At 42.5% G+C, this 144,179-nt stretch overlaps 2 protein-coding genes across 5 annotated transcripts; both read right to left on the reverse strand.

Annotated features, from left to right (window-relative positions):
* Positions 1 to 37,173: 37,173 nt before the first annotated feature.
* On the reverse strand, positions 37,174 to 104,199 carry KIF14 (kinesin family member 14). 3 transcript variants are annotated; one of them, XM_090048894.1, is made up of 30 exons: positions 104,089 to 104,199; positions 101,209 to 102,458; positions 100,571 to 100,825; positions 99,307 to 99,394; positions 90,708 to 90,806; positions 86,960 to 87,012; positions 86,616 to 86,646; positions 85,404 to 85,511; positions 84,383 to 84,499; positions 82,222 to 82,340; positions 77,806 to 77,978; positions 76,801 to 76,948; positions 76,606 to 76,669; positions 76,163 to 76,347; positions 73,669 to 73,771; positions 73,297 to 73,457; positions 66,705 to 66,852; positions 65,253 to 65,405; positions 63,754 to 63,880; positions 62,965 to 63,058; positions 62,000 to 62,138; positions 61,008 to 61,108; positions 55,231 to 55,325; positions 54,223 to 54,447; positions 53,887 to 54,068; positions 51,229 to 51,387; positions 50,275 to 50,397; positions 46,102 to 46,176; positions 41,833 to 41,971; positions 37,174 to 40,902 (listed from the first exon to the last, which is right to left on the reverse strand). In XM_090048894.1, exons 2-30 carry the CDS (start codon positions 102,333 to 102,335, stop codon positions 40,514 to 40,516), a joined length of 4,980 nt encoding a protein of 1,659 aa, XP_089905020.1. In that variant the 5' UTR covers positions 102,336 to 102,458; positions 104,089 to 104,199; the 3' UTR covers positions 37,174 to 40,513. The 3 variants fall into 3 exon arrangements, with proteins under 3 accessions (XP_089905020.1, XP_089905021.1, XP_089905022.1); XM_090048895.1 differs by lacking the exon at positions 100,571 to 100,825; XM_090048896.1 differs by lacking the exons at positions 37,174 to 40,902; positions 41,833 to 41,971; positions 46,102 to 46,176; positions 53,887 to 54,068.
* Positions 104,200 to 116,854: 12,655 nt separating this feature from the next.
* DDX59 (DEAD-box helicase 59) lies at positions 116,855 to 133,516 on the reverse strand. Of its 2 annotated transcripts, none has more exons than XM_090048888.1 (8): positions 133,400 to 133,516; positions 127,967 to 128,805; positions 121,133 to 121,300; positions 120,284 to 120,373; positions 119,410 to 119,661; positions 118,543 to 118,695; positions 117,487 to 117,615; positions 116,855 to 117,210 (listed from the first exon to the last, which is right to left on the reverse strand). In XM_090048888.1, the coding sequence occupies exons 2-8, from the start codon at positions 128,792 to 128,794 to the stop codon at positions 116,947 to 116,949; spliced, it is 1,884 nt and encodes a 627-aa protein (XP_089905014.1). In that variant the 5' UTR covers positions 128,795 to 128,805; positions 133,400 to 133,516; the 3' UTR covers positions 116,855 to 116,946. The 2 variants fall into 2 exon arrangements, with proteins under 2 accessions (XP_089905014.1, XP_089905016.1); XM_090048890.1 differs by lacking the exon at positions 133,400 to 133,516 and adding an exon at positions 133,119 to 133,304.
* Between the last annotated feature and the right edge of the window lie 10,663 nt (positions 133,517 to 144,179).

Raw genomic sequence — 144,179 nt, forward strand, 5'->3', positions numbered from 1 at the left:
TTAAGAAAGACAAAGACACACTCAGCAAGCCCCAACTGTGCAGTTAGCTTCTGCATTTCACTGCCATTAATTTCACTGAGTTTTAGGCTGCCTATAGCATCTCAGTCCTAAGAACCTTTAGTCAAGTCAGAAAGGAAAGGAGATAAAGACAAAGTTACTAAGTATTTATTTTGAGATCTATTTCCTATTCACCCTTGTATTCCCCCTGGCTCCAGACCAGCATTCCTCAGGACACACAAATGCAAGGTGAAATGGATGATGACTGACCGGCTCAATCGCTAAGACAAAAGAACTCTGATACTGTCTACTGGATTTTGCACTGATAACTTCTGAAACTACCTTACCACCAAGACTAGGAGTAGGTATAAGCCAGGGTGGTTTTAGACATTGTGAGGCATACCTCTTTATATGGAAAGTAATTACTGGAAAATCTTCACTGACTCTGAGTCAGCACTGACCAGCACTTCAAATTGCAGAAGGAGCTTGCAGATTTTAGTGCTGTTGGGGAGGATAGGGGGGGGAGCTGTTCCTGTTTTGTTTATTTCCTGGGGAAGGGACAATAAAAAAAAAATGAAAACTGGAAACTATGACAGAAATAACATTTTTGCAAAGCACTTGAGATGAAAGAAAGGGGAAGAAATCCGTCTTCTTTAAATGGCTGTTGAGATTTCCTTCTGCAGGCTTATCTATGTGCTACTGACTAGGTCCTGCAAGCACTTTAATCTGTATCAGTAAGCAACTTGACTCACAGAAGTAGTATCATTGTGCCAGAGGCTGTGCAAATACATATACACTGATTGTGCTTTCACATAAGTCAAATGCAGGGAATTACACCTAGGCATAAGTGCAGGATTGGGATCAGGATTGTCTTACTGAGTGTGTCCAACAACACCCAGGAAGCTGACACAGAATATGAGAACCTGGCTGCTGCTTCAATATCCGTTTATAATAACTAATAAGGAAAGATCAAAGAAACTTTGAGTTACTCATTATTAATGCAAACAGTTCAGAAAGCAAAAGCCAACAGTATATGGAAGAAAAGCTTTGTCACTAAGGAATTGAGTCTGGAACCCATAAGGTAATTGATAGCACACCAAAATGATTCCCTGCCTTTCTTTTTATTCCCATTTTCTTAACATAAAAATGTCATTTAAGGCACATTTTCCAAATAATGAGTCTTCCCAATATCTTACACAGCTTTGCCAGAAAGCTAGCAGCTGCATCTGGCAAACATGCAGCATGAGAGGGGAGTGAGTACTTCTTGGATTATGCCACCGTTCAAATGCTGTGGAGTGTAACAGAAATGGAGCTCACACAAATGGGTTAAAGCACAGTACAAAGAAGGGAGGAGTTAGAAAGTACAGCCCACGTGGAATTGTGCTGTTTGACTGGACGACTAACAGAACCCCTTCTTAATTAGTCCGCATTCTTCCCGCAACTTACGTGGGATACCAGTCTTACCTAAAATGAAACCCAAGTTCAACTCTATCCCCTGAGCCATGCTTACTAGTTCAAGCTTCATCCACCTTCAAGACTTGCTTGGAGGGTTGTCTGGATGGAAGCACTCAAGCTGTTGAACAGGTTCGCCCCACAGTTAAGATATATCCTGAATGCTGACTAAAAATTTGGTTCATGTGCATCATCAGCACAGAATGTCCCCCTACTGGAGAAGGTTGTCAGTGTGACAGGCAATTTAGACCAACTAGTGTATTTAGTCCAACCAAAGTGAAGCTCAGTCCACTTCAATCCACTGTGGTACAATTCCCCTTAAGAATATGAGCAATGACATAAGTTAAAACAGAGAGCAAGGATTTCCTTAAATGAGCACTCTAGTAAATATAGTAAATAAGATGGCTTGGTGGTCCTGGCCCTTTTTGTCTATGACACATGCCATAAACCAACAATAAGTGTTGTAGGTTTGAGTTTCTTCATTTTTTGTTGTTGATATTGCTAAAAAGATGTCTTTTTTACTCTATTTGGAAATTAAGTTAGGAAGTCTGCACTGTCTGGCTAAATGACAAAATTATTATTATTTCTCTGGTGCCACAGATGTGCACATTATGTGTACATTTGAAAAATATTGAGAGATCCTTGCCCCACTGCCATGAGCAGCATATTCTGACATCTTAACAAATCTTAACATAAATACTTAAATAAGTAAATAAGACAAAGATGAAGAAGGAGACACTAGATGTGATCTGTTCCTTATTGAAGGGATCTATCTGTTCTAGGAGACAGCTTGACAAAGCAGCATCAAAAGACATGGTCACTCCCTAGGGTGGTGCTGTGAAAGATACATTGGCTTCTGAGCAATCACTGAAGGAATGACAATAGCAGCATAATATGATAGCACCCCACCCAAGCCACCAACTTACCAGGTTGCAGGTCATCAGTACAAGTCTGGAGAAGAAGAAAGGCACGTGGCCCCACTGGAGGGGATGCATGTCCACCTGTTCCAGATCAGCCTGGGCCCAGGTGGCTGGGCTGTAATCTGACCAGTTGGCACTATGGTGGCCAGAAGAGATGTGCTAATAGGTCCAGAGCCAGAGGAAGAGGGCTAAAAGACAGGCCAAAAGGAGATACTATTGCCAACCCCACTGTGTCAAAAATAAAGTGGCAAACTCTTAAAAATCACGAGATTTGGTATGTAAATTATGAGATGCTATGTTTTGGAGTGAGTGGGGTATTTGTGAAGGTGTGTGGGGGGGACTTTGGGTATGTGGGGGGGGTTGGAGCCCAGGGAGGGGCACCTCGCACACCCTGGCAGGATTGAGAGGCAGCAGTAGGGCTAGGGAGGCTTTGGCTTGGGAGTGAGGGCCAGGCGCACAGATACAGACAGCACCCAGCAGGTAAGTCTGTGTAGGGAAGGGGCATAGGGAGAGAGAAGGGGCGGCAAGGCAGCTTGAGGGTGTGGGGTAAGGGCAGGGGCTGGGATAAATGATGCCCCAGAGGTGGGGGGGAGTCATACAACAAAGCCATGGGCAGCTTCTCTGGGAGGCATGCTCCCCGGGGGAGGCATGAGGGGCATCATGTGCCCACCAGATTACTACATGGGGCAGAAGTGGGCTGCCCACTGTGGACTGAGGTTCTGTGCCCTGCTGCCTTTGCCCCAGGAGCCACGCAATAACATATGTGCTCCTGCAGCCAGGTGGACAGGGGACATGTGCGGCACAGCGCAGCCAATGTGCAGATCCCAGGGCAAAGTTGTGCGCTGGCCATGATGTGCGTCCCCTGCTTGCCCAATGGCAGGAGGCACACTGGTGTTGTGCCACACACAGCACAAAGACAGCAGGGTGAAGACAGCCCCAGCCCACAGTGGACAACCCACCTCTACCCTGGGCATGTGATGCCCCCCATGCCTCCCCTGGGGGTGTGCACAGCAGCTGGGAACCATACTCCCCCTGCACCTCTAGACAAACCACTCATAGCTCTGTCACATGATCCACCAAGTCCCAGAGCCCCATTAACCCCAACCCCTGCTCCCTCCCACCCCTACCCCTTCCCCTCCACAGGCTTACCAGCTGGGCACTCTACATGTGCCAGAAGGAAAAATCCTGAGATTTGAGGGTTATATCACAAGATCAGGAGTCAGAGTTAATTTTACTTAGAAATTGCAAGTCTCATGATTTTTTTGCAAAAGTTGGCATTACTGGGGAATGGGCAGGGCACATACTGGGATGCAAGAAGGAAGCCCCGGCACTCTCCCCACTGCTGGAGCAAAGGATTTGGCCTCCAATCCATAGACACTGACAGATCACAGCCATGTCAGGGCCCCCATGTGAAGCAATGCAAGTCAGGCAGGAGGAGGAGCTGGGTAGGGGAGCAGCTGGAGGAGCTGCACAGGGACAGCTGGCAAGTGCAGTGCAACTGGCAAGGAAAGCTGTGGTCCAGGAGTGCTCCAGGCATTGGTGAGCCAGAGCATGGGACCAACATATAGTCAGCTCAGGCCATCCTGAGCAGTGCTTCACCCTGCAAAGGACACAGAGGCAGCCTGCCAGACCCTGCAGACCAGAGGCAGCCTGCCAGCAGACACAGACAGCCCACACCAGGACTGTCAGAAGTGGTGCACCAAGGCACCCCAGGGCTAAGTGCACCACCCCAGTAGGGGGGACACAGCTAAAAACAAGGCACCAATTCCCTGCCCAACTAACTAGCCTGAGCAATTTAAGTTTAGTTACCTGTTTTGTTGCAGTCCTTTTGAAGCAGAAGCACAGGTGCTGTCCTGAACCAGTTCAATCCTCAGATAGCACCTGGAAGGAAACAAACCAAGTGGAAAGCCCACTTACCACCAATGTCCAACATCAACACCCGAGTGGAAAGTGGTGAGGTGTAGGAGAGGAGGAGCCCCACAGAAGTCCAACACAGATGTGACTGAACCCAGTCCACTGAGTGACCAGAGGTACCACCTCCCCATAATAAAATATTCACCCTACAGAAACAACGAGTTGTGGTGGGTAAAATGAGGAAGGTGTGTCACAACCAGATGAACAGGGCATGAACACCACCCATTTGCAGCTTTCTTGGGAGTGAATTTAGGACAACTAATTGTGGATTGTTCCAAGACTACTGGAATCAACGGAAGAAGTTGTCCCACTCACATCAGCAGGCTTTGTCTCAAGTCCAAAGACTCTCACTTACCAGAGAACCAGATTGACAGTCTTCCCTCACACATCAATGCAAAATTTGGTTTTACTTCAACACCTTGGTTCTCTTTCCCCAGCATTCAGATCTGAGCTCTGTTAACTATTTAAACAGGGAGCACTAATAGAGAACAACCTGCCAAATTACGCAAGACTTATTTGAATAACATCTATCCTGTCCCCGTCAGCCAACACCATCAAAGTCAGCTCATCTGTAACTAAACATCAAATTGAAGCCCGTGTTTATTTGAAGTATGAGTTACAAGATCCTGTTTGTGAAGCTACCCTTCAGTGTGCTCCTATGTACTTTCTCTTCTCTAGCCATAAGCAGCAATACTGGTGCCCAGGAAAAGAAACAAGCAATTTAGGTCTAAAAGATAGCACTGTTTAGATATTAGTGATGGAGAAACAGTGGAGGACAGTCAGACAGCTGCTTCAGAAAAGCAACAATGCTCTCAATATTTCCACATGTAACCCTAGGAAGGAAGGAAAACAAAAACAATTTTACTCAGAGGTATAGACAAAAGAGATAACCCTCCCATAGGAGCCCAGCATGATAAGTAGCCACAGTGAGAATCACTGTGATCAGTCAGAAAGGCAGGAGAGTTATTAGCTTAGCCCTGAACCTCCTACTTAATGTGGGGCCAGTGGTGATAGTTAACAGACCCTGGCTAAGGTGACAAGCTTTGGACCTGCTTGAGGAAATCCAATTGAAAAGCAGCCAAGAGGAACAACAAGCTAGAAACAGATGTTCCAGCTACCAGGATGTGCACACATTTAACCTGAATATGTAGAAAAAGTATTATTTTCCAAATATAGTGATTTCATCTCCTCCTGCAGCCCAGATATTGTCAGGTAACAATATCCACACCTAAAATGCTTCCCTTCAGATTTTGAAATATATCTTAAGCTGAGTAGGTGTCTGAGCAATAGTTACAGGATAAAATATTTAGAGTACTTGATTGATTTTCTGAATATCATTTCACTGTCCAAGCAAAATGAGGCTGAACTTCAGAGCATGGGAAAACATACAATTCCAACCCAAAGTTAAACTACTTGCTAATCTTCATTTAACATAAAAGGTAAACCGTTACATGAGGAAACCTAGTTTCTTTTAACTGTCAATTCATATTTAGCAAGTACTACAGATTACATGCATTTCTCTCAACAAATATCCAGCCCACTGCAAAAGGGGACAAAGAGTGGCTTGTCAAAAGGAACTAATTACGCTTGAAGGAGAGTTGTGCCAGATTCAACAAAAGAAATGTCAGGGAGTCCTAGATAGTCTTTTGTGCAATTCTGGGCTCTGTAATGTGCAGAGGACTGTGCACTGGTCCTATGGGATATTAATCTCTTGTACGTAAAATATACATTTTCCTTGGCTGCAATTCCATACTGTTAATTTATATTAACAAGAGTTACATATTCACCTTATGAAGAGAAAATATCTCATTGTGCTGATTTTTTAACAAATTTTCTAGTCTCAGTAGAACATGTCTAGTCCAGATTTCAAACACACACTTTTCATGGGCATACAACAGACCTATGTGGTCAAACCTAAGTATGTGTGTGATCCTACCTTTAAAAGTAGAATAAATAATATATATATAAGAAAAATTTGATACCATGATCACTGGTACTGGATCATCCTACTTGTAAATATCTGAGGAACAGATTTAAAAATAAATTAATAAATACATACATAAAAAAAACTTTCATGATTAGCAGTTATTTCCTGAGTCCTAATCCTGTGTTTAACTCAGGGAGGGGTAGATGGAAATAAAAATGTATTTCAATCTCTGAACTATTTTGTTTTTGTTGCTATTGATAAAAATAAGCTAAATTATATTACTGTAGGTTCTGTTTTACTCCTGATATTTGCAAGAGGATCATATTGGGGACACTCAAATATTTTTGAAAACCATAAAATAAAGACCCTGCACAGCTATTTTTTAATCTTTCCCAATAGATATAAAATATTTCAATATGTTACCCCCAATATTGTTTTTTTAAGTCGCATATGAAGTTTTTGGAAACCAGCAATATTTCCAGTTGCTTTTCTTCTTTGAAAATAACAGTAAAAAGACTAAATAAAGGTTAGCATTTGTAAAACCAAAACATCACTCTGAAAAGCAACCAACACATAACAATCAGGTTATCCTAGGTGCATCTGTACGTTATATTAGCACACAGCAATACACTCCAACACATATTGTGCCAGAGTGTAGTGCTCCTGGGTGCACCGTTTGAAAATACACCCAGGATCGCAGCACATTGAGACAACCTGGAGCAGCCCTAGCTAGCAGGGAGGGCCAAGAGGTCAGCCTGCTAGCTGGGTCTGCTCCAACCTACCTCAGCATGCTGCAGAGAGGCTGGCTGGGGCATAAAGGTGGTCCTGTTCAGGACTTGCCAGGAGGCACCCCCCACCACTGAAGCACCCTCAACCAGCTGGACCAGTGTTTACATATGCAGTTATATAGAGTAAAAAACAGGATAGTACCTGTATTTACAAGTACTATCCTGCTGCTGCAGAGTTATTTGGTTTCCTGCAGCCTAATAAGGCCACACGTGTATGTAGATGTGAGATGTTTACTGAGGAGCTAATTAGTCTGCTCCATCTTATGTTGATACACCTCCTCTGATGTATGCAAACTCATGAACGATGCATGCCCCCAGAGGCTTGGGGGCATGGCGACCACCTACAGGGGGTGGCAGTGGAGGCGGCGGTGGAGGCGTGGCCGTGGTGAGTGGGATCTCCCAGAGGTGGCTGCGGTGGTGTCGGGTGGGGGTGGCAAGCATTGATCGGCTGCCAGCAACCACCCGCAGGCACTGCTAGCAGCATTGGCAGTGGCCAGTGGCGATCGATGACCGCCCACGGATGCTGCCTGTGGTGCCAGCGGCAAGCAGGGGGGTGGTGAGTAGCGCCTGCCCACAGGCACTGCCAGCATCATTGGTGGCACTTCTTTCAGGGGGTGCACCACCAATCTCAGGGGGTGCACATGCACCCACATGCACCCCCTATGGGTTGCCAATGTGCAAACTCAAGAGAGGGGTTTATATTTTTTTCCCCTTCCCAACTTATTCCTGAGTTCCAACTTGTCAAAGTCTAAGGTTAATGCACCTTTATACCTATAATAACTCTAAGGCTAAGTACAGACATTCAAAAAGAACCTGGTGAAAGTGCTCTATTACATTTACTTAAAGTGCTGTAAGTTAGAGTGGGAATGAACCAAACAGACATTTGCTATTTGGGTGGGGGGGGGTGCTCAGTGCCTGCCTGCACTGGCCAAGGCCAGCAGGCAGAAAGCACCCTTGCATGCGTCCCAGAAGGCTGCCGGAGTGACCCCTCTTCCCCAGCCTCACCTGCTGCACCAGCTGGCAACTGTCAGCAGCAGATGGGAGGTAGGGAACAGAGCCTCCCCCACCATGAGGGCCCTCCCACAGCTTGCTGGCTGGGATCTCAGGGAGAGGCCAGGTCCATGCAGCAAGGGGCTCCCCCCCATACCTCCCCTCACTGCAACCAGGAGCTGCAGTGTGTGCTGCCTAGCTAGTTTTTACCACACCAGGAACTGGAGACAAAAGGAAAGGGAGCCCCCCAGCTGCTTGGACTCGATTCAGCCCCACCCCCTGGAGACCCTAGCTGACAAGCTGTGGGGGGGGACTTCATGGAAGGGGGGTTGGGGGAGAAATGGAGCCTCTCTTCTGTGTGGAGCAGCCCAGCCTCTACCAAGACCCAAGACTGCAAGTTTGGTGGAGGATCCACATGACAAAGGGGCCCCCAAGATGGCAGCAGAATGTGATTTGCAATGAAGTGTGATGGATGTGGTACAGACATTCAGAAAAGCACTCTAACCTAAAGCACTCTAATCTAATACCACATCCTTCAAGGGTTACCTTAGAACAGGATCTGCCTTTTTAAAAACATTTGAAGTGCCATGACTGACTATTCTGTTACAGCTTTAAAGCGCTTTCTTTGTACTAAACACAAGTTAACTGTAACATCTGTACCTAGTCTAACTTAATAAAAAAGCCATCCAAACATAAAGCAGTACCAAAACCAAAGTAAAATGTCTTTTGGTGGTGGAAAGAAAACCCGCAAAACTGCCTGACCTACTGAATGTGGGTGCTGCTCAACGCTAAGCATCACTTTCATTTGCATGTAATGACTTTTACATCTTTTTCAAACAATGCTGGCACAGGACATGCATCTCTTGCTAGAAAGCACTGGCTAGAAATTACTAAAATGAAATTGTCATCTCACACTGATGATGCTAGATGGTGATTTTCTTTAGGACTCTGAACCCAAAATTGATAGCAGACTTGTGTCTTCAACAAGCCCCAGATTTTAGGGATGTTCCAAGTGAGCACAACACTCCAGTCTTGTGCTATTCATTGCAGAATTAATTATGGTAACTATTAAAGATAATTGCATGAATCTTATTTTCGTTTACATTATACTTCCTGTAGCAGCTCTAAAAAAATACCAAACTAATCAACCAAAGAATTTACAAAAATGTGGTTGAGAAACAGTTAACTCAGCAAAGCTAATCTCCACCAAGAAACGTATTACAAAGTCCCATGGAAAATCTGCTGGTATAGAGTAATACACATTTGAAAACTTCTCAATGTTAAATGACATTTCCTCATAGGGAAGTAATAATCAATAACAGACACTTGTCATTTATTTAGTGCTCCTCTTCTCTAACTCTCCAAGAGCTTGACAAAGATGGGTAACTGCCATTATCCAGATCTTACTTCTAGGCAAGCTGAAGTATCAACAGATTGAAGTGATGTGCTCAGTATCACAGAACCAGTCCATACAAATGCCAGAAATAAAATGCAGTTCTCCTGACTGCAAGACTGATCCCTAACCAATTCAGTCATACTGCTTTGACTACAAAATGCAAAGTAGGCCCTTCTCACAAAGCAGAAAACTCATTGCTAAGTTCCTTAAAACTGGACTAAGTAAAAACACAGCTGACACAAGTTTCAACAATTTTATGAGATGCACAGGATGGCCAAATTGGCACAGTTGTCAAAACAGGGCAGTGCACAAAATATAAATACTCAAACAACTGTTTCTACGTGCAAAGTGGTATTTGGATTAGAAGCTCTTTGGGGCAAGAACCATCTTTTTGTTCTAATACAATGAGGTGTTGGCCAATAGCTGGGCCTTTTAGGCACTACTGTAACATCAATAAATATGGGACAATGAGCCTGCACACAATTCATATGTACAATGACTTTTTGGCTTAAGGGAGTGAGTTTTGTTTTGATTTTAACAGTGTATGGAAAGGAAGGTAGGGGCTTGGCATTTTGCAAGCCCACAGGTCCTCTCTGCCTAGCAAAATCTACTTTTTTAATTTGGCTTTCTATGCTATTGAATAAAGGCCCTCAAAAATATGTTTTTAATGCTATACTTTACTTAAATTAGATTCCACTGTTACAAAATTTTAAATAGCAAATAAATGACACATTAATTGTCAGGAGTTGAACATTTTTACATCCTAATGTATGTGTGGGCAAGGGGGAGCCACTTATACCTGCTACTGTGATGCCTCTTCCATAGTTAATGATTTGCCAGTATTTTCATCAAAGAAGTTTACTTTCAGGGCCTTAATATGTAGTCACAGCATGGTCTCCATTTAAAGGCAAAGTATGATTTTCACTAAAAATTATTTTAAATGAATTTAAAATATATGACTAAGTTCATATATGATGTGATTGCAAGCAGTTCTGCAAAAGGTACATACTGGACACATCCAGATGAGCAAGCACATGCCTGTTGTGACATCACAAAGCAGTTTCAGACATTGCAAGAAGCACGCTGGGAATAAAAAATGTTCCCTGCACTGAATATTTGCAGCGCAGACTCTAATTTTGGTATCAGGAAATCCTGGTATCAAAAAAAAAAAAAAATGCCAGAAAAAAGTGGTGCAGAGCACACTCCTGGAGCATGTATAGATATTTAGAATTCATTTTATTATGATGATAGAGGAACTGGTAAACTGCTTTAAAATTGTAAATGTATTAATAAAACATTGCCCAACTGATCTCTCTGTATATAGTGTCATTTCATTTTAATCATGGAAGAACATTGATTTGGGGTATTTTAATGAGAAAATTGGGGTTTTTTTATCAGAGAATTTGCTATTTTTAAATGGGGAACACCAGGATCTCTGTTGATGAGGCAAGTGGTGAGACCTGGGGAGAGGAGCCTGCCCAAGGCCAGCACCAGGGAGACAACCGGACAGCAGATGAGGTGGCTGACCTGGCCATTTGGGGCCAAGAAAATACGCTTTGACAGTTTTAAGTGGGCCACTGCAAGGAACACATCTTCTGGGTGACAGCTGCCCAGAAGGCAGATCAGGGGCACCAGAAGACATGACAGCAGTTCCACACAAAGGCCAACTGTGCAGACACAGCCCACTGACAGCTGGCCCAGAGGCATAGGAGGCTCTGGTACAGTGCCCATACCACATCCCAGGTGGCCGTGCAGTCCCCGTTTGGGTCTGGCAGTTACACACCCATGGAGCAGCAAGTCCAAGGGAAAGGATGCCATTGCAGGTGGCAGCAGGTCACAACCAGGCAGCACCCCTCACTGTCAGACTGCTACAGTGGGTAGAAGGTGCAGAGGCCACTGTAGGTTAGAGCTGCCTCAGCAGTCTAGCTGGCACAAGGGGATAGTTCCCCAGATACCAACTGGTCAGGCCTCAGAAGCTCCTGAGGCCAAGTAACCCTGAGCTTCTCGCCAAGGCAGCTTTTTATACTCCTGGGCCCAGCACAGTATCTAGGTCCCCCTGGCTAAAGATCTGGGAGGAGCTGGGCAGGGTCAGTTTCCCCCAAGTGGCACAATTTGCCCCACACCAAAGTGCATGTTCAGGCACAAATCTCCAGAACAAATTTGTGCTGCTATTTGAGCTGCTGCAAGCACTTCATGTGTGGACTCTTTGAGTACAGACGTATGGAAGAGCTGAGACTTTCTCATGCACTCCCATTTCAAAACCAATTTCAGATTTAACATGTCAGCATGCAGGCCCATATTAGGCATGAATGCCTTTTATGTTTATTCTAGAAGCAATAATATTCAGATCTCATCTTACCACAAGGACCGTACATCCCCAAAAGTGGTAAGGCTAGCTGTGACTTATCTCATTAAATGATTTTCATTTCTGTCTCATCTTTTCTCTCAGATATTAACTGTGATTGGGATTATGGAAAGTTAGCAAGGTTGTAGCCCCACAGGTAACTTCTACTATATAAAAATGGAGGGGGCAGGAAATCTGCAGGTTCCTTCAACTTCCTTGACAGTCTGTTGCTACAGGAAAGGAAAAACCAAGCCATTTATACCAAGATCTATGCACAGTGAAATTTTTTTTTGTGCATGTTGAAGGTTTCCAAATAAATCAGGCTCATGAGGGCTGCAAGGTCACCAAAGCCGCAATGTGATTTCTGATGAATTTTGCTCTTCTGATGTATTTACCTTGCATTACCACAACTATGATGTGAGGTACATAAGTATTATCTCATTTACAGATGAGTAAACTAGGACAAAGAATTTCTAATTATTTATATACCAGGTTTATAAAAGGGCTGGCCTTTGGTACACATGAAAACCAGGTCAACGAGTTTATACATGCATATATAAAATGGATTGTCACAAAGAAAGTCTGTCAGAGACAGAACTAAGAAACCTCCACTTGGCCAGTGCTCCTGGCTCTGCTAAGAGGAGCAGAGATTACACTGACACTTAGCAGAAAGCCCTGCTCATTAGCTAATAGTTGGTTAAAAGATTGCAATAGCCCTACTATGACATCTCCACAGCAACTTGTTGACCTTGTTTTCATGTGTCCCAAAGGCCAGCTCTGACTTCAGTTACAATACAACTAGCCATTTATTTATTGATAATCAAAAAGTCAATAGTCAATGAATAATCAATGCTCAGATGAAACTCTAGGCTCCTGATGTATAAACCTAAGTAATATTATTAGAGAAAAGCCCCGAGACAGCAATTACTTAATGGTCAAAACTGGTAATAACTATGGTAGATAAGGCATCTGCTACTAGATGCTCGTATACCTAGCAGATAAAGCCATGACATAATTTACTGATCAGGAATCAAAGTTAGAAAAATTCAAACAGGAAATAGCATTCTTTGTTTTGGTTTGGTTTGGTTTGGTTTTTTAGCAATAAGAGGGTGATTTAACCACTGGAATCCCATACCAAGTAATGTGATGGATTCTCCATTTCTCAAAGTCTTTGAATAAAGCCTGGGTGGCTTTCTAAAAGGTATGCTATACGTTAACGAGAACCAGAACTAAAGCCTGTGTTATGTAAGAAGTTAATGTAGATGACCATAACAGTTTCTTCTCACCTAAAAAAATCTACAATTCATAAATAGCTGAATTCACAGTTCTCTGATGTCTAATTGGGGTTATTGTACCACTAGCATATGTGTTAACATACATCAGTCATTATAAGACACTTCTTCTCTGTGCAGAGCCAGTGTATTCAGAGCCTATGGAAAGATTACTATACCTCTCTAAGATGATCGGATAGCTTTTATATTGGCCTTTCTTCTTTCCACAACAAGTACAAGACATTCAGCTTTTAAGGGAATTCCATGCTCCTATATAACATGGTACATTATTGCAGAGAAAGGATAGGAGCATGTTAACAGAAAAGTCTTTCTTCAGCATGATCTCCTTTCCATATGTCTCATCTTTACACAGCTCTGCTTTCAAGACACAGGCCTCGAACTCCCCTGACCAGCCTCTCTTTTCTTTCTCTGTGTATATTTTGGTTGGCTGACAGAGATACCTAGATAGCTTCTGGGCCTTCATGCTCCTTATCTTCTTGTCCCATCCCTTTATGGTGTGCAACCGATACATCCTATCACAACATTGTATACACATTAATTAGATGAGTATTTTAAGTGAAACAGTTCACATAAAAATGCAGAATAATTATTCTGTTAGAAACATACAAGTTACAGACATACCTACAGGTACTAGAAAACAACACATTAGACTAATCTACTGTATAGTAATTGCTGCATGTATGTAGATGGTGACATTTACTGAACATTAGATTAGTCTAATGCACAGTATAGTGTCTCATGTAGACGCACCTGCTGAGTAAAAGGTGTTCCACACTCAATAAGAGCCATTGTGCATATCTTTGCATTTATTGTATGTAATGAACTGGTCTGCAATCAAAATGTAGCATACAAAGAAAGATTTTTACTCAAGATTCCTCTCCTTCCATGCTTTTAACACCTTTAATGTTATTTGTTATGTAGTCATGCTAAGTCACTTTTAGCCCACTCAAACTATAGCTTCAGGGCTTGATCCTACTCACAATTAGAGTTTTTCTACTGAATTCAGCTACAACAGTGACAAAGAACATGAAGGAATATTAATTAATCAGGCATCAGTTCCTACAAATTCAGTATTTCTGGTACTGGTCATAATTCTGCTTTTCTCATGATAATCTGCCTTTGCAAAAAAATCTAGAAGATACTGAGAGTCATCTAAAAAACCCTAGGGAAAAAATGAAAAAGTCAAATTCAGCAGTCAAAGGAGAGTAGTAAATTTGATGATATGCAGCAAAATAAATACTTTGCAGTTAAAATTAAATACAAATGCTCTCTTCTCCTGAATTAAATACAAATGCTCACTTCTACTGAAGGTCTTTATTGAAACTGTTCTGCCATTGATCTAGCATTCTCTGCTCTTCAAATGTTTATTAAAATACTACCAATAAAAATAAAATACTGCAGAACAAAATATTTTATAATTTTATTTGAAATACAGATGCAAGTCTCTTGCAGATGATTGGTGTGTTTAAAGTACAAAGTTGATTGACACATGCTTTCACTTAATGATGGTAATTACAAAGAATAACAACTCCAAACCACATCTGTTCAATGTAACAATCTTGTAGTTCTATGCAGATTACATTGAGAGCTGTCAGAAATGCCAATTTTACCACAAATCATGCATAAGCACATTTGTAAGACAAGAAACAGATTAATAAGCATCAACACTTTTCTGTAAACACTTGTTGAAGAGAATAAAAGTGGTTAGCACTGAAGGAAATGATACGACAGTAGAAGCTTTCTCTATCAAGCTTGAAATAAAAAAATCACAGGAAGGACAAAAGTGCATTCTGGAGCCCTAAAGAACTTATCCCCCTACAATGGATCAAATGTAGAAAATTAAAGACCCATATTTCATGTGGATCATATTCAAACAAATTTACTCTCTCTCTCTGTCAGCTCTTAACTAAAATTCACATTTAACACATTTTTTAATACTATCTATTACACCAAAAAAAAAAAAAAGATATACTTTTGAGCTGAATTAAAAATGCATAATTAGGAAGCCCAGCAATACTTTAAAAATGTTTAATTTTTCTTGAAGTAAATAATAATGCTCATCTGTGTATGTGTGTATGTATAAAATGTGTTGACTATTTTAATATTGTATTAATGTTATGAAATATTAATTAGCTGTCAGTCTTAATGTATAAAAGAATAAAGTAACTTTGAAATAAAAACTTAAGTAAAACGAAGAAAACCGAAATAGCTAAGTCATAAATAACATGAACTTTGTTACCATATCATAATTGTAGGTGCTTTTATTCAAAAGCTGTTTAAGATTCAGGGTCATGTTTTTTATAGCAAAGGGGCATGGAATTATAGCCAGTCAGTCATATGATCTCAGACAAGTCATTAATGTAACATGACTTTGTTTGCTTTTGTATGACACAAGGCATTACAAGATATAGCTGACACACGGTATAATTGCAGAATAAATAAACAGTATGATTTTTAAAACAAAAAAGTCCTTAGATACGTTCCTTTCAGTGTATGTATTTTATTTAAAAATGCAAAAGTTAACAACATTTATTTATTTGTTTGCTAGAGAAATAGTTTTCCACTAAACATGTCTCAGTCATTTATAAACAACCAATACAAAAGTTGTCATACATTACAATATGTGTACACATGATGGAAGTTAACAAATCTTCTCTCTGAAATGAAAATATTTTCCAGAAGTTCTTTAAAAATATCCTCATGTACATGCCTTTCGTAGGCAAATGAGTTACAGATTTTGTATTAAATTGACTCAGAGTTAGGACTTTTTTATTTTGCATCATTTCCTTTCAATTGCTCTGATATGTGGAAAGTAGTCCTTTTAAAAAAAGTTTGCATTTGTTGACACACGTAAAGCTGCTAGAAAAATATAATAGAATTCTGATTCTTTGAAATAGATGCAAATGCTCATCAGTCTTTAGTATCTATTTCCCACGTAGATACAATTCTAAGATCATGCGAGTTACTCTCAAATCGTATACTTAATCAGCTGTACATTTTGTTCATACTCCCTATTTTAAGAGAATCTGTAAGAACAACAGGAAAGATGAGACCCCTCACATAAATAGTTCCACTAAAGTCGGTGAGATTACTTGTATGAACAAAGGAAAGCATCTGTGGTATATCTACAGGATGAGACCCTAACTCTGTCCGCACTCACCTAACTCTGTCTCTCTATTAAGCTGCAAGTCTCTATAGGTGTGTACATATCTGATTTATCGGTTATGCACTCTGACCTGAAAAACAATCAGCCAAACATCCTCAGCTCATACTCAAAATTGTAAAAATGTGCACATATGAAGAAGTCTATAAAATTTACTGAACATTACTTCAGGGTATGACAGCTAGCAGGATTTAATAACATTGTAGCGTTATTTCTATCAACCCATTAGCAATAAAATTAACATTCAGTGATTATTTACTGTACCTGTCAAGCAGGAACAGTAGCATTATCTAGCTGACTTGGTTGTAAACTCTGTGTGTAACAAGGTTGAAACTTCTTGACTAAAGGCACACCTGCCCCTTAGAACCATTGTTTGACCTGTTCGTCAATGTATAACATGACATGCTTTCTATTTCTATAGCAAAGTGCTCTCTAAAGTAATATTCTTTGCCACAACAAATCCGTAAGCCTGAACAAATTTTCTTAAAACCAGCTGCTTCTGTGGTATCTTGGCATCCAAAGTAAATGATTTGCAGAAATTCCACAGGGAAGGAGGTACTTTAAAGGCTGCCAGGGAGTGTGATAGGGGTAGAAGAAGAAGAAGAGTGAAGAGGCACAGCTGTGACAGCTGAAAGCAGGATAAGCTGCCACTGATCTGTTTCCATGCTTATCACAACACCCATTAATCAATTCCAATCACAGCAGGCCCACCAACTAAACCACACTCCACCTCTCAAAAACTGACTACTCAGCCTTGTAATCCTCTTGAAAAATTGTTCATCTGAGGAAATGTCAGAGGGACAGTGTGTTGTTTACTTTATTACAAATATTAAAATTATGCTTAGAATTGAAAAGAGAAGGAAAGTTCAAGCAACAGTTAAAATACCCACTGGAATTTCTTCCTGGGTGTCTTATTTTCCTTCAAATAGTTGTGTACTAAGCTGTTTTGGATCATTTTAAGTAAAGCAACTCCCTCTGCCTTCTGTTATAAGTTGTACTATAGATAATCCTTTTAGACAACCTAAATTTTCATCTGTTTACTGCTACTCAGTTGTAAGCTGTGTAACTTAAAGTATAGCCAAAGCTAAAGCTCACTGTGACAGCATCATTAACACATACACATGCACAATGGCTAGGTAAAAACATAACGCTAGCATCATTCTTAAAAATATCACAAAATGTACAGCATTATATACCAAATATTACCAACCAAATTATAGTTGTATGTGTTAGACACAAGTGAATCTTTTTTCTTCTATATGTATGTACATCCCATTAAAGTTAATTTTGCATGAGCATTAGTTATGTGCTGTACCATGGGTTTAAAGGACACTGCTGACCAATGACTACACATTTAATGTCACTACTGGAATGTAAGTACTGCTGGTTTCTTAAATGGCTGCCTACCATTTATTCAGAACCCAATTAGATAACACTTGTTTTCACTGAGTACCACTAAATCAAGCAACCCCTGTAACTCATTTGTTCGTGCACTTCCTACTGATTACAGATTTGGGTCCTACCTGTGCTGCCCTGAGTCTGCCCACACTGGCCAAATCCAGATGTGCAGATATGTGTGGTCTGTGACATAGCAAACCTCTTTGAGGTGCCACAAACCACATTCCTGACATGTTAAAATGTGCCCCGTGCTGCAAATCTGCAGTGCAGGGACAAAAAAAAAAAGCCACAAAAAAAGCATTCACGGTGAGTGTGCACTGGCAGACACAGAGGCTCCGTTCTCCAGGAAGATGCTCTGACTGCCAGCCAAAGTGTCTCCCCACCTTTAGTTCTTCCCGGGCTCCTCCAGCATGCCAAGAGCTGGAAGAAACAGGGAAAGGGTAGTTTCCCCAATGTGGGGTATTTTGTCCCACACCAAAGCACACGTGCAGGGGCATGCATGGCAGCAAAAAGTAGCCACACAAACCTGTGCAGCTACTATTTTTGCCACTGCAAGAAGACACCCCTGCATGTATTGACATGCCCACTGAGGCAGTTGCAAGACTGGGGCTTTTTTGGGGGTTCTACTTTTTTTTTAAATCAACAAGTCAAACAGAAACAGTTTTGCAAATGTTTCATTCTGTAGCCTTGAGCCCATACACTGAGGTGAGCACATGCAGATTCTACATGCAGTTCAAGGACAATACAGTAAAGACTTTATGTGCTTTAATGGGAGTCCGAGTGAGCTCAGAACTCCTACAGTGAGGAGTAGAGACATTTGGAAACAATGGGCCCCCATGGCCTCTGCTTCTGTGCTGCATGGAGAGAGACAGATTTCAGCCCTGTGTTGACAAGCTTGAAGCTTTAAAGCTTGACCAGGCATCCAAGAAAACACTTAGACAGAAGCCTAGATACTTAAAACCTCCACTTGGAGGGATTAGATGCACTTTGTGAATCTCTCTGAAAGGTCAGATTTAAAGCACAGGAGAAGATTTTCAGACTTGCCAAAGGGATTTAGAAGCATGAGTCTCATTCACATTCAATGGGACCTATGCTCCTAAATACAATTGCAGCTTTTTAAAATCTTCCTGTGTATGACAACTCTGCAATGGCCTCCTTATTTATCCAGCTGTTATTCCTTACTTCAGCGATTATATTTAATCCTTTTCTAAAGGAGAAAATATGTTTTAATGATGCAATAGGTTTACAAGTCTGGGGCTCCTGGTGTAATAGTTGTGCAGTTTTCCTGGTTTCCAGAGATCACATGCAATTTATAGGACTTCAGTTTGTGTTTTAGCTGAGAACTGCAATTATTTATACAGCGCCAATGGTCTTAATACATCAGGAAGAGTGAGGAATAGTTTATGTAACACAGCACAGGATACAGGACAGTGACTTTGGTACCATTTACCTAAGAGGAATTTCATGTAGTCCACCCTCCCTCTCACCAGTCACCAGTTTTGGCATCCTCCCCATGGAGTGGCTGCTCTCAGGGCAGACTTCCAGTATACTCCCAATATGTCTCCAGCACAGGCCTAGATACAGCCTATGCCTGTTTAGCACCTTTGCAGGCTGCTGTTTGGAAGTTCCATATTTGACTTCCCCTCCCAGCTCTGGAAAGAGGAGCAGAGGTTACATCTTCCTCTCCCCATAGTGAAGCATGCAGAAGATAGAAAGAGACCATTAGAGTGTCAGGAAGGAAAAAAGGACACCTAGGGCAACAAAAGACTGCTCCCAAATCGTACCATCTACTGGCCCAGGTAAGAAGGGCATTTTTTTAGTCTATTCAGGGCAGAGAGAGCAGTAAAAGTTGCACCACTCTGCTCAGAGCTGAAATCAAGCCAGTCCTTTAATGTATTGCCAAGCAGTCATAGGTGCACTCAGTTTGAGATGGGATTTTAAGGATTTTTAACACCAATGAGTTTGTTAAGAACTTCTTCACTGTCTTGTTTCATGCTGCCAAGTCACACCTAGCACAATCCTGTCTCACTAAATAATACTACTGAACCCAGGGTGCACTGAAGTATCTTTGGAGAGATTTTACCTAAGAAAGTGTCAGAATAAATGTGAAAAGCAATATTCCAGCCACAAAGCAAAGAAGGATTCTCACCAAAAGTACCATACATTGGAGAAACACTTTTGCTACAGAGGGTATCTGCACCTTTATGTGTTACAGCAATGCAGAGAGGAAGGTCAGTTTTGAAAATAAAGGACTGGACTAGGATCAGGAACTCCAGGTTCAACTCTAGATCTGAATTAATCTGTGCTTCTGTTACCATCATCATTGTATAGACGAATAACTCCCATGCCTTACCGCTCTCTGTCTAAACAGATAAGATCTTGGAAGCAAAGACTGTTTTTCACTATGTATTTGTAAATCACCTAGCACAATGGGGCCCTGAGCTCAGGTGAAACTCTCAAGTGCTACCAAAATACATAGAGTTAACGATATGGTGCGTGAATATTCTTTCAAATGGAAATTAGAGATTAAATGTATTACTTTAATGAGCAGGCAGGCAGGAAGCATTTCAGAAGTGTACAAGCAGTTTGGAGATTTTGTTTGCTTAACCTCCCTTCAGACTATAGAATTGTGGGATTTATCGTTCCTAAAGATGATTTTTCTAGGAATAATTTTATAGCAGAAGCAGATATGGGGAAAAAAGAGGCCAAGGAATTTTGACTCTGAGCCCTTTGCTCTAAATAGCACTTTTCCACTAGTTTCCTTTGAGCTGACTTCATCGTCCTCTGCGTTTGGAAAGTACTTACCATGTAGTGAGCACTGAAGCAGCTTAAATCATAAATGAAAATGCCCTGAGACTAAAGAAACTGTGTTAACTTGTTCAATGTCACTATACATGAACTCTTCCCTATTAAATTCAAATTTAAAAGCCAATATTGCAGTTTATATTTCAGGTAGAAAACAAAATGAAAAACTGAAAAATAGACTTATTTCCTACAGACGCAGCCTAACAAAGAACAGAGACCATATGCCTAAATATTTGTGTCATATGAAGACAGGATACATGTGCTCTGATTACTGTGATATTTGAGCATATAGAAATAATACAGAACAGATCAGATGATCCTGTGTGCACAAACAGTCAAATAAAAATGTGCCTTTTTGGCTTTATTCACAAAGAAAACAGTGTAATAGTGGATCCCCTACATAGTAGCAGTGAATTAATCTAACAGGAAACTGACAACTCAATCATAAACCACTATACCAAATGAATATGGCTTTTATTGTCCTCATTTTTAGTCATAAATAAACATCCTTAAGATCCAAAGGAGATGTATATGATTTTGATTTACTGAACACAGAAATATTCAAGCACTGAATAATCAGAAAAGTGGCTGTGATTCAACATATCGGGTACCTGCACGTATTTAGAACCCCACCTTGCATTCTAGTAACAAAGATATCGTTTAATAATACTTAATTCCTGTTATACCTACGGAGCCCACACAGCTAGGGGAAAGCAAGCTGACTCATGTGTTTGCTAAATTCCCAGTGAATATTCTTTGCAATTGACTCCTTCCCCACAAAAGCTGTAGGAAAATAAAGACATTTTGTGACAAAGGGACTTCTATTATGCAATGTTAGGGTATTATACAATGACAATTCAGGTCAATATAATAATATAAATAACTATATATAGGCATATAGTTAGCATATATAGACATTCATATTATATGTAGAAGCCCAGTATATGAAATAAGTTGTTCATCAAAAATCACATTATGACTTTATTTCCTAAGCAGCTTCCTTTGTTAGTTTATGTATGTAAAAAGCCCACCCTAAAGCTCTTTTTCTATTATTTAATGTTTGCACAATGCTTTGAATGTTTAAAATGCTGTGGGCTTCCATTTTCTCCTTGTACATTTTAGTTCTACTAACAACATAAACGGCTTAAGGGTATTTCTTTTTAAATGTTTAAAGACCAGAGGATTTGTTTTTCTCAGAAAGCTTCAGCTATCTGACTGCTGAGAATTTGGAAGACACGCGTTCTGAAGTGATCTATTTTGCATGTGTGCACATGAGCACATTTGAGAAGTTGAGTCCTGATGTCTCGACTTTTGGATGTAGGTGGCACGTGTAAGTGAGCTCCTTCAGGACATAGCATTGGTTGCTTACAGCACGTAGCACAGAACTATCTTTATTCTCTGGACATCATAACCTACGAACACAGCTTTGCCATTGCAATGTATCATAAATGTGTTTTATGTATTGTATATCTCACTGAAGTCTCATCTTTCCTGGATCATTGCTATAAGCTAATAGCATGGAATAAAGTCTAGTCTCAGACACAATGAAAAAAAGGGGCCATCAAGTAAAGCAAGTTGACAATAGCCTCTATTGGGGTCCCAGATGTTATAATACTGTCATCCTTGCTGCTATCATTAGCACTGCTGGACTACATGCTGAATTTTCAATCTATATACAGGATTTGTGGGTGCATCATCAATGTCAACTGTTCTTATTAACATTTCTACTTTACCTATACCATATAGAGACCTATACTAGAAGAACTACCGAATTTCTAGAAATAAATTATAATGATATAAGCACCTTTATAGCAATACATCTGCATCTACACTGATTCTAAACTGATATAGCTAAATCCATACCACAAAAAAACCCCATGTAGACTGTTTCTAAGAACTACAGTGTGTAAACTGGTTACAGTCGTGCTGTAGGTCCAAAAGATGTGAGCTTGAATCTCCACTCTGGATTCCTGCCAGTTGCTACACCTGTTGACCCACCTGTAAATGGCTACCAGTTCATTCAGTATAGAGTAAAAAATGGCTGGGCATAATACTAGCCACCTTAATCCCTAATATCTTTCTGCTGTGCCATGCCTTCTCTAGGGGCCATGGTCTCATCTGGATTTTTGACTACAAAAGAACCTACACCTGCAACAGGGGCAGTTCATGAGGTCATTATTAGACCTGGATTCTACTCCCAGTTCTTCCACTGATTTGCTATGTTACTTTGCACAAAGCAGTTAACCTCTCTGTGTCACAGTGTCCCTATCTAGAATATGAAGATAATGATTTTTTTTCTCCCTTTGAGGTATAAGATGAGAAATGCTACATACTTTAATCTAATTCCAGCCATAGCAACCTCCCACCCAGCTGTGGAGAAATACAAAGTCTGAGGATGACTCAAGGACACAGAAGGTTGGAGAATTCACTCTGTGGGAAAAAATGACTGCAGTATACTCCTACTCTATAAAAACTGTGGCAAACTGACTCCTTTCACAATACCCCCCTGCACTTGGCTTGCTGAAAAAATATGAAGTCAAGCCCTCAGGTACCAGATATGAGATCCATGCACAATGACTGGTCTGTTTGCAGCACATGTTGTGTTCACATACTCCAGAACGTAAGTGGCAAAAGGATCCTCTAACAAGAGAAATTCAGCAGCACTACTCACCTCTACACCTTTTCTAAGTTGTTCTTACGTGTTTTGCTAACACTTTCATCCTAGAATAGTGCTACTAAAGGCAGACAAAACAATGCTCGAACAATCTCAGACTGTCAGAATACAGTTAATAAATCAGCTTCTGAATCCATGGTCTACATTTTTGCAAGCACGGTAATTGACAGGTTGGATTGCTTCCTGCCCATTTTTATTGGAGGGGTGGGATTGTGGGTGGGATTGTGGGTAAATGCAGATTGCTCACTAAACCAGGCATCTCCCTTATTTTCTACACAGACTGTCTAGTTTATAGCCTCAATCTCCTGAAAAGCACAGCTGGGACTAGGAAAAGAAACAGACAGTTAATCTCAGTTCTTTGCCAAGCCACTGGATACAGTGTTAAATGCAACTGGCATCATAATTAAACAAATATCAGTTTATTTTTAAGTAGAGGACAAAGGAAAGGTTAGCTCTTAATTAGCTCTGAGCAATGATCTTCCTTGTGGATAGGTAGCTGTCTCCTCTCAAAACATACACCTGACATTGAAACAGAAAATAAATATAATCTTTCACAAGTCTTTATTTCACCATGCAAAACAAACTGAGGCCAAGTTCTTTATTTTTTTACAATATTTACTTATTCAAAGTTGCATAGAGAAATTTGTGACCTATGTATTATCCAGTGGGTATAACAAGAATTCCTGGGTTCCAGTCTCAGCTCTGTATCAATCCACCTGTGTGACCATAAGAAAAGCCACCTAGACCCCACTGACATACTTAAGAACATGTTTAAAAACTTTTCTGAATAAAGACGGCTTAAGCATTAACTCAAGCATATGATTAAAAGCATTGCTGAACTGGGGTCTCTATCTCTCTGTGCTACACCTTCCCCAAAGTTAAAAATGAGCTAGGAATATTTGTATACCCCACTGAACATCACAAGGAAAGCAATTAAGGTTGCCTACTTAGTAAGGCTCAATATTTTGAAATTATTGATACAAAGTGCTGTTTAGGTAAACAGTATTGTAATTATTACATATATTCAGTCAATCACATTAGATTGCAAACAAAAGTTAAAACATAGTGGGATTAGAAGTTATTTTTCCATATTGTTTTGATCTTAAAGTTTGTTAGCATTGTATATTTTTCGCCTAACTGTATTTGTGACTATGGCAGGTGTGTGCTGGGAGGCCACATACAAACTCTTACTTGAAGTCCAAGCAATTATTTGTAAAGATATATAACAAAAAGGGATGTTTTGCAGTCTTAATAGGGTAAAAGCATACTGTAGAAACTGCTTTTCATGTTTATACTACAAATCTTTTAGCTAGAATCTCTCTACAACTGTGATTAATACAGAAGCTGCCCAAAGGACTTGTAATTAGTGTATTATTGTGAAACACTTCCATCTAGTGGCTTGTGGAAGAACAACTACTTAAGTAAATCGCACAGTACAGAAACAGGTACGATTTTACACCATCGGATTATTTCACTAGTGCTTGGTATTTGAACAAGCTTTTCTACTACCTTAACTATAGCAACATTCACAACATAAACTGCCTCTGCTCCTTGTCCTTCCTCAAAAATACACCTAGGCCCTTTTTAAGGACTGACTCCTTAAAGTCCATTTGAAATTTTGCTCTTGTCAATATTATTATGAGAAAGCTGATCGGGGACTATGGTATTGAATAACAAAATGAAACCCTAGGTTTCAGATTAACAGAATAATGGAAAAAAGTATCAACAAATGATTCCTCAGTGGAAAATTTCTAATGTGCAATGGACAATAAATTATTGCACCACCTCTCCCCTCTAGAAGTGTGATAGTCTTTTATTACAGTACCAGATCGGACAGGAACCCTATATACCCTTCTGTCTCTGTCCTGAGAGCCATGTGAGGCAGCTGCTGGGAAAGTGTCAGCCAGAATTTCCACAACTACAATTGCACATAGGCTCAGCACTAGTTAAAGCTGGAGCTCACTCTTGCATTTTTCCAAAGATGGGCCAAAAACTCCATGACCCACCAGTGATCCAAACAGCTACAAGAGCGGAGAGAATGAGCCATGTGAGCTCTGAACTCCATCACAGCTGCCTTAGGAAAGCTGTTAGACAGGCCTTCAAAAATGCCTTCAGGGACAAGCATAAAAGCGCTAAGCCATCAGGAAGGAAAAGTCACTGGTTTACTCACCCTCACCCTGTGTTAGGAATCTGCATCCAAGAAACTCTGAACCCTCTCTGCAGCCAATCCAATCATGTGACATTTTGGTCTGGATTCTGCTTCCCATTAGGATATTGAATGCTGCACCAATGACAAAAAGAAACCTGAGAACCAGCTAAAATCACATCATATTGTGGAGAGCCGTGGCAGCAGAGACCACATAGTGGATCCTGTGCCACCTACTCCTCTTGATGACTGGTGTAAAAAAAGCAAGGCTGTGACTTCCATGCACATTGGTCACCCTTGACTGCTACTGGCCACCAGCATAAATTAGAGCAGTCAATGTACTGTTGCACTGCAGGTCAGAAGCAAGAAGGGCCATTTTACATGTATCCCTTTGAACATGTTTGCAGGCAACAGTTAAGCAAACAGACCTCATGTATACCATAACACACCATCATCATGAGTATAAATGCTTCTGTAGGAAACATCATTAATATGTCAGAGTTTAGAAGCACTATTTAATTACTAATTTTTATCTTTATCTAGTTAATACTAAGACTTGAGAGGTTTTTTGTAAGAGCATAATTTTGACATTTCAGGGCTGAGACAACGACAGTTTGATTTCTATGTGAAAATTAATTGGCCAGCCCTGCTTGCAAAAGTAATTTCCAGATATAGGCTATACTTTCATTGGAAGGGTGGGGAAACAAAGGCAATTTTTACATTAAACCTAGCTGCACTGACTTCACACATTTAACTGATTAACCTTAGCTTTCCTGAACGGGCCCCATGCAGACAGCCTCGAACAGACAGGCAATAGAAGTATACCACAAACCACCAAGAGTGAACTAAGGCACCTACACTTAATGATGTGGGTGCAGATTTTATTGTAAAAATGTAAACTATATTTGTCATGCACATTTATACAGACTACTCTTTCCAACACTTTCTGCTGTGTAATTACCCTTAAAGGAACAGGTAATAGCTCTTTCATTTCACATTCACCTGAAAAACCACTTTTTAAAGGAAAAGCTTCATTTTAAAGTTTTCAGTGAAGGCAATTACTCCACTTTAAAAAGCCGAGAACAGAAGCATTCCTCTTCTCTGAAAATGTAAGTGTGAAAATATTACATCAGTACATTTGTATTTCACATTAATTAGTTCCAGGATTGCGTTTTGCAGTAGTGAATTTGATTTTCAAGGAATACCTTCACTATTCACCATCTTGCCAGTTCTCTCCAACATCCCCACCACTAATAAACTTAATCTAAACACTGAAACAAAAGGGTAAAGCCTAGAAAAGCCCAGGAAAGCAGAGGTTAGCAACTTACAGCCCATGGGGCCATTGGATCTGGCTCCTAGACATAAGGCTTTGGTGGCATTCGGCATCAGGGATATTTGGGATACTGCTCATGCTCTGGTGGGGAGAAGCACCAGCTGCAGGAGCTCTCATATTGGCTCCAGGTATCTTCCCTGTGTTGCCAGCTGTGGGCAGGTCCTAGTGCCAACTTTACCATATGCCTCTGACCTGTGATGAGTCAATTCAGCCCACAATTGGAAAAGTTGCCCACTGCTGCAGTAAAGGATCAGGCTTCATTGTGCTAGGCACAGTGTAGATGGTATCCCCATCCTAGGGACTTTAATTAAGGGTGCACTAATAGGGATTTTTTTGGTTGATACCAATGGCCAGTTTTTAAGGAGCCTTTTTGGGCAATAATGATCCAATTCTGATTCCAATATGCAGCCAGGCAGCATGGAGAGCAGCATCAGGCTGGAAAGTCTGATCTGGGGGAAGGGGTATGGGGGGGCAGATCGAGGTCCCAATAGTGAGGGAGGGAGAGGGGCAGGGGCAGGCACTGCTAAGCTGGGAAGGGGAGGGGTGGGGTGCAGGACAGAGCCACAAATGGGTCATCCAGAGGACATGGCAGGGACGGCATGTGCCCCCAGATTGGGGTGGGGTGGGCTGCTGCTGAGACCTGTTCCAGACTCTTCCCAGTGGGGGGATAGCCAGGCTGCACTCCGGGTGGGCAGCAGTGGTGCTGAGAGGGGGGCTACAGGGGGAGGCTGCGCCACCCCAAAATTTGACATAGCCCCCCTCCCAGAGCTGCCGCCACCCACCCAAGCACAGCCTGGCTCAACCTCATGCTGGGAAGAGCCCAGTGCCACCCTAGCGCCAGCCCACAGTAGCAGCCCGCCCTGTCCCATGCAGATCTGGGGGCACACAGCCTCCATGCCCTCCCAGGGTGCATGCAGCAGTGGGAGCCGCCCTCCACATGAGCCACTTGCAGCTCCGTCCCACATCCTGCCCTGGCTGAGCTGCGCCCACTTTTGCCCCTGTCCCACTCCCTCTCTCACCACAGGGACCCTGATCTAGCCCCCCATGCCCGTTCCCTCCTCACACCCCTTCCCCACATCAGACTTACCAGCCCAACACTACTCTCCAAGCTACCAGGCTACACTCCTGGACCTGTGCATGCTGCAGCTATGCACGTGTGTGATGCATTTAATTGGCCACATCAGGTACAAAAAAGGCAATTTCCAACTGTCAATTTTCCCTATATCAGTGGCAATCCGATACGGGACCGATGTATCAGTGCACCTCTAACTTTAGCGTTTAGGTACACGTGGGGTGAGGAGGAACAAGTATTTAAAAATTTTATAGTGGAAAAATGAAAAAAGTGCACATCTTCAATGGAAACTTCATTCTGCAGAATGTATAAGAGACCAAGGCAAGGGAAATCGTTACTGTATTTAACAGCTCTGGCCTCCATAGTCTGAAGATACAAAAATAGCATGAATGTCAAAGATGTTTGATATTTTGTTCCAGTATCTCCTTTTGTGGAGGTCAAATGGACAATGCAGAAGCATTTCTTGAGTTTGATAACACTGCAGGAAATTCTACTCATCCTAGCCCTGCATGAGTTTTGCTCATCTCAACTTAGGTCTGGTCTACCATAGACTTTATATCAGTATAACTGTCAGTTAAGGAGATAATTTTCTTTGTATTCATACAATTTTACCAGTATACAACTGAGACTGCATATAGTTATGCCAGTCCATATATCTCCATACTGATATGATTTACAGTATAAGGCATCTCTATAACAGTAGAACAATATCAACAGTAGGATGGTTTTATCAACTTACAGTAACTGCCATAACAGCTAAAGCAGCGCTATTTTCTAGCAGAGGCAAGACCTAACTAAATAATGGACCTTCCTCACAATACAACATAACCTTGTATTAAACACCTTGATCTCAGTACACAATATCCATATTCTGAGGACGCTAGGGTGCTCTATTACCTTCACAGTACTGAAACAGATAAATCTGTACAATTGTCTACATGGACCAGGGTTAAGTTAATAATGCCTCTTTACACCAATATAATATATTGGTATAAAAGTGCTCGATTCTAACAACATCCCCAATATAGGACAGAAAGGAAGGTACTGTATTATTTTAAATATACATATACCAAATATATTTAGTTGAACAATGTTCCACTGTAGACAAGGTTGTAATTAAATCAGTTCAAATATCGTGTGTGAACAAGACTTTGAACACCAAAGTCACTTTTGAAAATGTTTTTTATGAGCGTAAGTCACTTAAGGCATGTGTATGGAAGTGGCTATGTGGAATGTACATCTAATGTATAGTGTAGGATATTTTCAGAAGCCTCTATCTACTTCACAGAGATTGGGGTTTAATTAGATTTATTCTAATCAATATGTAAATTGAACAATTTTCCAGGGCATAGAGGCATGGTGGTTGGGGGAGAGTGGGTCTGGAGTGATAACTGGTAACATCTACAAGGCATGTGTATGGCTGTAGGGGTGGAGGAGACCACAAATAAGCTAAGAGGGCCTACTTGGTGGTTGAGGAGCTGGACTGGATCCAGTGGGGTCCAGGAGGGATCTGCTGGCTGGAGGATGAATAAGGGCTCACTCTGCGACCCAAGGGCCTCCCACTTACAGATTAACTAAGTACATCAACGTGTGGCAGGCAAGATCAGAGGGAGGGTATCCAGGGAGCTTGAGTCAGGCAGGAGCCACGTAGCCAGCAGGGGTGTCACAGCTGCTCCTGGGGGACTTGAACCTGCTACAGGCACAAACAACTTATTGTGTAAAAGAACCCTCCACAACTAACTCCTCCTGGTGACAATATCTGAGAGATCCTACCATGCTAAGCTCTTCAGAGAATGAAATGCTGATTTCTACGTATAAAAAAGTAGAAAAAACTTTAAAAGTAATAAAAATGGTTTATTCCTAGTACATTAGGAAAAGCAAAGTAGGAATATTCCAATCCAAAAGGTTGGTTTTGTATGCAATGAGTGAAGTACCTGTAGTTTCCTCTATTGCCTGTAGGTGCCATTACGGAACCAAGTGAGAGTGTAAATCACTTCATGCTCAATATTCTGATGAGTTAGCGAGCACTAACGGTTTGCTCATCTCCAATTAAAAATCTTGACTGCTCCTTCTGTGAAGAAAGGCATGATTTTAAATTGTCCTTTCCTATGTCTATTTACATGTCTTATTTATTTTAAAAACAATGTAAGTTGTGTGACAAAGTTTAAACTAATTAGGTGAAAACATTTTAAAGATCTTCTTTCAGTCAAGACTGTCCTTTATCTAAGAGATCGTGACATTCTAAATCTCAGAAATTCACTCCAACTGCCAAAAACTTCTAATTTTTTAATTTTTTAAGGCATAAGTCAAAATCCTGAAGGATTTTAATTTTCCTGACATCACTGTAGTTATACCAGAAATGAATTTGCTCTTTTTTCTTTTTACTGTAGCTCAGCTTATGTCATATTATTGACAGCTAATATATCAGGATCTGTAATATTAATATGGTACCCATGTAATTAAGGGAGAGAAATGGAACTATTGACTGAATGATGAAGGAAGCAGTAAAATAGAAGACTGATATTCTTAGCTGATAGAAATCCTCATCTAGCCCATCCTGCACTAGTAATATTCTACGCTTTTTTTTTTTGCATAAACTAATGACCAATAGCTTTGTTTCACATTAGTAATTCCAAGTAACAAGATCAGCAGTCCTTTCAACAACAGTGGAGTGCAGACCAAGACTTAGCAAAGCACATGTAGGAAATATTTGGAGTACACAAGCAGTGTTTATTTGTTTGGAATTACAGAAGCAGGGAAGAATTACAGAGCTGTGAGTTGGAAGAAAATCTTCATTAAAACCAAATCCTCTCCCTTTTCCAATGTGAGGGCCACTGATATAAACAAGGCTATTATATAAAGTTCTGATGATCTTTATATAAACTACAACTTGTTCAAATAATGTCTTTATTGGGGGGATAAGGGAAAGAACTGCTTTGCCTAGACAACTTCAATACATCAAGAATTCTTAAGTCAGCTCACGGAGGCAGTTAGTTCAAAAGATGTGGTCATCATGGGCAACCTAAACTTTCCAGACATCTGCTGGGAGAAGCAGTCAGCCAGGTCTGACCACTCATGTAGGTTCCTAGCTGAGATATAGGACCTCCATCTAACCCAGGAGGTGCACAGCCCCACCAGGGGAGATGCCTTGTTGGATCTGGTCCTGGCCATGGGCGATGACCTGGTGAGGGGACTGTGGGTGCTCAATCACCTGGGCGACAGTGATCATCGCCTGCTGGAATTCACCATGCAGCACAAGCTGGAGAAGGGCTGCAGCAAGGCAGCAGCCCTGGACTTCAGGAGGGCAGATTTCAATGAGGTAAGGAGATTAGTTGAGGGAGACACTGAGGTCCCAGGGGGTGGGGCAGGTCTCCAAGAAGAGTGGTCATTCCTTAAGGAGATGATCCTCCAAGCCCAAAGGGAGGTAATCCCTACACAGATCAAAGGGGGCAACAGGGCGCAAAGGCCCCCATGGCTCACCAAAAGCATCCGGAAACGTCTCCAAGCTAAAAAGGAGGAGTACACCCATTGGTAGGGAGGGGCCATCACCAGGGATGACTATACCTCGGTTGGTCGGGGCTGTAGAGGTGTGATCAGGAAGGCCTAGGCAGAGATGGAACTGGGACTAGCTACCTGAATCAAGGACAAGTCCTTTTTTTAAATACATAGGGGGTAAAAAGAAGGTACTGGGTAACGTGGGGCCTCTGCAAAACACACTAGGAAATCTGGTCATCGCACCAGACAGCAAAGCTAACCTATTTAACAATGTCTTTGCATCCATTTTTCTGAGTAGGGACCTGGTCATCCCCCACACTGGGACCCCTGTAGGCCCCGTGGGAGGTGCACCCAGGCCTAGGGTCAGCGATGACCTAGTCAGGGAACTTCTGGAGGGAATGGACATATTTAAATCAGCAGGTCCTGACAATCTCCACCCCAGAGTGCTGAGGGAATTGGCATAGGTAATTGAAGGACCCCTGGCACAGCTTTATGAGCACTCATGGTTGTCTGGCAAGGTGCCAGAAGACTGGAAAAGGGCCAATGTGGTCCCCATTTTCAAAAGAAGGTAGGAAGGAGGACCCAGGAAACTACAAGCCCTTTAGTCTTACCTCAGCCCTAGGGAAGGCTTTTTGAGAAAATTATCCTGGCGCATGTCCATGAGGGGCCAGCAGGGGAGACTATGCTTAGGGGCAACCAACATGGGTTCATTAGAGGTAGGTCCTATCATACCAACCTTGTGGCCTTCTATGACCAGGTCATCAAATCCCTGGATGCAGGTGTCACGGTGGATATAGTCTTTCGGGACTTTAGGAAGGCCTTCAACATGGTCTCTCACCCCATTCTCATTAAAAAACAAAGAGACTGTTGTGTCAATGCCTATACAGTCAGATGGGTCACTAACTAACTGGAGGGCCGCACCCAGAGAGTGGTGGTGGATGGGTCTTATTCGACCTGGAGGGATGTGGACAGTGGGGTTCCGCAGGGCACAGTCCTCAGGCCCGCACTGTTCAACATCTTCATCAGCGACTTGGACAATGGGGTAAAATGCACCGTGTTCAAATTTGCGGATGACACTAAGATGTGGGGAGAAGTGGGCGTGCTAGAAAGGGAGGAATAGGCTGCAATTGGACCTAGACAGGTTACAGGGGTGGGCAGATGAGATAAGGATGGGTTTCAACACTGACAAGTGCAGGGTACTGCACCTGGGGAAGAAGAACCAGCAGCAGACCTACACACTGGGGAACTCCCTTCTCATCAGTGCAGAGGCAGAGAAGGATCTTGGAGTCATTATTGAGGCAAAATATGAACATGGGCCAACAGTGTGGGGATGCAGTCAGGAAGGCCAACCATACCTTGTCATGCATCCACAGATGCATCTCAAGCAGGTCCAAGGAGGTGATCCTCCCCCTCTATGTGACATTGGTTTGGCCACAGTTGGAGTACTGAGTCCAGTTCTGGGCACTGCTCTTCAGGAGGGATGTGGACAGCATGGAGGGCCACCCACATGATCAGGGGTCAGCCTCTCCTCGTAGGGCCTGCCCTGCTAAGGGACTTGAACCTGTTCAGCCTCCACAAGAGAAGGCTGAGGGGGGATTTGTGGCCTGTTACAAACTAATCAGGGGGGACCAGCAGGCATTGGGGGAGTCCCTGTTCCATCAGTACCATTATTTCCCAATATTTCACCTCCATCCATATGCCTCTGCTCTTTCGCATCTTGGACTGTAAGTGTTTTGGGGAACAGACCATTTTTTTGTTCTGTGCTTGTATATCATCTCTCAGGCTGGCAATTAGGTACAACAGCAATACATATAATAAAGAGGAGATGAGCAAATTATTTAGTTCAAAATTTTATATATCACAGATCATTACACTTCAGCCAGTTTCCCCTGTATACAGCCCAGTAATCTGTGTTTAGCTAAAACTTCCAGGAAATCAACCAGTGGTGATAAGAAGACATCAAGGAGATTTAAAACAAACAAAAAGAAAATTGGTAAGTCTATCATCCTCACATCTGAAAAAATGTGAGCCGTATGTCCAATTTGAATTTGTCCGATTTTGACATACAACCAGATTAAAGAGCCCTATATTGGTCAGCATTTTATGTTCATGAAAGTGCTTTTGCACTGGAAACCACTCACTTCCCAATTTTGCTGATAAGCAAACAGTACTTTAATTTTTTTTCCTTGGCAAGTATTTTTTCTCCTCTTGAATAGCTTCTGCTATTATTTTCTGCAGCCTCTCCAGTTTTTTGGAAGCCTTTAAAAATGTTGATACCAGAACCGTATGCAGTATTCTAGCTATTGGTCTTACCAGTGATGCATACATATGTACTGTAATGTCTCTGCTCCTGCTCACTATTACCATGTTCACATGTCAAAAGTTCATATTTTACCACAGCAATGCACTTCTGTTCAGCAACTTGTCTATTGTGAATGTTAAACTTCTTTCAGAATTACTACTTTCCAGTATACAATCCCACTTTATGCAGGCATGGCCTCAGTTCCTTCTTTGCAGATACATTTTTGCATCTGGCTGTATTGAAATGCATTCTGCTTGAATGGATTCAGCCTACCATGCAATTGAGAGTATTCCGTATGATTGCTACTTGGCACCAGGCCTCCTTGCACTAGAAGCGTTACGGCCTAAAGAGCACGACGTGATAAGCAGCAGCTGTTAACATGGAATTCCAGCTGTAGGTCTACTCTCATTTTCCCCTTGCCATGTTTCTTTGGGCTTTCTTCTCCTTTTCCATGTTAGTTTCCACCTTAGGACTGTATTTGGTAAGGTAGCATTCTTCATTCTACATATATGACACAGCCATCTCCAGCTGTATGCTTATAGTACTTCAGATGCAAGTCATGCATAAGCATTCTTCCATAGCTTTCACTTTGTAACTATTTTCGGACAAAAATATTCTTATGATTCTCCTGGAAGCACTTGTTCTGAAGTACAATATCTTAGACATCATCTTCCAATGCTCAACCCCAAAGGGTAACGAAAAATTCACAATATGATCATATATGTTTTTTCTTCCAGAAACTTAAGGAAAATGTGAACAGGTGAACAGCTTTGCCAATTCCAATGTCCATATCTTTCTCACTGTCTACATTTGCTGTTATTGTATTGTTATACCCAAGTACATAAATATGTCAACATCCTTGATATTGTCATTGTTGACAGTGCTTGAATGTCTTCTTTCAATGTTCAAATGCATTGCACATATCATAGTTTTTGTTAGCACGTATGTTTTCTTATGTGCAGCTTCCTTGCTCCTGGATAGCAGGCAAATATTACCAGCATAATCCTAGTCTTCTAACTATTCATTATGTTTCAGTGGGAATACCTCTTTGCTTACTTCATAACCAGGGATCCTAGTTTTCCTGGATAAAAAAATTGCAGATTCTCTGATAAACCCCCCCAAATCCATGATTAAAATAAAAAGGCCACCCTACAGTCCCCCAGGCCCTGCTGGTGCCCCTCATTCCTTCCCCACAGCCCCCTGGCTATGCTGTTGCCCCTCACTCCCTTCCCACAGCTCCCTGGCCCTATTGGTACTCCTCACTCCCCCCAACAACTCCCCAACCCTGCTTCTGCCCCTGCCCCTCACTCCCCCCCCCACACACACACACATACCCACCCCAGCTGGTGCCCCTTGCCCCTCACCCACAGCTCCTACTCCCCCAGCCCTGCTGAAGGGGACTCCCAGCTGCCAGGACTATGGGGCCAGGGACCCGGGTCTGCAGCCCCCTGCTCCTGGCAGGAGGAAGCAGAAGCTGCTGCAGCGAAGCAGAGCCTGGCTCCCCCACTGTACCCCATGCCTGACTGCCCCCCCTTCCTGTTCCGTCCCAGCCCCCTGCCAGCTGGAACTCTTTCAACCTGCAAAGGGGTCTTCACAAAACTGCAAAATCCACAGGTTTCTCTGGTAAAATGAGAAATCTGTGTTTGTCTCTGGTAAAAGGTAAAATCCAGAAAATGCAGATCCCTGTTCATAACTTCTTAACTGACTGCCAAAATGGATAGCAGGATGAGAGAATGTGTCCATATTTTATTCCAGTATTCTCTGTGAAATGGTCAATATGTTGGTTGTCAGACTTGTATTCAAAATTCTCATACTGCATTTTAACAACTTTTGTGATTTTCTTGTGGAATGCTACAATAATGCAAGAACTTCTATAATAATGTTACTGAATGCCTTCACAAAGCCCACAAAAATGGCAAAGACTGATGTTTACATTCAGCCCTTTGATCTAATTCTTTTGCAAAAATCCTCCCTGCTCTTGTCTTAAAATATTTTTTAAAATTTGTTCTTATTCTGCTTAAATGATGCAACTGAATGTTGTCTGCGATTAGCAGCAAGTTTATTCCTTCACATTTTTTGCAGTTGCCTAAATCAGCTTTTCTTGGTAGTTTAACTAGCTCTAGACTTCTGGTAGGTCTTCCTCATTGTAAATCTTTAAGATCTTCCTCATTCTAAATCTTTCTAGTAGTTACGGTCCATTTATTCTGCCTTTAACATATTTGAGCAAATACTATCCTCCTCACATTCATTTCCATTGTATAGAGGTTCAACAGCTTTCTGCACTAGCACTTCTGTAATTTTAGATAGAGAAACATTCAGATCTTGGTAAGTATCTACTGTTTCTAATGAATCTGGTCTATATAAGATGTTCTGAAGTGTTCTCACTTTTCTTATCCTTCCATTTTATATCAATTTACTGGAAACTACAAGTTACAGGTTTCAGTAGAGTGCTTGGTTTCACTAAAGTCTTTGCAACTACTATGTCTTTTCCATTCACTGTTCTGCCAATCTCTGCATCATCTTAAAATGGTATAAGTTGTTATTTTATATTTGCACCCAGATCATTGTTGGGAACTTTCATTACTGTTAGGGTTAGTAACAACCCCTGCAGAATCCCATTAGAAACACATCCGTTTCCCACTGATGAATAAAAAATGTCAGCAGGCCACTTCTTAATCTATATGCTTTGTCTTTATCTTTAACCTTCCCACCCCACTAGCTTGTTGCAGAGCTGACTGGGAAAGAAAAGATGGGTATAGGATTACCTATGCAAATTCAAGGTGCATCCCAGCCAGAGGTCTCATAGGACATACCATTATTGAATAGCTATGCCCGTTTTGCTTTATGCGCAGAACTTAAGGAGACCTAGTTCACTGTGCTATGTTCTAATGTGCATCACAGAAACAAGGACAGTAGCACTCTCTGCTTCATACCTGCAACAGTCTGGCCAGCCTACACACATATCCATCTCTTTCTCAACATTGACCTATCCCCAGTTCCAACAATTCTGTAGAATACCTAAACTAACTAAAGATACCATTCACAGCCACATTATTCCATCCCAAAAATCTGCCTGCCATGATGCAAACTTTTTGACATCCAGAATTAATAGATTGACCAGTATGTACTTATAAATATACCTAACCCTGATGGTATATTACACCAATATATTACTGGAGTCACAGCTAGCTTGTTGATGTATTAATGCAATATGTTAGGAGAGCACTAGCTCACTCCTATGATGTATAGTCACAATATATATCGTAAGAGTGAAGTACTTCAGTGATGTATAATGTAACAAGGGAAGCAACCTGAAGTAAATGAGATCCGAAGCAGATTTAGTTAAGATAATCAGTTAAGGTTAAAAACAGCAATTATAAAAGGGTGCCTAGAAGAGGGAGGGTGGAGTGCATTGGCCAAAATTCCATTTCCCTCACCACAGCAAAGCTTGCTGTGGATCAGTAGTCTATGGAGCAGCTGCCACCTTTAGTGATGCTACATGTGCAGAACCATTTTCCTCAAAAGAAACAGTTAAAACACTGGGCCTGAAATTCAGAGAAGCTGAGCAACAGTAGACTCTAAAACACTTCAATCTGGCCTCTTCCTGCTTGGTACTTGTTAATCATCAGACCTAGAGTTCTGATTTTAAAAAAAATGAGAGATAAAAACAAAAATTATCTTGATAATGGCATATGACAACTATAACATTTTAAATATAAGATTTTTTCTCTTTTCAGAGGGAGACTTTTAATTATCAAGTTGCTAAACAATAAAAGGATTTAATTGACGCTCATCCAGAAATATCTACCACATTAGATGCACCTTTTTGAAGAACACTTGAGACTAGAACAAGGCCATAATCTTCATTGCAGAGATTTTAAAATCTTATGTATTGTTACATTACTGCAATGACATCAGAGTACTTATTGCAGTAGCTCATAGTACTATAAAACTAGTTTCCCCAGCCTGGTTGTGTGTGACAATGCTTAGCATCTTAAACAGGGATAAAACCAAAAGCAGCTCATTTCAATGTGAAAGTTCATGCCAAGAGGAAAAGAAATCCAAAACTCTCCAAAAATGTATTTGTTTAGTTTTATGATAAAATAATTCTGATTTTTATAAACACACTAATACTTTCAGCAGGTATATCATGCATAAGTTTCAGAACAATCATAAAAAGAAAACTAATAAGAGATATGTTTTCTTAAAATTATGACAAATTTGATGTCAACTACATAATTTGAATCTACTTTTCACAACATTTTACATGTATAATACATGATTCTGAACAGCAAGTTACATTTTTCAGAATTCAGGCAAATACAAAATAGCACATTTTAAACAGTATAAATAAATATGTAATACTTGGCTTTACTTTTCAAAGTGTTTAAAGTCTGCCCAAAAGTTCTTAACAACCAAGATTATTTTGTCAACCTATGAATAAACTTCCAAATACCTTTATAATGAAGTCAGGAGTGATAAACTGAGGCAACATCATATTTTGTGTGATAGAGTAACATTGTTAGTTGCAGTATTTTTTCAACATTTCTGACAAACATACACTTTGACAAAACATAATTGCACTGAAAAACATTTCTGGAAAATAAAATGAAGCTATATTACTTAATAAAAGTACTAAGTATGGATAACTACTGAAAGAAAGCTTCCCCCAATAGCAAAAGGCACAGAAATATGGTTTACACAGTGCTTACCAAAACCACTGAATTAGATGTCTCTAAATTAAGATATACAGTATTTAAAGAAGAAAAACAAAATTTCCAGCTGATAAGGCAGGTGAGTGATTTTTCTATTCACTATAGTTTATAACCAATTCTATGAGTCATGAAGTGTTCTACTTGCTGCAGATCTTTTATTGAATGAAAGATGACTTTCAGGATTGGCTGCAAATGTATTTTTTCCCCTCTTACTGGGGGGTGGGAAAAAAAGCCTGGCTGATCTTGTGTATTCCCTTGCTTACTTAACAGTATAGGTGCCCCAAAACATAAATCTCTCAACTGAAATGACCCTTAACATCCACTTACCCAATTCAAAGGGAAGAATGTTTTACCTTCTATTAATGCCTCCCTGTGTTCAGCCCAGGTCACTTTGAGTAAGACCATCCTGACTTGTTGTACAAATTACCTCAGTGAGGCCAGAGTTTCATCCACTGTTTTTGAAGTTGTATGGTATTGTTTGTGGTCTATTGCACTTTAACAAAATAAAACTTTCATTAATAAAATCAAATGAAAGGCTGAGAAAAGAAGAAAGAATAGCAATTAAAGTGAACTGGCGACTGCTTTTAAATCAAAAGTGATAATATATTGCAAATGAATTTTTGTATTTCAAAGAATAAGTAGTACCAGGAAAGGATGATGCTAGTTTTGATTCTAGACTCAAAATGTCCCTCTTTTACATATGGTAATACATCACTGAGCAGATGAGGAGCTCAGATAAAAATTTGTTGTAATATAATCTCTTGGTGCCCAATGTTCAAAACCAAACGTTTCTACCATGCATTATTCTTCTCTATTTTCACGACAGTTTTTAATAACTGTATGAAAAAGTACTATAGCTTCTTAACTACGTCCAGCTCAAAAAGTGGGGCAGGAGAGAGAGACGGCAGCTTCTTTGCAATCTAATACTTTTGGCCTAAATTGAATGTTGTTTTACATCTAGTAGTGCAGCTATTTTGAAAGTAACAAATAAAATATGTAATAGCCTGTAAAAAAAAAGTGGCAGAAGATGAAATCTCTGCATTTTATCTTAGCAAAAGATCACAGCCAAGTTAAATTTGCAAAGGAATATAGAAATAAACACTACAGTAAACATGTTATTAAGTCAGCCACCATGACATTCCTGTAAATACTTGAATATTAGCACAACTGCTCCCAGAATGTGGTTCACCAAAACTTCTAAAGCTGAACCCACAGCAGATCCAGCACCACTTGTGTGGCAGACTAGTCTAGTGGTTGGTATAGAGAGAGAAGAGAACCCTCTTTAAATCCAGAACAAGTGTTAGACAGAGGGCAGCATTTATTCAGTGGGAATCTTGCTGTTAACCAGTAGTCAAGGATTTTATTCAGGGCCCTTACATTCCCTGAGTACAAGAGCTGAGATTCTGCCCTGCAGCAGCATGAAGATTTAGACACAGTGCCTTTTAACCTCTCCTCTGATCAATGTGACTGCAAAGTGTTCAGTTCTACCTAGCACAAAGTCTTCAGTCTGAACATATAAACTTTTAACTACAGAGACTTTATAGTTGTGCAAATCTCTAAGACTACAACATGTGGGCTTATTTCTATATTTAAGAGTTTTGCTTCTAAGCCACCATGTGGCTTAACCCATCAAGAAAAGTGTGGGATGTTCTCCCTATAAGCCAACTGAACGGTTATAATTGAGCTGCATTCGAGTTACCTCGTATCACCGCTTTCCTAACCCAAATTCCTTAGGAGTTTATAAACTTCTAAAAACAATCCCCCTAAATGTATATAGCCAATATTTTTATAGTCTTTCAGAACTTTTTCCCTGAGAATATAAATATAAAAACCTCTTTAAAAATATTAAGGTTGACAAAAATAATGATGCCAGGAAAACCTTCACAGGTCACCATGACTTAAGGGAGAGAGAGAAAAAAAAGAGTGAAAAGAAAAAGTGAAAAGTGTGTCATTTCTTAATACTAAATCTGCTGGCTTCATTAAGCAGTTTTTGAACTTAGTTGTATACCTTCCTCAGACTAAGATTTAATCCACTGCCCATACTACTTTTGATATGTTATCCTATAATTTTACTACAGGTTTTAGGTAGGTTTAATCAAAAGACATACAAACTTTAGTAGGTTTCTTTATGACAAGTCTAAATGTCTTCTGGGGTTATATTTGCTCTTCTGGAATTCAGGGTACCATGTCAACTATGTTGTCAACTTTCAGAACCCTGAACAATCGCAAGATAAAATTTGCAAGACATTTAACCTTGCTATGACACATAATTTCCCCCTTTTCAAAAGACCCGTATGCTCTCCTTGTATCTCTTCATGAAAGAAGGAAAGAAATATTTACTTATAACAACACTTAGGAATCCAATATATTTCATGCCTTAAGGCAACGGTTTATACCCATTGTATCCCACTGAGCGAGAGCTCCGCTGAACTGGTAGATGACAGTTGAAGTTTATATTCAGGCTTTGGAACTGCTTTCTGTTTTGAAGTATGTTCAGTTTCACCTCTGTTGGGCTGCTTTTCTTGAGACTCAGTCATTTGCATACAAGCAGTCTGAGGTTTCACCGAATTTTGTCCTTTTCCAAGTTCAAAACTGATAATGAGTGATTTAGCTAGAGAGTCCAATTCATTAGCAAACATAAAAGACCTTGGTATTTCATGGATAGGATTGTTTGTAGAAGAAGATAATGTAAACAAATTACAGTAATTATTAAAATACCCAGCTAAGGTGCAAATTTTTTCTGTATAGCTTCTGAGCTGGTCTGTATTCCTATATGATCCTGTGGAAATTAAAAACAAAAAGAATCAATTATGATATTTAGCTATACTGTATGTGCATACCCATCTACCCTTCTTTAATTCTAATTAGGGCATCTCTACATGTGGCAAACAATTAAGAGGTGAAGGCAATGAATGTAAACGTATGTTAAAACCCTTGCAGGCGCCTACTAAATACTAAAAGGAACTGTAGTTAGCTGTAGCTGAAACCTCCAGCCATTTTAATTACACGTGAAAATATCCCCAAAGGGATCTAAATATTGTCAACTAACTGTACATTATTACTTGATAATCCTTAACTGTCCCCATGTCGATATGATGCATCAGGACAGCATCTTATAAAATGAGTTCTTGCTCACAAAAGCTTATGCATCTCTAATTCAGTTAGTCTTTAAGGTGCATCTCTATCCTGCCTTCTGTATCCTTTAAAACATGTTAATAAATTGACTGTATAATAAACTTTAACATCAGGAATCAACTGAGGAGGCTAAAAGTATATGGGACTCAGACCCCAGGCAAAGGCTCCCAGTAACTGAAACTAGTACATTGATGACATTCCAGATATGTATAAAGGAAATGAAATCTTGGTTATCTATAGGCAAAAATATTTATGACAATTCTGACTTTAACTTAATCGTTCCTCTGTTAGGTGTTCAAGGCTCAAAACACTTTGCTTCTCTATGTAAGGTTTGAAAAAGGGCTCTAGGTATCCTTCAAAAGAGACTTCCAGCAATATACCAAGAAAAAAGGAAAAATAAATTTGGATAACCAATATGCAAAAACCAAGCAAACAAGCCAGCAAGCAGTTTAAAATAAGCCCTCACTATCTGGCATCCTATACATACCATAAAGAAACTACCCTCCCTCACTCTGTGAGGATCTTCTTTAGTATAAGGTTTTCCAGTAAGATACATAGTTATGCAACTAAATACCTTGTAATGAAGAAACAACAACTTGACAGACTTTATCCATGCACTGCTCCAATTCCAAATATTTCACAGCAAGATTAGTTGCTTTTATTATTTCCTGGAAGGCAGACTCTTCTTCTTTTAATCGAAATCCCATTATTTTCTGTATTAAACAGCAATGAATTTACATATCAGTAAATTCAATATGCATGCAATGTATACTGCAATATACATATCTCAGTAACGCCTAATGGTTAGAATTGTTGAAAATGTATTAAAAACAGTTTTGGCAGAAATGGCAATTTTAGCATTCTTACAATGAATATCAGCTGGAGCTGTAAGAACACGATTTTTTTTTACATCTGACTGGTATACAGCTCTGGTATCTTGGTCAATAACTCCTTTTGTGATTCAACATCAAACCAAATGCTAAAAAGTAAGGTTTAACCAACTGCAGCCATAGTCTTGAAGTGACTGCACTAACATGCCTGTACACTAATGCTAGGAGCCTGGGCAACAAGCAGGAGGAGCTCAACCTCCTGCTCAGTGCAAAGAATTATGACGTCATTGGGATAATGGAGACCTGGTGGGACTCCACCCATGACTGGACCACGGGTGTAGAGGGCTATACCCTGTACAGGAGGGATCGTGTTGACAAAAGGGGCGGGGGTGTAGCTCTCTATGTGAAGGAAAGCTACATGTCCCTGCAAGCTGATGTTGGCGACCAGCATGGACAGCTAGAGACCCTCTGGGTAAAAATTCGTGGGGAATACGGCACAGGGGACACAACAGTGGGAGTCTACTACAGACCTCCCATTCAAAGTCCTGAGCTTGACCAGGAGTTCGCCCGGGAACTGACTGAGGCCGCTTGCTCCAGGACCTTGGTTGTCATGGGTGACTTCAATTACCCGGACATCTCCTGGGAAGATCACTCAGCAAAATCCAAGCGGTTGCAAAGCTTTCTCTCATGCATGGATGACCTCTACCTGACTCAAGTCGTCTATGGGCCAACGAGAGGCAAAGCGCTGCTCGACCTGGTACTGGCTACGGGGGACGACCTAATCGGCGACCTAGTGATCGATGGGAAGCTGGGGGACAGCAACCACGAGCTGATCACCTTCACCATTCGCCGTAAAGCTGGCAAGTCAGTCAGCAACACAGAAGTCCTTGACTTCAGGAAAGCCGACTTTGACAAGCTCAAGAGGCTTGTCGGTCAGGTCCTCAGGGACCATGACCCCAGGGAGATGGGAGTTCAAGAAGAGTGGTTGCTTCTCAAGGAAGCGATCCTCAATGCACAAGCTAAATCTATTCCAACACGGAGGAAAGGCAGCAAGGCGGCACAGCAGCCCCCCTGGCTCTCCAGGGACCTAGCAGACCTCCTACGGCTAAAAAGGAAAGCCTACAAAGGATGGAAGACGGGATTCACCTCCAAGGAGGATTATTCTGCACTGGTCCGGTCCTGCAGGGAGCAAACCAGGAAAGCCAAGGCTGCAACCGAACTCCAACTAGCTTCAAGCATCAAGGACAACCAAAAGTCCTTTTTCAGATATGTGGGGAGCCGGAGGAAAAGCAAGGGCAATGTTGGACCCCTGCTAAACCAGATGGGGCAACTGACAACTGATGCCCAGGAAAAAGCCAACCTATTAAATAGGTACTTTGCGTCAGTCTTTCATCAGTCCCATGGGACGCCCATGCCTGCTATGGGACAGGGAGATCTGGGTGATGGGGATCCCCTACCCTCCATAAATGCTAACCTCGTGAAGGAACATCTTGAGAAGCTGAATACCTTCAAGTCAGCCGGCCCTGACAATCTGCACCCCAGGGTACTCAAGGAGCTGGCGAGCGTCATAGCCCAGCCCCTGGCACAGATCTTTGAAAACTCCCGGTGCTCTGGTGTAGTGCCCAAAGACTGGAAGAAGGCCAATGTGGTGCCGATCTTCAAGAAAGGGAGGAAAGTGGATCCGGCTAACTACAGGCCCATTAACCTGACTTCTATCCTGGGGAAGATCTTAGAAAAGTTTATTAAGGAGGCCATCCTTGATGGACTGGCCCAGGCTAACATCCTAAGGGATAGCCAGCACGGGTTTGTTGCGGGTAGGTCTTGTTTGACAAATCTCATTTCGTTCTACTACCAGGTGACCTATCACCTGGACGAGGGAGAAGAGATTGATGTCATGTATCTTGACTTCAAAAAAGCTTTTGATCTGGTATCCCATGATCACCTCTTGGCCAAACTGCCCAGTTGTGGCCTTGGCTCCACCACGATCCGCTGGCTGGGAAACTGGCTCCGTGGTCGGACCCAGAGGGTTGTAATTGATGGCAGTCACTCATTGTGGTGCCCTGTGACCAGTGGGGTCCCTCAAGGCTCTGTCCTTGGACCCATACTGTTCAACATCTTCATTAATGATGTGGACATTGGAGTCAGGAGTGGACTGGCCAAGTTTGCCAATGACACCAAACTTTGGGGCAAAGCATCCACGCCAGAAGATAGGCGGGTGATCCAGGCTGACCTGGACAAGCTCAGCAAATGGGCAGATGAGAACCTGATGGTGTTTAACACCGAAAAATGCAAGGTTCTCCACCTTGGGAGGAAAAACCTGCAGCATCCTTATAGGCTCGGCAGTGCTACATTGGATAGCACCACAGAAGAAAGAGACTTGGGGGTCATCATTGACCACAAGATGAGCATGAGCCTGCAATGCGATGCTGCAGCTAGTAAAGCGACCAAAACGCTGGCTTGCATCCATAGATGCTTCTTGAGCAAATCCTGGGACGTCATTCTCCCCTTGTACTCGGCCTTGGTGAGGCCGCAGCTGGAGTACTGCATCCAGTTTTGGGCTCCACAATTCAAAAAGGATGTGGAGAAGCTTGAGAGAGTCCAGAGGAGAGCCACGCGCATGATCAGAGGTCAGGAAAACAGATCTTACGATGATAGGCTGAGAGACATGGGACTCTTTAGCCTGGAAAAGCGTAGGCTCAGGGGTGATCTGATGGCTGCCTATAAGTTTATCAGAGGTGACCACCAGGATCTGGGGGAACATTTGCTCACCAGAGCGCCCCAAGGGATGACTAGGTTGAACGGTCATAAACTCCTGCAAGACCGTTTCAGGCTGGACATGAGGAAGAATTTCTTTACTGTCCGAGCCCCCAAGGTCTGGAAGTCTGCCAGCGGAGGTGGTTCAAGCACCTACGCTGAACACCTTCAAGAGTAAATTGGATGCTTATCTTGCTGGGATCCTATGACCCCAGCTGACTTCCTGCCCTTTGGGCGGGGGCTGGACTCAATGATCTCCCGAGGTCCCTTCCAGCCCTGATGTCTATGAAATCTGTGAAACATTATTTCATACATGGCTTCAAAAAGACCTATTTAATATGAGATAAGTTCATAGACATTTTAGGGTTCACATGTCCCTTAAGTTTATCATATATTATGTACTCTACAGTTCTGCATTACAATTTTTTTTAAGTATTCTTTATCACTACAGCTGCAATGCAACCTCTCCAATGTAAGAGATACTGCAGAGTTATTCAAAGTGACACCACATATATAGGTCTCTACAAAAAACATCAGAGCCTTCCCACGTCTCCTCCTCAAGTTAATTGAGAAACCTACATCATGTGCATGCAAGTCAAATGGTTCCTTCCAACCAGTGATATCATGTATTGTTTAAAGATAAATTTCACCCTGCATCATGTTATACAATTGCCTAAACCTTAAATCCCTCTGGGAGTTATCCCATCTCTAGTCTGGATTAGATTGTAATTTTCCATCAGCAAATTCTGCCATCTTGTCATTTACCATTTTTCTAGGCTATTAACAGGCCACCGCAGAACCCTGGTTCCCTTGTTTAAACTTTCTCTCCATTTTGAAGACTGACTTTTCCCCCGCCTACTTCTGTACTAGTATCTAAATCACAACAACTGTTTACTTCTTGTTCTATACATCCCTAGTTTTCTTGCTAGTATCAGGATTTTTAAAAGTCTAAATAAATTTTATTTCCCAGGTCCCCACTATTTTGTCAACTACTATCAAATAACTCATATAGACTGGAGGGTTATTTTGCAAACTGTAACTGATCAGAGTTAATCATTTTTTGTTCAAACAAATGGAGAAGTTATATTTATGCAACCATAAAAGAAATAAAAGATCAGGAATAAAAAAGAAAAAAAAGTTACAGAAAAGTTAACTTTGCCACAAAACACACACAAATGTTACTCCCCTTTCAAGCTAAACATTTAATTAAAGCTGAACTTTAATTTCTGCAATATAATTTTGTGAAAGGCATTCCTTACCTTTCTGCAGTCTGGCAGGGTATTTTCAATGGATGTAGCCAAAGCAAGAGCATTATTCTTTACTTGATTTTGAATCTACAGAAAGATTTTTAGTTGTTATATTTGTATACATTATTTAACTCCACAATATAAATATAAGTTTCCATTCTAGGAGCAGCATATGCACAATTAACAAAAAAACTGCTTAGAAAGAACAATAAACGCAGAATGAAGTTTCTATAATGCTTTGACCTTCTTAAAAAAAAAAATAACCATCTACAGATTTCATTAACTGCGTATGAATCATACAATCATAGAAAATTAAGGTTGCAATGGACCTCAGGAAATCATCTAGTCCAGGGGTGGGCAAAATGCAGCCTGGGGGCTGGACGTGGCCTGCCAGGCCATTCTATCAGACAACGGGGCCCCTAAAAATTTAGAAAATTAATATTTATCTGCCCTGGGCTGTCTGTCATGTGGCCCTCGATGGCTTGCCAAAACTCAGTAAGCTGCCCTCTGCCCAAAATAACTGCCCACCCCTGATCTAGTCCAACCCCCTGCTCGAAGCAGGACTATCCCCAACTGTATCGTTCTAGCCAGGGCCTTAAAAACCTCCAGAATAGAGCAGAATAATCACTTCCCTTGATCTGCTGGCAGTGCTCCTATTAATGCAGCCCAGCATGCCATTAGCCTTCTTCACAACAAACACTTTTGGCTCATATCCACCTTATTGTCCACTGTAACCCCCAGGTCCTTTTCTGCAAAGCTGCTGCTCAGCCAGTCAGTCCCCAGGCCATAGCAGTGCATGGGATTATTCCATCCTAAGTGTAGGACTGTGTTCCTGTCCTTATTGAACTTCATGAGATTTCTTTTGAGGATCCATATGCAATAGATTAAACAAGCCATATAACCAGTTTTAAAAATTTTAGATTTTGCTGTACGAGTAACCACACACAGGTTCTTAAACGGTATAGACTGATGTAACAATTATATCACTACCAAAGTGATACAAACTGTTACATACCAGCATCTTCATGGTTTTGTAGAGAACATGTGTAATTCCAACTTCAGCCCTGCTTCATTTGGGATCAAAGTTCAGATGATTCATTAAAGTTAGGATGACAATATACCTGTGATGGTCCAAGAAAAGTTTGAGGCAAAGATTTTTGTGGATAATATCTTTTATGGACCAGCTGTATAATTAGAAAATACAGTAAAAGCTGTGTTCACGACATTCTACTATCTAGAATACCCTATTAACAGGAATTTCTGGCCAGCTGGCTGTATGCGGGGAAAGGAGGGAAGCTTGCATGCAGCGATGGCAACCGCCACCCACCACCCTGTGCTGCCACTGCTCCACGTGCAGCCATTGCTGCCACCCCCCCACCTCACCCCCAGTTCCGTGTGCAGCCACCACTGCCACGCGCCTACCCCCAGGGGTTTTCAAGAAGGTTGAAAATTTCTGCCTTAGATATCCGGAGTTTTTAGATGTCCGGCACCCCATTTACCCCACTCATGACAGTTAACACAGCTTTTACTGTATATAGACAAGGTTTTGAGTACATAGTTACAGGAAAGAGAGACCTGAGGAAGCTGAAAGCTTGTCTATCATCCTCCCAACTATACAGTTGATCCAGTAAAAGATATCACCTACAAAATTCCTTGTTCCTGGATGACTTAGCAAAGTTTCATTGCTACTGGCTTTGTTAGCCTTCTACAGTCCACTGTGACCATGCCAATCACGAGGGACCTACCGAATTTATGATTGCACAATTTAAGCAGAAACTGCAAATTTGGGTGGGCTCCATGGGAAAAAAAAATGCTTACCAGGAAGCAGAAGCCCTGCACTCTTGGACCACATGTGGGGAGGGAGGGAGGGCGGGGCAGGGGACAGGGAGGAGGCTGAGGCAGGGCTACTTACAGAAGGAAGCATGGAGGATGAAGGCAGTAGCTACCTGTAGTCTGTGTGTCTTTCACTGCGAGCAGCACCTACCCCCTCCTCCACCGCCTCTGCCCTGTGCTCCAAGAATGAAGGGCTTCACACCCTTTTCTCTCCTCAGCGGTAAGTTTTTTTTATTTGTTTTTGCAGTGAGGCCACCAAGATTGCAGAGCCTGCCACTTGAGGATGGTCCAAAACTGCAGCTTAATTACCTCAATTAAGCCCAGGGAGGTCATTAATCCATGCTTAACAACATGTATATTAATGGCTTCTCCAGGCTTAATCAGTATAATTAAGCTGCAGTTTCTAGCCATGTATCTGCGGAGAAGAGCAGGACTGCTGGGACCCCTCGGTCAGAGGTGTGGGGGTGGCCCTGCTACACTCCGCCCATGAAAATGGCAGCTAGCCCCGGAATTTGCCCACAGAAATCAGCCAGCCGCCTCCTTGAGTTCAGCAGACTCAATCACCAATCACCCATGAATCTGTAAGTATTGTCAGTTAATGCCAACATTTCTTCAGAAAAAAGAGTAGCATAAAGAGAATCTCTTTTTGAGAGTGAAGTTACCCATGAGGAGATAAGGGTTATAGATAGGCACCATGAACAACTGTGCCAAATAGAAGGTATTTGGGAAATGCGTATGATCCACTATAACTGTTTTGTGTGGCAAGTCTATTTTATAATAAGTGGAAGATATGTTGGGGCAGTTCAGCCCTGAATGCTTAGTGTAGGATAAATACATCATGAAAACAGCGTAACTGATAAGCTTGATGTATGATAAGCCCCCTCCGCCTTTTTAAATCTGTAAAATTGTTCTGCCTGCCCATAACGGTACACTCATGGACTGCAAGATGAACAAAAAACGGCCTGGATCATCAGGCTCAAAGAGAAGAAATTAATGGCCTAATACCAGCTGCCAACTAGATATCAAGGGGGGTGCCCCCCAGGGATCAGTTGTGAGGCTGGTCTGGTTCCATATCTTCATCTATGACCTGGAAGATGAGATGGAGTGCACCCTCAGCAAGTTTGCAGAAGACACTATGCTAGAAAGACTAGTAGATACACTGGAGGGGAGAGGTAGGATTGAGAGAGATATTGACAAATTGGAGGACTGGACCAAAGAAAATTTCCTGAAGTTCAATAAGGACAAATTCAAGGTCCTTCATTTAGGACGGAACAATCCCATCCACCCCTGCCAACCCACCACCCAACCGCAGCCGACAATAAAACGGGTAAAGGCTAAAAGTGCTTGCTGGCTAAAAAAAAGGCTAAAAAAAAAGGCTAAAAGTGCTTATTGAAGGTTAACAGCATACTGGACTGCATTAGTAGGAGGGTTCCCAGCAGATCGATGGAAGTGATTATTCCCCTCCATTTCACACTGGTGAGGCCACATCTGGAGTATTGTGTCCAATTTTGGGCACCACACTACAGAAAGAATGTGGACAAATTAGAGAAAGTGCAGTGGTGGCAACAAAAATAGTTAGGGGGCTGGAATAATGAGAGGGTGAGAAAACTGGCCTTATTTAGTCTGGAGAAGAGAAGACTGAGAGGGGATTTAGTAGCAGCCTTCAGCTATTTGAAAGGTGGTTCCAAAGAGGTAAGAGCTACACTGTTCTCAATGGACACCTGCAGAAGTTAAAAAAAAAAAAAAAAAAAACCCACAAAAAAACCAACAAACCAAACAAACCTGGAGCTTTACTTTAAACTTAGCACATTTCTGCATCAAGCCCTGCACGTGCCCAGAAAGGCAGTACTTTAGTTGGACCCTGCTCATATAGATCAGGTGCTTTAGTGGGGCTTTTTTGGCACTTTTATCTAATAGCTGATTGAATCTGTTTTAGATAAAAGCACCCAAAAGCCCCACTGAAGCACCCAATCTATACAGATGCTACAGAGCTGGGTCAAAGTAATGCACTGCTGCTTCCAGTAAAGCACATTTGTTTGGTTCTTTTTTCCACCTCTGCAAACAACCCTCAGGACTTCTCTTCTCTGGACTAAAGGCCCATTCCCTCAGCCTCTCATCATAAATCATGCGGCAGCCCCCTATTTCTGTTGCCCCCTCTGGACTCTCTCCAATTTGTCCACATCTTTTCATAAAATAACCCCGAAAATTTCACAAGCCATAGTGTAAATTTCTAGCCTAGAACAGGTTAACAGTATGTTGGCCTGTGGATGTCACTAACCTCTGTCCCTCAAGCCACACACTACTTAAAAAAAAAAAAAAAAAATCTCAAAACTCTTTGCTTTCATTACTCACCTCATTTTTTGGATACTGCTTCAAAAGTTCTTTCTGCATTTCCCTCGTTTTGTTCTGTACAGAAGCCAAAACAAACTCCAGTCCTGAGACTACACCACCATAAATGGCAAGTATAAAATCTCTCTTTAGAAAAAGAGTTCAAAACATTAATGCTCATGTAATAGACAAAATATTCAAATTGTTACAGTAAATATATCAATGACAGACAAACTGAAAGAAAATGACTTCGCTCTAATGTTCTTCATTCTTAAAAATACACAAAATGCCACACGCTTAGCTCTACTGATACGATTTTCTTCTCTTAATAAAACAATTTCTAGTATCTGGCAATTAGTATGAACACAAAACAACTGTATTACAGCTGTCAATGCACTGTGACCTGGACTACAGCAATTATGTATGGACAACTATGTTGGTTAGAGGCATGCTTTTTGGTTTTACTGTTATGACCCTAGTATGGATACAGTTTACATAAGCACAGAACAGAAGGTGTTTATACTGGCATAGCTTATGGAAATGAGTTATACTGATGTATGGGTTTCTTTTTAGCAGTGCAGCTGCATCCACCATTCCATTCACTTTTACCATAAGGGTATAATTAAAACATTGTAACTTTTGTATGTATAATTAAAACAAGCACTTAGGCTTATAAACAACATTTAAGTTGAAAAAAAAAAAGTTCCATTGAATTACCAAGATGAGATGCAAGACCAAATTCTGTGTTATAGATGCATACCATATTGTGGGGACAGAGATTAAATCCAATACAATAACTCTGAATAACTATACAAATGTGAATATTAGGACATTAATATTTGAAAATCTTAACACAAACAATTAATATAAAAGTATATTCTTTATTTTGGCATTATCCTATGAAGTAGTCATCACGTAAAAACATTTCTCCAGTACTCATCTTAGAAGTTACTGTTTCCAACAACCTGCTGTTTTTACCTGTATGCTGGTTGTGTCATCTTTGTTCTCTTCAGAAAAGTATAGATCAGATCCTGTGAGTGCTACCAAGTATCCCACATGTTTTGCTGCTTGTTTCACTGTTTGTATTATTTTGTTCTGCGCTTCGCTTACCATTGAAGGTATATCTGAACAACAACCCTGAGCAATGAAAACACATTAATCATTTAGATAGGAAAATTCTGTGGTGAAAGTGCAAATATTTTCAACTTCATACATACAACAGGTCTTGAAACTATACTGAAATGGTTATCAACATTATCTCTCTGTTACCAATCAATGGAACAAAAATATTTAGAACTAGAGAGAAAAACTGTTACTAGTGCACTACAGAATTATGCATCTACACGTGCATATTAATGCAGAGCAATAAACCCCAGTACTTAGTGCACCAGAATTTATTGGTCCTGGGCACTGCATATACATGTGCACCTGGCACCAAAGCCCATTAAGCCAGGTTGGAGCAGCACCGGCTGGCAGGGGATCCAGGGGGCTAAGGGGGCAGGTCTGCCAGGTCGGTGCTGCTCTGACCTGGTTCAATGTGTTGCAGAGGGAATAGCTGGGGCACAAGGGTGCTTCAGTGCAGGGCTAGCCAGCAGGCAGATGCAGTTAGGGATCTTCTGGAAGGGCTAGACATTTTTAAATCTGCAGGTCCAGATGTCCTCCACCCAAGGGTGTTGAGGGAGCTGGCAGGGGTCATCGTGGAGCCCTTGGTCCAACTATATGAGCATTTGTGGTCATCTGGCCAGGTGCCGGGGGATTGGAAACTGGCTAATGTGGTCCCAATTTTCAAGAAAGGAAGGAAAGAGGACCCAAGTAACTATAGGCCTGTAAGCCTCACCTCGGTGGTCGGGAAGATCTTGGAGAGAATCATCAAGGAGCACATCTGTGGGGGGCCAGCAGGGGAGATCATGCTCAGGGGCAATCAGCATGGGTTCATCAAAGGCAGGTCCTGCCTGACCAACCTAATTGCCTTTTATGACCAAGTAACTAAATCCTTGGATGATGGTATCGCCGTGGATGTAGTCTTTCTAGACTTTAAGAAGGCCTTTGACACTGTCTCTCACCCCATCCTCATTAATAAATTAAGCAACTGTGGCACTAATGCCTACACAGTTGGATGGGTAAAAAATTGGCTGATGGGGCGCACCCAGAGAGTAGTGGTGGACGGGTTGTACTCAACCTGGTGAGATGTGAGCAGTGGGGTACCCCAGGGCTCAGTCCTCAGGCCCGCACTGTTTAACATCTTCATCAGCGACTTGGACGAGGGGGTGGGAAGCACGCTGTCCAAGTTCACTGATGACACTAACATGTGGGGCGAGGTGGACACACTTGAAGGGAGAGAGAGGCTGCAAACCGATTTAGACAGACTACAAAAGTGGGCAGATGAGAATAGGATGGGCTTCAACGTAGACAAATGCAGGGTGCTGCACCTTGGGAGAAGGAATCCACAGCATATATACAGGCTGGGGAGTTCCCCTCTTGAAAGCACAGAGGTGGAATGGGATCTTGGAGTCATTATTGACTCCAAGATGAACATGAGCTGCCAATGCCAGACCGCAGCCAGCAAGGCCAGCCATACCTTGTCATGAATCCAAAGATGCATCTCAAGCTGGTCCAGAAAGGTGATACTTTCCCTCTATGTGACTTTGGTCAGGCCACAATTGGAGTACTGAGTCCAGTACTGGGTGCCACACTTTAAAAAGGATGTGGCCAGCCTGGAGAGGGTTCAGAGGAGGGCCACCCGCTTGGTGAGTGGGCAGCAGGACAGGCCCTATGAGGAGAGACTGAGGGACCTGATCTGTTCAGCCTCAGCAAGACGAGGCTGAGGGGGAACCTGGTGGCTGCCTACAAATTCATCAGGGGAGATCAACAGCAAATAGGTAGGGCCCTTTTCTCCCCAGCACCACCTGGGGTGACCAGGAACAATGGTAATAAGCTGATGGAGAATAGGTTTAGGTTAGAGATCAGAAAGCAATATTTTAGAGTTAGGGTGGCCAAAATCTGGAACCAATTTCCCAGGGAAGTGGTCCCTGCCCCTTCCTTAGGCAAATTCAAGAGGAGGTTCGATGATCACCTGTCTGGGGTCTTGTGAACCCAGCATTCATTCCTGCCTGTGGCAGGGGGTCAGGCTAGATGATCTGTTCAGGTTCCTCCAGACCCTAGCTACTATGAAACTATGAAACCTTCATGCCCCAACTAGTTGTGTATCAGCATCTACATGTGCACTGCTGCAGAGTAAAAAATGCTCAGCTATTAGTGTACTCCAACCTAATAGTTCTGTATGTGTAGACACAAGATATTTACTGCAGAGTTAGTCAACTCCACAGTAAATGTCTAGAGTAGATGCACCCCTATTGGAGGAAACAGAACCAATAGGTATAAAATACAGTTGCCAGAAAGTTTACATAGGATGGCACTAAACAGACAGTGATAAAGGGCAAGTTATAAAATATTACACATTCAAGTTTATTCACTTGTAAGTTGAGCATGACTCGAGAAGGTGTTTAGATGTATAGATAGATGTGCATCAGGTAGGCACCAGACTGCTATTGAAAAGCCTATGGTTAACACTATAACAGTGTGCACACATTTCTAAAATGTATTTTCTTCTCTCTCTTCATAGAAAATATAGTTTACCTGCAGTAGTAATTGTAAATAACCTCCCAAGTTTTTTATTTCCTGTCTCAATTCTTCAATTTTTACTGAATCGGTGCACTTTTGGAAGTTATTAAGCCAATGCTTTGTTAGAACAACAAGCTGTTCAAAAGCAGAGGTAATTCTGATGCTGGAGGTCTGAGTACCATGATCAAGAGAAAACACTATAAAAGAAATAGCATATTAATGAGAAGGAAAATCAAGAACCATTTATAATTACTACTACTAATAATAATGTAAAGTAGACACAAAGCAATAAAATGCATCACAAAATAAATGGTATGGAAGATCTTGTTTGTTAAGACATAGTAAGCTTACAATTCTCTTGACTTTCTTCATCTTGCTGTTCATAGGCTTTTGAAATTAAAGTTACTTCAGTATGAATTGTAAACAAATTAGTTAGGAGACTATCTGCTATACTCCTTTCTTCTTCTTGTTTTTGTCTTAGTATATCCAAAGCCGAGCCAATTAATTCTTTGCAAATTCCAGGTAGAAATAATTCAGAAGGATTTGAACACATACTTCTGCTTTTATTCAATGAACCTGTATTAAAAAAGAAAATGAATCAGAAATTCCTTGCATATAGCATTGGGTCTGACAGACGATCCCTTGTCATAACAATTTTATGTTATTCCCTTTTGTTGCTAACTAAGCTACTGAAGTATAAAAATGGTTAGTAAAAATAAAATACATGCATTTTTCAATTGATAAAAATATTTATATAGAAAAACATATTTTTTTAATTCAGCTAAGATAATGAAAATAAAAAGCAAACAGCTTTATAACAAAACTTTCCTTTCCACTTGCAATTAAGTAGTCACAACAAAATAATAAAATAACTGACCTTAAATGACCATGTGAAGAAAAATGAAAAATTATTTAGGAGGTTCAAATAGTTTTATTTTTAAGAAAAAACATTTTCACACATTTTAAAATGTTTCCAAATTTTCATCATTTAACTGAAACAGCAAAAACAATTCCAGATCAGATTAGTAATGCCTCAAATGATATAAATCAAAAGTAACTAGCAGATGGAGCTATATATTAGCATCGTCCAAGTTAACCTGCACTGTTAAAAAGGATTATATTATATAGACATAGGACAGATTTAGGTAGAAAATCCCATTAACACCTACCAACAAGCAGCCTAACACCCATTATAAAAGATACAAAATCTTTTTTGTAAAGCATCATGGTTTCCATTTTCTTTTCAATCAGGCAAATTATCAAATTATTAAACTGCTTGTTTTTTCATTAATAAACAATGAGGTCCCATCTTTTCAGTATTAAATAAGGTAATCTGCTGTATACATTTAAAAAAAATACCTGATAACTGTGAAATTTGTAGGTTCTGGATTGGATGCATTTTTATGCTAGACAGACAATCAGAAATTCTTCGATTCTTCATGAAACTTCTGCTCCTAGAAAAAAAAAAAAAAGAATGGTGGTAGAGAAAACACATGATGGACAAGTCTTTAAATTCATCACTTTACATTTGCTTATAAGGGCAGTAAAAGTCGCCTCACTTTCCTTTTAGTAGTTGGAGTAATATAGAGCAGGCTCCTTATGTACCAATAACTACTGAATGTAGTGAATATTGCCCTCTAACATGCAATTTGAGCCAAGAAATAATGATCAGGGCAGACTGTCAGTTGGGTAAATTATCATACTTCCATTTGAGTCAGAGCTACATCTTACAAAACCTGAAGACATGTACCACTAACTAGTAACTAAAATACATTCTATATATTCCCTTGAATTTGTCATGAAGAGCTTGATGGACAATCAAAATAAGCAAAATTCTGGCTCCCACAAAAGACTCCTTCATCCAAGTCCAATTCCTAATAATCCAAATGGACGTGTTAGCATATTAACTTCCTACATACAAATCCCATCAACTTCAATCCCAGAATTCTTAGGATACGATGCAACTGTCCTAACCCCGTCACCAAATACGAAGTCAAATTAATATGCACATCATCCTCTTTCTGTAACTGCTAAGTACAAATCTTTGTTCATAATCCAAAGGAAACTGCACTAAACATTGATGTCTTGGGTTGTTTTTTTTATGAAAACCTTTGTTTTTTGTTTTCAATATATGTGTGTGTATGTGTGTGTGCAAAACACACACACACATACACACACACACACACACCCCCCCAATGTTGCACGTGGCAATGCAATTGTAATTTTTGCACAGATTGGTGGAAAGTAAACTTTAGATTCCCTCTTAGCACAGATAGGGACAGAAATAAACAATATTGGATTCTTCTATTCTTCGTTCTGCCATCAGGTGGATTGGAAACTTCTAAGCACCAGACTGATCTGGCCACAGTCCATGCAGACTAGGCAAAACAGACTCTTTCACCTATAAGATGTTCTTCTTAGCAATTTAGGTAGCTTGAAATGTGTAATGAATTTTATGAATACCAGGTTTTCTTCCAGTCATTTAAACAGAATAATGCCCTCCATTAGCAATATGAAGATTGTGGTACTACTCAGGTAGATCAAATATGCTACTGCTGTAACAATGCAGAGTGTAAAAGGACCTGCCTTTACCTTGAAGACTGACCTTAAATTGAGGCAAGCTCAAAGAATTAAACTTAGAGATGCAGATAGAACTTTTATTTTTCCTCAAAACAGGGAAATTCAATTCTATCTGTTTTTCCAATGAAGAACTGAGTCAGAGGATATGGACAAATATAACTTTTAACCTGTTTTAAAAGGGAGAGGAAGCTGCCACTCTGGAGCATGCATCAGTTTTTACATGTAACATGGGCATGCCCCTGTTCCTGTAGCAATACAGGTTAGGTAACTTGCTGTAACTTAAATTGTGAATGAAACAAAGTTAAACAGGAGAAAGCACCCAAAACAGTTCCCAAAATTGTACTAATGGATATGAAAAAAAAAAGGGAATGGAAAAATGTTCCCCACACCGCAACTCTAAATCTGATACCTGGAAATCCAGGTATCAAAGCCCCTCAAAAAAACCACAAAAAAAACTGTGGAAAAAAAGCAGTGTGGGGGTGCAGTTCAGGAACATGCCCTGAGACAAACAAATGCTTTGACATCTGGCCAGAGCATCTCCATGGTGCTCCTGCTGCCTCAGCATGCTTCGGCAAATAGGAGCAGGGCAAGGCTGCAGCATGACCCAGACCCAGGCGTTGTACCTGGCAAATATGTACATGGGGTTGTGGGGGGGGTTGTATGGGGAGCTGCCACATGCCTACCCCCCACCCCCCCCCACAGTGCACAACCCCTGGTGCTGGCAGCAGCAGCCAGCCACTTGGCACAGCACAGCAGCCAGCCGCTCTGCACAACACTGCATAACCCAGGGTCTCTACATGACGAATGGACCTGACCCAACCTGCCCCACTAGCATACAGATTTGGACAGGACCAGGACCAGGACAGGTAGGCTCCTGCCACCAGCCGCGGTTCCTGTCCAAAGCCATACAGTACTGGAGCAAGCCAGGCCGGGTTGGGTCCATTCAGCACATGGAGACCTTGGGTGAGGCAGCGCTACACTCCACAGGTTTGTGCCTGCAGCCACACCATGGCCCCAGTGGCCCCACTGGCTACTGCTGCCAACGCCACAGGGGGCAAGTGGCAGGTATGTGGCAGTCCCTCCCAATGCCACACCCACAAACCCACCCATCCCTCACAACCAAACACAAACCCCAAATCCCCCTATACCCACACCCTGTACACCCCCCCACAACCCCCCCACAGACTCACAACCCCCCACCACTCCCCACTCCTCTGCAAACTCTCCACCCCACCCCCCCAATCTCACACCCTGTGTGCCCAGCTGCCAGAAAGGATGGAACTTGCTGGCAAGAGCTGTGGCTACAGGGGCAGCTGTCCCTACTTCCTGGTTAGCAAAGGGGTCAGGAGAGCTCTGATTTTTGACCTTGAGAAACAGAGGATTGCTTCCTTCCTCAGAGCTCCTTACAGAAAAAAGCTGACCTTTCTGGACCCTGTCTGGCTAACCTACTGGAAAGACGAAAATAAATTTCATACTGTCATCCAACCAGCTTCATTTTTAAAAGGCCAAAAAAAACAGAGGAACTGCTCATTTTAAAATATATTGATGTGGCTTGTTAGCATTCTCCTTTTATTTGCTATCCATTCTATGAGATTCAAAATTCTCTTCCCTCCGCACGCTGTGGTCATTAACATCGTGAACTGCTAAATCAGGATTTGTAATACACTACAATTTTCTCCATCATCTGACATTTTGCAATGTTTGCAATGTCAATCAATTATTAGAGGTAACCCCAGTTTCAGATATTTAAAGTGAAGCAGTCTTTTCTTTCAGCTCATTTTTAAAGAGCATAATGTTTAAACAAACAGAACAAAAACAAATAACTCATGGATCTCATAGTACAGAAAAATATCATTTCATTATTGTTCAGAACTTAGCTTTGGAGCACAAAACCTATTACTGTTCCAACACCATTCTATTGTTAAAACAATATTTAGACTAAAAATAAAGAAATGCCCGTCAGATTCCTTTCAAACAATTTTTATTTAACCCTGGAGTAGAATTTACTTTGAACTGTCAGCAGCACATATCAAAAATTTACAATCAACTGAATCAAACTGCTTTACTGCAGAATAACAGTACCATATTGGTGCCCAGTAGCAAAGCTATAATTAAGGATCTGTCAGCATTTCCATTATAAATACTATTTGCAGGAGGTTTGCAATTCAGTCGTAAACACTGTTACAAGGCTAGAACTTCACATACAAGGTCTCATCTCAGCTGCAATTTACTCTTTAAAATGACGCTTTTAAATTACAGAAGTGTACAAAAAAGCCTTCAAAACCAGACGCCTTACTCTGTAATGCTACCACCTAGAAACATGATTTGAGGGGAAAAATTGAATCTATTTAGTCCTAATGTACTTTTGGTATTTTTGATTTTCTATATATACACATGGTAACTATTCTAGTATTAGATTTAATATTCACTTGACAGTAAAATACTAATCACTACACCCATTGAAAAAGCTATTAAGATGCACGCACGCATGCACATACACATTATACACTGATCCTGCAATTACAGGCAATCTGTAAAGAAGAAAAAACATGCCCTTTCTTAGTTTTTCTTTATGTATGAATGTGGCCTGAAATTTTCTGGGGGACCATTTAAAAAAAAAATCTATGCATTTATGCCATTAAAAATTTGGTCTGGTAGACATCATGGAATCCATTATATGGAATCTCCTTCACTGGAAGTTTTCAAGAATAGTCTGAACAGAAATCTGTTTAGGATGTTTTTAGAAATATTAGATCCTACATCTGAGGAATAGATTGGATGAAATAACTCTTGAGATTCCTTACAATCTTATGACTGGGTGGATACCTAGAAAATTTGGGACACTGCAGATGCATAAAAAAAGTTACATTGATAATACAGGCAGTTTCTATTCAGACTTCTTTTTTCTATTTGAGTTAAACAGCTGTTAAAAAGAATACTTCTGTCAAAGCTGGAAGTAGAGTTTGGGAGGCTTTTACGATTAAAAGGTTCATCCTTGTCTTCACTATCTTAGTTCACCTGTCTGGAGCCTCTAAAGGCTTGTCTAAAATGGTGCTTACCTTGAGAGTTACATGACTGGTAGTTCAGTAAGATTCACTTAGATACTCTTCAAACAATTTCTTAGCTTCCTTTACCTAGTCAACAGTCAATTTTGTAAGAACTCAACTTCAGACAAGCGTTAAGCCTGAAACTAACATCTAATCTACACTACAATATTTTACCAGTACTGAATGAACGTACATACAAAGCTCATCTGTAGTCGTAAACAGTGTTTAAGACTGAATTGCAGCAGTCCCCCACCAGCAGTTACACCACCTCTTCCAAGTGACAAGTTTCTGTCTATCTGGAAGATGGCATATTGACACTTCCCAAGGTTCACTTCACACTCTGCCAGCACAGTAGCCACAGGGGAATTGCAGAGAGCCTCCACAGTGCATGGATGTCATGTATACATGTTCCAGTGGCTCAGTGGCAGCAGCCTTTGCATTCCACCAGAACTTCTGCCAGCAGAACCAGCCAAGGGCAGAGAAGGCCCAAGAGTGCTTTTACCAGTATAGAAAAGCCAACCGAGCACATCTAGATGCTTTGAAGGGAAAGAAACATCTAGCTACAAAGCTTCACTTTACACCTAGGTAGAGGAAAACTAGGCTCCATGAGTGGAACAAGCAATCTGAACAAGTAAAAGTCACTCTTTTACCACTGTATCTACCTGCACAGTAGTGGCTATGGCAGGCACAGCTGTGTGTGTCAGAGATGAAACTACTTCACACCTCTGACTCTGCTACACTAGCACAATAATCGACATAGCTCTAAAAAGACCAAGAGCAAGGGACAAGTTGTGTATGCAAGTCTTGATGTTGATATTTCTAAGGTCTTGCCCACACTACAAAGTTTTGCTATACTGGCAAACCCTTCAAGCAAATTCAGCTTATATCATTAAAAGCGTTTCCCTGGCAGCATATAGTTATACCAGTTTCCTGAATGCAGTAAGTTACACTGACAAAAGGTTTTGAACTGTTCAAGCTGCAGCTCCACCAGGACTTTTGCCAGCATATCCATGTCAATAGGGATGAGATTCCACACATGACATACAAGACAACTAAGCTAGGAAAAAGCTTCTCTCTCCTTCCTGTTTAAAAACTCCACAGCTTTCAAGCCTCCTTTATATCTCATTTAAAAAAAAAATAGAGAGCAATTTCATTTTTTAAAGGAAAGATATAAAATCCACCATATTCATAATAGCAAAATGATTAATTTAAGCCAATATCAACCTGTGGCTATTCTACCATACATAAAATTCCACTTGTCGATATTGGCAAAATGAGTGCAAAGGATCCTCCCCACCTCGCTGAGGTAGAGCAATGAGATTCTACCCCTCCTCTGAGTAAAATTATATTATTTAAGTTAGCTTTGCGATAAACCAAACAAAAAAGCAATACTTGTAAGTCATAGATCACAACCAGACATTTAATTTATTCAGACATTTAATTAGACAAGGAAACAGTTTTTTTTAAACACAATATTAAAAAATAATAGGACTTCAATAAATTACTTACCTTCTTCTAGAAAAGGAGGAAACTGATGTAGCTGTGAGGTCTGGTTCCCATTCATCAGCAGGATCATAAAATACATCATCAGCCTTGCTACTACCATTACTCTAGGAGTGGGGGAGAAAAAAAACTCTTACTCATGTTATAAGGAAGAATTGAGTATTAATGAAATGTGTAAGTTATTAGTAAGGATTCTATTTTTAAAATACTCCAAAACTCAGTTCATGTCCTTTTCAAATTCCAAGTTGACTACTGAGTTAACTGAGGATACTTGGTTTTGAAACAAAAAGCTTCTCAATTTTTTGTCCAATTCTTAACACTTTCTTTTTACCCATTTTTGCTAAGCTTTATGCAATGTTGAAGAAATGGGTAAGAAAAAAGCTAAGCTTTATGCAATACAGATATTGGAGAGGGAAGATGCATATACATACATCTGGAGCATTTCTCACTGAAAAACAGCATAAACCATTTACTTTAGGGTTTTTTGTGACCCATTTGACAGCTGTCCACAGTGCTGAATGGTTCAAAATTCACTTTCACCTCGGAGTATATACTAATAAATGTGATAAGTAATAATCCTATAACTTCAATTCAAATTTTCTATGTACCAAAGAAATCTCATAAAATTAGCACTGGAAAGCTGAAAAAGAGAAGAACTGTTGAGCCTTTTTTACAAATAGTTTTCTTGAGAAAAGATGGCATGTGTCTGAGAACACAAATATGCAGTTACATGTCTAAGAGCTGAGAAGTTATTACTCAACTTCTGCTCACTAAACAAGTGCATTGCCCAAGGAAGAATTGAGTAAAAACTAGATACAGGCTTCAGGATTTTCTACACTCTACATAAAAATCACTTATACAACATTTTCTTGCTTAAAATTTGACAACTTATAGATGCTTCTCCTGTTTCCTAGTACAGGAATCAATAAACAATTTTATTTCAAGATAGGAAGCTAAATTTTTATGATTAATGAAGATTTTCTTCAAGTGTTACAAACCTCATAGAGTTCTTTCATTGCTGCTAGTTTATACTCAAACTTCTCCAAGCTCCAGAAAGTTGCAATTCCCAGCTTGAGATTACGAACCTGCACTTGAACAGAAGGCCCAGTGGCACTTTCTTTGTCTGTTCCATCATGTCTAAAATTAAAATGAAATCTTGAACCATAATGACCAGATTAAAAGATTTTTAAAGGATCATTCTTAAGGAAACGGTTTGCCCTACTGTAATAGAAACAGTATTTTTGAAAGAATTGATCTTATTAAACAATACCTCATGCCAAGGAGTCAATAAAAATAATGTTGGTTCTGGTTTCGTAAAGAAAAAAAAAAGCCTAAAAGGGAAAATATCTTTGTAATATAGTCAGCACCAAGGGGAAAATTCTAAGATGACAAGTACAATCCTGGCTCTTGATAAACCATAGCAGAAATCTGTAATGTTGACTTCTCTGATTGATGTAGATGTGAAGAGGGTAACATAGCTGTGCCAGCATAACTTCTAGTGTAGATGTAGTTATACTAGCAAAACTGTACTTTACTGATTATGATTAGTTTCATTCCAGTGGAAATAGTGGTACTATTGCTAGACTGGTACAAAGGCTACTTCACCTAGTCGTATTTATACAAAGATAATTTTGCCAATTTGGTGTACCAGAATAGGTCTGCTGACTCCTAGATAGATCTTGTTTTAGATGTAAAATTATCTTTTTACATTTGTATTTGATAATAAAATCAGTTTACTCACAATAGATTACAAGTTTAAAAAGGATAAAATCAGTTATAATTTTAGTTCAAGATGGGAAACTAATTTAGGGGAAAAGTTTGGGTTAACAGCATTAAGCAATTCCCCACCCCACCTCCTCCACCCCACAAAAGATCAACTTACTATAGCCAAAGTTATGTGGTTTAGTTTTTTTAAAATGCCCTACATTAAACTACATATTAATTGGATAACTTGAATACTCACCTGCAAAAAACTGTGTGCGCTCCTAATTTGCTACCAATTGTATTAGCCTCCTTGATCATCACAGACAGTTTCAAGGAATTCCAGTCTGGCTGAACTAAATACAAAATACATCATTCACATAATCAAAGATAGCAAAGCAAAATTTAAAAAAGCCACTAAAAAAAGGAGACCTCTAAAATAATTTAGTAGAAAACATACCCTGGATTTACGATATACTGATAAAATGAAAAGGCAGTTAACACTTTCACAGGATGTTTCAAAACTGAGACACCAGTTAAAAGCATGTCAAATATTTATACTGGACTGATTAGATACTAATACATTTTAATCTCCTCTATTGGTCTTCAGTCTCCCAAGTGCTACTTTCTGTTATTTCTAGTAAAGTTTATCCTGTGAGATAATGGAAAAATCTCTGATGAAGAGCAGTAAGTACATAAACTTAGTGGTTCACTGAGCCATACCAAATGTGATCATAATAGTACTCATAGCCCTGCCTCAGGCACAAGTCTCAATCACATCCCAGCTAATAAAGATCCTGCAATTTCAGTACTAATGGGACTAATGTTCAGTACTAAATGTTGGAAAACAATAATCTACTAGGATCCAAAATCACCAAAAATGTAGCAACCAAGGAGAGGTACTACACTGGTCTCACAACAATATGTAAATAATTCTTTCTGCCAGGAGGTATGTCATCTTTATCTGGTTGCTGGAAGACAAGACATACATTCATATGCCCCACAACAGGATTGGATGATGAGGTGAAAGTACATTACTCCTCAAACATACTTGTTTTACTTTTATCCCCATTTCCACGATTATGCTGGAGAGTTTGTATTTCTTTAGAAAGTTTCTGCTTTTCAGCCTCCAAAGCTTCAAGAATCTTAGCATGGTGAATAGTATGATCTTCTAGAGCCTGAAAAAGGAGCAGATCCATCCATTTTAACTTATTTTTAAAATAAGCAGAGGATTAAATTCCCCTCCCCATTTTGGTTTGTTTGGTTGACTGGTGTTTAGGTGTTCTGTAATCAATTTCATTCTGGTCTGATCCTTCCGCTGCATACAGTAATGAAACCTTTCCTGTATAAGTTCTAACAATTTTTTACTGCATACACTGAAATATCTGCTATTGAAACTGGTGACACAGACACCACTTGAAAAGCAGAGAAGGAGCAACTGTTTGGGAGCCTGCATATCAGCTGTTACAATCTAACTGTTGCCTACCTGATCCTGTAGCAATATAAATTGACTAAATTGTCCTAACTTTGACCCCAGATAAAACAGGGTAAAAGTTGCAGTGGTTCTGCTATATTTTTTCATTACAGAATCATGCAGACATAACAGGTAGACTGTAACAGGTGATGTTAGTATTCTTTGAAAAGTCTATAATTGTTGACTCTGTTCACAGCACAAGACAGCTGAAATGAAGAAAACATTCCCTCTTTCAATTAAGATGTTTAAATGGCTGTTTTTCATTGTACACATTTAAAAATTAAAAACTTGCACTGCCTTCCTGGAAAATAATGAAGGTGTGACAAATACGAAAATTTAACTCAGAACACGATGCAAAGGTGTTACATTCTAATAATTCTATTTAGTCAGAATTCTTCACTTAGTCTCCTTTCATGTTCAACTTGTGAAACAATTCTGAAAGTAACCTTGCTCACTGACATCTTTTTCTAAGCATGTAACATAAAAAAGTGCACCTGTTCTTGCACTACCACTTGTGGGGAGTTCAACATTTCCCAAATTTAGGACATTAACAAAGTGGTCGTCATTACATAGAAAAGTGATTCTCCACCTCAAGTGCTGCAGCAGATGGGGTGCCCCAAGTTCTTTTTAAGGGTGTTGCAGGATGCCATGCAGTGTTTGTGCTGTTAGGTGTGCAAATGTGATTCACAAAATAAACCCAGATTTCAAACAAGAATTCATAGTGTTAAAAACATTCTGACTTGCTGTGGTCTGAGTTCTTTACAAAAGAAAAATTGTTCTATTATTTTTCTATAATCAAACAATAAATGAAAACTAAGAGCTGGCATTGTCCCAGGGGTGCCTTAAGTCTAAAAAGCTTGATAACCACTGACATAGACTACAGATGACTTCATTACTGCTCATCTCCTAAATAGCAGTTGATTTAATCAGAGAACAGTTCCAGAGACTAAACAGGATCTCAGTCTTCATAAGATCATTTGAAAAAAACTGTTTTTAAAAGAATCAACAAAGTTATACAATTATTTAATGGCTTATTTAAACCTGATTGATTGGACAAAGCACATTTTAAAAATGACCTGTTTGGTGGCTAGTGTTTCCATTTCCAGGCGCTTCTTGTTGAAACACACTTCTAACTCAAGATGATGTTTTGCTTTTTCCAGCTCTTGTATTTTGCTTGCAGCCTTCTGGTTATTCATTTCTTGCATTTGTTTCCTATGAGATTCATCTCTCTAGAAAAAACAAAAAGACAGAAGGAAGGGTTCCTGGTAAACCATAAATTCCAACCTACCTAATCTATTTGCAAAAGATACTTTTTAGCAGCTATTTCTTTTTCAATAGGTGGAGAAATAAGGCCACTAAAGATCATTCACAGTAATCCAATCCTAACAACAGAAGGAGAAAAGGGGTGGCTACAGCCCATTCAAAAGCCTTGTATGCTATAGAATTGTTAGCATGGTGATATAGCTGTGATGGTCCAAAATTGTGAGAGAGGCAGTATCTTTTATTGGACTAACTGTATAGTCAGGATAGTTAGACAAGCTTTCAGACTTTGTTTTCAAAAGTTTGTCTAACTTAATCCCAACAATGCAGTTTGTCCAGTAAATATATATCACCCAAAAATCCTTGCCATCTATCCTATAATACATGCCTGTTATGTTTATTACTTTGCCAGCGTGCATTATCTATTGAAGCCAGAGTGTACAATGCTGTATAATACAGGGGTTATTGACTGCCAATCCTTGGGCTAGATGCAGCCTGCAGAGCCATGCCATACAGCCTGTAGGAGTCCCCACAGATCTGAACATTTAGTGGTAGGAGAGCAATAGCAACAACTGTTGCTCCACTGCTGCCAGACTTCTAAACCTGTGGGTAGCCCTGCTAGATCAATGTGCAGAAGTGGTCTAGGGCCTGATCCATGCACATGGGGACCAGCTGGAGACAGCCTGGGGCTATAGGAGGTAGCACAGGCCCCCATCTTATGAGGGGTCAAGTAGAAGTGGCACAGGACCCAATCCCATTACACACTGTCCAATTCAGCCTGTGGAGGGGTCCTGTACTACTCATCCAGCCTACTGCACCAAAAGGAAGTATCACTAATCTAACAGGATACAATAGATTCTTGCCTCAAGAAGCATGCAAATTAGCAATCCAGTAAGAACGATACAAAAAAAATTGAACGTGAGTGCACTATAGATTAAATGCATTACGAAATGGAGATGAGTTTTTCTAAATGTTTTACCTACTCATACAACATTTGAAATAAAGAAAAATGCAAATAAAATGGTTTAATTATTTCTGATTCAGCCCTATGCAAATGGAAGTATATTAAGCTAATTTGGAAGAAATAACTCTTATTCTAGAGTAATATTGTCCACACACATAGCATAGCAAGAATCTTATTTTACAATTACTCCTTTTGTACATAAGGGACAGAGCCTGGTATTCATGAAGTGAGAGGCTACTCACACAGGACACCATAGAAAATGACATGCTATATCTTTTCATTTGATTATGCAATAGCAGCTTACCAGTTCTGCTTCCAGTGATTTTATCTTGCTTTCATAAACTTTTTTTTGAGATAGGAGTTCTTGCTGAGCCATTTCTTTTGCAATTTGGATACCCTGAATCATTTCTTCCTTAGCTTTCAGTCGTGCCTCCTCAATTTCTGATTCAAGCCTAGAAGGATGAAGGAATTTCAAATTTAAATATTAGCTTTTAACCTGTCTTTTACAGCTCTCTCAGAGAGATTATATTATTCCTTCTGTTAAGAATATACTGCATATCCAAAACCCTTTGATCTTAATAGTGGTGAATTTTCTGTTTGTTTTAAAAGTACTGGTGTTCTGCAGAGATTCAGTTTCTTAAGGCAAAACATACATGTGATGAAAAATAGGGTAATCATATCATATTTTAGTCTCAACTGCTACATTTTAATCACATTTTACTCCAAGATTTGTTTTATTAAGAATCTTTCACAATTAATATCCACATGAGACCCACAAATAAACACTAGAATGGAAGAACTCAACATTCAGTCAAGGAAGACTGCAGAAATCAAGCATGTAGTCAAGGAAGGGATATTGCACCTTCTGTGGGCCAGTAAAATACCTTATCTCCAGGGATCCAGGTTTTCTGTTTGCCATGCAAAAACATGGATCTTCTCCTTTAAACACAAGGGACAGAGTTCCAGCATGCTTGGGGCTGAGGTCAGGAGGAAGGAAGGGGAGGGGAAGTAGGATACAGGGGCACACATGCACACATGCAGATGGCAGCCAGGCAGGGTATTGGAGAACAGCTCCCAAAGCTCCCTCCAGGTAAAACTATGGTGGTGGATGGCAGAAGGGGGCACAGGCGACAAAACAGAGGGAGATGTGCCCCTGTGCAGGGCTGCAGCCTACTCAGACTAAGCTCCAGGCAACTGGTCTCTGCAGCCCAGCAGGTGGGACCGCTACACTGCCATGGCTGCCAAGGTGAGGTGCCCCCTGCCCACCTGGCAGCAGTGGGGGCACAACTCCATGCCATTGTGCCTCACCTTGGAGACCATGCCCCCCTTCCCTACACACCCACCCACCCCATGCCCTACAGACTCACCCCCTTCCTCACACACTGGGAGGCTGAGGCCTGGGGCAGCAGGTCAAGAGTAAGGAGCACCAGCAGGGCCAGTGGGCTCTGGGTCAGGAGTAAGGGGCAACAGCATGGGGCAGGGCACCAGCATATCAGGACTGCTCAGTACCACAAAGCAGCAGGGAGGACAAGTTCAGCTGGACTCACATCCTGGTGAGTAAAAGGGGCAGGGGAGCTCTCATTTTCCATGATAAAAAACAAAAACAAATGTCAAAACGTATAGGTATTTAGAATTTATTTTATTATAATGATTGAAGTACTGGTAGGCTTCTAAATTGCTTAAAAATTGTAAATATATCAACAAAACATTGTATGCAACCAATACAGATAGATAGATCCATAGAGCGATACATAACCACACTAATCATATGCAACAAGTTGCACTGATCTATCCTTGTGGTAGAGTCCCATCAGCATCTTGGCCTTTTTGGCTAAGATCAAACATAGCATTTTTGGCACCAAGGACAGGGTGTCAAGATTGGCTCTGGCCACCATGGTGCTGGCCTAGTATTATAGTACCTCTTGACCCAGTGCCAGTTTGGAGGCAGCTGAATGGATGGGGCTCCTCTATAACAGCATCAGATGCGCCTCCCTGCACATCAACTGCAGGAAGAACTCTGTCCTGGATTCCAGCCTCAACATCCAGGGCAAGCAGGTAAGGTGCCTAAGGGACGGCAAGAGCTACATCTACCTGGGAACACCCACCAAACACTGGGCAAAGCAGACACCAGAAGAGACCACCCGTGGGATCGTGCAGGACGTGCACAAGCTGAACTTGTCCCTACTGGCCCCCTGACAGAAGACAGATGCAGTGAACACTTTCTTCATCCCCCACATCATGTTCATCCTGAGGAAACTGGTGGTCCCTAAGACCCCCCTCAACAAGGTGGATGCCGAGATCTGACAGCTGCTCAAGAAGTGGCTGCACTTCTCACTGTGGGCCAGCAACAAAATCCCGCATGTCCTGTTGGTAGGGAGGCACCAATGTGCCACATGGGAGACCTCTGCGATACCACAATGGTCACCCACACCTTCCGCCTCCTGACCTGCCGGCCCTGAAGAAGAAACCCCCAAGAAGACTGCAAGGCAGTCCACCAGACATGACCTAGCCACCTTCCCGAGTGGTTTGCTGGAGGGTGAGTTCAGTGGAAACAGCAAGGTCTTTACTTTACCTTGCTGTGAAGCCAAGCCCACAATGCCTTGTGCAACCTTGGGAAGCACATTGACTAAGCCTAGACCTGGAACAAGGAATGCCAGAAGCTGGGAGTACTGCTGTTCCTGACCTCCAACACCAACTGCGTCGTGACCCCACTACATGAGGACCTTCCTGGAACATTCTTGAAGGTCACCATCCGAGCCAGGTATGCCAGCAACCTAAGGGCAAAGCCTAGCCAAAGCAAGGTCTTTGAACTCACCTCGAAGTGGGATGTCAGCAACCATTTCATGCCTTCCTGACTGCATCCCCTCACTGCTGGCCCATGTTCATCTTGGCATCAATAATGACTCCAAGATACTTTTCTGCCTCTACACTGATGAGAGGAGAGTTCCCCAGCCTGTACATAATGTTGCTGGTTCTTCCTCCCCAAGTGCATCACCTTGCACTTATCAATGTTGAAATCCATCCTGTTCTCATCCGCCCACCCCTGTAACCTGTCTAGGTCCAATTGCAGCCTATTCCTCCCATCTAGCGTGCCCACATCCCCCCATATCTTGGTGTCGTCAGCAAATTTGAACAGGGTGCTTTTTACCCCCTCGTCCAAGTCACTGATGAAGATGTTGAATGGTGCGGGCCTGAGGACTGAGCCCTGTGGAACCCCACTGCCCACATCCCTCCAGGTCAAAAATGACCCATCCACCACCACTCTCTGGGCGCAGGCCCTCCAGCCAGTTAGCAACCCATTTGACTGTGTAGGTGTTGACACCACAGTCCCCCAGTTTTTTAATGAGAATGGCGTGAGAGACAGTGTCGAAGGCCTTCCTAAAGTCCAAAGACCACGTCCACTGCTACCCCTGTATCTAAGGATTTTGTGACCTGGTCATAGAAGGCCACCAGGTTGGCCTGACAGGACCTGCCTCTAATGAGCCCGTGTTGGTTGCCTCTAAGCATAAGCTCTCCCACTGGCCCCTTGTGGACATGTGCCAGGATAATTCTCTCAAAAAGCTTATCCAGGATTGAGGTAAAACTAACTGGCCTATAGTTTCCTGGGTCCTCCTTCCTCCCTTTTTTGAAAATCGGAACCACGTTGGTCCTCTTCCAGTCCTCTGGCACCATACCAGAGCACCACAACTGCTTGTAAAGCCATGCCAGGGGTCTCGCAGTGACCTCAGCTAATTTCCTCAGCACTCTGGAGTGGAGATCGTCTGGACCAGCTGACTTACATACATCCAGTCCCTCCAGAAGTTCCCCAACTAGATCCTCACTGACCCTTGGCCTAGGTGTGCCTCCCCTGAGGCCTCAGGGGGTCCCGGAGTGGGGGCTGATCCGGTCTCTGCTCAGGAACACAGAGGCAAAGAAGTTGTTAAATAGGTTAGCTTTGTCGTCTGGTGTGATGACCAGATTTCCTAGCGTGTCTTGCAGGGGTCCCACGTTACCCAGTACCGTCTTTTTGCCCACTATGCATTTAAAAAAGGACTTCTTGTTGTCCTTGATCTGGGTAGCTAGTCCCAGTTCCATCTCCGTCTTGGCCTTCCTGACCGCCCCCCAGCAGCCACGAGAAAGCTCAGTGTAGTCCTCCCTGGTGATGACCCCTCCCTTCCATTGGGTGTATGTCTCTCTTTTAGCTAGGAAGATTGTTTTGGAAATGTTTCAGAAAATTTCAGCATTTTGGAGCCGGGCTTGCAGGGAAACAGCTGCATGCTGCTGCTCTGCCGTGCGACTGGGCTCCAGAGGGAGCAGAGATCCATGCCAGGGGTCTCCTCACAGCCACTGCCCCAGCAATGCGGGGCTGCACAGGATAGGCAGCAGCATCAAGGAGACCCCAGCATGGTTCTCTGCGGAGCCAAGTCACATGGCAGGGCAGTGCTAGTCCCTGCAACATGACCTGGCTCTGCAAGGAGCAGAGATCTGGGGCTGCACAGGGCAGGCAGAGGCAGTGAGGAGACCCCAGCGCAGTTCTCTGCTCCCCGCAGAGCCGAGTTGCACAGCAAAGACCAGCAGGTTTGCTCATCGCTCTGCACTGCTTACCTGCCCCGCGACCCAGCGTGACAGGGATCAGAGATCCATGCGGGGGTCTCCTTGCCTGCACAGAGGGCAGCAGCCCTCCCCTTCTCCTGAATGAGCCACCCACAGCCCCATCCTACTCTCTGCTGGGGTCCTGCAGCCCCCGGCCCCAAGCCCCACCTGCCTGGGTAGGGCAGTGTGACAGTTGCAGCCTGTTCGAAACAAACTCAGAAGATTCGGCCAAAACAAAACAAGACAGTGATCCGAAACACCAAAATGAACCACAGTCCTCTGAAATGGCCAAATTCAAAACCGAATCAAAACACAGATGTTTTGCACAGCCCTAGTTTCCTTGTATGCAATTATAAGATAAGGGGCTTTTTTATGCTGATTGGAGAAAAAATAATCTTATTTTATATTCAAGTAAATACAGTATTAAAAATAAATCTTCATTCAGCTTTATCCATGTTTTTGATGCATTTTTTTGGAAGGGGAAAGCATTACATCTATGAAAGGTACTGGATACCACAGTCTACATTCCACAATGCCACCCTACAAAACACAGTATGCAGAAAGGCCACAGATCACCACACAAGTCCACAAAACCAGCAACAACCCTAGACACACCAAGAAAGCAAAGTCTTGCGCTCAGGAAGGAACAATTCCATGGACAAATACAGGCTGGGGACTGACTGGCTAAGCAGCAGCTCTGAAGAAAAGGACCTAGGAGTTACAGTAGACTATAAGATGAATATGAGCCAATAGCATGCCCTTGTTGTGAAGAAGGACTCCAATCTCTTCTAGAAAGATCTGCTTTGCCACTAACCTGCTGTACCTGCTTATACCTCTTCATTACCAGTTCAGAGCTTTCCTCCATCCCTCCAAGCAGACTGTTTGTATCTGCATAGAGTCCTTTTATTTATTTTAAATTTAGCTTAGCCTGTGTCTGCTTCTCCTTCACTGTCCAGATTCGGATTCGGCCAAATCAGGAAGATTCGATGCCGATTCAGAGTCAGCAATTCAGACATAGACACAGCTTTAAGAGTTTTTTCTACGTACCTTGAGGTAGCAGGTGTGGCTTGTGAATGCTGCAATGTTGGGGTTCATGGAGCATCCCACAGGAGTGCAGGGGGGCCCTCCACATGCTCAGCGGTGAACCCGCAGTGGTTCAGAAGCACTTCCAGTCCACTTCTGGGGCTGCCAGGGAGCATGCTGGGTGGCCCCCCCATGCCTGCCTGGCTTGGTGATCGACCGCAGGGGACCCCAGGTGCTACCCCCCCCGTAAGTACCAGTCACCAAGCCGAGGGAGTGTGAGGGGCCCCCTAGCGCACTCCCTGGCAGACCTGGAAGTGGACTGGAAGTGCTTCTGCTCCACTTCTGGGTCTGCTGCTGAGTGCACTGGGGAGCCCCCCACTCGTCTGTAGGACACTCTATGTGCCCCAGCACCACAGCATTCATGAGCCCCCGCTACCTAAAGGTATGTAGAAAAAAAACATTAAAGTTGTCTCTATGTTCGAATCGATTCAGAGAGACTAAAGGGTCCTCTGATTTGATTCAGATTCAGAGGTTCAGCCACTGAATCGGGCTGAATCAAATCAGGGACTGAAGCTTCACACAGGCCTAATACTTACTTCTCCTAAAAATGGAGTATATGTCTTTTACATATTGGATGTTTATATCCTTACATTTCATATTTCACAAAAAAACAGCATGCTGCCATAGCAGAAATAATCACAAAAAAGGCTGAAAGGGTCTCCTAGAGGTCTGCTAGTTCAGCTCAAGGCAGAATCATCCCCATCTCAACCACCAACATAAATATTTATCTAACCTGCACTTAAAAACTTCCAATGACAACCTGCCTAGATGATCTGTTCCAGGACTTCATTACCTGGCACAGATAGAAAGTTCTTCTCATTACTCAGTCTAAATCTCCCTGGATGCAATTTAAGCCCATTACTTCTTTTCCTGTTCTCTGTAATGCTCAGAAGACAATTGATCACTATCCTCTTTATAAGAACACTTTTTTGTATTTGAAGGCTGGATTGAACCACCCTTCCATATTAACAAAAAAAAAAAAAAAAAAGAATATATGTCATGTTTTCTAGATATCTAATTACTTTTGCTGCTTTCTTCTTCTTTCCCATTTTTCCACCTCCTGGGTATGATATAAAGTTTAATACTCACACTTGGACACAATGCTCCAGGTAAGGCCTTATTTGCACCAAATAATATGAAGAAGAATCACTTCCTGCTACTGGCATACAACACTCCTATTAATATAGACTAGGATGCTCTTTTGTGCACCTTATTTTCAGATTGGGAGAACCAATACTTACTGTGACCTTTGTGCAACCAGAAGTTCATTTTTTGCAAATTCAAAATCTTTTGGACCATCACTTGAAAGGGTCATTCCACAAGATAGCCTTTTTACTTTCTGAACTTCAACAGGATGATTAAACCTAAAATAATGGTCTCCACCAAGGATCACCCGATCACCCTGAAAAAATAAAAAAAATCTGTAGTTTTCAAATTTTACAATAAACATACAGTACAAGAAACTTGGGAAACTTTAAGAGATCTAATATTCTTGTCAAATTTAACCATTTCAGAGTGTTCTCAAAATCTACAGTCAAAGCTTTTTAACCACTGCTGGATGTTTATTAATATGCAATATGTAAACAGAGTTAATCTTTTGACGACAAACTTACATGATGCAGAATTGTTCGGTCCAAAATTTGTTTCCCATTAACATATGTCTTTGCTTCTCCCAGGGGGGTAATACTCACGTTACTGTGAACATTTTTGATAATGCTGAAAACAAGAAACATTTGTGACATCAACAAGCATTGTGAATTTAAAATAAAGTCTATAGACTAGAGCACATTATAGACAGACAGACAACTTATGGCACTCTCTCTACCCTCAGTCATTAATTTCTCTGCCACACACTCAGTGCAACATCTAACTGGCAGCTGCCACAGCCCTTCTGGCTCTGTGACAAGGGCAGATCTTTCACTACTGGATCCTGCACTTACCCTCCCCCCACAAAATTCAAGCTAGCCATTACCAATAGCAACAAAAATCAGAAATAACTGGCAGCAATATTAAGTGGAGACTGTATTGGGAGGGATGTTTGAGAGCAGCCCTTCGCACAGAACAGGAGGGCTGGGGTGTTATAGATGGCAACCTTTTAAAAATGGCGATGCTGATCCCAACTCCTAAATTATTAGGGGTGGCAAACTTGTGGCATGACTGCCACAAGTGGTCTGGGGCACCATACAACAGATCAGCAAGGGAGTAGAGAACACAGTGGCAGATAGGGAAGGGAGCAGAAAGCAAAGTAGTAGATCAGGCAGAGGAGAGGAAGCATAAAGCAGAGCAGCAGGCCAGGCAGGGAGCAGAGAACTGAGAGCAGAAGGCAGGAGAAGCAGATCAGGCAGAGGAAGAGGATTGGAAAGGCGCTCGGGGAAGCTGCAGGGTTAATTTGTGGCATGCTTGCCAAAAAGTTGGTCTCACTGTTTTAGACTGCTTTTTCCCCCCAGAAAAAATGATAGTCTTCACACTAATCATTCATTGCACCATATTCCTCAAGTATATTGCTTTATGACTGACAGCTTTCATTTCAAATCAGAAGTAACTTTAAGTATGAAGAGATCTGCTACTAAAAAAAAAATCAGAGCAATTTCCTGCCATCTGAACTGATTAATCAAATTACCTTTTATATATTATTTTTCACTAGTACATTATTTAGATTTTCTTGTTATATAACTGGTTCTAGACAGATATTCACATGGTAAAACAGTTCTACAACCTGGCCAACTCACAGAGAAAAGTTATTTAATTCAGAAATTTTAGCTATGATGAATAATACAGCAAGGAAAATATTGAAACATGGTGAAAAGAAAACTACAGCGGCATCTCAATTTTAGAAGACTACATTTTCTATTCACATTTTAGAAAGTTTATATATACGCTTTTCCTAAATCAAAACTGAAACTTTAAAGATGAAAGCTCCTGCTACCTGGTATAGTTGTCTCCTTGGTCAAAAGCCTCTACCAAGTGGCAAGGGCAGAGGGGAGCAGATGGAGGTGAAAGTGGGCATTAGGTTTCTATTTATGGATAATTAACATGCATGTTCACCAAAACATTTTCCACAAAAATCCTTAGTGAGGGCTAGCACTGTATTTCTCAACTTACAGATTCCTCTATGTATATAAAATACCACAAAACATTTAGTAACCTGCATATCTTCTGCACATTTAATTGTATTTTATTGTTTCTCAACAGGAATGAATCCATTAAAATGTTTTTGGTTTGGTATGGAGCAGTGACCCATAAACAAAATACTATTCTTCTGTCAGCTAGAATCAGCATTGTGCTTCAAATAAGAAGTGGACAATGACCAATTAAATACGATAGAACATGAAGACTTAACACTCATCGCCTCTTCTATATCTTTCACTATTTAGATCATCTAATCCTGACATCATAATTAATATTTTTTGCTTATTTTTAAAGTGTTACATTTCATTCCTGTATAGAACTGATAATAAAAAAAAAATCATTTGATATATTCATGTATTTATATTTTGCATTTCCTATTTTATGTTATGAAACAGCTCTCTGTAATATTAGTCATTCAAAAACATTAATCACCTCACACAAAGGAAATTGACTTCCTTTTTAGCTAAGATTGAGAACAGCAACATAATCCAGATGACTGGGACACTGAAAAATTCTGTGATCATTCCAAAAAAATGCAGGGAGTATTTTAATATTTTATAAAACTAAACGAAGTACTGATCAACAACCCTAATAAGTTCCTCACTTTAAGCACGTGGATAATCTTTAACTCAATGCAACTATATACAAGATTGAAGGTACATATTTAAAAAAACAGAGTATTTAAATGACTTTGCTCAATCCCTTGATTGAAGTCAAGTTGCATCAGAATTGTGTGACCTTTCCATTTAAAGTGAGAAGTTACAATACATAGCACCATACAAAAACATTTCTTTCAAAACTTTGTTCCCTAAACAGACAGTTTAGCTAGGCTAATTCTAAAGACAAACAAGATTACTATCCTGACAAAGATCAGATATACTTGAAGTAATTAACCGTTTTTTGGGGGGGGGGAGGGGGGGGAAGAAGGGGGGAAGGGAGGGAAGGAAGAGCAAGAGAGAAAAAGACAGTATCACATACCAGTGATCATCAGCAATCAGAACTCCAGAGAGCTGAATATCATGAGCTGAATTTGGTTTGTACTTTCCAACTGTAGTTTCTCCTTCTTTTATCATGTACAAGAGCAACTCAGAGAGCTGGGGATCCTCATTGAGATTGACAAGGTTTGGTAAACGATTGTCCATCTTGAATGTAATTCCTGCTTTCTATGCAATCAATTCAGAAAAAAAAAATTTGAGATTTGTTTATGTGTAATGATACGTATTTAAGAAATAAAGTGTGCATGCCCTACACATATAATTTTAAAGCACTAACCTGAAGAGAATAACTAATATTGACCACTCCCTGCAAGAGCTATGTAGAAGAGGGAAATTGATTCTTGGGAGAAACCTGATTCTTCACACTAAGGTGTTTGTTAGTATAAAACTTGTCCTATATAACCATAATTTGTATAAAACAGGTACCTGTAATTCTTTTGTTTCTTCAAATTTTCTTTTTTCTGCTTGTTCAAGTTTTTCTTTCCAGTCCCTTAGCATATCACAAACACATACAAACACAAAAAAGTTAGTTTAGAAAAATTAAAGTTACGTTCTAATAGAGTAGGAGAACTACTTTGCTATTTTTGCTACTTGACATTTCAAAGACATTCACGACCTCACCTTTGCATCTCTGCCATATCCTTGTCTTGCTGGTGTAGTTTTCCCCTTAAAGATGTTATTTCCTGCAGATAACGTCTGTATTTTTCAGGGTCAGTCTTCTGAGCATTTTTCTGAGCTGCTCTCAGTTTTTCAATTTCTGCTTTCAGTTCTAATTAAGAGACAGAGCAAAATTCATCCATTACACAAAATACTGGATGCTAAATTAACCAATGTTTAATTAAAAACAACACTGTATCCCATTTTATCAGAGTTCTAAGGATTTTATCCTAACATCTAGTGTTCCTTGGGATTTTGTCAATAGAAAACATCCCATTCACTCCTTGATTTGGGGAAGATTGGGAGTGTGGGTGGGAAGGGAGAAGAGAGAGCAAGAACACAGTTTTGAAGTTTATTTATTAATTTATTTTTTAAGAGAAATACATTAGTGTTTTATTACTCTGTACACCTGAAATTCAAGGCACCAAAACAGTTTGCAACTGGTTAGTCTGAAACACTTTAGAGTTAAAAAGTGTCTTTTATATATAGTTAATTTCTTGTTGGTAGTTAAAGTCTAGTATTCACTTGTCTATCATGCATTTCTCCAAAACAGGTGATAACACTGGCAACAGCAGCTGAAAGGAGCTGCTGCCACCAGAACCTCCAAGAAGCAGAGTCTGGGTGCTGTGCCACTCCAACCCCACTACATGCCAGGAGAGTGGTGGGACTGGCTGCACATGCCACGGCCCGGATTGCCCCCCAAGCCTGGGCCAAGGGACCTACCACAGACCGGATAAAAATCCTTGGCAGGCTGAATCCGGCCCACAAGCCATATTTTGCCCACCCCGGCTTAGGCATTAGTAGGTCTGAATTTCTTAATGCTAATTATTCAGAAAAAAAATTAGAAACAATATTAAAATGAATCTCTCTCAAATATGCAGTTGTTACAAGAAGGCACTGATTGGATATATTATAGACAGATTAAAAATGCATGCAAATAAAAAATAATCGCACTGATATCAGCCTTACCTCGGATTAATTTAGCATTCATGTCTTCGTTTACTTTGGCAATGTTGATTATCAAACAGGCTTGCTTAGCGTATCGAAGAGTGCTAAGCGTTTCCTCTACATAACTGGCAGCTGGGCTTATTGTAGCAATCATAGTAGTTTTTGAATTTCCACCTAAACTTTCCTTTAACAACCTTCATTAAGAAAAAAAATGAAATGGCATTTACTCCCAGTGCTGAAACCAAAATTTACCCCTACAGTTCATAATGGATTACATACTATATACATACAAATAAAAACAAACAAAGAAACCCTTGCGTTTACTATTTGGTTCAAGATGGTTTTCAAATCAACTAGAAGCCATAAGAAGAAGCAGGAAAAGACTCGAGATACATGGCCCATGTCTCAAGATATCTTAATTCCCTCAAAGTTAAGATAAACTCAACTACTTTTTTCTGTAATAAATGTGATATATTGTTTCATTCTTTATGACTCATAAGATTCTTACTGTCACACACATGTCTACAGCACCTCCACTGCCACCACTCATCCCATCACCAGAGGTGGGTCTAGATCTGGCCCACAAGGAGCCCAGCAGTTCAAATCAGGTTTCAAATGATTTTGACACTCTTGTTTTAAGAGTTACATAAATAAATCTCAGGTCAATTTTGAGCCAAGTACCATGTCAACTATTTTGTTTATACGTTTCTTACTGACAATACCAATTTAATACATGGAGGGGACTATCACCTGGATTAAAGATTTTTTATTAGTTGTATTAGATTTTAAAAATTTGTTCTTCTATTGAAATCTCATGCCAAACTACACTATCCCTGTGTCACGGAGTGGGTGCAGGGGCGGCCGTGATCCCACTAGCGCCCCCTTCCGTGTCCAATTAGGTGATTCAGCACCCTCAACTCGCCTGCCACGTCTTTGATTTTCTAAGTTCAGTAAGGGAGGCTGCCTTGTCTCACCTTGGACACTACTCCGCTCTATGCCCCGTTCCGATTGGGGTGCCCCAGTGCACCCCTGCCTTATGGGCGGTGCGTGCCTCCAAACCCCCCCTTTAGCATGCCCCAAGCCTCGCAGCTGTACTGGACGTTCTCCTGTCATATATTCGCCCCTCCTGGGCTTCTATTCCCCTCTCGCCCTCTCCCAGGCCTACTCGCCCCACCTAGGCTTCTGTACAGCTCTGTCGAGCTCTGTTCTGCTCAGCCCTCACTGGAGCCTGTGTTGCATTGCTCGCGCTTCCCTGCCCTCTCTAGGGGCTCCCGCCCCCTCTGGGGCCTGTGCCGCACTGCTCGCGCTTCCCTCATCCTCTCTGGGGCCTATGCCGCACTGCTCGCACTACCCTTGCCCTCTCTGGGGCCTGTGCCGCGCTTCCCATGGTCGGGGCTCAGGTGGCCGTAGCCGTGCCTGGCACCCTGACCCTCCCTTGGGGTCTCACACCCTACTCAGGCTTTACTCCCAATACTGCCCTGCTGGGCTGGGGTCGGGATCCCCCACTAGCTCCGGGGCTCTTTGCTGCCCCCTTTTTTGCTCCGGGGCTGGGCCAACGCGCCCCCAAACAAAGCTGAGCCTTCACCCTCACCCTCTGGGGCCTGTGCCGCGCCTCTTGTGCTTGTTGCCCCCCTCTGGGGCCTATACCGCACCTCTCGCGCTCATTGCCCCCCGTGGGGTCTCGCTCGCGCATTTCCCATGCTTGGGGCCAGGGGGCTGCAGCCGTGTCTGGCCCCTTGACCCTTTCCTGGGTCACTTGCCCCACTGGGCCAAATACCGCCCTCACGGGCTGGGGTCCGAAACCCCGCACACCGCGCCTCTCCGGCGCAAACAGCTGTGCCCCACTGGCACCACTCGCAGTGCCACTACTGGGCACCCGGGACCCCCAGATTATTGGGGAGCTCCCATGAGGCCTCCTCACACCCCTACAGCCTCACCCGGTCCTCCGGTATTAAACAGTAACCAAACCCAAAGCCAAACGGCTGTAACATAAACACAATAAGCCTCCAGGCTTGTAACTCCACTCAACAAACTATATGCCAGCCAGCTATAACCGATCATAAGCCCCCGAGCTTATAATACCAACTCCACTCTATGCTGGCTCTCTCTCCTACTTCCATCAGGGTTCTCTTTACCCCTGCATCATTGCAGCCGGTCAGAGTGGTCAGACTGCAACCATCGACCCGAGCTGCTCAGCTCTCCCGCAAAGCTCCCCTCCAGACAGCCGCAGGAGCAGAAATGCTAGCTAGGCTCCAGCTTGGGCTGTTTATAATGTTGGTCAGCTGCCCTCTTCTAGCCAGCTGACCAACATTAGTTGCCCTGGCAACCCTCACCGGTGCTGCCCTATTAATTGGCAGCTGTCCTTATTACTGTTGCTAGTAGCAAGTACCCTAGTGCTCTGCTACACCCTGTTATCTCCTCATCTAAACAATTTCCAGGTTTTTGAGTGCTGTGCAAAACAATACATCTTGCCAAAATGGATATTGGAAGCATACTGGGAAGGATAAAAAGCTTGCCTATAAAGTTATTTGCTTTGCTCCCTTCAGCACAAGGGGCATCTATCCCTCTATGTTTAAGTATTATCTCCCTCCAGGTTTATTGTTTGACTATTGTTAAAACTGCCAGCAATGGAATAATTCCATTATCAAAAGTTCTACTCTATCTTTAAAAAAAATCCTATTAGGGTACTGCCTGCCTGTACCAGCTAATTTAAAAATGACACAGATTATCCTGTTATCCAAGATGAAAAAGCAACAGCAGAAATACTACTTGGATGAGACTATAAGGACTGCTCAGTTGGACAGCAATTCATGTTTTTAAGGTTTTGCCTTAATCTTAGGGAAACCAGCTGATTCCCAGGTGATCCTAGAGAACTAACAGATGGGAAATGAATGAGTATTGCATCATTAGAAGAGGAAACCTGGGAATCAGGGTTGGCTAATGAGAATCGATTCCCACCCATGCCTTCACCCAAAGACTGTATTCTTGCCTCCTACCTTCCTCTGCCACTGAGACAATCTGGCTATCAACTTGCTATAAAACACTACAATGGGAGGAGAAAGAACCACCATGGAGTTAAAATGATCCGTGCAAAAAACAGAAAGGCAGCAAGGAAAACATAGACATGGAATAGAAGGTTGCTTGGTTTTCATGGGGAATAGTTACCATGCTCAAGAACCATGACAGGTTGTTCCTTCCAGACAAAAGACATATAACAAAGGGCAGAGACAGAGGTAACATTTGAAGCACTTCAGCTGTAGACAAATATATGGCCCTCTGCCACACTTCTAAGCTAGAGCACTTCAATGTCAACTCAGTTGCATACAGCAATATGTTCTCCAGCCAGGAAGCATGACACAGGCCTGCTTTGTCCCCCAAAATGTGCCCTGCCCATCCCTGCTGTCTCTTCCGGTTCCAGTGCAAAGGACACTCTGAGAGAGTGAAAGCAGAGAGTGTCTGCAGACAGTAGAGTGCTCATGGGGACACAACTTCACTCACCAGAATGCTCTGCCCCCCATGGTCTTACAGAGTAGAGCAGCAGGCTGCGGCAGACCCTATCTCATCCCCTCCCACCTACCAAAGCATCCAATGAAGAGCTGACTACCAGCGTCCACTCCACCTCCAGAGTGCCCCTCAAACACAAGTGGGAGAAGCGTGGAGCATCCGTTCTCCTGGTTCCAGTGGAAAGACACTCCAGGATAGCAGAGGTAGAAGACACAGGAGAACGCTTGTTGACAGTCTACCCCACTGAGTGGCAAGGGAAGGCAGGAAAGGAGGCTGGAGGATTAAGCCCTCCCTTCTCATACCCATACAGCATGCACATGTAACCAAAAACACTTCTAAAGAGTAGGGGGGGGTTCCTACAAGGTTGTTTTCGGAGCACTTTGCCATTTTTGAAGTCTGTCCAGTCAGCCTTTGAGGTTCTTCAAATGTTACATCTATCCATTCCGAGAAAAATTAGGGCACTGTCAAAAGGAAAAGTACTAGAAAACTGATTTCCTTATCTATAGAGCAGAAAACTAAGGTTCCATGCATTAGCCTTCAGGGTGCCCAGGATGTTTAAGAAATACATAAATAAACCATTCATGATTATATCAATTTTGCAAATGGTAAGAAAAGCCTATTGGACAGAGTGAGGCATTACAATGCCACTTTAGATGTTGAATCCACAGTCCAAGATACATGGTTTCCATTTAATATCTGGTTACCATACTGTGTAGTACAGGGCAGGCAGTTATTTCAGACAGAGGGCCGTTTACTGTGTTTTGGCAAGCCATTGAGGGTCACATGACAGGCAGCTGGGAGCACATAAATATTAATTTTCTAAATCTTTTAGGGGCCCCGTGGGCCAAATAAAATGGCCTGGCAGGCCGCATCCAGCCCGCAGGCCGCATTTTGCCCACCCCCGGTGTAGTGCCACTCAATATATATACATACCATGTAAGGACAGATTCCCGGTAAGGAACAAAAATTCTCTTTCCATTTTGAGTCTGCTCAGAGAGTGCAGAAATGACCTTCCCAAGAGTTAACAGTGACTTATTAATACTCACACCCTCCTATATAAAAACACAAAATAAAAATAAATTCACAGTATAATTCTGAAAATGAAACGCTTCAATTTATATTTTTACAGTCCAATTACTAAGACTAGAATGTACTAGACTGGCAGCATTATCTGATAAAGTAGCTTGGATCTAGTTGACTATATGACACAAGTACAGTCCCTGACAATACTACCTTATGGCAGATTTAATTAATTTACGTTGTCCTAATACTGGTGTGCATGTAGACTGAGACACTTTACTGTGTAGCTAATTAGTCAACCCCACTTTTACTTAAATGATATATTTTTTAATTTAAATTGTATTTTTTGTTAAGATGCTTTTAAAAAAATAAATCTATGTAGTTTTAATTTAAGATGTTAAAGCTGAAAGATATCATCATGGAATAGGGATTATAACTTCTAATTATATACTATTTAAGACAATATATTTATGTAATCTTTTTAGAAAAGTTTTATGAATAGGTCACAACAGGCCATAGACTATATCAGGAGCCCAATCTTACAGGGTTCCCAGAGGCTCCTGTATAGATTAGTAAAGTTTAAGGAAAACCACGGTACCCAATGGGACTCAGTGCTCAGTCTAGAAGAACCCATTAAGCACTTCTGCTTAGTTTCAGTTCTCAAACTGTGGATTTGTGTGTCTAGAGATAACATCCTTGTTAACAGCAGTATAGGGAGATAAGAGATAACAGACCTGATTACCTATCCATCAGCCCTATGGTCTCTCTGCACATTTGTGTACACAGAGTCAAGCCCTTACCTCTCTCTAAAAGTGAAAAGTTTCAAGAAGTTAAATGAATACAGGATTGTTGAGGGTGGAGTAGATCTGGGCAGAGAGGAGGAGTCTGAAGATAAATGCAAGGATTGAGGGACAGTAGAAATAAATGAGAAACATTTTGAGCAGAATATTCCAGAAGTCTTGAGGGATAAGTTTCTGAATATAGCCTCACCATTAATTTGAGATCAGGTGAGGAAACAGTAGGGTAGAAAGGAAAACCTATCATAGCAGTAGACTTGCCAGGCCATAAAAGAGAGAAGAAATCAAAGATAAGAAGAAATCTAAAAGAAAGTGAAGAAAGCCCTAAACTAATAACATATGGCTGCAGCACTCATTTGATGTCCTCCTAATATGGTGTGACAAAAATATCACCCAAATATCCATGATTAATCTAGTGAATTGAAGATAGTTCACCACCAAGTGACTTTCACAAGTATTTTTTTCAATAAGCTTTGGTAAATAAAATAACCAAATCATAGTTCAGTTTTCTGATGTAGCTGCAAAATTAATCTGAAAAAATATAAAATAAGTCACTGTTTTAAAATGTATAGTGTGTACCTACTGAAAATGAAACCTACATCTATCTCTGAGTTGTGAATATATGTATTAAAGTTACATCAAACAAGCATGCACTTTTTGTAAAAAACAATTATTAAATCAAGGCATCCTAACCAGTTATTTAAATCATGATTTCAAGTTGATTTAAATCAAATCCACCCTGCTGTAAATTACTTCATTAAGCCTGGTTCCAGATAGGGATAAGGCACTTAATTGTACATTGTGGGGGGTAGTGGTTTAAGAGTAGGTTGGGAAGAACACCTTCTCAAACAGATTTTTTTTCTTTTTTTGCTTCTTTCCATTTCCAAGAAATTAGATTGTTCAATAAATGCTCTCTCCTTTGCTCAGGAGAAGTGAATATTATAAGTTAATTACAGGAAATTTTCATCATAAGAGAAAACCTTAAACAAGCATCTAATAATTAAGCAGTTTTAGACCAGAACTAGGATGTCAATCAGATATCAACCCCCCCCCACACACACACACACACACGTAACAGACTTGCAGAGAACTGGTTGTTTCTGTCTATTAAAAACAATAATAAAAAAGTGATCATCATCGTAAAAAGAAAAACACCCACTATGGCAAGATTTACTGATTTACTTGACAGAGAAACAAATTATTTTCATTTCATAGCCTCGTAAGACTACATTCTTTAAGATAGCCCATTTTTTTACAAGATGGTAAATGCAATTTACCTTCAGCCTCTCCCCATCGCTCTGAGTTGCTGAGCAGCGTTCACTACCAGCTAGATCTATTAGATTTATGCGACTAGTAATCCTATGATCATGTTGCTCCTCTTCCACAAATTCTGTCTGGAGCAAAGAGATTACTGTTTTTAGTCTGGAAAAAATTTAATGTTCTCTATGACTGATCACCAAAACAAAAAAAATCTATGAGGAGGCAAAGTTCTACTGCACTATTCACCCTTAACAATAAACTAGACATCTATCCCTTTTACTCTTTTGGTGGGACAGCATCAGGTTAAAAAAAAGAAAAGGCCAACCTGTTAACTATGACATCAAGAGAGAACAAACCTTGGAGAGTTTACAATACCAAAACATTGCATAGTAGTACTTACTTATGCATTTATGGGTTATTTGGGTGTAGGAGGGGTTAAATATTTTGCTACCTCAGCTTAAATACTGCTAACTGTGTCTCAACTCCCTTTGTGGGAGGATAAAACTGATGGCTTATAGATGTGAAGCACTGTGCCTACTTGGTCTCCTTTGCTACTCTCATGCTCGTCTTCCATACATAGACAGATCACATAGTTAAAGGAGGATGCTCAAAGCCCAGGAAATACTGTACCCCTTAATGTCTCAGCAGCTCCTTCTTCACAGTCTCCAGATGCCCTTGAATTATCCAGTGTCTAACCCAAGACATGAAATAATAGAACCTCACTGGGATGTAACTATACAGAACTGTGTATTATAGTGTTTTCTTCTTTAGCTAATTTATATATTTCTGTAAATATGTAAAGCTTTGCGACACAGAAAGAGTTGCTGACCTGAAAAGTTTACAAGGACTCAGGTATTTTTAAAACATACATTTTAAAAACACTAATTAACACACCAAGACTACCAAATAAACCATATGTAGCTGCTTGGCAAGCAATACTTGCCTCTCCCAACACATTCTTTTCTAATCATACAAACTGAATTTTCCACCAGTAGATTACAAACATTGACTGGAAACAATCATCCAGCCAAGTAATACCTTAGTTTGTGTCATCACAAGGGTGAACACAGAGTGAGATCTAGAGCTCTTGTCATTCATCCCAGTGGCAGCTGTTGCTCTCTGTTTATTTCCTAGCTCGAGCCAACTCTGATGGAGAGAAGAGGTAGGATATAAAATAAAAGGATGCTGAGAGCAGCTATCTGAAGTTAAAAAAGAAATCTACAAGTCTATGACAAAAGTATATTGTCTAGAATCCTGTGAACTACCAAAAGGAAAAGTTAAGCACCCACAAAATGCTTTGGGTATGTAAATTAAGTATGATGACAAAAAGAGTCATCAACATTTTGGGCATTTTTATGCCTTTTTTTTTAAATGCGCTCTCACATATGAAAATTAGACTTGAGTAAACTTTTTGAGACAGTACGATATCTCAGAGAAAAATGGATGCACCAGTACTTCTACCTAACATTTAAAGAGAAATTAAAACTAGAAGTTTAAGTCTCCATACTATAATAGTCTGCTGGCACATGCCAAGTTGTACAGTCATGGTGCGTCCAGATGAGTGCAGTGTGTGGCACTGTAAACTTGCTTGCAGCGTCACATACCACATAGTCCGGTGTTCTCCGCGCTGCAAAGGGGTGCTGCCCAAGCATGCACTACGCTGGGTTTTTTTTTTTACCCTGAGATATCCAGGCGTTAAAAAAAATAAGTCACAGGAAAAAAGATGGCACAACATATGCATGGGCAGCGCACACTCCTGAAAAGCGGAGCCAGGCAGCTCAGGGCTGCACTCCACCGGCAGCCAGGCTTTGCACAGCAGAATCGCCATGGCTGCAGCCCTGGGAGGCTCCCAGGAGCCCAGATAAGGCTGTTGAGGGCAGCACAGTGCTGGCCCCAGTCACCTCTACCCCACCAGGGGCAACTTGCCACTCGCCAAAGCATGTGTGGTACAGGTGTTCCCCAGGAACAAGTAGCTGCAGCACAAGGTGCATCACTGCTAGTTGTCCACGGGGAACCAAACGTCCACACCCATCCGTACACACACTCAGGGTCAAAAGCATGTTTTACTTTTACCGAATCAGATAAAATATAGTTTTATGGACTCGACTTCAGAAATTCCTCTTCTACAAATGGACAGAAGTACAATAAAAAAAAAGGAAAAAGAAATCATGGGAAGAAAAAAAAATAAGAGAGAATTTTAATAACAATTACTAACCAACTGATTTTTTAAAGTTACTAAAGAAGTCTTACCTGGATATCAGAATAAGAACTGACAACATTCCTATAAAATAAAATAAGGAAAGTGCACATCAAATTAATTTAATTCTACACAATTCATTAGTTGTTTGGTTGTGAAATATTTTACTGGACTATAAATGTACATATTAAATGCTCAGTCCTGCCAAAGCTTGTGTTCTTGTCATCACTTAGCAGACAAGCATCTCTGCATACCTTTCTAGAAGGTTTCCATGGGCTAAGATCCTGACCAATCATACTAGGGTGCACAAATATGTCTGCCTGGAGTCTCACAATAAGAAGCACCAGATTCCAGGCTGATACACTTACTAAAGTTATAATAGCTAAGAAAGACTTACGCTGTCAAATCTTCCACATATGGTCCGAACACTGGATGTTCTCGCACACGAAGCTGTTGAGATTAATTGTTAAAAAAAAAAAAAAAAAAAGATCAGTTAACATATATGAATTGGTCATAAAACTTTTGTAAGACTCCCTTAAAATATGAATTAAAAAGTAAATGTGTGCCATAGTACAAGTTTTAGTCATTCCAAAAATAGTCCTCTAGAGTAACAAATTACAAAAATGATAAAGCTTCAGTGTTGCAGGGGACATAACAGAAAATGAGTTTCCTATAACAAGATGGACCATGCCAAAGTCAGACATAAACTGGGCAACAGATTGTTGCTTAAAGGACAGAACAAAATATACAAGAAGAGTTGCACAAAATAATACAGAAGTCCATTATTAATTTATCATAAAGACTCTAGACACAGCTGTGACTGAAGTTTTCAAAACTACTGCGCATTTAGTGTTAAGCAGAAATTTAGCCCAAGTCCATATATGAATTCTGCCAATAACTACAGCCTACCTTGCCTTTTTGAGTTTAACAGAGCTAGAAGGTATTGAGAAAAAACAGAATGAAATACTACTACAGTAACATATGCTATGTATTCCATTTCCAGCCACATAAGTGTTACCATTTCTTGGCTTTGGCCACATACAGACATTACATTTCTACCAGGAGAATTATTGCTCTCCCAGTTAAAATTACCAGCGTACAAACATTCGTTAAATTTCTTGCAGAGGAAATGTGCACCATCTACAATAAAGATCTTTCACCTGGATGCCTGGAAAAATCTCCCCTATAAGAGTTTCTTTTGCTAGAATGAGATAAAGAAGAGAAGGGACAGTAGCTTCCTGTGTGCCTTCCCCAGACAGAGCATATTCCCTGGAGGCTAGAAAACCTGTACAGTTCCTCTCAGAAAGATTTCTGCCACTGAAAAATTTCCCAGACATTTTCAGCAGTAGAAATGAGTACTTGTCCTTTGTCTATGTCCTTTGTCCACTCTTTCTCCCATTAAAACATTTTCCCACCCCTTCAGTTTTATTTATTCACTGTCTACCTTGTATCTCTATTTGTGGTATTAAAATCTCTGCTTCTGCAGGCAACAAGATTTCTATATTGCATTCCTTCTCTTTCAAGTTTGTTTTGCTTTTCTTTCTCAATTTGCCCAATGTTCCACTGCTGTCCTCTCTCCCTAGATCCATGGCAAAAAGTGGTCCAGTTTTATATTTATCTTGATGTAAATTACAAGCAAAAAGAGGCACTGTAATTTTTATCTCTGTGTAACTAATCAAGACAAATACTAGGTCAGTACTACGCAACTGCTGTCTACTAGGGACAAAATGAAAGTGACATGTAGGTTGCCTCCAGTAAGATTTTACACTGAAATATCTATCTTGAGTTGTCCATATCAGTTCAGACAAAGTCTATATGGTTTTTGCTTTCTCTGAAAAGACAGAAAAAGAGTAAATTAAACAGCTGGATCTTCATCTGATTAACTGTCATATCCCCAATTATTTCAACAGAGCTATGATAATTTACACAAGATGAGGTAGCAATTGTGCAGTTCAAAATTGCAGCATCTCACAAACAGAAAAGTTGAGCCCTGCAACACAAACGTTGCATTAAGTTGTTATGGAAATTTCTTAAATGCCATGATTAACACATTCATTGTGCCGTAAATCTAACATGCAGAGGGTCTCCTGGAGACCCACCAGATTAAAAGTCAAAATGAGGTTGCCTCCCTTTTAATTCTAAGCTTTCGGCCAAATTTCAATTGGACAATACAAATGCACACAATGCCCCAGCCAGCCAAGGAAAGGCCCGCCCCCGTCTCCACACATTGCAGACCAACCCCCCAGCTGAGGCACCGTGAATCCCAGCCATCCACTCCCCAGCTGGCTGGGGCACAATATGCCTTGAGACAGGGGAGCAGGTAAACCTGGGCTGGCTGTTCCCCTGTCTCTGCATGCCTCTGCATGGGGACTCTGCTGCAGGGAGTGGCTGGCTGGGGAGTAGGGTACCTCAGTGCTGGGGGCTCCAAAGCACAGAGACAGGGGAGCAGGTGACCTGGGCTTCCTGCTCCCCTGTTTTTGTTTATCCTGGCACATGCCACTTCGGCATGTTTTCTGCCGCATTTTTTTTCCAGGGTTTTTTTTTTTATTTTTGTTTTTTTTGCAATCAGGAAATTCCAGTAGCACATTTTGACCCAGCAAAATTAGCATCATACACATGGTTCAATGTGCAACACATGCAGTTTTTGGTACCTCAAAAAGATTTGGAGCATTACAAACTGCATGTGCCTGCATGTCTGGATCTGGCCCTATGAATTATAGTAAAAACCAAGTTTGGGAGACTGTAACTTGAGTCAGTTCTCACCCCCACATCTGGGCTTAACCTTGACTAGCTACAGTGAGATGAAAGTTGCCTGTGCCTTGTCTTCAAGATGCCGCTTGATCAAACAAACACCTTCCTTCAGTGAAAGCAAGTCTTAGCTTGTCTATGCTAGAATTTTAAGGTGTGGAGTTAAATCATGTTACCTGACCCAGTCAAAGACCACCTTGAATTCTAAGACAAGTTGTCCCTTAGCACAACTTAGCTTGTGTTGTTAAGGGTATGGTTTTAGTAGGTGTTAGCCAGATTTAACATCACACCCTTGAACAAGGCAGCAGCCTGACTTAAGTCTCTGCTCCTCCCCAGTAAAGGTAAAGGTTTTCCTGCAAAACCCCACAACATAAAAGTGGCAAAGGACATTAAAAAAAAAGAGAGAGAAATAGGAACCCCAAAATTCATAGAATGAGAGATGAGAATATATTACAAAGAAAACCATTAAAATTACACTGTTGTGGGGAAGTATTTATTTCAGCTATGAACCTAGTTATCATCTTCAAGCAGTTTGAGTCCAAGAGATATCCAAAGAGATCAGCCCTTTAAGGCAAAGCTATCCAACTCCTGTGAGGCCACAGTCATACCCTATATGGACTCCTGGGCTGCACACCAGGTGGGCTTCCCTCAACAGCCCCACAAGCTGTATGATCATCTGTCCTTCACCCTCATATCCCCCACAGGTTACAGACTCTCTGGGCCCAGGAAGAGGGAGGCAGTGGGGACAGGAAGCTGAAGCTGGGAAAAGGAGCCCAGAAACCGTCTGCAACAATACCAGGAGCAATAGGCGGCAATGGCCAAGCACGAATTAGACAATTCTGCTTTAAGGAGAATTGCTGGGTAAAGGAGTAAAAAAAATTGAGATCAGAGTCCTTGGTACCGATCCCATCCATTTCTGTCTGTCTGCCTGTCATTAAAAATCAACCTTGGTTCTATTTTTGTCTTCTTTCTATGCAATGGCACGAATAGCAGTAGCTTTGAAGTAAACAGATTAGTAATAGCACATAAGTGCACAGACCCCCAAAACCAGTGCCTATCTGTTCATTTTGTTATTTTTAGCCATGCCATAGCAGAGGAAAAAAAATATATAGCTTAGTACTTCCATCTAGACACCGAGTCTAGACACTACACACAAAACTAAGAGATTCTTCACAGCAGGATCTATCATCTTTACTTGCAACTAATTTTGTAGGAACTTTGATAAAAAGGTAAAATACTAACAAACAAGAAACCCATGAGCCTACCTCATAGCGTAGATGCATTTACATTTGCTTAAGAGAAAGTTTACTATGTTCTTATATTTAGAACATGAGTTCAACCGTAGACTAAATATTAACAGATATAATCATTATGTATATTATTGAGAAGTAACTTACCGGTTGTTTTTTCTGTCCATTTTCAGCTTTAAAGACAAGCAAGTCATGAATTTTCTCATTATAGACCTCAAAATAACTCATTTCAACATGGTATGAAATCTAAATAGAAAAACAAATAAGTTATCCAAATAATCTACCACCATTTTTATTTGTTATCTTCAGTTCATAAACTGAATAGGAGTAGTTACTACTATGCACCACTGTTACAAGCTTTTCTGCTGAAGTGATCTTCCAGCAGGAATAAGATACTATCTAATCCAAGGATTTGTGATTGCTGAAGTATAAGTGTATAAACTTACTAGAATTCTACCCACACCACAGCTTCTCTTGGCTGTGAAATGTCATGCTTTGAAAAAAACATTAGGTCTCAGAGAAGTTAACATTGTGCTTTTATTACATAAAACTATGTGCTCTTAAATCCTGAAGGAATCTCTCATTCCATTATGAACTAAGTGTTCACAGCATGGTACATATAATACATGAAAAGAAAGGTTTTCACTTGGTGGTGCCAACACACTAAGGTGATTTTTTTTTACCTTCCCTCAGAAAAGGGATGTGTAATTTTATAGCTGATACCCACATAGATCTTAATCTACTGAATAATGATGTTCTGTGGAGACACAAAAACATTTCCTTTAACTCCTACAGTTGTTTCTGGTTTATTTATAAAGTGAATTGTGTTTCTTAAAGAGCAAAGACCACTGAAGTGAAAAAAACAGGGGGAAGGATCAAATGACTTCTCATAAGAGAATAAACAAACAAAAATAAGCATATGCAAAGAATTAGCTCTTGATATCAACTTTTTATTTATTAAAAACAACACTGATGCTCTTTACAAAGAAATACAATGGTATCCTCCTTGGATCCTTCAGTGTGTAACAGAGAATTGTAAACTGATGAATATACTTTGTAACTATGAATACAGATACATTTGTGTTTAAAAGACAATAACTAAACACATTCTAAAGAGTTTAGATGAAAAATATATATAGGTGTCAAATTTACTGAAAATTCATTACCATTTTATAGCCCGTTAAAAAAATTCTATTTAATATTTAGTCACTAAAGACATGTTCGCATCCTTTCTGACATTTGAGAGAGGCATTTTAAGTGCTAGTATCAAAAAAGAAATAAAGATAACCTTCAGCTATCTGTTTTACGTCTAATATCTTCTTCACTGCAACAAAATCAGATTTCAAAAAATCCTAAGGATCATTTATGCCATTTACAAAGGACTGTAACTTGTCTTTCTAACCACGGGAGCATTAGTTATCTTGACTGTCTCTCAAGCTCTTTGATGTAAATTAAAAGAGGTCCAGTTCCAAAAAAATACCACTCCCTACAAAACTAAAAGGCATTCAACTGTAGGATAGCTTTGATCATGGTAACACAAAAACAAGAAAAAAAATCACTCAAAAGTTTCTATAACAATAAGTGCATGGTCAATAAAACTAATCAAATCCACTTCTCTAGACAGAGTACATGCACAAAGTATACATACACTGAGCTACCTTCTCCACATACTTAACACATAATTCATCTTAGGAGGCTGAGTAGCTCTGGTGACCCTGACACTAGACATCCTTACAAAGTTTCTCCAGGAAAACTTCTGAAGGACATAAGCCTTCTTTCCAATTAACTGCAGTTTTAATTTAATTGATCATTTCTCACTGGCTGAATTTCAATCTGAAGATTCGATGCTGATTCAGAGAATCAGCGATTCGACCACAGAGACAGCTTTAAATGTTTTTTCTACATACCTCGAGTTACCAGGCGCAGCTCATGTTTCCTGTGATGCTGGGATGGATGGAGCATCCCACAGGAGCATGGGGGTCCCACCCCCATGTGCTCAGCATCAAACCCAGAAGTGAACTGGAAGTACTTGCGGGGTCTGCTCCCTACTGGGGTCTCTGGCGCACCAGCTGGAGGAGCTCCAGGCCACAGTCCAGAGACTGCGTGCCATCAGGGACTGCGAGCAGGAGATGGGCCTGGCAGTAGGAGTCTTTCTCCCCCGGGAGCCGCAGGATAGAGCACCGTCTCCCTCCACGACTAAGGAGGACTCTGGGACCTCCCGCTCTGCCCAGTCAGGGGCATGGACCAAGGTGGTCAAGGGCCCCAAGGCCCGCCGCACCAAGGCCCCTCCCTCGCCGGAGCTTAGCAACAGGTTCGCACCTCTTGCGGCCCCAGCAGAGCCTGCTCAGTTGCCGGCTCCCGCAGGCAACCCAGGCTCAACCATAGTTATTGCCCCCGCTCTCCCCAAGTCAAAGCAAAAGGTGTTTGTTGTGGGAGACTCCATCCTGCGGGGCACTGAGGGGGCAATCTGCCGCTCCGACCCCTTAGCCCAGGAAGTCTGCTGCTTCCGGGGGGCCCGCATCCGAGACATTGCAGAGAGGATTCCGCAGCTCCTCCGGCCCCCAGACCACTACCCCATGCTCCTTATTCATGTGGGCACCAATGACACGGCTCAGAGCACCCCCAGCCAGGTCATGAGGCGCTACAGGGAGTTGGGAGCGGGACTAGGGGTCTGGGAGCTCAGGTGGTGTTTTCGTCCATCCTCCCAGTCTCGGGCTATGGGCTGAGGAGGGAGAGGAGGATCCACGCAGCGAACCAAAAGACTGAGGAGCTGGTGTCATCAGGAAGGCTTTGGCTTCCATGACCACAGCCCGCTCTTTGGCGAGAGAGGCAGTGAGCTGCTGGGAAGAGATGGCCTCCAACTCTCTCCCCTGGGGAGGAGACTCTTCTCAGCCAGGCTGGCTGACCTGCTCCACCAGGCTTTAAACTAAGCCTGCTGGGGGATGGGGAGACTACTGCCACTACTGGCCCGCTGAGCAACCCTCGCAAAGCCAGCAGACCAAGGCACTTAAGGGAGCCCACCCTGCCCCAGCCCTGGCACAATCTGTGGGCAAGGCAAGAGCCCCTAAGGGCACACTTGCCTGCCTGTACATTAATACCAGGAACCTGGGTAACAAGCGGAAGGAGCTTGTCCTCCTGCTCAGTGCAAAGAATTATGACGTCATTGGGATAACAGAGACCTGGTGGGACTCCACCCATGACTGGACCACGGGTATAGAGGGCTATACCCTGTACAGGAGGGATCATGTAAACAAAAGGGGCGGGGGTGCAGCTCTCTATGTGAAGGAAAGCTACATGTCCCTGCAAGCTGATGCTGGCGACCAGCATGGACAGTTAGAGACCCTCTGGGTAAAAATTCGTGGGAAAAACGGCACAGGGGACACAACGGTGGGAGTCTACTACAGACCTCCCATTCAAAGTCCTGAGCTTGACCAGGAGTTCGCCCGGAAACTGACTGAGGCCACTTGCTCCAGGACCTTGGTTGTCATGGGTGACTTCAATTACCCGGACATCTCGTGGGAAGATCACTCAGCAAAATCCGAGCGGTCGCAAAGCTTCCTCTCGTGCGTGGATGATCTCTACCTGACTCAAGAAGTCTATGGGCCAACGAGAGGCAAAGCGCTGCTCGATCTGGTACTGGCTACGGGGGACGACCTAATCGGCGACCTAATGATTGATGGGAAGCTGGGGGACAGCGACCACGAGCTGATCACCTTCACCATCCGCCGTAAAGCTAGCAAGTCAGTCAGCAACACAGAAGTCCTTGACTTCAGAAAAGCCGACTTTGACAAGCTCAAGAGGCTTGTCTATCAGGCCCTCAGGGACCATGACCCCAGGGAGACGGGAGTTCGAGAAGAGTGGTTGCTTCTCAAGGAAGCGATCCTCAATGCACAAGCTAAATCTATTCCAACACGGAGGAAAGGCAGCAAGAAGGCACAGCAGCCCCCCTGGCTCTCTAGGGACCTAGCGGACCTCCTGCGGCTAAAAAGGAAAGCCTACAAAGGATGGAGGACGGGATTCACCTCCAAGGAGAATTATTCTGCACTGGTCCGGTCCTGCAGGGAGCAAATCAGGAAAGCCAAGGCTGCAACTGAACTCCAACTAGCTTCAAGCATCAAGGACAACCAAAAGTCCTTTTTCAGATATGTGGGGAGCCGGAGGAAAAGCAAGGGCAATGTTGGACCCCTGCTAAACCAGATGGGGCAACTGACCATGGACGACCAGGAAAAAGCCAACCTATTAAATAGGTACTTTGCGTCAGTCTTTCATCAGTCCCACGGGACACCCATGCCTGCTATGGGACAGGGAGATCCGGGTGTTGGGGATCCCCTACCCTCCATAAATGCTGACCTCGTGATGGAACATCTTGAGAAGCTGGACACCTTCAAGTCAGCCGGCCCTGACAATCTGCACCCCAGGGTACTCAAGAAGCTGGCGAGCGTCATAGCCCAGCCCCTGGCATGGATCTTTGAAAACTCCTGGCGCCCTGGTGTAGTGCCTGAAGACTGGAAGAAGGCCAATGTGGTGCCGATCTTCAAGAAAGGGAGGAGAGTGGATCCGGCTAACTACAGGCCCATTAACCTGACTTCTATCCTGGGGAAGATCTTAGAAAAGTTTATTAAGGAGGCCATCCTTGATGGACTGGCCCAGGCTAACATCCTAAGGGATAGCCAGCACGGGTTTGTTGTGGGTAGGTCTTGTTTGACAAATCTCATTTCCTTCTACGACCAGGTGACCTATCACCTGGACAAGGGAGAAGAGATTGATGTCATATATCTTGACTTCAAAAAAGCCTTTGATCTGGTATCCCATGATCACCTCTTGGCCAAACTGCCCAGTTGTGGCCTTGGCTCCACCACAATCCGCTGGCTGGGAAACTGGCTCCGTGGTCGGACCCAGAGGGTTGTAATTGATGGCAGTCACTCATCGTGGTGCCCTGTGACCAGTGGGGTCCCTCAAGGCTCTGTCCTTGGACCCATACTGTTCAACATCTTCATTAATGATGTGGACATTGGAGTCAGGAGTGGACTGGCCAAGTTTGCCAATGACACCAAACTTTGGGGCAAAGCATCCACGCCAGAAGATAGGCGGGTGATCCAGGCTGACCTGGACAAGCTCAGCAAATGGGCAGACGAGAACCTGATGGTGTTTAACACCGAAAAATGCAAGGTTCTCCGCCGTGGGAGGAAAAACCTGCAGCATCCTTATAGGCTCAGCAGTGCTACGTTGGATAGCACCACAGAAGAAAGACTTGGGGGTCATCATTGACCACAAGATGAGCATGAGCCTGCAATGCGATGCTGCGGCTAGTAAAGCGACCAAAATGCTGGCTTGCATCCATAGATGCTTCTCGAGCAAATCCCGGGACGTCATTCTCCCCTTGTACTCGGCCTTGGTGAGGCCGCAGCTGGAGTATTGCGTCCAGTTTTGGGCTCCACAATTCAAAAAGGATGTGGAGAAGCTTGAGAGAGTCCAGAGGAGAGCCACGTGCATGATCAGAGGTCAGGAAAACAGATCTTACGATGACAGGCTGAGAGCCATGGGACTCTTTAGCCTGGAAAAGCACAGGCTCAGGGGTGATCTGATGGCCACCTATAAGTTTATCAGTGGTGACCACCAGGATCTGGGGCAACGTTTGTTCACCAGAGCGCCCCAAGGGATGACGAGGTCAAACGGTCACGAACTCCTGCAAGACCGTTTCAGGCTGGACATAAGGAAGAATTTCTTTACTGTCCGAGCCCCCAAGGTCTGGAACAGTCTGCCAGCGGAGGTGGTTCAAGCACCTACATTGAACACCTTCAAGAGTAAATTGGATGCTTATCTTGCTGGGATCCTATGACCCTAGCTGACTTTGGGCAGGGGGCTGGACTCAATGATCTCCCGAGGTCCCTTCCAGCCCTAATGTCTATGAAATCTATGAAATCTAATTCCAGTCCACTTCTGGGTCTGCTGCCAAGAGCGCAAGGGCCTCCCCCACGCCCACCCCAGTTCAGCGACTGGCCGCGGGGGGTGGCCCCCAGACCCAGCCGAACCAGGGAGTTGCACTGGGCCACCCCATGCACTCCCCGGAGGACCCAGAAGTGGACCAGAAGTGCTTCTGGTCCACTTCCGGGTCTAGCAGCCCCCCGCACTTCTCTGTGGGACTCTCCATCCGCCCCACCATCATAGCTTTCACAAGCTGCCTGGTACCTTGAGGTATGTAGAAAAAACATTTAAAGCTGCGCCTATATCCGAATCGCCAAATCTTTCTAAATTTCTCCGAACTGATTCGGAGGGTTCTGATTCGATTCAGAGAGATTAAGGGGTCTCCCAATTCAATTCAGAGATTCGGCTACCAAATCAGGCCAAATCTGCACTGGATTGAATCAGGGACTGAAGCTTCGCACAGCCCTAATAGACAGATAGATAGGTAGAGGAATAGAGACTAGCCAACTGCCTGTAAAAAAGGATGGGGGGCGCGCAGCCAGGGACAGTGACCTGCATCTGGCCCCATTCCCCAACCCCACCTTCAGGGCTGGGCCCACTCCCCTTCTACCCCCTGCCACTTCTGATCCAGGGCCGGGGCCAGACTGCCCCCCACTCCATCTACTGGTCCCACACTCCCACTCTGTCACCGCCACCTGCAGCACTGAGAAGGGCATGGCCACCGTTGGCCTTGCCCCCCCATCCTCTCTGTTGTGGCAGCCTGCAGGGAGCAGGGGAGAAGGGATCAGCACTGCTGGCCTGCCAGGGGATGGATAGGGAGAGAGTCCCAGGGCCAGGCTAGCTCCCCCCACCCTCGCCCTTGCGACTTTGGGGCTGAGGCCACTTCCCCACCCCCACCTGGGGAGGCCAGTGGGGACAGAGCCCCATGTCCAGCCCTGTGCCTCCACTCCACTCAGCCAGCCCCAGCCCCCCATTCAGGCCTGACCCTGTTCCCCCACCCCACCACCATCACTTTGAACCCGACCCCATTCTCCCCCAGCCATTCAGATTTGTACCCTGTCCTCGTTGCAGTGGCCCCAACCCCATTCCCCCACCTCATGCAGGTAAGGGGTGCTCTCCTTTTCCTCCACTCCACTACAGGGCCGGGCCTGGCCTTTCCACCCTCCCTGCCACCATTGTTGGGCCAGGGCCAGCGGCAGGGCCGCCCCCCCCACCCTCTCTGCTGCCATTGCAGAGCCCTGTGCACCCCCCCATACCCTCCGTTTTGGGGTGGGGCCAGGCCGGGCCCCTGTCCTTCCCACTGCCACTGCCACCTCCAAGGAGCATGGGGAGCACGACTGCTACACTGACCATGCCCCCCAGTTCTGTCTGCTCCGTTGTTGTCTCCTCCAGGGAACAGGGCAGGGGGGGCAAGGCCAGCTGTGCTGGCTTCTCCTCCCCCCGGCTCTATCCCTTGTGTCCCCACCATCATGGCGGCACTCAGCTATGCCATCACCGCCTAGCCAAATGCTGTATTCACACTGTGATTGGTTGTTGCCATCAGCCAATCAGAGTAAGAATAAAGTGTTATGCACAGAGAGACAGACAGACAGACAGACTACAGGTTTTATAATATTAGGTAGATTTAGCATTGTAGAGAAAGAGAGATAACACACAGCAGATCATGTGCACTGATGTTGCCTCATAAAAAGTCTAGAACACAGTCTCCAATCACGAAGGTTGACCTAAAGGATGAAGTGTTTTATTGTTAAGAAGAACAATGGATCAGCCATATAAACCAATGATATGCAGAGAATTCACTGATGTTCAAACCACTGCAAGTCTGTTTCCATTTGACCCACTTGGTTACCAAATCAAAATATATGTATTACATACATGAGTATTCTAAGAAACAGTGGGACAAAGCCTGCATATTTCTCTTTGTACTTTCTAGGACTTTTTCCCTATTTTCCTTTAGGTCATGAGTCTAGCTTTGAGACCCTTGTAATTTAAAGAATGCTCTTTCAACTATGGTTTCATTGGATCAATGAAATGTAAGTGCATGATAACTATTTTGGTTAAAAGAAAAAACAGAAGAAAAGAAAAAAGAAAAACACTCAATTATATTTGTAGAACAGGCTTGAAAGATTGTTCTTAAATAATCCCAGAATTTTATAAGAACAAAAAAAAATAAGATAATTTCACAATATTTATAAATTGTTGATTATAATTAATAGTTATTACAATTTATAGTTGTTCTAGCTTTGATTCTATGTCTTGATTCCCTGTTTCCTATTATGTTAATGTATTTAACCCAAAACGCTGTAATGGTCATATGTACAGCAAAAATACTATGCACATATTTCATTTTATGTTATTCCCACTTTGGGATCATAGGATAGTATACGTTTGCTTGTCTACAACTGTGGGGCCAATCTTTTCAAAAGGTGTGCCACTAATTGGTCCCGGACTCTTACCGACTGTCATTCTGATCCCTTTCCCCTATCTAATCTGCTGCTCTGACTTCCTCTTCCTGCCTTAACTGCTTCTGTACTGCCCCCCAGATCCGCCACAGGCCACACACAGAGGCTGCCCATACTGCTTGTAGCATGTGTGTCACAAGCTGGCCATCCCTGGTCTAGACAACATGCTTGTTAGTTCTATGAGCAAAAATAAGATTTAAGATGCAGCATACTGAAAACAAGAAGTAAGCCAGGAGTGATGTATAAAATAAAGAAAAAAGAGAAACACCCCCCCCATAAAACAACAAATCCTTGATATCAATATACTAGCTACTTTTTAATTCAATACACACACAAAAGAAATAATTCTGAAGAAATACCTTTTCTGTATCTGTTTGTCCAATTTGAAGGAAAAGATCTTCACAAAATCTTGGAATGATTCCTGGTTCTTCACCAAATCCCATCATCCTATAATTAGGAAAGTATATATTTTCATATTTTTAACTCTTTAAAAGAAGTTATTTGTATTTGTCTTCCCACTGTAAATATTAACCATGCTGCAGTTAAAAGACCATTACAGATCCCAGTTCTCTTTCTTAAGTATTTAGTTACAGAAACAAATTAGAGGACCATTTAGGATACAGATGGATAAAAAAATATTGCTTTACAATTGTGACTTTACAATGCTAATACAAACAGATCAGTTTATCCCTCTGCTTCCAAAGTGAAGTGTTTGGGCTTCCTTTGAAAGTCTGCCTATAAAACCCATCTTCTTGAAAATATTCATATAAAGTTTATTTTTAATTACATTAAGATATTCACACTAAAGATATTTAAAATATTTTTTTTTAAATCAACGTCTTATTTATAAAAATAAATAGAGGCCAGCTTGTTGAACTTTTAAAAAAAGTCACCATTTTATTCTAAAAGAATTCAACACACTTCACTTTAAAGCAATTTAGTTTCCACTTCACTTAAATTTCAGTTCCACTAAAGATACCGAGGAATGGTAGACAACAAAATTGCCTAAATAAAAACTAACAAAAATACTACAAACAAGATAACAATTTTGTCTGCTCAGGTCAAATAGTAAATACTTAAAGTAAAACCAGTTTTGCACAATAATGATGCCATTGACTTGTCAACAAAAGTGGATTTAGACAGAACTGATTTTTTCTTTTAAAGTTTTGCAAATAATATTTAAGATAAGTATAACTGAAAAAGAGTAGCTAAAAATATTCTTTTTTCAGCTTATTTTGTGCATTGACAGAATTTTGTATGTCAATTGCAAAGACTGCAATAAACCCATAGTAGTTGTATATTTATTTCTGTTTTTAACACACTATATTTTCCAGCATAATTTTTTCACTTATACCTGGCCAAACCACAATTTCTTTGCCAAAACCAACTGCTCAAACCTGAATTATGTTTTCATTGTCTAGTCAACTAAGCCTTCACCATAATGCAGTAACTTTTCTATTAATATCTGTCTAGCTCTAAGCATCTTAATTTCTAGTCAAACGTTACATTTAAAGCAGATATTCAAAACCTGAATAAATAAATACATTTCAGTCTAGTTTCTTCTAGCAATTGGAGGCGACTTATTAAACCAGCTCCTGAAATAATATTTCCTCTGAAACTTACGTATATGATTTTCCAGAACCAGTCTGTCCATAGGCAAAAAGACAAGTGTTATATCCTTCAAAGGCTCTTTCTAGCAAGGGTACTGCCAAAGTCTTGTATATTATCTCCTGACTTGCAAAATGTGGATGACACTTGTCAAAGGACCAGAATGAAAAGTCATAAATAAAGCTGTAGGTTTGTTTGGTGTCTGGATGCTGCACAGCTGTCTCTGGGCCATTCATAGAAACCACTTGGAATGATATTTCATTTTTTTCTCTGAATAAAAAAAGACCAAACAAACCAACATTAGAAACTAAGGTGGTCACCTCAGTCTTATCTCTTTAAGAACTGAGGTGTTCTATAAGCAACATATTGTCTGATAAAGAACTGATTCATTCAGGAAGGAAGAAAGAAGAAAGTTTCACCTAAACAATATTCAAAGGTCACTGCTCTACCAGTAGTTCCCTGTCCCCAGCCCTTGACTACATTTTTTTAAAGCATACTTTAAAAAAAATTCAGATCACATTATGTACTAGCTTATTAAAAACATACAGACTATTGGTTATTACTTTGAAAAAAGCAGTCCATTGAGCATATACTAGAACAAAAGTATGCATTTATAGTACCCAAAGAACACCCAAAAATAGTTGGCTCCACACCTGTTACTGAAGGGTCGTACTCGCACAGCTACCGTCACTTTGCTGTTTTCTACTTTGAAAGCATCATCCTTAGTGCAAGGGATCTGAGTTGGGGTTTCTTCTTTAAGTGCAACAGCTGGCACATGTGTGTTATTCACTTCAGCTCCTCCACTTCTACTTACAGAAAGAGAATTAGAAGCCCTCATTTGCTTTTTCTCTATAACTTGATGGCAAGGTGTCCTGTTCGTCAAAGTAGATATGGCTGGACTTTTGGCATTCTGAGATATCCCACACTTGGATATTACATTAATTCCTTCTGTGGTGCCTTTCCAAGGAATTCTTTGTCTTCCTAAATAGCCATGTTTTGCAAGTGAATTTTGTACCTTTTCCTTCCCAGATAGTTTATTAAAATCTTTTTCATTCAGCTTTATACCTGGTGTCCTGTTAATGGGCTTTGTTGCTATTAACTGTGCTGATTTAGGGACTTCATATTGAATCTGAGCATCAGCAATATGGGTCTTATGTTTCAAATATGTACAATTACTGTTTCCACTTGAACCATTAACATTAGCAAGGACATCTTTATTTTTCAGATCCGTGTGTATCTTTACATTTGACTGACCTTCAACTAACCAAAGTCCTGGTTTAATGTGGTGGGAGTCATCGGTACAAATGCTTAAGGGAAACACATTTCGGCTATTTGCAACTTTAGAATCAGAAGTTTCTATCCTGGGTATACTTTCTTTATTGATTTTACATTTCTCTGTTGATCCAGTCCTCAAACGTCGCTGCAGTGTGAGTCTTCTGTCCACCTGTGAGACACCAGAGTCCTGCATTGCATTCTCATTGAAGTCATCATCAGTAGAAATGGTTTCTTTGCTTGCCCCAGTTCGTCTCTGGAGTGTGAACCTACCTTCAGGTTTAGGTGCAACTGTGGTAACATTTGCTTTTTTACAGGCAGAAATCACATAGGTCCTATTTATTTCTTTGGTCTTATTCAGAGACAGTGAGAATGTGTTATCTTTTTCATTTTCTGACACATGTCCAAACCTGTTGCTTCTAGAGAAAGTACTTTGTGGAGCATTCTTTTGTAAAGCAGTACAAAATGCATCAGTACGACTTCTCGTAGGGAGTGTATAAATGGACATTTTTGCTTCACGCAAGTTTTAAGATTAGGATCTAAAATATACAGCCCAAACTTTGCCTGCAAGATTAAATTAATTTTTAAGTTTCTCTTCTCTCTGCAGCAGTGAACTTTGTTCCTATGGAATCTGTAATAGCAAAGCATCAAATTCTGTTATATTGTACAACGTTAGCTATTTTAACTAAATCATGTACAAACCCGCCTGCTACATGCTCGCCTGTTTAAAAATAAAGCAAAAATGAAGGAAAATGTTGTTTGATTTTTCTCTCAACTAATTAAAACAACGTAACTAAGTAAAAGCTCAGTGGCCAGGAGATTGTACTTTACCTTACTGAATGCGTTTCAGGCCACCACTGGAAAGTGCACTATCATGATCAAATTTGATTTTTTTTTTTTTTTAAACAATATCTTTCTGAGAATTAGACCCAACACCGTGAAAAAGTTCCAGCTGGTACAAAAAACACAGCATCTAACTCTAGTAACATACAGAAGCTTATCACCCAGTGATACATATAATGCAATTCAAATTTGCTTGGTTTTCATAGCCCTCGATAAAATTAACACTACAGCCACCAGAGAAATTGCTGCTCTCCGGACCATGTTGATCAACAACCGTATCCCACTGGAAAAATACAACAGAGCACCAAGACAAGGAATATTTTGCCTACTGCACCTTCCAGAGGGCCGGGACCTGAACTCTGAAAGACATTTATAAGACTATCTCAGCACCAAGTACAGATGAGATAAGAAGTAAGATGCAGAAGAGAATTCTCTCTCACCACGAGGGTAGTAAAACACAGGAACATGTTACCCCAGAGAGGTGGTGGAAGCTCCATCCGTGGATGTTCTCAAGACCCGGCTAGACAAAGCCTTGGCTGGGATGATCTAGTTGGGGGTGATCCTGCTTTGGGCAGGGCGTTGGACTAGATGACCTCCTGAAGTCCCATCCAGCCCTAATTTTCCATGATTCTATGATTTCATAGTTTGTAGGGTCGGAAGGGACCAGAGCAGATCAAGTCCAATCCCCTACCGTGGCAAGAAAAAGTACTGGGGTCAAATGACCCCAGCAAGGTGTTTGTCTAGTCTCCTCTTAAAGACCCCCAGGGTAGGAGCCAGCACCACTTTGCTTGGAAGTTGGTTCCAGATCCTAGCCACCCTGACCATGAAGTAGCGCCTCCTGACGTCTAGTCTGAATCTACCCTCTGCCAACTTGTGACCGTTATTTCTAGTCACTCCTGGTAGTGCTGGGGGAACAGGGACTCTTTATCATTAAAAATGTTATTGTTTTAATAGGTGTGGCATTCTCTCTTGTCTATGTCCATACTTGGTGCCGAAGGAGCCTTCTCCCTTCTGATGATGCCTGTCAGAGTTTGGGTCCAAAGGCCTCCTTCTCGTACGCTTCTAGGATATGCTTAACAGCAAAAGGGTCGGCTATTCCCGCTGTGTCTCCTACAGCCTAGGGCAGGAAGGCAGCCTAAGGGAGAGCAGGGGGGGCTGTTTCCCAGCGCCCTGGGCGGCGCTCAAACCCCTTTGCCGCCGTGTACATTGTACAGCTGTTAAACAGACCCGCCGCACGCAGGCGCCGCAGGGAGTCAGCCCTGGGGGCCCCTCTGAAAGCACCTGGCACCACGAGCCCGAGCTGCAGACGCCTTGAAAGCGAGACGGCAGCAGGACTGAAGCACCTTGCAAGGAGCTGGGGGGCCGGCACCGCTCCCTCACCGCTCCTACCCCCTCCCCTACGCTCCGCGCCCGCTTACCTCTGCTCCGCTGCAACCGGCCGCCGAGTTCCAGCGCCTGGTTCGAATGCGCCGCGCCGCCCGCGATTGGCTGCAACCGACGGTGACGTCACGCGCCGCGTGGGGAGGTGGAGGAGCAGGGAAGGGAGGCGCCATGCGCCGGCGGGGGGGCCCAGGCTCAGAGGACAGCGGGTGGCGAGGACGAGGGCAAGGTGGGCGGTGGGCCGCAGCTCCGCATTGCCGGCCACGCTGTGCTCGGGGGTGTTGATCCTCAAGGCAAATGGATGGTGCGCCGGTAACACGCTCCCCTCCCCACGGCTTCCCGTGCGGCCCTCGGCTCCTTTCGCCGCTCCCACCTCTGCCGCCTCCCTAGCTCTATGCCCTCTTCATCCAGGCTGCGTTGGGCATTTGGGATGCCTCCAGGCACTGATTCCCGAGGCCAGGCTCCTCTGTCCACCCGTTCTCCCAAGCCCCTTGAGAGCAGTTTAAGATTAAAACAAGGTCAACGCTATTTAAACTGAAAAGCATACTCCTTCCTGCATTGGTGATGTGTAGGGTGTGCAAGTGCACCCCCTGAACACGGCAGTGCACCCCGTGTGAAAAGGTGCCACTGACACTGTGGGCAGTCTCTGCTTGCCACTAACACCACTGGCAGTGTCTATGAGTGATCTGTGATTGCCGGTGGCATCTGCAGGTGTTTGCTGACCACTGGACAGTGCTCGCCACCCCCACTCCCATCACCAACAGCTGTGGGAGCTCTCCGCTTGCTGCCACCACACTCCTGCCACCGTCAGCCTCACCACTGCCTGCAGGAGCTCCTGTGCCTTCCCCCCCACCCCAGCTCTGGAGGCACACAGCGTTCATACTGAAAAGCATACTCCTTCGGGAATAGCTTCAGTGCTAGCTGCATATTTTTCTGCCTTCCTCCCTCCCCAAGCCTTAAGAACAGTGATCTCAGCAGCTATTTGACACTTGGCTCCCATTTCCCAATGGTCTTGTATTGCACCCATCAGGATGGACCGTCTGTCCTGCCTCTGACTAATGCTGCAAGCTCATATCATACTAACAACTGCAGAGCTGTGACCAAGTTATGGCACTACGCGCACTCCGGCAAGGGCACATGGAGCCTGTGCCCCCAAATCAGTGAGGGTGAGCTGCTGCTGTGGGCTGGGGCCAGAGCAGCAGTGAGCTCTTCTTGGCAGGGGGCTAGGCTGGGCTGCAGTCGGGGCTGGTGGCAGCAGTGCTGGGAGCAGGGCTATGGGGGAGATGGCTGCAGCCACCCCAAAGTTCACAGTAGCCCCCAGCACAGCCAGGCCCAACCCCCTGCTGGGAAGAGCCTGGCACCACCCCAGCCCCAGTCGAGAGGCAGTCTGCCCTTATCCTGCGCACAGGTCCAGGCACACACCACCCATATGCTCCCAGGGTGCGTGCAGCAGCAGGAGCCACCACCCCCTTCCCACACCCCCTGGATGAGCTGCTCACAGCTCCGTCCCACGCTCCACCCTGGCTGTGCAGTGCCTGCCCCTGCCCCAACCCCAGCCCTACTCCCTCCCTCACTGCTGGGGCCTCGATCTGCACCCCCCTCCACTCCCCTTCCCTCAAACAAACTTACAAGCTGGACCCAACTGCTCTCCACGCTGTCAGTCTGTGCTCCTAGATTTCATTTCATAGACATTTAGGCTGGAAGGGACCCTGGAGGATCATCAAGTCCATTACCCTGCCCCAGGGTCAGGAAGTCAGCAGGGATCATAGGATCCCAGCAACATAAGCATCCAAATGTGTCTTGAAGGTATTTAAAGTGGGTACTTGAACCGCCTACGGCAGCAGCCTATTCCAAACCTTGGGGTCTCAGACAGTGAAAAAGTTCTTTCTTATGTCCAGCCTGAATCGGTCACAGTGGAGTTTGTGACCGTTTGATCTTGTCATCCCTTGGGGCGCTCTGGTGAACAGACGTTCCCCCAGATCCTGATGAGCACCCCTGATAAATTTATAGGTGGCCACCAGATCACCCCTGAGCCTACACTTTTCCAGACTAAAGAGCCCCATTGCTCTCAGCCTGTTGTCATAAGGTCAGTTTTCCTGACCTCTGATCATGCGCATGGCTCTCCTGTGCACCCTCTCAAGCTTCTCCACATCCTTTTTGAATCATGGAGCCCAAAACTGGCCATAGTACTCCAGCTGCGGCCTCACCAAGGCTGAGTACAGCGGGAAAATAACATCCCGAGATCTGCTTGAGAACATCCCAAGGTCTGCTTGAGATCTCCTGGCCTCCTGCATGTTATGCTGCGGCTGGGTGCACACACAGGGCATTTATCAGTAACGTTGTTGGACATGCCAGCCAGAAGAAGCCAATTGCTGATGCTGTTAATTTTCCTTTCTATCAGTGCCAATCCAATATGGGACCAATGTATTGGTTCACCTCTAGTCATCAATTGCACTGTTCAACCTGTTCATAGTATCAATCTCCCAGATTGCTTTCAATAGTCACCGGGAGATTGATGCCAATTGCAGTAGGCTCCCAGCCAATCCAGGAGGGTTGGCAGCTTCCAGCCCCTAAGATCTATGAATCTATGACACTTGGCACCCTACTAACCCCTTGCTTTACTCTGAAACTATGTTATGGTCGTGGAGTCATGTTTTTGTGAAAGTTGTGCTATTAGGGAGTCTTAAGGAATTGGACAGAAAGTATTAAAAACAGTAACTGGGTGAAAAACTGGTATTAGTTTTTTGTAGCAAAATTAGTAAAAACCATGTGCTTTTCAGTCAGAAAATTTGAATGTTCTTTCAGCAAGCTATTGCAGCACCAAAAAAGCAAAACATAATGTGCATCTGTAATAGCTTTTTTCCAGATATGAGTCTAGATTTTATGCAGAATATTTTTTCTTCAATTAGAATGATACGTAAGAGAGCTTTCCTGCAAATATTATCAATGCTGGTCTGAAAATCAGCCATTAACTGACATTTTGAGCCAGCTACTATACCCTATTCTTCTCGAAAAGTAAGCCCACAATCTTTTTTTATATGCTTGAGTTTTACAGTCCAAAAAGTAAGACCCTGAGTAATATTCCTGAACCTGAGTTTTTAAAAAAACATCATGCTGCCAGCCCAGTATTTTGTCTGTCAGAAGATTTCAGTCTGTTTTAAAGACTAGCACTTTTTTTTTTTTTTTTTGGGGGGGGGGAGATTTTTATGACTTACAATGAATTACAATTCTTATTATTACTTGGTACTTGGCAAAGGACTAGCTAGAAACAGGTGTGGCCAACTATAAATCAAAATTGTAAAATAATTTAAGCCATTTAATATCAGTTTCTATGGGCACATCTACACAAGATGTTTACTGCAGAGATAACTATCTCTGCAGTGAAGTCTCAGCATCTACACATGCAGCCCTATTAGGCCGCAGTAAATTAATAAATGCCGCCATAGCATAGAACTTGTAAACACAGGTACTATTCTACGGTAACTTTGCTAGTGTGCTGCAATACACATGTACACCCTGACAGGGGAGGCTGGGGCACAAAGGTGCTTCAGTGCAAGGGCTGCCTGCCAGCTAGCCCTGCACTGGAGCACCCTTAGGCCCTAGCCAGCCCCTCCACAACATGCTGATCTGGTTCAGAGAAGACCCAAGCTGGCAGGCTGGCCCCCTGGGCTCTGCCAGCCAGGGCTGCTCTGAGCCAGCTCAATGTGTTGTGGTCCCAGACACATGTGTAAACGCAACACCCAGGAGTATTGGGCTAATATCATGTGTAGACATGCCCTATATCAAGTTTTATCCTAGGGAAATGGCCAGGAGACAAATAGCAAACCTGCAAAATGAAGATACAGTATTAAAAATAGCTGAAACTATAGCAGGGCTGTTCTGATTTAAATAGAGGGTCCCATCTTAAAATCAGCTCCTGGTAGGTCAGTGGTTCTCTTTAGGAGAACTTTTTAGGATCAAAGCATCATTCATTAGACGCAAGACACCCTTTAGAAAATGCCAACTCTTAGCTTTTACTCAGTTATTGACTACAGAAAAATAACAAAGCAATTCTTCTGTTGCAAAGAACTCAGAAAGACCATGTCCTGGGAAAGGACATACAAGTAGTGATAAACACTCACCCTTAGCAGGAGACACAGCCCAGCAGGGGCAGAGGGAAGAGCCCATGCAGCTTATTAGCCGCTTATTTATTCACTTAAGACCGGCTGGTGACGTAAGCCATGAACGCCAGCCAGTGATCATAAAAATGGCAGCCAACGCCACGGAGCAGGAGGGAAGTGGAGAGAAAGGACCCCAGCCAGCCCGGAGGAGACCCCTACCTTGGGTCTTGTAGGACCTGGCAAGCCAGGAGCGAACAGAAGCAGTGGGGAGCAGGGCAGCCTGCCGAGAGTCAAGAGCAGGAGACTGTCAGGCAGCAGGAGCTCCAGACCTGAACCAGGACCTAGGGAAGGACTGAAGACTCTGCAGGATCCCAGGTGGGAGTGTTGGACTGGCCGGGATGAGAGCAGCACCGCCAGAGGGAAGGACCATGAGGGAAGCTCCAGAGTGGTCACAATCGGGGGAGATATCGCCACCAGTGTCAGCTGAGTTGACAGCAGGGTGGGAGGAAACCCCAGGGACAGCTGATGCCCGGGAAAACATCCCCGAGCTGAAGTAGGGGTGATCGAAGTTACGAAGCAGGGTGTGGGCACGCGAAGGAGCGACCCTGTTTTTTAGTTACCGCTAAAGAGTCGACTTTATGTTTCCCCGTGTATGAAGGGGTTGAGAAGAGGGTCTTTTTCATTTCCCCAGGTAGGGGGACCAAGGGTAGTGCCTCGGAGGATTTTCTTTATGTTTCCCTGGGAGAAGGGGTTGGCAGGAAGGAGGAAGGCGGAGTAGGGTCAGAGCCAAGAAACCAAGCCCCGTGTTGGCTAGGAGGCAAAGTAGGTGGCCGGTAGAAGAAAGGGACTCTACGAGAGGGGCCAAGGCCAACGGGGAGACAGTGTGCACTAGGTGGAGTGAGGCCAGGGTGTAGGGGTAGCAGAGCCCCGTGAATGACTGTCGGGTGAACCACACGCCAACAAGTGAACCAGGCGACCGACCCTGTCCGCTGAGAAACCAACAAGTCATGGCAGGCAAGAGCGGGGTCAGCAAGTCATGGGGAAGACACCTGCTCGGCCAAAGACGCCAGCCCAGAGAATGCCCAACGTGCACCATCCGGGCAAAGGCCACTAGAGGCCCGATGGTCACAGACCACAACAGGTCAGAATGTTGTTGACAGTATAGATTCCTATTTGAAATCTCTGGGTTTATCTTTTGAGTCATGTACAAGTGTTTACATATTTAAGGGTGGTAATATTGTGTGGCACACTGCAGTACCCCTGAAAGGATCTTGTGAGACCTTGGTTGAGAAACAATGTGCTAGGTACTGTGAATATTGTAACAGTACTAGAGGATGATTGTTCTACTGTTTTCCTATGTACAAAATGCTGCACTAAGTATAGTGCAGTAAAAATAGGAAACCTGCATTGAAAGCATATACAAAAGTGTTACTCTACCTTTTAATCTATCCTCCTTAGGAATAACAATCCTTCTCCCATTATTCTTCTCTTTTACCACATCCTTATAATCCAGTTTTGCTTTAAAGATGTTTTACCGTTGCTTCAAAGTGAGCAAAATTACCAAATATTCTTCCATGAAATTTTCACAAGAAATAATCCTAAATTGTTCTCTTATACCTGCTGAAAAATATATAAGATTGATCAAAACATAAAAATCATCAAAACATTCAGCTCTCTTTAATAGGGCAGGTAAAACAGCTGGTACTCACAAATACTGGTATTCAAACAAGTGAAACTAATACGAGCAAAGGAAAAAAAAATCCAGCAGAGGGAGACAAAAGGAAAGATAAAGTATAAAAGAAAACAAGAAATGACTGTGTCCCTCCAATCGATAAAAAAATCTTTAATGGCAGCAGCGTCTGAAAGACAGCACAAATCTGAAGGAATACAGAACTTTAATGTAAATATTAGCTCTAGTCAAATGGAAAATAGCATTCAAATAAAAGAGTTCAAGAAGGTGCCCAAAGTGCTGTAGTCACCTTTAAATGGACACCTTCATATTTACATACATGACAAATACTCACTAATGGGAATTAACTAGTTATTTAACTAGTTAAGAAGTTAAAGAAATGGCTAACTTTTAACTTTAACTAGTTAAAAAGGTTAACTTTAACTTTTTAAGTTAAAAGTTAAAAAAAATTGAAATCCAGCTTCCCCGGAGTTTTTCCTGACACAGCCACTCTCTAGGACTTACATGGAACAATATTTCTTTATTGAAACTCTAGGACTTCTTATTTGAGAGAGAGAGAGAGAGAGAGAGAGAGAGAGAGAGAGAGTAGTGCACCGTCCTATGAGATATGGTCTCTTAAGAAGTACAAGTCCCAGAGTTCCTTAATTCATGCTGACATTTTCTGTGCATTTGCAGAAATCAACAGGGTAGCCAGTTGGCTGCAGGAGAGGGAACAAGCACAAACAAGCAGAGACATTTATCTCAGTAGGAGTGGGAGCAAGTAGTGAGGGTGAAGCAGATGATGACTTAATAAATTTTAATGACATTCAGAACCAGCAGCCCAGGGTCCAAGAAGTTGAGAATTACTTCTCATCCATGAGAAACTTATCTGAGATGTCACCTACTATGAAAAAACTATTCGTCCGTTAGAATGCAAGCATCCCCTCAACTTTAAAGCAAGGGTTTTTGTTAACTAGACAAGGACAGCAGGCCATACTGGGCTTAATAAGCAGCTTGCCCGCACGTTAGCTAAAAGAACACATGACCAGAAGCGGGGAGGGTTCTGGACATATAAACCAGAGCCAGAACCAGACTAGGGAGTCAGGCCCTGGAGGTTGCAGAGGAAAGCCTGACAAACTGCTGGGCTTCCTTGGGGTTACCAGTGAGACTGGGAGCTTACGGGGATATAACCCAGAACTGGGGTTTACAGAATGAGTGCTGCCATGAGTGTTTGCCTGGCCTGAGGTATGCGGAAAGGGTTCCCCTCTTGAAGGGGCAGTGTCCTGTTTTCCCTTTCTTTCATGTGGAAGGGTCCAAAAGGGAGAGTTTCTGTTAAAGCCAGGGGGCTTACCTTTCAGTTCAGACCAGTGGTTTGGGTCAGGACTGTCGGGGGTAGTTTTTAGGAGACCCCATTAGTGTATTAGGGGCACATGTTCGTCTCAAGTCTGGCTGGAGGCAGACTCAAGGCAGAATGAACAAGCAAAGCCCAGAGCAGGGCAGAGTTTGGAGCCAGGGGGCTCAGTGCCCAAAGTAGGATGGAGCCTCGGGCCAGGGGTACAGCACCTGACAGGGCAAGATGGAAGCTGGTGCTTAGAAGCCAGACCCAAGACAATGAGCCTGGGCTAGAAGGCCCATCTAGAGCAAAGGGGCAGAGGCTGAGAAAGTTGAAGCTCCAACAGAAGAGTGATGATAGGGTGACACCACGAGGCTTGAAGCATGGTGTAAGGAAGGACTGGAGCCACAGTTTGCTCTTAAGGCTACAGGTGACCTGCAGTCGTGTTGGTGGCTGCAACGATGTCAGCAGCAGGGTGGGTGCAACTGCCTGCAGATGCTGCCGGCAGTGTCAACTGCGAGGGGGTGCCAGCCAATCTCGGGGTGTACGTGCACTCACATGCACCCCCTACACATCGCCAATGCCTCAAGGAATCCATTTCTAAGCACTTGGAGAAGGTTGTGATTAGGAAGAGTCAGCATGGATTCAGCAGGGGCAAGTCATGCCTGGCCAACTTGATTGCTTTCTATGATGAGATGATTGGCTCTGTGGATGTGGGGAAATCAGTGGATGTGTTATACCTTGACTTTAGCAAGGCTTTTGATATGGTCTCCTACAACATTCTTGCACACAAGCTAAGGAAGTATAGGTTGGAAGAATGGACTGTAAGGTAAATAGAAAACCAGCTGGATCATTGGGCTCAAAGGGTATTAATCAATGGCTCAATATCTAGTGCTCCAGGGTATCAAGTGGAGTGCCCCAGGGATTAGTCCTGGGGCTGGTTTTGTTCAGTATCTTCATCAGTGACCTGAAAGATGGGATGGAGTGCACCCTCAGCAAGTTTGCAGATGGCACCAAGCTGGGGTGAGTAATGGATATGCTGGAGGGTAGAGCTAGGATTGAGAGAGACTTTGACAAATTGGAGGGCTGGACCTAAAGAAATCTCATGAGGTTCAAAACAGACAAATGCAAAGTCCTGCATTTAGGACAGAGCAAGCCCATGAACCAGTACAGGCTGGGTACTGACTAACTAAGCAGCAACGCTGCAGGAAAGGACCTGGCAGTTACAGTGGACAATAAGCTGAATATGAGTCAACAGTGTGCCCTTGTTGCAAAGAAGATTGATAGCATACTGGGCTGCATTAGTAGGAGCATTACCAGAAAATCAAGGGGAATGATTCTTCCCCTCTCTTTGGCATGGGTGAGGCCACATGTGGAGTACTGTGTTCAGTTTTGGGCCCCACACTACAGAAAGGATGTAGACACATTGGAGAGAGTCCAGCAGAGGGCAACAAAAATGGTGAGGGGGATGGGGCACATGACTTCTGAGGAGAGGCTGAAGGAACTGGTCTTATTTAGTCTGGAGAAGAAAAGACTAAGCAGGGATTAAATAGAAGTCTTCAGCTACCTGAAGGGTGGTTCCAAAGAGGATGGAGCAAGACTGTTTTCATTGGTGGCAGAACCAGGAACAATGGTCTCAAGTTGCAGCAAAGGAAGTTTAGGTTAGAGATTATCCCTCTCTTTCAATAGGAGGGGGTATTAAAGCAGTGTGGAACAGGTTACCCAAAGAGGTTGTGGAATCTCCATCCCTGGAGGTTTTTAAGACCTGGATAGACAAAACCTTGGCTGGGATAATATGGTTAGGCATGGTCCTGCTTGGAGCAAGGGTTGGACTAGATCATTTCTCAACCTGTGGGTCGCAAGAATATATGAAAGGGTCGCAAACAAACTTAAAACATGGATCAGTAAACTTTAAAAATGGACTCTCCTTTAAAGGAGAAAAACATGGGAAACTGACTGTTTTCCTGCAGGCTGCCAGGGCTCTAGCCTGCAAATGGCTGCTTGGGGTCCTCTGCCCCACATTCCCCCACCCCCTCCCCTACACACTGGCAGGCTGGGGCCTGGGGGCAGCAGTTCGGAAGTGAGGGGAACCGAACCGGGATTGGCCAGTATTTACAAATGGGTCCTGGTACAAAAAAGATTGAGAGCCACTAGATGACCTCCTGAGATCCCTTTCAATCCTAATTTTTTACAATTCTATGATTCACTTTTGTTAATGTTAGTTTCAAATGTGTTACCTAAGTCCAGACTTTATAAACTTAAAAGATATATATGTATATAAGTTGTATAAACTAAAAAGCTATGCAAGTTATTTTGCTGTGTTTCATAAGTCACTTTTATCACTGTGTGGCTTTAGTAGGAATGCAGCTATCATCTGTCCACTCAGTAAACAACCACCATGTGATTAGTCTTTCCAGATGAAAGAGGGATATTTCCTCAAACCCCCATTTTCATGTATCATTCCAAACCCATCCACATACCTACACAAGTTTACATAATTCACAATTCCATCTGCATTCTGACTCACTCTGAAAAAATGTCTACTACCAGAATATGGTAAGAATAATGTTTTCTGTATTAAATGAGACTTGAGTTACACCAACGTTCCATTCTATATATTAGGATGGGCACATGCTATTTTTTCCATGATAAGCTTGTATTTTAAAGAATGTGCCTGGCCTTAAAGAATATTCATAACAAATGTTTGCAGACTTGGTGAAAATATTTGCCATGCTTCATTTTAAGCACATATAATCCTTCTGAAGTCTATGTGCTAGATCAGGAGTAGGCAAAATACAGCCCATGAGCTAGATCCAGCCCGGCAGGCCATTCTATCCGGGCCCCTCAAAATGTAAAAAATTTATATTGATCTGCCCCAGGCTCCTGTCAAAGATGACAGGATTAAGGGCAGTAGGACCCAGGGGAAGCCATGGCAGGCTCCTGTAACAGCAGCGCCCGCCCAGCCCTGCCCCCCAGCCAGAAGCCCCTACCTAGCAGAGGCTTCTGACCTGGGACCACTCCTGCCTCCCTGCAGTGGAGCAGGAAATTCAGGTAAGAACGTGGGTGGCGAGGCAGGGGAGGAATATGGGGATCACCCCAGTCCTCAGGGGTAGGCCGGCTTCTGCTGAGCCCCACGGTCCAGCCATGCAGCCAGGAGCCACATGGTGCCAAAGTGGGTGGTGGGCGGGCAGGAAAGTGGGAAAAGCTACAGCAGGGGTGGGAGGGAGTAGAGCTAAGTGGGTATGGCTTGCATGGTGTCCTGGGGCCAGCACCAGTGGGGCCCAGAGCAGGGTGGCAGGAGTGCCAGGCGCAGGCTGGCAGGGATCTGTGGAGACGGGCTGGGCTGTGCCAGCAGGGAGAAGGGGGATCCAGCCCAGCTCCATACGGCCTCTGCCAGCTGGGACCCCATGGTCCTGCTGTCCTGCTCTGGGCCCTGCTGGCGCTGGCCCTGTGACACCAGCATGGGTCCCGCGCTCCTGCCCGGCTGTTGCTGGCTTCCATGTGCCCATTTGCTCCAGTCCCCCAGCCCTGCAGTACAGGCAGGGTGAGCACACACAACCCCAACCCCATGCTCACTCGCCTGGACTAAACAGCAGGAGCGGGGAACAAACTAGTGCTCAGTGTGGGAGAAAAGCAGCCCCTCCCACTCCCTGTGGCCAGTGCTTCCTGGTGCAGCCACCCAGGGCTGTCGTGTGCCTCCGGCATGTCACCGCTGCCAGTGGACAGCGGGCACAGGCAGCCCCACATGGACTGCAAGGGGCTGTGCCATGGAGCACTGGCGGCCGGAGGGGGAGGCACCGCAATTGTCCAGCGCTGAGCACCAGTTTGTCCCACGCTGCAGCTGCTCAGCCTGGGCCCTGCACCGACTCTGGGCTCACAACAGCAGCAGCTGCACACAAGCTGCTGCTTGCGGCAGAAGAAAGTAGCCCCCCCTCACTGCCAGCAGGCAGTGTTTGGTGCGGCTGCTGGGAGTGTTTGGCTGCAATGCAAATCCTTCGCTGCCACTTGTGAGCTCCCCAGCACGGCTGTTGCACACAGCCACTGCTGCTGCGCTGGGCTGCTCACAAGCGGCAGTGAAAGATCCACATCGCAGCCAAACACTCCTCGAGGTGGCGCAGGGCCCAGGGCAGTGAGCGAGCACACACAGCACAGTAACAGCCAGGCAGGAGTGCAGGGCCAGGCTGCCAGGGCTCTGTGGAGCTGGGCTGCACTGCACCAGGAGGGAGGTGAGGGAGACAGGCTTGGGTGGAGGCAGAGGTTTGCCCACAGCTTGCCCGCCCCCACACCAGCTGCTCCTGCTGTCCCCAGCACTGAAGCTGGGATGGCCAGTCAGCAGGCAGGGGAGGAGTGGGTAAATGGCTGCAGTGGGCGGGGGAGAAGGGGCAGCGAGTGGGGTGCCCAGAGCGCAATAACAGCTGGGTGGGAGCACAGGCCCACGCCAGCAGGATCCAAAGCGGGCTGGCAGGAGTGCAGAGCTGGGGCTACCTGGGACTTTATGGAGCTGCGCTGGCTCCCCCGGCAGCCATTTCCCTGTTCTCCCCCCACCCACCAACCAACCAGTCTGCTTCAGCCCTGGAGATGGCAGGAGCAGCTGAGGCATGGTGCTGGAGCAGTGAGTGTGGGGGGCAGGGAAGTGGCAGAAGGGCAACAGTGGCAGATAGGGGGAAGTGGCGGCCAGTAGGAGCATGGGGCTGTGCTGGTGACCCAGTGCCTGGGGCCAGGAGTGACAGGGGCACAGTGCCTGGGTAGCTGTGCCTGCTGCAGGGGGGGCTGTCAGCAAACCTTCCCCCTCTACCCAAGCCACAACCCTCCCCAGCCACCCTCCCCCCACAAAACCCACAATATACAAGAGTAGGACTTGATTTTAAGCTATGATACTATCACCTCCATGTACACCACACATACACACACACACACACACACACACACACACATACAGGTAAATCAAGACAAAAATATTTTTTGAAATGAAATTAATGAATGTTGTAATACACGTTTGATTTTCACAATATAATTTGGTATTTTTCTAGTTGCAAGATGGCAAGCCCCCCTGCTGAAAGGAGTACTTCCAGGGGGCAAGGGGAGGGACTTCCGGTGGCAAAGTTCACAGCTTAGGGGGTGGAACTGCCAGTCCCAAGATGGTGACCAGGGGGTGGGGTACCTATCTAGGGGTGGGGATACCCATGCAGCCTTCAATGGCTTGCCAAAACTCTGTGAGTGGCCCTCCGCCCAAAATAACTGCCCACCCCTGCGCTACATTCTTAGTTACATGAACAGTCATTGTTCACCATCTCAAACTGAGTGGTGATGATTTACACAAGGTAGGATCTGGCCAGGTAAGCTTATGCTTAAAATTAGGCATTTATATAAATGTATAAAAGCTCAGAATCTAGATCACCAGCTTAAATCCAGCTGAGATCAAGTGTTATATATGCAGAAGTGGATAAATTACAGAAACTGGTAGCCCCCCAAGGAAATAAATACAAATGTTATTTTTTTCAATAATCTTAATCAATTATAATAATTTTACTAGTAACACCAGGCACTAAGGGAAGTTCAGCCATTAATGTGATTTTTAATTTAGGCTGTCATTTTAAAGCAGACACTACTTTAATTCTAAACCAACCAATGTATTTTGGAGGTATAAATAAGAAACAGATATTTTTCCACATTAAAAAAAATGTAAAAATATGTACCAACCATCATGTAAATAAACATTTAATTTTTTACTGAAATACAGAACTTTAATTATAATTACAAAAAATTAAATTTTAGTAATAAATAGTCACATTAATTACTTCTGAGGATTACTTTTGTCATGTTTCCTAATAATGTCCATAAGATTATCACCTGTTACAACACTGTTCTGTAACTGTTTAATTCTCTGTTGTTCTCTTCTCTTTTGGTCATGAAGATAAGGGGAATTTAGCAACTGTGGAGGAAGAATGGTGCCAGTTGGTTTTACTCTCTTCACAACATCCCAGAAAAGCTTCTTGCTGTTGTTATTTATAAAAGTAATTGCTGTTCCATTGTGACCCAATCTCCCTGCTCTTCCAACCTGAAAATGAAAAGTAACATTTAATGTAAATTAGCAATATTAATGTCTCCCTCTAAATGGGAGAAATTTGCCTTACTTATAGCGTTGGTCAGACAATTGCATCAGCTCCATAAATGGCTAAGCCAAAACTCAATATATGTAGAGCTAGCATACCAACAATGTAAGAATCCACTGGGATGCATTAATAAGACCGAAACCTGGTTAAACCAAGTACTCATGGTTGTACTGTTCTTTAACAAGCGACTTGCACAATACTTAAGACAGAGACATATTTACCTGATGCACATATTCATCCATACTCGAGGGCATATCAAAATTTACTACCAGTTTGACATTGACAAGATCAAGCCCTCTTCCAAGGACTCCAGTGCTTACTACAACTTCATACTTCGCTTGAAATAATCCCTGATAAACAAAAGACCAGAATTACATTTATCCTCTGGAGGTACAGGATGCAGCATTATAACTTGCCCAACAAGATTATTCAATTGCTGAAGAAAAATAATGCCCTACTAGGGTTTGGCAGCCCATAGCCTGGGGAATTTCAGCAGTCAGCAGGCTTTGACATGAGGGATTTTCATAGACATTAGGGCTGGAAGAGACCTCACAAGATCATCGGGTCCAGCCCCCTGCCCAAGGAGCAAGAAGTCTGCTGGGGTCAAATGATCCCAGCAAAATAAGCCTGCATGGCAACAAAGATAAATGACTGGTGGCAGTGGCAGCACTAAAGGGAGGAACACTGACTGGCTGCAACAGTGCTGGCCAGATTGGAAATGGCCCATACTTGAAGCTAAGCTCCAATAAAACACATCCCCTCCCAAAAATAAACCACTGTCTGCCCCTGCCCTTCTGTGTGCTGTATTTCATAAGGGTCTACAGAACTACAATTTGGAAATTCACTGAAAACTGCTTGAAAAGATGTTAAGAGCAAAGAATAACGACAGTCAAAATGAAGATAACATTTAAATTCTCATTTCAAACCAAGCAATAAATATTCAAGAGTATATTAATAAACAAATCAATTTTACTGCCACTGCAATCTGTGCTTTTGTTTCAGTTCTCCAAACACTCTACCAGTCACTGTGAAAACACAGCAGTAAAAGGCAGAATTAGATCCTGTTTCTTCTCCCTAATAAACAGCATTCTGAAGAAAAAAAAATGTCTGTAGTTTAAAACAATTCCAAACTCCAAATTTTGTGTACTAGTCTGAAGCTTTACTACAAGATAGTAGATCATGTTAAGGTGGCTACTTTACTAACTCAAATTGATCATCTTTTTTAAATAAAGCAGAATATTTTATAGTTACACAAAGCTTTCTGACTTGGTTCAAACCTGCAGTATAGTAGTTCTTTCGGTTTGGGACTTATCCGAATGTATGGATATGGACTGCAACCCTGTGATTTTATGAACAGCATCACTCAGCAGATCTGCTCCTAACTTGCAGTCTACAAATACCAACACTGGAGGCTTGAAGAGTTTCTGATCCTGTAAAATTAGAATACATTTAATAAAACTTCTTTAATTACAATTTGTTACTGGTCAACAGCAACTATTAATTTCTAGTTATTCATTCACTCTAATATTTGATACATTATATTGCAAGAAGCACACTTACATAAAGCAGCATATTTACATAAAAAAGGATTTCTAAATTCCAAGTAAGAAAGAACAAGACTTATGCCATAATCCTGTGGACGTGTATGCGTCAAGATACACACAGGAACAACTGTTTGTAAATCAATAGGCAATATTTTCATAAATAAATTGCATTTTAAATATAAAAGTATTTGTGACATTAAAAAAAAAACAAAAAACGGTTCTACAGTTCAAGGGAAAAGCTGGAAAAGCCTGAAATAGTGAAAGGATTAAGGTCCACAAGGATTTTTCTTGGATTTTTTGGAAAAGTTTCATTAGATTGTGGCCAAAAAAAGTAAGTTAAGGCTCCTCTACAATCTTTCAAATGGCATTTAAAATGACAAAGTACTCCTGCCTTTTTGTTTTAATAGGCACCATATTAGAAACATTTCTACACTCAGTGGGACTGATACCTGCTGTATGTCACCCCCCTCCTCTCTCATTCACAAACATCCACTTGAATTAAATAGGCAAGACTTAAAACCATCTAAATTGTTATACACAACAAGAACAATAATAATAATTTACAAAGTAATATTTACAAAATCCAAATTCTATACTTACATTTAATATTTCAAATAGTTTTTTCTTCTTAGATGGTTCTTCTACCCACAAGATAATCTGACGAACATTGGCACATGGCAGGTTCTTTTCTCCAATAGTTATTCTCACAGGATGCTGAAGAAGCTGATTTGCCAACTGCTCAATACCTACTGGAATTGTGGCTGAAACCAGTATGGTCTGACGATCAGTGGAGGTGTTTTCCAAAATATCCAGCACCTGTTGCTGGAAACCCATCTTTAACATGGTATCAGCCTAAATAAAGATATTAATTTATGACAGCGTGATTGTTCCTAAAAATCTTTAAGTAAACAAAGAGCACCCTTAACTGCCAGAAAACAATTAGTGTGCTGACCCTGTCATCTCACTAATATGAGCTCTCTTTCTGGGGAGTCAGAAGACAACCAAGAACAGACACAGACAATCACTGGACCTGTTCATGCTGATGTGGCACCATGGCAGAGCCTTTGCTCCAGCAATCAGTAATGGACACTAACTACAGCCTTCGGTGTGTGTCAATCAGGTATCTCTTACATAATACATTTACTTTTTAATACTGGAAATAAATACTTTGCATATTTAATGGAGTTAATCAAGCACCCCCACTTAAACTACTTATAAAGATATTATGTCCATGATCCAGAAAATCACTAAACTACATGCTAAACATCAAGCACATGGCACAGTCATATGAAGTCACTGGATCTACACATATTTGAGTTAAGCACTTGCTTAAGTGTTTTACTGCATCAGGGCCTGTATTTTTAAGTGCTACTATATAACTGTACTACTAAGAGTGCTTTAATAATTGCCACTTCTCATGAGATTTTGATAACATTTGCTTCCAATTTCAGTATTTAAATGCATCTAAACTTACTTCATCCACAACTACGATTTTTATATCATGGAGCTGAACACAGCTTTGTTTTAAAATATCTAAGATTCTTCCAGGTGTTGCTATTATAACCTGAAAGAAGAAAGCAACATAACATTAGAAAAATTAAGTTAACATCAGTTAAAAATTGTGTGCAATTTATATGTCATCTTTGAAAATATACTACTATATTTTACATTAACATACACAAGCATTTGAGGATACAAATTCAAGATGTAAACCATTATTATCATGGACAAATGACTATTATGGGCAAGTTAGTGAAGGATAGCACATTAATATAATCATAAACATTTTTTTAATTCAAGTGTCAAGGCAAAAAAGAACTGAAACTCCAGAGTTTCAAGTACATGATTCTCCAAAATTGTGTATATCTGAAAGTCAATTAAATCTTTAGTCCTCTAACAGAATTTATGAATGCCTGTGTACTGTGCCAGAAAAAGAACATATCCTTCAGTCAAGTAACTAATATGCTTTCTACTGTAAATTATATTTTTTCATTTAAGAAAACAGAAAATGTTACTCTTTGAAAGCTGCAAAATACATAAATATATTTCTAGATTTCAAAAGCTTGTTTCCCTGATTTAAAAAAACGTGTTTCCCCAATGTGTAACACTCAAAACAGGTACATAAAATTATTTTCATTTATACAGTATTGAATATTCTATAAATAAGCAAGAACTAATCTTTACTTGTAAGAGATTAGATTCACTGTGTAAAATATGCACTTCTTATTTAAGTCAAAGATTGAGTCTTCAGATAGTTTTCACATTCTGTGCACAACTTAAAAAGAGCATTCTTCACAAGACTCCTTCATATAACAGTTCTTACCTTAACACTTTGTTTAAGGCGATGAAGCTGGGGCGGTAATGGTAAACCTCCAACCAAGAGAACTGTCCTCATGTTTGGCAGACCTGTCATCAGCTCCTTGGTTTGTTTCTCTATCTGAATTGCTAGCTCTCTTGTAGGTGTCAGAATAAGTGCAGATGGTGTTTTAATCTAGAAGACAAAGAATGCTTCTGTCCAAGATAGAATTATTTCTTTCTTAGGCAAAAACCTCTCAACCCAAATCTCCTTATAGTGAATACAGTTATATAGCTAGTGACAACATCCTTTCACAGAACAAAGTCAGGGGTTGCAGCTGTAATTCTACCTAGTGAAGAAATCTATCCCCAAAACATTCAGCCTCTACAAACAAAACTAAATGTAACTGTGCTTGCACTGTCACAGTGTTGTTTTAATTTATCGAGTTATAGAATATGTGGAACAGCTTATACCAGTGGACAGCAATTGATAATGGGTCTTAAAACGTGGACATTTTCAGCTGTGGGCAACTATCGCTGAGTATTTAGTAATGCACTGAATTATGTACTGCAAAAGCAAAAAAAGGGTTCATGCCTCTGGCTTAAAAATGTAAAACAGAAAAAAAGAAGAGAAGTATTATCTAAGCACGTGACTTGAATTTTCTCTCATCCCTAAAACCTACATCCCTCTGTGCCTCTGGGCAAATTATTTAACCTTTCACCTCACTTTCCTCTTTGCTTAAAATAAAAATAATCAAACATATCTCCCTTCCTGACATAAGCGTTATTTTGTAAGGTGTTTTGAAACTGAAAATTCTACAACAGTATCAGTAATGTCTGTGGAGGAAAGTGGACACCCGAGGCCCCAATTAGAAGAACATTAATTACTTTAAGGCATGTGAACAGTCTTTTTCGGTACCTATCCACGTGCCCAGCACGTTGGAGCAGACTCAGTTAAACACTCCAGCAGCCTCGGCGTCACATATATTCAGTACCCCCATGCTTCAAAATGGTGGTGGGGTCACTTTAACTACAGGTTGTCAAATGAGCTTTAATTAAAGCACCTCTGCCACAATTTTGAAGCATGGGACACTGACTATACAAGACGCTGCAGGTTCTTTTATTAGAGCAGCTCCCAAGAGCCACTCTAATTAAAGTGCCCCACCACCACCCCAAGGCCTTTGTAAAGAGGCCCATTGACTTCAGTGGTACAGCTCAGATGCTTAGTATGCATGTGCTTCAGTACGTCGCTGAATACAGCCTAAACCAAACTAGTTAAAAGAAAATAAAACAACCCCAATATTAATCTAAAAGAGATATAATTCTCATTCACTAAGTCCAATTTAACCAGCTCTGACCATCAGTATAAAGCAGGGGCGGGCAGTTATTTTGGTCGGAGGGCCACTTACTGAGTTTTGACAAGCCATTGAGGGCCACATGACAGGCAACCCAAGGCAGATTAATATTAATTTTCTAATTTTTTTAGGGTCCCCGCAGGCCGGATAGAATGGCTTGGTGGGCCGCATCCAGCCCTGGGCTGGCATTTTGCCCACCCCTGCTATAGAGCAATTTTTGCTCAGTTCAGAACTACTTTACACTGCCCAATGGTATAGCAAGCCCTTAATGTCAGTGAAAATAAGTCCCAGAATTTACATTTTCATAAAACATCAAAACAGATTGTGTCACTTACGTGGTTTAACTTTATTTTTATTTTTACCATTTAAAGCTTTCACTTTCACATGCTTCAGATCTTCCTTTAATTGCTTTCCTTAATTTTGAAGAATATACCAAAGAAAGACAGCAGCCCAGGAATTAACACTAGAAAACAACACTCTTAGATGTATCATTATTTTTCTCCAACACTAGCAGATAACAGAACCAGGAATTAACTAAGCAGAATTATCTTGATTACTATTTGCACAAGTATGACAACATGCTGAACTGTAATTTCATTTATTTTACAGTATAAATAATACAGCTAAAATAAGAATGTCTACAATTGTCTAATTCTAAAAATAGTATTTATCTAGCTTGTCTTCCCCAATATTAGCAGGAGCAGACTATTTACAAAAAGAAAAATCTATTTTACTTGGTAGACTATCGTGTTTATTCAAAATACTGCTTACCATTAAAAAAAAAAACAGGGGGCTTTATTAATCCATGTAAACCTATACTGTCATCACCCTTTTGCTTTATCCTCAAGAGGCCCAGGACAAAACAATAGCCATTCCATGACTACTCCTAAAGCTTCACGGCTACAATAGCCATAGAGTGTGTTGCAATATGCCTATAAAAGGTTGCGCTTCATCTGATACCTCACCTTTGACCTTACCACCATGAGTGACCCTGCTAGGAGTACAAAACTCCTGACAGTGTTGCTCTTAGGGTCATCAATGCATGCAAGCCTCTCCACCCTGTCAAGGTGGCAGTCCATGGGGCGGGAAGAGCAGTCCAAAAACAAATACCTCAGCAGTAGAGCAGGTGGATGAAAAGGGCATGCTTCTCAATGGCTATGAGGTAGATGAAAGCTGCAGTGGAAAAGTAACCCCAGTCTTGGATCTCCTTGCCACTAGACACAAGTTTCTCCACCATCAAGATCCGTGTGGTTGCCAAAGCGCAGTAAGCAAATCACATGCAGGCTTCTCCCACTGGATCCATCATCTACCACAATAACCAATTACTAATACCCATAACCTCTACAAAGTCCTGCAGTGATGGATGAGTGGCGACAGGGACAGATGAAAGGATTGCTGGGTGTTCCTAGTTATAGATCCACATACACACAGCAGTCGCACATTGGTTGATTCACCCTTGGAATGGGACAGGAGGGTGACTTCGCAGCTGTGATCATGACTCAGCAATCCTTTTTAGGATCCCCTCTGCTCACCCCACATGGGGAGGGAGCTAAAAAAATGTGCCCCAAACATAGGTGGTCCCACTTTATCTTACCCACCTGGATAGCCGCTTCCAGGGGAATCACTCAAACTGAAGTAAAAATACGAAAATGTCCTTTGCATCCTGGAACGTATGAACTCTGCTAGACAACCCAAGCAGTGACAGACCTGGACACAGAACAGTTGCTGTCGCCCAACAACTCTCACAATACAGCATCAATATCATTGCTCTCAGCAAAACCAAACGTGCAGATGAAGGCCATCTGAGGGAGGATGGGGTGCCTATATGTTCTTCTGCAAAGGGAAACCTGCAAACAACAGGTGAATACACAACACTGGTTTCACCATTAAGAACCAGATTGTTAGCTGAATGACCAAATTCCCTGATGGTATTAACAGGGAATTTGGCTTATGATTCTCCACCTTCAACTGACCAACAATTCATTTGTTATTATCATCCTTGCATGTGCCACAATGCTGAGGAAGAACAGAAAGAACAGTTTTACACTAACCTTGATGAAATCCCGACTATCATCCCAAAAGAGAATAAGATCCTCCTCCTTGGAGATTTCAGTATGAGAATTGGCCAAGACTTTAACATATGGAAGAGAACCATTGAGAAGGAAGAAGTGGGCAAGGCTAATTCCAATGGCATCCTCTTAGTCAGTAAATGTGCAGAGCATGACCCTTGTCACTACTAACACTATCTTCAGACAACGTGACAGGTACAAAACAACACGGCAACACCCCAGGTCGAAAATATGGCATCTCCTCAACTAAGTCATCAAAAGAGCATGCGATATAAAAAACATTCATATCACATGTTATGAGGAGAGACAATGACTGCTAGACCGATCTTTGCTTAGTGAGATGAATCATGTCCACTAGAGTTGCACTGAAACATCAAAAGCAACCCAAATCAGTCCAAAGAGAGTACAACATCAAATGCCTTCAGATACATAGACACCAAACAAATCTTAGAAAGAAACTCACCAATCTTAGGACTGAAAATGATTACACTTGTGTTAAGGAAGACTGGCAAGTTCTAAAAGAGACCATGCATGAGGTTTACACGGAATCATTTGGCTTTATCATCCAATTCCGTCAGGACTAGTTTGATGAAAACAATGCTGAGTTCAAAGACCTTCTCAACCTGAAGAGAAAGCTTTCTGTGACAGGCAAAATCATCCTACACCCAGTCAGAAGCAGGGAATTTTTTGACAGCTTAAAGCTGAAGCCCTGAGGATGATTCAAGAAATAAAATTAAAAAATGATGGGAAGAAAAGGTGAAAGAAACCCTACATGTATTGACAATCATTGCAGAGCTTAATAAAGGCAATCAAAGCTGTGTACAGACCAAGCTCTAGCAGATTCACCTCACTTAAAACTGAAGAAAGCAGTACACTCCTCAAAGACAATGAGTCCATAAAAAACTGCTGAAAGGAGCACTACCAAAAGCTCCCAAATTGAAAACACATCTATCCCATAGCATCTAATAAGGGAAGCACTTGCCAGTCCACCAACCTCTGAAGAATTCACAAGGTGCTAAAACAGATGACGAAAAACAAAAGATCTTCAGAGTTGGTGGGGAAACTATGACCACACATGATCTGGAACACTAAGGAAACTCCTGCTGACCTAAGGAATGCCAATGTAATTATTTTTAAAAAGGGAGATAAGACTGCCTGTGAAAACTATCAAAGTATTGCCCTCCTCTCCATCCCTGGGAAGAGCCTCACTCAAATTCTGCTTAACCAACTGCTCCCTCTTGCTGCAGAAATCCTTCCTGCATCTCTCTGCAGCTTCAGACCACCAAGAGGCACCATGGACATGATTTTTGCAGCCCAGCAGATCCAGGAAAAATGACAAGAACAACACCAGGAACTGTATATGTCCTTTACTGATTTGACCAAAGCCTTTGATTCTGTTAACCATGAGGCTCTATGGACGATCTAATCAAAGCTTGGCTGCCCAGGGAAAATTATCACCATCTTAATACTCCTTCATGACTACATGACTGTCTCCACCTTATACAGCTGCTCCACTACGGAACCCTTTGCAATTGGAACTTGCGTCAAGCAGGGCTGTATGATTGCCCACTTTTGTTTTCGAACTTTCTTGCAGTCCAAGATGCTCATCCATGACCATCTTCCATATGGCATGGAGTACAGGATGGATGGGAACCTTTTCAATCTCCCACCTCCATGCCAAAACCAAAGTTACTTCAGCTTCAATTGTGGAGCTTCAGTATGCCAATGACTGCACTGTTGGTGCACACACAGAAGACTGTCGCACAAATGCCAGTGTCTCACCGATACTACCATTAGTATGGAAACACTGATTATTCAACATCAGCTGCAGTGGACAAGGCACTGCATGAACATGCTTGATGCATAGTTACCAAAAAAAATGCTATACTCCCCATTCAGCCAAGGACAAAGGACATGCAGAGGCCAGAGAAAAAACTTCAAGGACACCATCAAGGCAAACATTAAGAAGTGTGACATTGATACCACAACTTGGGAAAAAAGTAGCCTGGGACAGGGCTACGTGGCGATGCCTTGTGAGAGAGGGTACATCTTACTTTGAGGAAAACCAGCTCTCTCTCCCTGGAGGGCAAAGAAATAACAGAAACAGAAGAAAAGGAAACAAGACTGAGAAATCCATGGTCCGACCCTCCCTTTAACCACCACCTGTGGCATTTGCCAGAGAGTCTGTGGCTCTAAACATCAGCCTTTTTAGCCATCAATGGACTCATTTACAACCCTTTACTTGACCCATGAGTGATAATCCTCAATCATGAGGGATCACCGCTGATGACAGTAAAAGGTAGCTGAGAGAGAATACATTGCACTGGCATAGTCAGTGACTTAACCAGGCTTAATTCTTCCCCTTTACAGCCCCCAAAATAATTTCTAGATTTGTGCAAACATATGGTTAAGACACTCAGTATCTTCTCCCATTTGAAGGAAAATTCTAGTAAGATTCTGGTGCATTAGGAACTGTCCAACCCAGAACTGCCAGCACTACTTGAAAAACTATTCTGCTTCCATTCCACTCTCACCCATAATAGCCTATAGTTACTATCCTAATAGCACAGTGACAAGTAAACTAAAGTTTCTCAGACGGCATAAGCAAAGTCATTGGGCTATATGTACGTCATAGTATGTTAAAAACAAAAAATCTGGTTATAGACAGGTGAATTTAAACCTATAAAAATATTAGTGTTCAAAGAATGATCTACATTGAAAATTTATCATCTGGCACCTTGGAACTGAGGCATATAATTGTATGAAAGATCACCCAGCACTTCAAGATCTGCAATATGAAACATTATTCAGTTATGAAACATTGAACAGTCGGTTAGTCTATTTTAACTTAACTTGTATGTTAATCCCCAAGATTAATACTCAAGCAAAAACTACTGAAATGCATACTGAGCTACACATACTGGCCACCTCCCACTAGTGAGGGTGTAGGAAGCAATAAGCACAGAAATGTGTTTCAAATGTTTAAAAATATCTTATTCCCTGAAGTCATCTAGCTGCTTAATGACTGTCTTAAGATATCCCAGGAAGATTAATCTGTGAAGCTGAATGAATGCCAGAAACCTCTTTACCACCCCCACATATCTGATGGCACTGAACAATGAATGATGGGATATCAGCTGCAATTGCAAAGTACCCAGAAAGTTGAAAAAACAGTTAGGAAAAATATCATAAATGTACTTTGAGAAAGTTACTTCTAAGAACAAAAGAAAACAATGTATCTGCTAATGCCAGTGAACAAATTATATTTCCTGTCCACTAAACTAGAAAATGTTAATTAGAAATATAAAGACCCTTTAAAATGCAAAATAAACCAATGAGCTTCACTAGAGATTGCTGCAGTTTGTAAATTACATTGAGGGCTCTGGAGTCATTATACTTGGCCAATTTGTTCTGAAAATATACCTAAACTTTCATTACCTCTTCCAAAGCTTTAATAATAACTGGAAGCAGGAAGGCCGCTGTTTTTCCTGATCCTGTGTCTGCACTGGCCACAATATCCCTTCCCGATAGTCCAACAGGAATCATCTGCATCTGGATAGGGGTTGGAACTTCATAGCCTGATTTCTTTAAATTATAGTTTAAAATTTCGGGAAAACCACAGTGTTCAAACTCTATAATAGGTCTTGGAACACCTTGACCCAGAACAGCAATACCTAACTGCAGTTTAACGTTCTCAATTTGGTCCTCCTGTAGACTTAAAATAAAGGGATGTTCTTTATAGACATAAGGGATGTCAAGCAAAGTTTCTTTTTGAGATTCAGGTTTCATAACCCCATCAGATTTTAACCATTCTTCTTTTTCCTTAACATGCAAAAGGTGTTTGGCTTTGCATTCCAAGCTACAAACATCTTCATCTGTTTTATCACAGATATATTCCCCATACCGACCACAAACGATACATATAGGTTCTCCAGGTTCTGCCCAACGCTGAGATTTGCTAAAAGATTTTATGGGTTCTTCCACATTAGAGCCGTCTCCATCAGCATTTTGGTTGCCTCCTCCCAAAGATGTATCAGTAAGGTGAAAGTCTGAACATGGAGAAGTATGTGGCTTTGCGCATTCTTCTACTGTTTTACATAAATGATGTCCAGAAGCAGAAGTTTCTTTAATAGCTGACTTAACATCATTAAAGTCTGTAACCTCCTCTAAGTAGGGTTCTCCAGACAAGGACTTATTTTTCTTAGCAGTGCAGCTTTTGTCATCGTCAGCATTCCTCTTGACTTTGAGAGACCTTGGCACAAACATTGTTCTATAGTCTGTGAAGAAAAAAACTGTAATTATTAAAAGTGCATTGTCTTAGCGGTAATAGCTTAACCAAGAAAAATAACTAAATGGCAAGACACTGACTCATCATATCCCATGTACCCAAGAGTTAGTTAAGAGTTGCTTTAACTCAGAGTGCAGTACTAAAAGCCTTAGGAGCCAATACACTTGATGGTTCTTTGCCTTTCTATAACACCAGAATTGAAAATATTTATGTCCAATAACCTTGTGATGTCATCCGGATACACAGTACTAAACTTTCCACCTTGAACATGAAATTGATTCTTATTTCAAACAGCATGACACCCTATTATCTGCATTCCCATTACCTAATCACATTCAGACCAAATTGCCTACTAGGAATCTGACACTTCGCACCTCATTTGGCACCTTCATCCTAATTACCATCCTTCTATCCCTATGGGTATGCTTAAACTGTAATCCAAGACTTCTGCAGTAGCCTAAACTTCAGGTGCTGAATATTTACTAAAGGTGCACCAATATATTGGTCCATATCATATCAGCACTAATAAAAGAAAAAAAGACATTATTGGCAATTGGTTTTTGGAGGACCTGGCTCACAGTGTCATGGATAAATGCAACATGCATGTGTATAGCCAGTAATGCAGCCTGGCAGCTTGGAGAGCAACCTCCTGCTGATAAGTCTGTGGAGGGAAGGGGCATGGCAAGGTATAAATCGAGGCCCTCATGATGAGGGAGCGAGGCTGGGGCTGGGTAAGGCAACACCCAGCCGGGCCGGGGGGCAGGGTGCAGGTGGCTTGTCCAGGTACACAGAGGTGGGCAGCTCCCACCGCTGAGCGCACCCCCGGGGGAGGAATGGGGGCACATGCCCCCCATATTTGTGCACAGAGCAAGGGCAGGCTGCCTGCTGCAAGCTTGGGGGCTGCACCAGCCTCTTCCTGGAGTGGGGGTTGGGCCGAGGCTGCACTCAAGGCAGCTGGGGGCAGGGTGGCAAGCGGTGGTGGGGTAAAGCAGGCAACCTGCCCCCACCACACCCCATTCCTCCTTACAGAGTTACCAGCCAGATGCTGGTCTCCAAGCTGCCAGGATGCATATTGGCAATCGGATCAGTATCAGCCAATATGGCTGGTTAATAATCAGCCATCAGTATTGGACAAAAAAATCCTTATTGGTGCACCCCTAGTATTTAGGCTCATCCCATCCCCCTCCCCTGTAAGCATCTCATGCAAGGGCTCCCCCTGTTCCAGCCGCTCTTTGCCCTCGCCTGCAGGGAGCAGGGGAGGAGGGCGGGCAAGGCCTTGCCCCCCAATCCCATGTCCCTGTCATCATGGCAGCGCTCCACCGCCACCAGCTCCTGTTCGAACATTTGTTCACATTCTGATCAGAGCATGAATAAAGCACGACAGACAGACAGACAGACAGACTTAGACTTTTATAATATTAGAATGTATAACTGAAAATAATTTATGTGAAAAAATTTTGCCTAGATTTTATTCACCCTATTGGGCTAGTTGAATACAAAAATACATATGAACTTACAGGTTTTAAAAACACTATTAACATGCAAAACTATTTTTAAAAATAAGGACCATGTTATAAAATAATTATAGCCAATATATGATTTTACCTAATGTGTAACATTATCTAACATTTCCATTAGTAGACGCTGTTTCAATTGGTTATTACTTTGCCAAAGTTTTAACAAATGCAATGAAATTTTGCATTCTGATTGTGTGCCTCAAGTTGACTTTTTTGGAAAGTTTAGTTGCTTCCAAGACTGGGGTTACAGAAACATGATTTGTTTTCCTTATAATCTGCTTAAAAATCAATATAATTTCTTAAGAAGCTGAAACATCACTAAGGTCTAGAGCAAAGACTTTAAATTTGTATAAAATCAGTTATAGACAGTCTTGTATTACCTATCCACAAGGAACAAAACCGAATGAGTTACCTTATTTCTGGCATTCCAAACTTTTTTGATCACGCACCCCACCAGTAAAAATTTTTGAGCACGCACCCCAAATATATGTATATTTATATTCACACACCGCTATCAGTAAAAAATTTTTAAGCACGCACCCCCAATATATGTATATTTATATAAATAGAAATAGAAATAGAATTTCTAATATTTTCTTCCCACACCCCAATGGATCGTCTTGTGCACCCCACTTTGGAGACCACTGATCCAGTGCTTGCACAAGACTTAAGTTTGCATGCACTATCTAAAATTCTGGTACTCTGAACTTTCTAGTTATCTAGTGCTTGACTTCACTCCATGATCTCTTAAAATTTCTGCTTTGGCATTTTGTTTCAAAAGTCAGACAGTCTGTATGCCTATATGCAAAGCAAACAGATATGTTTTCAAAATTAATATTTTGTATGCCGACCTACATTTTATTTACAAAATATTATTCTCTTACTGTAAAAAAAAAAAAATCCAGTGCATATGCAGAACCTTATGCTTACACACCTCAAAGCAGTTTAAGTAAATCTTACAATACAGACATCAGATAAAGGACTCTTTGCCCTAATTCTATACAACCGGAAAAATGTCTGCACAAATAGTTTAAATGAAGTTGTGAAGGTCAACCACACAGTGAATCATTAACAGAAATGGAAACAAAACCTCTGAATATTAATTCTTTAGTGGCATTTAAACCAATTCCTCCTCTATAAAATCCCTTTAAAGCATATTAATTATTAAGGAAACCTATACAACAGATGTGTGCTGTCAGCGGTAAGTAATGCTATACAGCATAATGACATGGATAGAATACTCTGTCCTTTAGCTTGAAAATCTTTTCAAGTCAGCCACTTTTTTCATAAACAGCGTCTGTGTTTTGACAAAAGCATGATGTTTTCTTCCAAAAGACCTAAAATTACATGCAAACCCCAAGGTATTTCAGATGAAAACCAAGTGATTTCAGCTAGGATATCTTGGGCCTCATGGACACTGCATTTCAGTACCTGTGTTGCCAGGTGTATGATAATTATTGTATTTGTACAATAATTTCAACCATTCTACAACGTACAATCAATAATGGTAAAAGTATTCAAAATGAACAATAATTCTGAGGCAGTTAATTGATACAGCATTTGTAAAACCCAAGTCACTCTCAGGGGTTCTTAAACAACTTTTGGGTTATGTTTTTTTTTTATTAATATATTTCATGTTCTAGGTCAAATCAGTTCCAAATCCTATCAATTAAGCAGGCAGAATTCAATCATTCCAAACACCATGTACAACCTACAACCAGCCAGCATCTTCCATCCCAGGCTCTCACCCCGGAACTTCAGATACTCCCAAATCCATTGGCAGGCATCCTACATGCAGACCCAAGCCCTGGAGGTCTTGGGATTCAGTTGCCCCCACACTTAATCTTAGCCCACACAAGGCCGAGAAGCCAATCTGGTCTACACTTGATCTGAGCCAAAAGGCCAGACTTTATTATTATTATTATTATTATTATGGAAAATGTTTCATGTTCCAAGCCAAATCAATTCCAAATCCATGAGTCATTCAAGAACCCTATATGGCCATACTACCGGCAAAATTCCATCCCCCCATTCCCACCCGGGGCTTCAGATGTTTCCAAAGCATTTGGCGGGGTTCCTACAAGCAGGCCCAAGCCCAGTAGTTTTGGGATTCAGATGCCCCCACTTGATCTTAGCCCACAAAAGGCCAAGACACTCAATCTGAGCCAACTTTTTTTTTCTAAGAAATTTTTCATGTTCCAAGTCAAATCAAGTCCAAATCCATGAGTCAGTCCAGAACCATAAATGGCCCTACCACTGAAAAACATCCTCTACTCCCACCAGGGGTTCCAGATGTTACCAACATCTTTTGGCGGGCATCCTACGTGCATGCCCAAGCCCAGAGGCTTGGGGTTCGGATGCCCTCAAGTTTCACTTGCCCTCAGCCATAGGGCCACAGAAGCAAGCTAGGGAGGCGCTTCCCATTTCCATAAAGCGAGCTTTAAGCCCCAACACCTCGGCGGGTACTAAACCACACCAGCAGAGTTATCCCCAGGAATGCTTAAAGAAATCTGCCTTCGTGAACCCAGATACATGCCGTTGCCCCTGCCAGGTAAGTATTTTGCCGTCAGCAATTTCTTGTGAGTGCTTGCCTCAAAATAAATGCTTCAACTTGGATGACCCGGTTCTCACTCACTGACCCTTAGTGTGCAATAGAAACTAAATAAAAAGACTAATTTGCATTCTTATTTGCATATTGGTCTACATAATTTCTAGTGTATGATAGTTTTTTTTCAACAAATAAGAGGATTTCGAGGTTCGAATGCAATCGTTTCACATTTAAGACCTGGCAATGTTGCTCAGTTCCCTCCCAGCCCTGTGATCCTCTACGGCTGGGGAGGGAGGCTGCATCTTTCAGCATAAGCAGCCCACGCCGGCCCAGCCGCGCTTCGGCCTCCGCGGCCCGTGGCTGCCCCCCAGGTCCTTTCCTGCCCCAACCCGGGCGCCGGCCTGGACTACCAGGCCGGCCCGCGGCCACGCACCCACACCGCAGAGGCAGCAGGGTGCCCCGGAGGCGCTCCACACGCAGGGAGCGGTTGCTGGGGAACGCAACGTCACGTAACGTACCGGGAGCGTCCCGCCGCCCCGCACTCGGCTGAGAAAATGGCGGCGCCGCCGCAGGGTTGAGTTGCCAAAGGCGGCGCGGGCGGCGATAGAAACCAAAGTGTGCTGGCAGGCTGGGAACGTGACGGGAAGGGACGCGGAGAATAAGGAGCAGGAAAGTGGCGCGGGCGGGCCGGCGCAGAAGGGGAAGGGGGGCGTTTCTAGAGATCCGTCCGGCTGCAGCTTCCCATTTTGTTTTGAAGCCTTCTGTGTCATCGGTTTTTTAAAAGAAGAAAGGCTGGGCCTTGAACCGCCGGCGGATAAGGTGGCCTGGTAACAGCGGTTCCCAGGGCTACATTTAGTAGGCTGTTGGGATCTCTGCTTGGAGGACGCGCTGCCCTGCAAATTGCCCTGAGCTGGCAGCAGGTCGCTGCCCCAGGCACGGCCGGCTCCAGAGACACCGGCTTTACAGGACTCCCTGTTTTACTCTTCTCAAGTTTTTCAGTGGGCTGGTGCTGACTTTACAATTGCTGCTACAATCTCTGTAACCAGCGGGCAATCCCTCTAAAGCCTTTCCCTGCAGTACCCCAGCTCAGCAAGCTGTCGCTCGCCCATATTTAATGTATTAATTTCTACGGCGTGTAAATCTCCCCATGGCAGATGAGGTTCTTAGGGTAAATCCCATATCTTTTATTAGACCAAGTCAAATAGTTGAAAATTTTTTCTTAGCAAGCTTTTGGGCACAAACACCCTTCGTCATTATCAGGCTGAGGAAGTAAGGGTGTTTGCACCCAAAAGCTTGCTAAGAAGAATTTTTCCAAGTATTTGAGTTTGGGTTAATTCGATATCTTTTATTAGACCAACTCAAATAGTTGGAAAAATTCTTCTTCTTAAACTTTCGGTCACAAACACCCTTTTCATCCCACTTCCTCAGTCTGGCAAAGGATGTTTGTGCCTGAAAGCTTGCTAAAGAATTTTTCCAACTATTTGAGTTGGTCTAATAAAAGATATTGGATTTACCCAAAGAACCTTATCTGCCTATGTCCTTAGACCAACACAGCTACAACCTACACTCCTGAATCCCCCCCATGGAGAGCTTGCCTCTCTCTTGCTGATTGAACCAGCAAGGAGAGCCAACCTTCCCAGGAGCTCTGAAGAGTCAGGATCCAACTTTTGAGTCCATAATCCAGTGAGGTGAGGGTTGTCAGAAGAGGCTGGGAGCCTACAAATTCATTTTACAATATTCCAGACTAATAGTGTGTACTAATAGATCCCCTTCCAATTTGGGTATTAACACAATAATAGGGTAAGGGTGATGTTCCAGCTGTGATGGTCCAGAAATGATGCAAGAAGTGAGGATTTCTAAGGGTATCTTTTATTGGTTGGTCCTAAGAAATCCTTGCCTTTCAGACGTTAACAGGACAAATTCTTGCAGCGTCCATTCATAAACGTCTCCTCCAAATTTGGGAGTTTCTTTTTAACCCCCAAGAACCCAGTATTAAAAGCAGCAAATCAAACTAGTACCTAGGTTAAGGGCCCATCACCCAGATCCTGCTTCACCTTCATCCCCAATAACCAGAGGTATTAATATGCATATGCAAATTTACTTCAGTAGACTAGCCTACTGTATGGCTGTTGTGGATACATTACAATTATTACAGCTTTCTGTTCGGTCAGAAGCTGACCAAAATTTCCATCTATTGACATTATTTTTCTGTAATTGCCAGTCTTCATCAAAATTAAGCTGAAGAGCTTAACAGGCTATGATTCTGATTTGTAAATCATTTTGGAGCTCTGTAATCAGTTCCTGATGCTTGTTGCTGACAGTAGTGACTGAGGTTGCTGACCACTTCATATTAGGTACTACCTTTATTTTGTAGTGGTGAAGTAATTCTTATCAGCTAGAGATCATGCTGAGATCACCAATTACATGCATATGCAGGAGGTTCTTCTGCTGACTGTCACTTGGGGAGAGGATTAGCAGAAAGTGATGCTTGCAGAATACCCAGGATTAATTCATTTTATAGGAACTGTTGTATGTATGTATGTGTATGAAAGTAATCTGTACTTTCAGGATGACAAAGTCTTGGAATGGAAAATGTTACTGTGGATAACTAATGGTGTATATGTGTTTTCTGTTTTTGAACTAACGTACCCTTGACTCAGATTTCCTATATTTGTATACAGCATACCCAATGTCTTTCATCTGAATGCATTTTCAAAGATATCCAAGCAGTGTTGTACAATTAACATAATGCAATGGCAAATGATTTTAAAGGTACACAATTCATAACAGTGACAAGAAATAATTTCATAATTAAGAATTTTGAATATAAAAATAGACCTAAATCACTCGCATTTTACATATGATGGAACACCGCAGAAATATTCGGTATGTGTAGACCTTAAGTGAATTTTGGATTTGAATATGTTAATAACTCAGTAAATTTTTGTATTCAAATTATTTAAAGTCTAACATAATTCTGCTTCAACAAGCTCCAGATATGTTATTCCACCCAATCTGTTTTGCAAAGGGAAATGAAAGTCATGATAATTATAATGGTTCTAATCTACAGATAAATTCAAAGTCCAAACATATAGATTATGCTGCCCAAAATCTATTCAACTGGGTATCAGAAATAGAGTTTACCAGTGAATTTCTACTTACACCATTAGCATGATGCATCACATGGATGGAGTTCTCTGTTCACTCCCTGGAGTGAGCTGTTAACAGCAGGTTTGTTTACAACCATTTCCATCTTCTTTTCTTCTCTAATTCCATCTCATAAAACCACCAGAGCTCATGATCTCTTGAGAGTACACTGCATGCAGAATTACCAGATAAATTCAGTGGGAGTTTGGGAGTTAGAGCACTTGCAGATCTGGAACCTTTACTCCCACACTCTCAGTTCTCACCGAAGCCTTTCTACCTATGACTCAGGCCTGCTCTTTTGTTTCCATCTCTTCAAGTGGCTTATGCTCTTATTTTCCCTGTCTGATGTTCTATGGAAGCAGTGAATCCCCCCGTTCCTTGCTTCCTTTTTTTTTAAACTCATTTCCTGTTCAAAATAACATTTTCTTAAGCAGGAACTGAGATCTTGATTATATTTACTTTAAAATGGGTTGAAAGCATCTTAAATATAATTAATCATAGATTCAGCCATACCCTAAGATGTTACATATATGACACTAGAGGTGTGACTTCTTAAATTACCTCAAAGCCCGTCAAAGAGCCACTGAGGTAGAGATCATCCTCAAATCAAGGGATTACAAGAAGTGTGACTCTTTCCAAAACTTATTTTTTATTTCCACCAATTGATTTTTATAAGAAAACTGCTAGTTTTAAACACTCTAGCAAAGAAATATCCTGCTGAAGCCCAAAGAACCAAATGTATCCTGCTCTCAAGATTTGTCTTTTTTTAAAAAACATACACAGGTTCTTTGTTTATTGCAGTTATTCTGTCATCAGATATGATGGAAGATGTTCTGATTTCTGTTTTCAGGCCAGAGAACCCAGTAATTCTCTCTTGGATAAACATTTATCTTTTAATGTTTGTCAGCATATATTCCTTCTAACCTGGAGCTGTATGTGAATCTTCCTTTTCATTTTATACTATTACTGGGGATGACAACAATAGTGCTGCATTTAATAAACTGCTTTGCATTAAATTGATAAAAATGACTGGTGGTCTGGGAAAGGTATCCAGCTAATTAACATCAAGGCTTTATTTTTCTGGAAAGGCATCTACCATGGAAATTGCCAAGCATCCTAACTTACTGATAACTTTAAATTTGTATCTGATAACTTTAACTGTTACAGAGAACTGAATTTTAAAGATATCTAATAGCAACAGCAGCAGTAGCCCCTCATGTGCTGTTGAATCACTGGAAGACACAGGCAAACTCCTAAGCTTGACTAATATTATCTGTACTGTGCTTTAAAGAAATTTCATGTTGTTGTTGTTTCCAAGGCCTGTTCCTACCGTTTGTTCTGAGATGCAGGATACAGGAAGTCTGCTTTATACGTCTTTCAGTAAAGGGAAGAAAGAAATCTGTGGGCATTTCTTTTCATTATATGGTGATTCGTTTCTGCTTGCATGACTTTTCATTTTTGACTCTAGTGTATGATGTTTCATGATAGCACTAATGCATTTGTAATTTGAGCATTTTTTAGTTAGATTTGACATTTTTTACAATGATTTGTAAGATATAAATACACTATGATTTTACAAATAAAGAATCTCCCACCAGGACTCCTGCCTACATTTTATCCACATTAGCAACTTCTTTTTTCCCTGTGTAACAGGGAGCTGGGACTCTCTGTTACTCTAAGAGAAAAGCAGCCCAGCCAGACAGGGCACAGCTGCTACAGGTTGTCATAGTAACCCATCAATGAGACCCATTAGCGGGCACCTGCAGGCTGCCCAGTGTAGTCTAGTTTCCTGATCCAAAGGGGGCAAGGCCCTAGGAAGCATACAGCCCAGGGCCTGAGTTAGCAAGGCAGTCTAGCCCAGCAAGCTGCAAGGGTAGGAGCTCCTGGTCAAGAGAGGTACAAGTGAATACTAGATGGACTGCTGTGCTGCCTTGGATCACAAGTGAGGCTCTTGGGAGCTCACGGGAGTATAACTCAAGAGCTGGGAGGTTATCCTGGCAGCAGAAGCAGGGGTGGATTAAGATTCATTGGGGCCATAGGCCTGGGCCCCCGACCCGCATCCTGCCCCACGGCCGTGGGCTCCACCCCGCCTGGTACAGCAGGAGCAGCAGCTGGAGAGAGACATGCTACCCCCGAGTCCTGGGGCAAGAGCCATGGCCACCCGTGCCCACAGATCCGTGCTGGAGCTGGCCTGCTGCCGGCAAGTGCAGCGTGGACCACTCTCCAGAGGCAGCAAGTCCCAGTGGCCATGCACTGCACCATGCCGCCGGTGGCTCCAGCCGCTCACAGGGTTCCAGCGCGGTCATGCCCCGCTTGGTACCCAACAGCCATGGTCCACCCTGTTGTTCATGCCCATTCTGGCCAGGCTGCCAGTTTTGTCCGTGCCAAAGCAGGGGCCCCTAAACCAGGCCCAGCTGGCCTGTGTGTTAATCCACCTATGCCATAGGGAAGAGAAAGCTTTCCCTTTTAAAAAGGGACCAAGGGCAGCTCCCCTTCTGTTGATGTTCCTGGGCCCAGAGGAGAATGTTTATGTTATAGCCCAGATGGGGCTTGTTGTTTAGAACCAGTGGTTTGCATTGGGACTGTGATGGGCAGTATTTGCAGGTCCCATTAGTGTCCTAAGGGCATGCAATCACCTTGAGCCCTGCCAGGGCAAGGTCAAGGCCCGAGCAAGTGCTGATCCCAGAGCAGAGCAGAATGTAGGGCCTGGCCCCCAAGAGGGCAAGACTAGAGCTGGTGCCTCAATATCAGGTTTGCTACAGAGGGCCTGGGCTAAAAGGCCCAGCTACAGGAAATGGACAGAGGCTGAGGAGGCCAAAGGCCCAGCAGAACAGACTGACAGTACAATGATACCTGTGAGGCTTGGGGCATGGTATAGGGGAGATATAGAGCCATGTAATTAGCCCTGAAGGCTATAGATGCTCTGCAGAGGCATGGTCAGGGTGAGAGGGCCTACAGAGCCTGAGGGCATACTTGAGACCAGTGGTGTGGATGGGAACCCCAGTGAGGAGTTAGCTGGGCTAAGGCTAATAGTAAGGCACAAGGCATGTGGGCAGCTTCCCTATTAATCCCATAATTACATCAACATGTGACAGTTGAGACAGAATGGGGGACACCTTAGAGGCAAAGTGGAGCATGGTTGCAGAGCTACCATGGGGCAGCATAGCTGCCCCTGGGACCCCAATGTGCTACAACTGTGAATGGTCTATTATTTTGTTAATGTTCTTCGTTGTTAATGGTCTAGTGCTTATGTTTCCCCATCACTCTAATACATATAGAATCAAGAGATAAAAATGAGTCAGAAACATTTTAAATCTTTAGTTTTTAATAAACTCTGTTATGTATATAATTATTCAAGCTACTTAGAGACTAAAAGAAACTGAATACTCAGCTAATGTTCTGGGGGATTATGTTACTAATCGAAAATGGAAACCTCTACCACTCACAGCTTGGGTAATTACCTACAAACCGATTTAAAATTTTTCACAATAAAAATGTTAAACATGCTTATAAAGATGCAATTGTTAAAACATTTTTTTACTGCTTGAAGAGGTTAACAGACTGGAATAAAAGGGAGGTGAGAAACAATAAGGACACATTTAATTTTTCTCCTAAAATGATATTTGTCTAATCCAGTTCCCAAAAGAACTGCTAAATTCTCATTTTAACTAGGAATTTGTATGTTAACATGATGATGTATAATGGGATTCATGTTCAGGGGATATAATCAAATACATACTTAAGATTTTAGGTCAACATTGACAGGAAGAGAGAGGCACTTTTGGCCTAGTATCTCTCATGTATCCCTTTATATATTTTTCTTGGTTTTAAGTGGGGGGGGCAGATTGATCCCCCCATGGTGAGGGGGGGAGTAGGGCAGGAGCAGGGGCAGGCGCTGCACAGTCAGGGTGGAGCACAAGGCAGAGCCATGAGAGTGCTTCATCTGGGAGGTGTGGGGGGGGCACTTCCTGCCGCTGCACGCACCCCAGAGAACATCTAGGGGGCACATGCCCCCCGCAGATCTGTGCATGGGGCGGAGGCAGCTGCTGCTGCAGGCTGGACTCTGCACCTAGCTGCCCCAAGAGCCTAATGATGCCATGTGCCTGCTGCAGCCAGGCAGGCAGGGGACATACACACACGCACACAAACATAGACACACGCAGGCACAGATGCGTGCACACACACGCTGACAGACACACAAAGATGCAGACACACACGCCCAATGAAGTGTGTGTGAGAGGAAGGGGCAGGGCAGGGGAGAGGGAAGGGGCTGGAGTGGGGCAGATGAAGAATAGGGTGGGGGGCACAGTGTGTCTCTGTGCTTGCTCCCAGGAGCAGGGTGGGGGAGGCAAGGGCAGCAGTGTCCCTCTGTGAGCCACACACATGCTGCCTGACTGGCTGGACTGAGGGGGGCATGGGGGTTGCACACAGCAACTGCTGCTGTCCCACAACACCACTACTGTGCCCCGTGCCGCTTTCCCACAGCCGGTTGCATGTACAGCTCCGCAGGCTGCTGACGGGTGGCCTGCAGAGGGTCACTGCTGCCCTCGCTCCCCAGGCCCTGCTCCTGAGAGCTGGCACAGAGAGAAAGCTGAAGTGGGGGTCAGGGAGGCACCGCGGTATACTGTGTGGGGCCAGCGGCACCCAGCACACCCAACCCCCAGGTAAGAAGCAGAATATGGGAAAGTGCCTGGGGAAACGCCATCAACGGACCCCAGACTGCACTCCATCCCTGCCCACCTGCGCATACCCCCTAAGTATCCCTGGGGGTATACATACCCCCAGTTGACAACCCCTGGGCTAGGAATTGTACAAATATATGTTAATGTTTCTGCCTTATGCTAATCTGAAAAGACCACTTACTGCCCTCCTTGTAGGATAATGAACAAAATTACAAACATTTCAGATCTACCTCTTTTTATAAGAGTTTAGTGCCAATCTACTTACATTTGGATGGCTGAGCAACTCATCAGAACAAGTAAAGAGCCATCCCATCCTTAGATGAGGGAGGGGTTACATAATTCAGAATTAGTGATTGTGGGGGACCAGAAATATCAGTAGGTAAGGCAATGCAGTCATAGGGATAAAACAAGGTAACCAGAAGGAAACATTGAGGTGGGGACACTTGCCAGTGCTAACTGCCCTGAGAAAACATCCATGGAATTCAACAGATGCTGACAGCCATGGATACTGAAGAAGATGTCTACTGGGACAGTGCAGCTTGCAGGTGGTGGAGTGGGCTGATCTGAAGCTCACTTGATAGGAAAGGGCCCAGGCTTGTGTCCTATAAGCCCTGAGCCTGAGCGGGTCCAGTAGTCCAGCCCTGAGATCATGCTCCTGACAACAGAGCAGCAGGGCTCCTGAACAGACTAAGAGGAAGCAACTCTGCAGGCCTGGGAACAAGGGCAGGTAGCTAGGGAAGAGACATACTTTTTTGTACAGGCAGGTAGTCTTGCTAAGCCGAGAGGAGGCTGGGTGCCTGCCAGAGGACACAGATGCTTTTTAGTAAGTTGCACAGGTGTTTAGCATTGAGCCCTGCTGAGGGCAGCCTCAAAGCCTGCTTAGAGGACCGGTAGCCCAGAAGGGACTTAGAGTAAGTCCCAGGGTACTTACCAGGCTGCGCAGGTGCTTTTAATGGAGTTACACCAGTGTTTAGCCTTGAGCCCTGCTGGGGGCAGGCTGAAGACCCACTTAGAGAACCAGTAGCACTGGGGCTGAGTGGGGCCCAGCAGTGAGTGCAGGAGTCCAGAAAGTAGGGATCAGAAGATCCAAAAGCCAAGACCCAGCAAGGGCTGAGAGTTGGATCAGAGGATCCAGGAGCCCAGAGCTGGGCTGAGAGAAAACCGGACCAAACGAAGTCCAGAAGCCAAGACAGTGACCAAGAATTGGAACAGAAAGGTCCACAAGTCCAGAGGAGGGCAGAGAGCTGGATCAGAGGGTCCACAAGTCCGAGAGGGGTAAGAGGTAGACCAGAGGGCCAATGAGCCTAGACAAGGGCTGCACGTGAGGCCAGCAGATCAAAGAACCCGGAGTGTAGCATGTAAACTGAGTTATGCTAAGGCTTTTAGCTATAATCTAGGCCTTCCCAGACCTAAGCAACAAAACTGAACTGGGCGCCTTCTGGGGCACTGGGAAATATGAGTGCTATGATCGGGCACTAGGTGAGCAAGGGACAGCAGCTTCTCTATAAGGAATGTAGCTGGCACAGTGCCAGGGGATTGGTGCACTATAGAAGGAATGTTTGGCACAGAGCCAGAGGATTGGGCAATTTGGGATAAGAAGTTACAAAAGTGATGGGCAAACAAAGGAACACGTGTGTGTGTTCTGTGTTACCACCCTGGGGAGACAGGAACAACCTTGATCTTCTTGTTTGAACAACAAGGAATCCAGAAACCAACATCCCACACACCCAGCAGAGGATCTGAGTTCGCTGCTGTAACTCCTAAAGGAACTGCTTGCCAGGTCGTATTGCAACGAAGAATACTAGTAATAAGTTTAGGGGTTACTATTAAAAGTTCACTTGATACCAACTTGGAAGAAGGGTCATGTCAATCCTTGGGGGTTTCTGGTAAAAGAAATCCTAGAGGCAGCAAGAGAGGGACTGCATGTGGGACCAGGGTGTCTGAGAGTCCAGAGAATGGACTGAATTCATGAGTCCAGAGAGTCTGAGAGCGCAGGGAATGGCTCTGTGTGGGACCAGAGTCTAAAAGTCCAGAGAGAGGGCCTAAGAGCCCAGAGAGACGGGATGAGAATATTAAGGCAACCCAGACAGGGGCTAAGTGGAACTAACCTCAAGTGACATTGAGTGATAACACCTGTGGGGTGTTGTATAGGGGAGGATTGAGCTATTCAATGTGCCCTTGAGGTTACTAGTGTCCTGCAGGGGCACAGACAGGCCAAGAGGGCCAATTTTCATGTGAAGGCCGAGCTGAGAAGGGGTCTGGGAGGGACCCAGTGGTGATTTGTGAAGACGCAATCTCACTTCAAAGCTCGTAGGCAGACTCCTTTACACTATCTCTAATAAGAACAAGGTATAGCAAGAGATTGATCAAGGGAGGGCTGCGTCAGAGCCTGAGTCAGGCAACAGCCTCATGGCCACTAGGGGGAGTCATACCTGCCACTGTGGCTTGGTCCTGTAATGTCTACCTTATCTGCAGTAAAAGCACTTTATCCAAGTTTCCTCTCATTGCTGTTCTGAGAGATCCATTTCCAAGAGAAAGAACATAGTCAAGTCATTTATCTACTAGGAATTTGTCTGAACTTAGTAACTCATTTCAAGAGAAACAAAGAGCCTTCACATCTACCTGTACTAAGTATTAATTTACTTTGCCTGGTTTAATTATATGCCCACTGGAAAAAATTACAGAAGCACTATTGTGTTGTTAGTTAATTTCAGCTATGAATAAATTAGACAGTCTTTTGAATAAAAATCTGAATGATTTTTGTCCTCATTGCTAGGATTTCCAGATTGTCTCAAAAGGTATTCCCTGTATTGTATATTATAATATGACTCCTCTTTCTGTTTTCTGTATTTGCTAAAATACCTCTAGGGTTTCAACTTATTTTTCTTGTCTTGAGCACTGAGTGACTACGAAAGCCTACTGTAAATGAGCAACCATGATAGCCTATACTGTAAATGTCTATTATGATGTGAGGGTTGCAAATAAATTACTCTTTATATCTGAAAAAGTGAACAAAGAATTGAACAAATACAGTCCTTTCATACTTTTAGCACATTCTGCCTCTTCAGAGTAATTTCTAAAACAAGTGTGAAGCCTATAAAATGTAAAAGCACACAAAATGGAGAGAAAAAATGAAGTGGAAGGCAATATGAATTAGCTGAGTTATTTTGAAGAGTAGAAGCCTATGAACTCTAATCATAATTAAAACTACAAAGAAATGGATACTTACAGATTAAAGAAATGAAAAATTATTTCAAGCACAAATCAGTAGTATAGAAATACTAAATCTAAAGTGAGACAAAAAAAATTAAACAAGTAGGGATCATTTTCTGTCAAAGATCTTGACCAGATTGTACAACTTTCTGTACAGTAACGCAGAGGACAAATTTGGACCCTTGGATTTCTCTTTTTAATAATAATCAGTTTCTCCTTTGCCATGAGTTCTACTATGAATATTTTTCAAGAGTAT

This window comes from Crocodylus siamensis, chromosome 5 (assembly GCF_052110815.1).
Source record: "Crocodylus siamensis isolate JL-2025a chromosome 5, ASM5211081v1, whole genome shotgun sequence".
Taxonomy (NCBI): domain Eukaryota; kingdom Metazoa; phylum Chordata; order Crocodylia; family Crocodylidae; genus Crocodylus; species Crocodylus siamensis.

Coding starts and splice junctions, on each gene's coding strand:
- KIF14 (XM_090048894.1), bottom strand. CDS start 102,335: ATGTCCATTTATACACTCCCTACGAGAAGTCGTACTGATGCATTTTGT. Junction 87,013..90,707: donor ATGGACAGAAAAAACAACCG/GTAAGTTACTTC, acceptor TAATCTCAACAG/CTTCGTGTGCGAGAACATCC. Junction 61,109..61,999: donor CAATGAAAGAACTCTATGAG/GTTTGTAACACT, acceptor CCCCACTCCTAG/AGTAATGGTAGTAGCAAGGC.
- DDX59 (XM_090048888.1), bottom strand. CDS start 128,794: ATGTTTGTGCCAAGGTCTCTCAAAGTCAAGAGGAATGCTGACGATGAC. Junction 121,301..127,966: donor TTATTAAAGCTTTGGAAGAG/GTAATGAAAGTT, acceptor TTTGTCTTCTAG/ATTAAAACACCATCTGCACT. Junction 119,662..120,283: donor AAATCGTAGTTGTGGATGAA/GTAAGTTTAGAT, acceptor ATCTTTATTTAG/GCTGATACCATGTTAAAGAT.